Below are 144,179 nucleotides of genomic sequence, written 5' to 3' on the forward strand. Positions count from 1 at the left end.
CCTGAGAGAGATAGCACGCAAGCATCTCTTCAACAGGAGGCATCATCACATATCCTCGTTTCTCCACCTTTGAATAATTAGAATGCTGGAAACAATAGATACAGGCTGAATATGGCTTCTTCTATGACCTCTCCACCTCTGTGTGAATTTCAGGTGGAAACGGAAGGTTCATAGGAGCGGGATGGTTATGGCCTGACAGGAATGGCTCGTTGAGTCTGCCACAAATGGCTTCCTGTCTCTATCTAAACCAGATCTAATCTAGTCATGGCGTGGGCCATCATATCCAGCAGCTCCTTGTATGTGGGACTTGCAGGCTGAGAGGGCTCACTACAAACAATATCTTCATCTTCCTCCACCATATCTGCCTCATCCTGGCTGGATGGCTCCAGCAGCATGCTATATGCTGGATCAGATGGCTCAAGAGATAGAACATCCTGATCTAACAGATTGTTCGAGCTAGTGACTTATTATACTCACCTCTTATACTGATGGGTGCTCTAGTAGTGATATCATAGATTGTCATCAGCCAGTGAAATTGTCATATTTGCACACATGCTTTAGGCACCGGTCACGCTGATAGCGCTCCCCATAGCGTCAATCCAAGATGCAGTGTCTCATTACAATTCGAAAGGGAACTAGGCACTTACGGGCCCAGATCAAAAGAGCTCTCAAGTCTCTATTATATTCTGATCCCTATATGGCTGTATGAGCAATAACAGTACAGTAATGGCAATTAGGTAGCATTAAGTTCATTAAAGGGGAAAACAAACAATATTTAACATTTTTAAACAAGCCAGACTCTGGAAAGTAAAAGAAAACTGCACACATATGAAGGGCACATGTCTGGTGCAGAGTTTTGTTCATAAAGATCTCATGAAGACCCTGATGGGACTGAAGCGTGTCTGTGGCTGCCAGCACAGCTGAGTTCCCCTGCGTTTCCTGTACGGTAACAAGGAAGAGTCATTCATGCCAGACAGGATGTGCATCTTCCTCTCTGTCATTGTATAGCAAAGAAGCAACAACAATATGGACAATCACACAAATCTGTGCTTCAAAAAAGCCTAATTCACTGTTAATTATTGTGATGACTTCTCTGTGATACTAATTAGAAATATAAAGACAGCAAAAGACAAAGAAAAAAGAAAAGAGAGAGGAAGCAAGGCAGATAAAGAGTATAAATAATATGAAAAATAATTTATATTTTATTTTCACTCTTACTATTTTTCATAATTGGTTAGGGACAGGATATGGTTAAAGTAGTAAATAATAAACTTTTGGTGCATAACTTTTCTCACACTATTTGTTCTACAGACAACGTGTCTTGTTAAGAAAAAATTAACTGTTACTTTTATTAGCAGTTTCCTTTTTTTGCATGGGCAAGTGCTCTTTTTTCCAGAAAATATGAAATCTACCATTTTTTTTTTCTCTAACTATATTTCAAATAATGTAATTGTTAATGTGTCTAAATGTGTTCTCATGTATATACAGACTAACGTTCCTAATGCATTGGCAGTGTAAAGTTTTGTACCATGTTAATAAACTTGAATCTGAATCTATGAGGGACAGAGAGGAAATAGGTTTGTGCTGCTGACAAGAAACAAAAGATGAAGGCACATTTCTCTTTCTCTGTCTCTTTCTCTTCTGAAGCGTGACCTCTCTGTGGGTAGTTTGTGAGAGACAGGTGAAAGGTCGTGACCTCAACATAAAGCTCTGCTGGGTGCTCTGAGGGTGTGGAAGAGGGTCACAGGTGAACCCCGCAGGGCGAAACACAATGCTCACGCACTTCTCACATGCACCACTCAGGAACATGCAAAAACAAGCCAATCATCACAGGAGAAAGCTCAAATGACAACCAATCACAAATGGCTTAAAGCGTCCACAGCCCACATCCTCATTAAAACAATGTGGAGAGCTTCAAAAAAGGTTTTTTTCTATTCTTCTGATTCTAATAGTCTAATGCAGTATTTGTAATAGATAAATGATTCTGTTGTGTTAAAGAGTAGTAAAGGCACACTTAGTAATTAACAGCACAACAACCACAGTAGCCTAATTACTGTTGCTCTGAAAATATATGTTTCCATAAACATACATCATCAGCTGTGTGGAATTCAAAATATTTTTTGCATCCCAGTTTAATGTGCAGAGTATGACATTTGTAGGGTGATTTTGAAATATAAACACTGTAGCTATTTGAGGTTTTCAAAACACTGCCCTGTTTGTCTGAGCGGCTCAACATGTTGACATACAGATAAATCAATGGTGTGAGTTTGGGGTGGAACTACCTGTCAGATCTATCTCAGCGGGGCATGAGGCCCTGTGCAAATTTCAGTCACTAGGCTGCAAAAAAAAAAGATCATTATGCGTGGGACATGGCTGTAGTAGAGATGGCAGGAGTAGAGCGGATCTAAGCACAAGGAGTTTATCGAGCAAACAAAGGAACAGAGAACCAGGGAATGCATGGAACAAGGAACGTGCACCATCAACAAACCTACAGAAAACATCAACTGACAACAGAGGTTGGGGTGTGGAGAAAGGTCTTTTATCATTGGTCGTGAAAGCTATCTGTCAGGGTGTGGGGTTTATTTGAAATTTAGACCTTTGTAACAATATAAATGTCTTTAGTGTCACTTTTGATCAATTTAATGCATCCTTGCTAAATAAAAGTATTAATTTCTTTTTAAATATATTACTGACCACAACAATTTGAACAGTAGTGTATATTTACGACACATTTTGAAAATTACATATTGCGAGAAAATTGTGTCCTTCCAGGCATTACAATTATAAGTCATCTATTACTAAGAATAACATGGCCAATAAAATAGCCATGGCCAATAAAATATTAGGTAGGTCTAATAAATGTCACAGCAGGTCAGGCAAAACAAGGAGAAGGGGATCTAATTGCAGCACTTTATTTACAAACAGAAGCAAAGAAGATAATCCACAGTGAAGATGATCACAGAAGAAGCATGTTGCAGTAAAAACACCACAAGACAAGGAACTGAACATACCTGAGGGCTATATATATATACACAGGGCAATCTAGAAAAAGGTGGGCAGCTAAATCAGTAACTATGGTAAAAAATGAAAAGCAGGAAAGCAGGGAACAAAAGAAAAAAAGGAAAACAAGGTGATACAAAATAAGTCCATCTAAAACTAAACTGAAACAATACTGAGCATTATATTATGTCCCCCTCCCAAAAAGATGTGTCCTTGCACCATAACAGTCCATGAGGGAGTAGAGGGAGGGAGTAGCCAGAGAGGAGACAATGGAGTGGGTAGCCAGAGAGAAGACGATGAAGGGAGGAGCCAAGGTGGAACTTTCAGAAGGAATCCCAGGACATAAGCCCACAGCAGAGTTGAGGGAGGGAGGAGTCATGATGGAGCCTTGCCAGGTGGAACCAGTAGGATGACTGCCTGAGGTGAATCTGATGGCGGTGGAGACCCAGGTGGAGCCGAAGAGACCAGTCGACACAGAAGGTCCTGGAGACCAAGAAGGAGCTACAGGGCCGAGGTGAAGCCAGTGTGCTTCATCCCAGTGCAACTGAGTACTGAGGTGAAGCCGGAGCCTGATGGAGCTGAAGAGATGGAGAGATAAGGTGCAGCCAAAGGCCCATAAGTCCTTGGCATAGGCAGAGCAATGCCTGACAAAGGCGGAGCCAGAGGGATGAGGGAGCCCAGTGGAGCTGTGAGGACGATGGTCCCAGGTGGAGTCAAGGGAGGGAGGAGGCAAAGTGTAGCCGACTGGTCGACGGGCCAAAGTGGAGCAACTGGTTCGGAGGCCCAAGTTGGAGCCAGGGGATCACCACACACCGTGGCAGAGCTGGAGACAGAAGCCCAAGGCTGATCCGGGCAGTCGAGCGGTGCCACCAAAGGAGGAGCTGAAGAGACGGAGCCAAGGAACTGGATGAGATTGGCAGAGGTGGAGGGAGTGGGAGGTATAATCAGACTTGGTGCTGGGCGACAAAACAGACTGAAGGTTGGATGGAACCAGTGGAAGAGGGAAGATTCAGATGGGACCAGGACATCCAGCCAGCCAGATGGGACTACCAGAGGGGGAAGACATTCGTGGGTGGGAACAAGGGTAGGAACTGGCTCTGCCAAATCCCAGTCTATAAGCCACTTTTCGTCATCCAGTTCCACTAATAACCCCACTGGGACGGACATGGCTTCAGGCTCTGGCTCCATGGCGAGCACTGGCTCTGGGTCCTTGGCTGGTATTGGCTTTGGGTCTGTGGAACACATCACCACCAGGTAGGCAGACTCCAAACAGGTGAGGACATACTCTCTCCAAGTGAGATTCCCCATCTCTGGCAAGTCCACCCGCTGGCAGCATAGCATGCTGACTCAATAGATGGTTTTCAAACTGTTGTCATCGAACTGCGAGATATCAGCCAACTCACAAAAGTGGATGGAGCATTTCCACAGAGGAAAGCCCGTCCCGGAAAAGATTAATGAAGGCAGCTGCTAGATCCATAATTTCAGTTGGTCTTGTGTTGTGTCATGACGAGGAGAAGGGGATCTAATTGCAGCACTTTATTTATAAACAAAAACAAAGAAGATGATTACAGGAGAAACGTGGCAGTAAAAACAACACAAGACAAAGAACTGAACAAACTAAGGGCTACATATATATACACAGGGCAAATCTAAGTTGACTAGAAACAGGTGTGCTAAATCAGTAACCATGGTAACAAATGAATAACAGGAAAGTGGGGAACAAAGGAAACAGGAACAGAATACAGGAAAACAACATGTTACAAACTAAAAGTCCATCAAACATTAAACTGAAACAAGACTGAACATTACAATAAAGTTATATTTAGTAGAGACAGTGATGGCCAAAAATACTAGCACCCCTGCATTTCTGTCAGATGATGTACTACTCCCAGAAAATTGTCGCAATTTTTTGTTTGTATTGGAACATCACAAAAAAGCAGAGAAAACAAGCCAAATCTAAGACATTCCACACTCTTTTCACACATGCTTTTCCACAAATTTGGTTCTCAAATCCTGAGAAAATTCTTTTACTCTCTCTTCTTCATGCACAGAGTGGCACACACAGACACACAACACAAAGGTTTAGTCAACTTTTCCCATTTTAACTGGTTGCAAGTGTGATTTCTATATTGCAGCACCTGTGAATTGCTACAGGTGAGTTTAATTACAAATTAACTGAGCATCACATGCTTGAAATACAATTATATCTGAAGATTTCCAATGCAAACAAAAGAAATAAACATGAGACTACCAAATCATTTGTAATTGCAAAAATTTTCCGGGAGAAGTAGTGCATTATTGGACAGAAACGCAAGGGTGCCAATATTTTTGTCCACGATTGTATATAAAATACAAGATTTAAAGTATTTTAAATGTTATTGGGACACACAATGCGTTTATAATTTCATGGGGATGTTGGTTATGATTTAAGAGATTAAACTTAATTGCATATTTAATTCATGTAGCTAGGATGTTTTCTGCTTCATTTTATTATTATTATAATTTTTTTAACTGGTTAATCAACTATAGATTTGTATTTATTTTTTTGTTAGACAAACTGTAAATATTTATTTATGTAATTCTGTTTGGCGACAAAATTACACACTTCATCTTTTAATTATGCTAAAAAAAAATAAAATAAAAAAAAATCCAATTTTTTTTATCAACAATTACAATAAATTTGACTAGAGTTCTTCTGAGTTCTACAAAGAGCTTTGTACATATTACAGGAAAAGTAATAATAGTATATTATATATAGTCTAATAACAACAACACATGCCTTTGAGCAGTTTTGTCTTTCTGATGTTTTGTGGTATGTCAAGTATTTAGATCTACACTGCAGGGATTCATCCCTCTACTGAGCTTTTCCGTTCAAACACACAGTCTGGATCTGTTTAAAGACATTGGTAAGTATTTTTATGTGCGCTGTTGAAAAGAAGCTGCACACAGTGTATCCGTTGCATATGTTTCGTAAGCACAGTAGCTATGTGAGAGGTGTCTAGACAAGACCTTTTGATTACAGGCCATCCACATCTTCAGCCGTCCTGCAGAGCTTTCCTTGGAACATAATAATTCACTCAGCATGTTGTTTCTTTATAACTTATAATAGAGCTTATGTAACACACACACACCAACACAAATACACACACACACACACACACACACGCACACGGGGGCTTTTATGGGGGCTTTCTATTGACATAATGATTTTTATACTGTACAAACTGTACATTCTCTCCTCTAATCCTATACCTACCCATCACAGAAAACTTTCTGCATGTTTATGATTTATAAGTTTTTGGGGTTTTTTGGTCCCTCATGGGGCCAAAAAAATGTCCACACAAGGACAAGGATTTCGGATATTGCCATCTTTGTGGGGATATTTTGTCGCCATAAAATAGGGTTTACTCTATTTACAAACTAAAAAATCAAATTGTTTGCTTTTAAATGTAATTTTGGACTATGTAATATTGATTGCATTGAAGAGAGGACAGTAAAAGTATTACAGGGAAGAGTTTCCCATTAATGTTCTTTTAGACTTTCCCTATAAAGTTGCACTTCTCTTTTGGAGCTGACAGAAATAACCTTTCATTTTATAACAGGTGCATTATGTATTGCTGTGCAACAACTCTAAAAGCATGCTAAAGGATTGCTAATGGAGTTTCATAATTCATAATTTGGCACCAATTCTGAAGGGAGCAATTAAGGATCCTTCAAGAATTCCAACCCAGGCTCACAGGAAAAACATATCGGTTACGTACGTAACCTTAGTTCCCTGTGTAGGGAACGAGACGCTGCGTCGAAACGCTGCGGGAACGCCTCTGTGTTCCCGCAGCGTTTTTACCAGCTCGAGTTCCCTTGAAAGGGAACATGTCTTTACCTACATTTTTTGCAAAACTCCAAAATGCACCAATACATAAAATTCACTGCAGTTTCCAACTGAAATGAATACCGGTGCCATTCATTTTTTACAATCACTAGGACACATTTCTCAATACTTAGGTCACTTTTTCAAAGCTCTTCACACAGTGATCACAGCATCACTCTATGTGGGACAATTTGGATCATTTATCATTGCTTTGACATAAAATGCATTCAATGATGACATCTTTCAAATTACATAAAGTCTTTTCTCACTCAGACACAAACACCACCAAAACTTTATACAGGCCAATTTGCACATTTACATACTCTTTTAAAAACTGTTAAATTTAAGTTCAAAACCTAGCATAATACAAAAATTAAATAATACAGAAATTTGCTACATTTTTACAGTAATACCATATTGAAATATATTCAGAATCTAAAAAAAATAAATACTATCAAAGCAATTAGATGAAACTGAGCACCTACACAGATATTCGTCTTTCAGTTTCATCACCATCTGTACAAAAGGGGAAAACTTCAGAATAATTTTTGTGCTGTAATGTGAACATGATCATGTAACATAAACTGCAGTGAATTATAAGCAGTAGAGAGTGTCATTCTTGTTTTGTTAAGAAATTTTAAAAAAGAAAACACTTTAGAATTCTACCTGATGTTAGTGTTTTTTAGGTCTGTTGACAAAGTGTGTTTGTTGGGTGAAATATTTGCTAGTGTTCTGGAAGAATGACATGACATGAAATATAAAAATTATGTAAAACACCAATAACAGTGTTGCACTTGTGGAGTGTTATGGGTAATATGTGTTATTTTTCTGTTGTTCATTTCATTTACCTTTTGTATTTAAGCCCTGTGTTTAGATCAGTTCATTTGTCTGTTCACTCTCTTATTGTCGTTTTTTTTTTTTTTACCAGTTGTTCTGTTCCAGTCTAAGTACTCTGAGTATTTTGTTTCTTTGAGTTTTTGTTTAATAAATCTACTGCTGCATTTAGATCCTGCCGTTTCTCGTCGTTATTGCAACCATTGCTGACAGAAAAACAGACCGAACAACTAGTGGCAGTTAGAATCCTCCTCCTCTCCCAGGGGCATCACTCCATTGAGAGACACAGAGGACATTTTAGAACTTTTCCATCTGGTACATTACAATGAAGACAGCCTCTGTGTGTTCTGCCCGGAGACAGACCACAATGGCGCTGCCAGGAGTTTATGGACTGGGTTCTGTTTCACTGTGGATCCCCCTTTACCATCGGTGAAATGGAGAAGGATCACAAGGACGTGAAGCCTGAGCCCACCATAGACGCAGAGCCCGAGCCCATGCCTGAGCCATATATTGCCCCAGAGCCCAAGTCTTACAAATCTGACCAGGTGCATGAGCCGGCAACATTGTTTGTTACCAAGGGAATACTGGTGGAATGTGAGGGGATGGTGTGGAGCCCTGTCCCGTCAACAAAGCCGGATGTGGATGTGCTGAACTCTGAGCCCCTGACTAATTTAGAGGAGAGCACAAATGTTAGCACCCTGCCTGTTTCACCATCCTGCATCAAGCCTGTTACATCTCCCAGCACTGAATTATTTATGTTTTTGCTGTTTTCCACCCTGCCTCCCACCTCCTCTGTCTGTTCCAAGTCGGCCAAAGAGCCTTTCCTGAGAATTCTGTCTATTCTCTGTCAGCCAAGGAGGCTGTTCCAGAGAAGTCTGTTTTGCATCCAGTGGCATCAATTCACCAAAAGCCAAGGTATGGCGAACACTGATGATGTCCTAAAATCTTACTCCACTGACTTGATGACAAGTGTGTGTGTGTGTGTGTGTGTGTGTGTGTAGTGCGTCCAAAGATGAATCACATATAGCTTTGATCATAACCCAGCAAATTAGACAGTTATAGACCACTGTTATAAGAATTAAGGACTTTAAAAACTTTCAAGCAGCCTACTTCACATTTTCCACATTTCAAACATTAAAAGTCTGAATATTATCCAATTTAAATGTTATTTTTAATGTGATGACCAAAAACACTGTGTTGTTCTTTCTTCAAAGATTGTCTGAATTTGTAAAACTAAAAGTTTCACAATGTAGGAAAACTAAAACTTGGTGAAATACAAACACTTTATTTTAAAAGAAAAAAAAATGCATGAAATTACTACTATAGCCAGTAGATGGTGGCAGAGGAGCACTTATTGGCTCATTAGCCATTTCCACTCACTAACATAGTTTTTACACATTTTGCTTTTGAATTTACTTTTAGAGACTGAATTTACTTTTAATCACTATTATAACATTAAAAATCTGTTTGTGTCTTTTTTTGTCTATCTTTGTCACTTTTTGTTCTGAAATGTGAAGTAAGGAAAGGTCACAAAGTCTCATGAAAAACAAAAACTTTTCTTCAAATTGCGAATTAAATTACACAGACAACTAATCAGTGAAGCTGTCAGTCACTTCAGAGCAAACTCATTCAGTGCGAAAATCAGTGATCCAGTTTTAATCAATGACTCTGACTAAACTCTACAATTAACATTTTATTTACATTGTGTCTCTTCTTTGTTTGTTATAATGATTGAATTTTCATTTAATAAATCTACTGCTGCATTTAGATCTTGCAGTTTCTTTTCATTATTTCAACTGTTTCTTACATGGAGCACTCTGATACGAGATCCGTGACACAAGAGTCATGACCACAAAAGCACTAAAGCCTTGTAGAAACAATCCAAAATTGCACCAAATGCATTTTTATCTCGGGTTTTCATTTGCCCACCATATCAGTTAGATTTATTGGAAGGGTTGCATGTTATTTTAAGACAATAATCTTATAGTGCCATTAACTATTGGCAATTTAATTTCCTAACTGCTGTTATATGCACATGGACCGCGGTCGTATTAATAAAATGTTACCACAGTCACGTTCATCTGTTTCGGAGAAAAGTGAATGCGCTTTTATCGCCACTCACTTTGAAACTGCCATGAAATGTGCAAGAAGCAACATAATATAATTTTGCAAAAATGTTTCCACAGGCATGTTTCATAAGACTGGGTTGGATAAATGATTGAAAATGGTCAATTAAGTAGGCTCTAATTTGATTCTTATTAGATATTTGATGTCATTAGTATTGGTTCCAAATGATGTTGGACATTTTCTAGTATTTATGAAAAGGGATTTTTACTTGTCTTGATTTTTTTAATCAAACACATTAATCTGGGCTATAAGAACATTCAAACAATTTCATGTTCATATTCCTGTAAACTTTATTAATGTATGTGCTACTACAGTAGCTGCTGCGATCTCTTGGGTCATGTTCTCATGTTGAACTGTGTCAGTCAGTTGTCTTCATCTGCGCTCCAGTCTTTACTGCTCCTGCTGCAGCGGGACGATGCTGATGAACAAGCCGTCTTTAAAAGCCCCTGAAAAGCTGCTATTGAGTGGGTCTGGGCAGCTGCCAAGCTCTGTGGGCAGACTGCAGGACTACACACTAATTCCATGGAGATCTGAGCGCTTTCACTAGGAAGAGGGCTGTCGTTTTGGTTTCAAAATAACTTCCAGAAATTTAGAAACTACTAGAATTTTTTTTTTTTTTTTTTCAAACTTTCAGTAGGAAGGTTCGGTGTTTTCAGTGTTTTCCTTTTCCCCCACAGCTCTACAATACTATTAACCTTCTTATCAGCAGTAGTAACTGGATTTTTACATTTTCTGAATTAAAGTGTAGTAATGCTTGTTCAATTAAAATCTTGCCACTATGATACTATTACTATGATGCTTTCACTATACTGTTGTTAAGTTGCTTCTAGATGACTGCTTACTTGACCAAGTCAAAAGAGCCCAGACAGACAAGAGACAGGTAGGTGGACATTTGTGTGGTCCTCACTGGTGCTGTGAATCAGTGTTGTCACGGTCATGACTGTGTGCTGTGGTGATCTAACCCACATTCTGATCGCAATGTCTGTATGTAGGTCACAGTAAGCCAGGCAAATGTCATAAAGTGGGTTCATATCTGATTATGCCTCTTCAGAAGACAAAGCAGATACTGAGATAGAGGCTGAGAAATGAAGAAGTGTGAGAGAACTGAAGAGAGTGGGAGAGGATGAGTGAGAGTTTGAAATGTTAAATATCAGAGCCAAAGTTTGTGCTACTGAATACAGTTTTTACTATTTGTATTTATTCTTTGCTGGGTATTTGATTTCATGTAACTTTGTATAACACACATTTTATATTTTAGCCAGCATACTGCATCATGGGTACTTGTAAATTACTCTTAATGTGCATACAAAATCATTTTAGATCAACAATATTCCCCAAACATTTCCTCAGTTAGACAAGCAGTTTTATAAAGACCAGTGATGCTAGTCAAGAAGACAATTATACTCAAAATCAGGTTACATTTATTTTTTATAATTCCTAAAGAGTTATTCACTCTCAAGTAGTTCAAAACTGTGTGACGTTCTTTCTGGAATGCAAAAGGATCATTTTTAGTCTTTTCAATAGAGAAAGTGAATGAGGAATGGTACTGTCAAGTTTTAAAAAAGCATTGTATTATAAAAGTAGTCTAGTCACAAGGAGTCATGCACTATATCCAAGACTTATTAAGTCATATGATAGATTTGTGTTAGAAACAGGGCAAATCATTCACTGATAATCTTCCTTATCACTTGCTGAATCAGTCCGACTCATGAACAAATTATTCAGACTGATTCATTGAAAAGATGTGACTCAAAAGAACTGACTCACAAATCTTCTATTATCATGTGACTGTAGTGCACGAGGACTACTCTTGAGACAGTTTTATGGTGTGTTTTGTAAAATCATCATTAACTTTCATTATATTGAAAAGCAGATATTCCTCTGTAGAAATCTAATGAAGTGAAGCCGCTGGATATTCTAAAGAACTGAATACAAAGAGATTTATGATTATGATTTTAATTATAATTACACTTCCCTCTGTATACATAATAAATGCCATCAGTACATGAAAACAACACAGAAATGCCCAGAGGAGCTGCTGGCTCTTATCTTAAACTATGACAGTACATGATCTTAAGCCAATCAAAACGTCTCAAAAACATTCAATGTAAGTGCTAAAATATTCACAGTAGATGTAGCTTGAAAAGAAGGAAGATGATATTAGACAGACAATAAGTGTGTATATGTGTATAATTTGACCTTTGTATGGTAATAGAAGGATATAAAACAGTATACAAACCTGGAGCCTTTCTCTTGAGCCAAACACTGATCTTTGATCAGCCTCACCACCCACTGAATAATAATGAAGTTTATTATGACAGTACACTACTGATATGAGATCAGACATGTGGACCGATGACTGATGGACCCAAGGGATGGGTCTTGATTCCCAGACTTTCCCTGGACTCTTACCGGCACTGAGAGTGATGTCATCGGCAGCGGGGAGCCGTACAGGGTGTGTCTGTCAGAGACGCCAACAACAATATAACAACCTCTACAGGACAGAAAGAGGCAGCTCACTTCCATTATCATATTCACCTCGGATGTTCTCCTAAAATTCCTTAAAATCAATTGTGGAATAATAAATGAGGGTATAGGGGGCGATTTCAAACACAGCTTTACTGTATGGGAATACTTCTTTATATATGTGTGGATTTGATAATGGCTCCAAAACCCACAATTCACTGAGCATCACTCCAGCACTTAAAGAAATTTGAATAAAATAAAGGCAATGAAAAGGAGTTTACATGTTGCTAAGATAACAAAGTGAAAGTCTAATAGTCCAATAGTCCATTTTAAATAGTTCAAACTATTTAGTTTCAACTGTTCAGTATTGAATGAATCGTAAGCGTATAATCAACATTCTTCTTGTCCACCATCTTGAATAAATTCATTCTCCGAGCTTGTTGCAGTGCTTTCCCTTGTGAGAAAGTAGTACAGTTTAGTGTTAGTTTAAAAAGAGCACTTCAATTACAGAAATAATATACTTTCAAATAATATGAAATGAAATGAATGTAATGTGTTTAGACACTTGTTTACAATTAAATGAAAATGTATTATAGTTTAAATTTATATTAAATGGAATTAGCTGAACTATAGAGTACTTTTTTGACCCATTTTAGTTCTAGTATACATCTTTATATGTAATTTAATTTTGTCTTTGAAATATGGTTAAAGTGTGCTGTTGAATGTACTGACAAACGTTTATAGTAAACTAAAATATACTGTATATGTATAATGTATATTGTAATTTCTATTGAAACTCATATGCCATATCTAAATATATTTGTAGTTACACATTTGTAATGATGAAGTTGCAATTTAGTAAAAAACAGTTAAAGATAAAATGATAGTCAAGTACTTTGTGTGTGCTTTAGTGTTAGTCACATCAAATTAAGTGTACTTCTTTAAAGCACAAAAAAGATGATCAAAACAGTGAATTAAAATGTACTTTAAAAAAAACTTAATTTGAAATTATAATGTGCACTAATGTACTTAAGTGTGTTAAGAAAGTCATGAAAGTGCGCTCTCTTTAAACACACGTAAATGGCCATTTATAGCATTAATATTATAGTATCTGCAATTACAGATTTTAAAAATATCTATTATAATATATAAATATAAGAGCACATTCATTAAAATTAAGTACACTTCTTTTTCACAAATGAAAAAGAAGAGAAGCAGTGTGTGTGAAAGTGTTAAAAAGAGAGTTGGGACGAGTGTTTACATTAATCTTCTAATATGGTGTCTCAGTTTTATTTTTGGTTATGGTTACATTTTGAGCCAGTGGCTGTAATTATGGTTTGTAATCGTTGCCATATGTTATCAGGGAAAGATTTCAGCACGTGAAAATCCTTTTTTTTTTTTTTAAATATTTATAGTAGTAATGATGATTTAACTATAAGATTTATAGGATATAAAGGTTTATAGGATATAACTATAAGATCTATAATTTTTAAATGAATGATTTGAGTAATAACGCCTTTAACTCGCTGCACATTTCTGCAGCTGATGGTTCACATGATGAAATGTGATTACGGCACATATGAAGCCATGACTTACTGAGAGACAGACACTTCACATCACATTAAAAGAGACACACAATTATGAGAGTCAGAGACAGCTGTAGTTAACCACATCATCCAGACACTGTTTTGTCTACTACTGTGTCTTAGAAGATATTGTCTACCCATTCCAGCCAACTAACATGCTACTACATTTACTTTTTGCCAGACTTGCCAGTGTTGTCTGAACTGAGAAAATTGACCAGTTTTAAATATGTTTTACTGTCGGTCCACAATTTGCATTATTACATTGTTTAATTTGGTCAATATTACAAATACTTTATCCTATCCATTCAAAACACGATTCGTAAAGCTTCAAAGCTTCATGAAGCAGTGTTTTGAAATTGCCCATCACTAGATATTGTGGAATAAAGTTGCTATTTTGTTAATTTTGGTGCACAAAAAGTATTCTTGTTGCTTTATAATATTAAGGTTAAAGCACTGTAGTCACATGACCTGTTTTAAATGTTTTTAGTAGCTTTCTGGGCATTGAAAAAGGGAGTGTTATTGCTGGCGATGCAGATGACTCACTGAGCCATCAGAATTTATCAAAAAATATCTTAATTTGTGTTCCGAAGATGAACGGAGGTCTTATGGGTGTGGACTGACATGAGGTTGAGTAATTAATGACTGAATTTTCATTTTTGGGTGAACTAACCCTTTAAAGGTTCACTCAGTAATTTTTTGCTATATCTTCAGGAAATTATTATTTTAAAAAATGTGATATTGCTGTTGTTAGAACACTTGTAGAATTACTTTTACACACACAAACACACTCCTCTGATGGTAATGAGTATCAACACACACACACACACACACACACACACACACACACACACACACACACACACAGAGGAAGTGGAGGAAATGCCACACAGGGTGTGTAATGCCATCCCTGTGGTGTTTTTAACCCCTGTCTATTTATTGATAAGGGTGGGTGTGGAGGGGGGCTGTAGATGTAAAATTGGGAAGAAAAAAAAACACGCTGGCCAAAACATTTCAAAGTTAGAAAGTCACAAGTGTTTACAGCAATAATACAAAAAATCAGTTGTATTGTGTCATTTGATATTACATTTAAAGTTACATTGAAGTATATTTTAAAGAGGACCTATTATGCCCTTTCTCAAAGTCTTGTTGTTGTTTTTGGGCTCTACTAGAACAGGTTTTCCTGCTTGAATGTTCATTATTTTCCTCATATTCTCCATTGTTGCAGCTCCTCTCTTCCCAGTTTGTCAGTAACGCTCTGTTTAGTTCCTGTCTCTGTGAAGCCCCGCCTTCTAAAAAGCACAGTGTGCTCTGATTGGTCGGCTGGAGCAGTGTGTTGTGATTGATGTTTGGGAAATGTCCCGCCCCTTACTATAACCGCCAGTTTCAACACACTACTAACCAACTCAACCAGGCCCCGCCCCTTTATTCTGCGTATGAATTATTTAAATGAGGAATATTGTGAAGAAAACTCAAGACTACAATGGAGGCTTTTCAGGGAGTTCAGAAACACTGACACTGATATAGAGAATAACTCCCGCTGGAGGGACTTTGGAAACCTTTTTCATGCTCAAACAGCAACATTACACAATAAAGAAAGATGGAATCATGGAGAAAAGCAGAATAGGTCCTCTATACGTAAATGTACTATTTTGCCACTTCATCATTACAAATTTGTAATTAGAAATATATTTAAGTACATGACACACAAGTTACAATAGAATGACATTAAAGTATAGTTTAGTTTACCATAAAATTACATGTAAAGATGTACTAAAGTCCTACTTAAGTGTGTCAAAAAGCATCCTATAGTTCAGCTAATTGCAGTTAATATAAATGTAAACTATAATACATTTTCATTTAATTGTAAATAACAAGAGTCAGAAACATTACATTCATTTATCATTTAAGTATTTCAATTTTATTGTTTTAATTATACTGTAAGTGCTCTTTTTAAAAGTATACTAAAGTGTACTTTCTTATTCACAAGGGTTACACCACAAAATACACCTCTCTTGATACAAATAAAACAACACTTTTAAAAGCAAACAAAATCATCCATCTGTTGGATAACCAATGACTTGGTAATGATTTTTGAAACTATTATATTATTGGATCATAATATTAAACAAATGCATTCAATTAAGCAAACTTTTTATAAGCATTGAATATCAAGCTAATCAATTTATTTCGAATCGAACAATTTAACTTAATATTTTCACATAAAGTGTATTAATGGTATAGCTACATTTTAGAAGTACATGTGTTTCCCAATTGAACCATTGACTTTAGTATTGTTCGTATTGTACAATAACTTTGTGAAATAAGAACTCCTCTTAAGGATAATATATTGCTTGAAATAAGACCACAAATGGGTTTTGCTTTGTTTGCGAGTTTTAAGACCCAATAATATTAGTGGCTAAATATTTATGCTATAGTTTTGTCATATTTGCTGGCCCATAAACTTCCATTGTAAGTACATTAGGTACATTGTTTGTTTTTACAAACCGAGGGACAAATCAATATTATTTTTTTGAGATAATCAACAGAATGATACCATAGATGCCATACCAAAACAATGTACACAGAACACTCCTTTAAGATTTTGATTTAATCATGCTTGGATGGTTTTAGAAGCAGAAGACTCGAAATTGACAGCTCAAAACTCCTTGTGAACTATAATTACAGCCTTATTTCATACACCTGTTAGAAAAGCTTTTTCAAGCAATTAGTTGCATAACAGCTCACTATCTTCATGGATCCACACACAAACACTCATTCACACGCTGCTAATGCCACTGTAACATCTGTGTTCCACAATAAACCCTGGCGTCACAGTTCAGTGCACATCACGCTGGTTACTGAAGAGTTTCTTCACACAAAAAAACACTGTTTGATCACACAGGTGTTTGTGTGAGCCTTTATGAAGACTAAAGAGGATCTCTGCTGAACCTAGACATTGAGTTAATCCCTGTTTCAGTGAAAGCGTAATCACTGTTATTATCTTGTCACGTTTTTAATGGAGCATAAAGCCAGACGAAGGGTTTTGAGACATCCTCTCACCTTCAGAATGTGTTATGTAACATATGATGACCATTATGGATTCATGAGGATAAGCTTAAGTTAAACAATGGCTATTTTTAGTTGTTTCAGTTAATATTAAAGTCATGCTTTAAAGGGACTTTTATCTGGCCCAGAAGAACTCTTATTTTCTATGGAAGCCACATGGTTAAAGAGGGGGTAGGGCGGCCATCTTGAAAAACACACACACACACACACACACACACACACACACACACACACACACACACACACACACACACACACACTGTGCCTGAAATGGTGTACTGTCTGAGTAGGTGCTACATTTGAGTTTACTTCGTGACTGTTAAAAAAGTACGCTTTATATAGTATGAATGTGTGTAGTATGAATGTAATCCTAACGTACTACATCTGCCATCTTGTCATTATCATGTGACCTACCAGCGTCAGTTGAGTCGCTTCACCTCCATTCATTCTCCTCTCCCGTGGCCTCATGGGATAGTAAAGTGTCCAGTGAATGCGCACTTCAGAAACTCGCCGGAAGTAGAATCAAGGACTGGAACTATCCCTTATATAATTGCAATTTTCTGTCCTTATTTCTTGGATTCACATTTCTATATTAACTCTTTTGTGGATTACTTCAAATAAACATTTCAAGAGAAGATGACTGTCGGTGAGACTGTGGTGACATCCACGTGTTTATGCTGGCCAATGTTTGGACATCTGTCTGTACTACAAAAGACATGGACTCATTTAATTCATTTGTATTTAGGTTGTTAGGAAATGTTTGATGCTGTTTGTTTTCATCTGTATTTTACATTATACACGGTCAGTATTGAAGATAACTTGGCTTCCAGTGTTCACAAAACATTAAGTATCAAATTCCCAAATCATGGTGTATCAAAATTGTCCTTGCTTTGAATGGATGGTATTGATCCTTGTTGAAACATGGTACTACTTACCAATTTGTAACAATCTGAAAGATAAAACTGACAGTAGAAGATGATGGTTTACATTTATGCACACTATAGCGCCCTTTGTGGTAACAAGAGAACTGAGAATGTGACATATACTTGCAGTGTGTTATGATTTGCTTTGCACATTTCAGAACACAGTGAAACTGACCTTGCATTGCTTAATGCATTTGTGTATGTCGACCTTCATCCAAGTACTTGCAGCACTAATAAATGAATGAATAAATAAATGGTTTTATATTAACAAAAAAATAAGATACAGATGTTTTACAGGTGCTGGTCATATAATTAGAATATCATGAAAAAGTTCATTTTTTTATTGTAATTTATTTAAAAAAAATGAAACTTTCATATATTCTAGATTCCCTACATGTAAAGTAAAACATTTCAAAAGTGTTTTTTTTTTTTTTTTTTTTTAAATTTGTTGATTAGAGCATACAGCTAATGAAAGTCCAAAATCCAGTATCTCAAAATATTAGAATATTTACATTTGAGTTTCATTAAATGACCATCCCTACAGTATAAATTCCGGGTATCTCTTGTTCTTTGAAACCACACTAATGGGGAAGACTGCTGAATTGGCAATGGTCCAGGAGACAATCATTGACACCCTCCACAAAGAGAGTAAGTCACAGAAGGTCATTACTGAATGGGGTGGCTGTTTACAGAGTGAAATATCAAAGCATATTAAATGCAAAGTTGACTGGAAGGAAGAAATTGGGTAGGCAAAGGTGCACAAGCAATAGGGATGACCGCAAGCTTGAGAATACTGTCAAGTAAAGCCGATTCAAACACTTGGGAGAGCTTCACAATGAGTAGAATGAAGCCGGAGTCAGCGCATCAAGAGTCACCACACTCAGACATCTTCAGGAAAAGGACTACCAAGCCACTTCTGAACCAAAGACAACGTCAGAAGCATCTTACCTGGGCTAAGGAGAAAAAGAACTGGACAGTGAACAGTGGTCGAAAGTCCTCTTTTCAGATAAAAGTAAATTTTGCATTTCATGTTGAAATCATGGTCCCGAGTCTGAAGGAAGACTGGAGAGGCACAGAATCCAAGCTGCTTGAAGTCTAGTGTGAAGTTTCTGAAGTCAGTAATGATTTGGGGGGGCCGTGACGTCTGCTGGTGTTGGTCCATTGTGTTTTATCAAGTGCAAAGTCAATGCAGCCATCTTCCAGGAGATTTTGGAGCACTTTATGCTTCCATCTGCTGACAAGCTTTATGGAGATGCTGATTTCCTTTTCCAGCAGGACTTTAGCACCTGCCCACAGTGCAAAAACCACTTCCAAGTGGTTTGCTGACCATTATATTACTGTGCTTTATTGGCCAGCCAACATGCCTGACCTGAATCTATGGGATATTTTCAAGAGAAAGATGAGAAACAGTCGATCCAACAATATACAGATGATCTGAAGGCTCAATAGTGCCTCAGCAGTGCCACAGGTTGATCACTTCCATGCCACACTTCACTGATGCAGTAATTTGTGCTAGGAGCAAGTCATTTGCTGTAATATGTGCTGCCGACCAAGTATTGAGTGCACAAAAGAACATACTTTAAAGAACTTGAACTTTTCTGTTTAGCAAATCCATTTTTTGATTGATCTTAGGAAATATTCTAATATTTTGAGATACTGGATTTTGGACTTTCATGAGCTGTACGCTCTAATCATCAAAATTTAAAAAAAAAACTTTTGAAATGTTTTACTTTACATGTAGGGAATCTAGAATATATGAAAGTTTCATTTTTAAAAATAATTTACAATAAAAAAAATGAACTTTTTCATGATATTCTAATTATATGACCAGCACCTGTATATTATATTTAAGATCAGCTGCTAAAAGCAGTTTCTAACATCAACAGAAAGGGAGTTTTGTTGTTGTTCTCTGACTTTCCTGTTCCATCACATCAGAGGAAGAGACAGGCATGACCTTGAATGATGACATCACCCCATTCAACAGCAGCGAGAAATGAAACTGTGACTAATCATCCTCTTCCTCAGCTTCTTTAACCTCTCCATTCCTTCAGATATCAGTGTTTCCTCAACGTATCTGACCTCACTCCATATTGTGTCATTTCTCATCTGTTTTCCTCATCAGCTGAAGGGGGTTTCTCCTGCTCTCTGGAGCTTCTGAGGGGGAGATGTGTCTGTTATCCCCATCAGCACGGCTTCTGTCTGGCGCACAATGTTTCTGTGCTTACATATTATCACAACACATCCTGTCACCAGACAATAATTCAAACACCTTTGCCATAATCCCTTGTGTGGTTTTACATAAATATGACTGCCAATATGATAGGTTATTCCCATTTACACAAACATCAGCATTGGATCAACAAGTAATATTTGCTCAACCAAACATTTATCCACTAATCCACAAAATCCCAGACGGTGGTTGATGTTGGAATGAACTTGGTAAATTAAATAGGTCCCAAGTTCAACTGAGCTCTTGAATGGGTGAAAAAGAATAATTGTTTCCTCAAATCATTGTAATGAGAACCTACTTTTATATTAAAGATCATGTCAAATAATTAGTGCATAATTTAATTAATATTCACAACCCACCGATTCACATTTTTGACATCACAACCAGGGGTGATTTTCCCCAAAGCATTGTTAGCTAACTAAAAATAAAGCAAAACAACAGAGAACAAAAATGGTGAAATAGCCCTCAGATGTTCATTATAGTTATAATCTAACTTTAATTCAGTCTCTAACCGATTAATTTATTAGCAGATGTTATTACTCCATGCATGACGTCATAATCAGCAGTAAAATGTTACCATTTCCAAAACACACGTGTAGTATCATGGTACCTGTTCAAAGAACTATGAAAATTCTGTAGTACACAGCTCAAAAAAGTATTTTTTGTTTCTTTTCTCTCATAACAGACCCCTTGCACACTTTCTGTCTCCCTTCAGCTGGGTAAAGTGTGCTGTACAATTGAATAGAGTTTCAAATACCTCTCCCTCCCTCCAAGCTTCTCACTTTCACTGATCTGTGCATCCTCACCAGGTTTTGTGCTGGTAATCTCTAATATATCTGGTATCAGTTACTCGTGACCTCCGGTGAGCAGTAAGAAATGTGATCACGTTCAGCTTTGGTTTGTGAAATATCTCTCACTCTTCAGTTAATGCTGGTTCAGTGTGAACTGTGAAATGACATTTGATAAGGTTTGACTTACCTGAAAAAGACCCATTATTATCACACACACATTTTATATTAAGCTAATTATAATGACTGCAGACTCAAACCTTAAACCTAATCCTAAAACAAATCTTTAAAAGGTATTATTTCTTACACTTATGAATCACTTTTACCTCTGAAGACATGAATAAAGTGAAGATAGCAAGATTTAACATTTGATTCAAGTATAAAAGCATAACACAGTATAGGTGAGTCTCTAAAAACTTCCCACATTTATCATCCATTTTGCCCTGCAGCCATGTGTGTGTCAGAATCCCCCGATGATAGAACTAGATCTTTTTAAACTGGGCGAGTGCATCACACACACACTCGGGGACAGGTTGTCCCACAGCCCGCCCCAGATTAGACCCGCTAAAGTTAGCACTGTAATTAGCACACAGGCTAATTAGCCCAGAGACATGCAGAGCACACACACACACACACACACACACACACACACACACACACACACACACACACTTGACACGACAGTGATGGGGGGCAGCAGGAGTCAGTGATACACCACCTCCTTGTGTTTGTGACTGCAATGCTGATATTCATAACAGCATCATTTTTACTTTTGTGATACTGCTTACATGAATTATATATGATATAAAATATTGTCAACCAAAACTTATGTTAAAATGACAACGTTTAGTAGGTCAATGACGTGACATTCATCTCTTTTGTCCAGATTAATTAATTGGTAACACTTTACAGTACAATTCCATTTGTTAACATTAGTTAACTACATTAGTTAACATGAACCAACAATGAAAAATACTTCTAAAACACTCTTAATCTTATTTAATGTTGATTTCAACATATACTAATACATTAAAAAATTTGTATATGTTAATGTTATTTAATGGACCTGACCTAATTGAATTAACAATGAACAGCTGTTTTTTTATTAACTAATGTTAAAGCTACAGTCTGTAACTTTTTTTTGGTTAAGAATGATCCAAAATCAATTTTTGAGCAAGTACATAACCAGCCAGTGTTCAAAACTATCTCCTTACCTTAGCTTGATTCACGACGATAAGCTTGTGATAATGTTTTATAATAAAATCTGTACTGGTGAACTGAACTTCATCTTTGCGTCTGTTTACATAAAGAAGAAGTCCCAGCTAGTAGGCTATATCGTGTGAGGATGCTGCTGGTAGCGGATCATTTATAGCCTTTTCTCACAGCAGCTGCAATAATTAAACTTATCATTTTGATAGCAGATTGTAATCCAGAAAAGTCCAAATGACAACCCTTATTGACAACTGGAGATTTCACACGTGGTCAAAAGCAGAAGACTTCGGACTGCAGAGTGGCTACAGATATTGAAATCTACAGGTAACGCTAATACACACTAAATACACATAGTCAGGCAATGCGTGATTTCAGCAGTTTGGCATTTTGACACGCGATCCGAATCACTGATTCGAAACAAAAGATTCGAAGCTAGATTTTCACTAGATATCGTTGAAAAGTCCTTATTTTGTTTTTTTGGAGCACAAAAAGTTTTCTCGTCGCTTTATAATATTAAGATTGAACCACTGAACTCACATGAACTGTTTTAAATATGTTTTAGTACCTTTCTGGATCTTGAGAAGTTCAATGACATTGCTGTCTATAGAGGCCTCACTGAGCCATCGGATTTAATCAAAAATAACTTAATTTGTGTTCCGAAGATGAACGAAGGTCTTACGGGTGTAGAACAACATGAGGGTGAGTAATAAATGACATTATTTTCATTTTTGGGTGAACTAACCCTTTAAGTTGTCATAGTTGGGTAAACTTCTATAGTGGTGAATGGGAGATGACAGCGAATATAATTTTTGTATTCACATTTGCTCCAATAGCAAAAGAAAGAAAATAGCAAAAGTGTTCCAATAGCAAAAGTGCTCTGAACCCAGATTCTAATCATCCAACTGTGAGCACTCGTGACATGGCAGAGGATTCCACCCAAGTCCGATGCTTGAGGCGGCTTGAGCAAGCATGGCTGCCTACTCCGCATCAAACTCAGACTGAGCTACCACACCCGAGGGTGGGAGCCCAGCCGAGTCTTCAGCATCGGAAAGCATCAGCCCACCCTCTGATACTACAATCAGCAGCTCATCCTCATCCAGAGCCCTGAATGAGAAATTAAGTTTGCCCATAAGACAAGCTGCCTAACTCATCCACGAACTCCACCAGGCGAAAGCACCCAGGGTAAGCTTTCTGCACTTATCCGTGCCTGGGTAGAGAGACCGCTGTGATGCGTCGTAATCACTAGCAATACTCAGTGTCGTCGCAGAGGTGAATGGGCTGAGCAATGAAAATACCACCGCACGGCTCCGAAGAACAAATCATAATGAGTGGATGTATGCGTTCTCCTTTTATACTTTTATGTCAGAGGGTGTGGCGCATGCAAATTCCACTTGCTAATTCTCATTGGCCTTTTCTCAATGTATCAGAGGTATTTGGGGCTCCCAAGTACAACGCCCCCAGTGTCAGTACATCAACACAACGTCGAAGTGACTGACAGCTAGGGAATTGTGGAAATGCGTCATCATAGTCTGTAAACAGGGTCCATTCTGAACAGCCTGAAACGAGTCGTCAGTAATTCCAGTCTTACTTCCTGCACGAACCTATGTAGGTTTGTAACAAAATTGCATAATGCCCGCCTATGGGCTGCCAGTGAACAATGTATACTTTGACCTGCGCTCAAACACTGTAGTTGTAGCTGAGGCCTGGAAGAGTTTAGTTTTTGTTGTCGATATGTTGAGAAGATGCTGTTTTCTGCACTGCGAATCCACTTTGAGAACTGGAAGACTGGAACTGGAATTGATACAGTAAAAATTACAATTTTCCAAAATCGCATGACACGAACATGAATACAAAGAGTACAATTCTTGAAACATTATTTTATACTAGATTTTCTTGGACAATCTTATTATTATCAGTATCAATGTTGTATACATTTTCATTAACAGAATTCAATACTCATAGACAAAGATCCAAAACCATATATGAATTATATCAGCCATCTGCCATCCTGATGTCTACTGACCTCTCCAACTTGTCTCTCTTCCTGTCCATCATACCTGCCATACTCTCAATTTCAAACCTAATATTATAGATGTTTGAATCAAACTGATGCTTGAGTTCTTTCTCTCTCTACGGAAACTAAAATGTCCATGTTCCCACATCTCTCTTAATGGTGTCACTCAGCCGAAACATATCCAACAGATGAAGGGAAAATGAGAACGAACGAATCTCAAAACAAGAGCCCCGGGAAATGTGTGCGATGGTAATCAAGACCACAGCCAAAGAATGCAGAGTGAAAAAAAATCAAACAATTACGACTCTGTTGGTCAGTAGGAAACTGACTCAGGTGCAATCAGCCCTCATTCACACATTAAATAGAGCTCTTTGTGGGTTCACACACACACTCTCGTGCAGTATCTCTCAGCATCAGAGTATCAAGTGAATGAATGCACCTCACACATTCTCTCTGAATCATTGCAGGTTACATATAAAAGAACACAATGAGGCATCAGGTAACACTGTGTTCACTAATATGCAAAAACACACTTGATTGGCCAACAATAAGCATGCACACTTCTTTCAAAATCTCTGAACAAGACTGTGGAGGAAACTCCTGAGCCTCTTTCCTCATTCCCAATCCCTGACAGTGATAGTAGCTCATGCCTCATTTTTCCATGCATACATACCTGGTTGTGAATAGATGTGGCAGTAACAGATGGAGCTCCATAAATCACAGCAACAAAGAAGAGTGTGTGGCCTATAAAGTGAGCAGCAGTGTGGGGAGGAGCAGAGGAGAGTCCCTGGTCTGGTCTCCAGATCACCCAGGAGGCCACAGGTCTCTAGAAGAACCATAGATCACACAAGATGACTTTTTCAGTGTCCTCTTGGTTGAGGCTAGATTGGGTGAGAGTGATTGCTTCAGACATCATTTGTGTCTGTGTAATAAGTGTGCACAAATATGTCTGCTTATTTGTGTTTGTGCAAATGTGTATGCAAGTATGATGGTAAAAATCTGTGCATAGGTTTATATGTAAAGGTCATGGGGTCAGATGGTTATAGTTTGAATATTTCTGAACAATTATCTGCAGATGATAGCGAAATGAAACGGTTTGATTTTGCATTGAATACTCGAGACAGGTTTTGCCCCGCTCTCAAAAGGTTTGCATAGTTTTGCACTGTAAATGCATTCAAATGTACTGTAGATTGTTACAGTAATGCTTTACTCATAAAATAGGATAGGAACTAAATTTTTATGATAAGTACAGTTAAAAGTTAACCAGTTGTGATGAGTGACAGGACATTTTGTTGGTTGCTTGATTTAGATTCCTGTGGCGTTTTGATGGGTAGCCCCGCCCACAATTAAATCTCATTGGTCCAAAATCCTGTCCCATTTAAGCATACATAAATATCATGTTTGTTTTCATTTACTCTGATTGTGACATCACACAGCATTTTTGCTTTCAACTTAGACAAATTTGTTGCCACAACCTTGTTACATTGCGCCAGGTTAAGAATTAACTTTTATTATGTGTTTCTTTTAGGCGTTATGTTTTAGGGCTTTGCTTGACTTATGCCGCTTTTCCACTGAAATTACCCAGAACAATTTGTCCCAGAACCTTTAATCCCCCCAGACATGTTGCTGTCTGTGTTTCCATCGCGGCTGAAAGTACCGTGAAGATTAAGTCCGGTGACGTAGGACTGCGCAAAACTTTCCAGTTCCAGCTGGATTTCGTCCTCCGAACCTCGTCGTCGGTCCATCTGTCATATTTTTAAACTCCATTGTTGATTCAAATAGCAAACAACTCTTACTGCACGCACTGCAACAGACTTTAAAAGTGGTGGTTGAAATAAAATGCTGCGTGAAGTCAACCAATCAAAATGCTGCGTGAAGTCAACCAATCAAAATGCTGCATGAACTCAATCAATCAGCATGTTCAGCGCCCAAGTCCCACCCCTGAAAGTTCCGGAACTTTGGAAAAGTACTACCTAGTGAGCAGATACTTTCTGAGGGGGAAATTTTTACCCGGAACTTCATTTAGACCCGGTTCCTGCGGCCAAAACACACGAGTTCCACCCCAAAGTCCTTAGTTCCTGGGGAAAGTTCCTGCGGTGGAAACGCGGTTTTACAGGTGCTTAAAAAAAATAAAAAAATAAATGATTTTAAAAATAAAATAAATAATTTTACATAATTTTCTTATTTCTTCCAAAAAGTAATTTGTAATTTCTGATGCTAAGGTCAGCGTGATGTTCACTTCTGATCTGATCATGGTTGTATAAGCTGCTCTCCATTCATTAGTCAGAGGGACTTTCCAACCTCAGCACAAGCAAACCACTATTCTGCGTTTCCTTTCTCTCTCTCATCACGGTTTGCTGTGGTGTAAAGTCCGGTCATCTCCAGCATGACCCGACCACAGCACTCAGCACAGAAACATGCTCTCAGGGTGAGTTCGTTCCTCCTTGAGCCCAGATTTAGAGTCAGAGTTTCAGGCTGGACTCACACAATGCCGGCTTTCACCATCTGACTTCACGCATGACCGCAACATCTCAATGACGCCTTCGGCAGGATAATCTACAACCTCGCACACACACACAGACGTCTGATGGAACGACATTCACACACATTCATGCAAACACAGCAGCGGCATTCAAATGAATCAATATAAAGAACTGCAGTGCTGCATATGGCATTGGCTCACTGCTGCCCCCTTCTGGCTCTTGGTGTAACGGTTTATCAAACATCTATGGTAAACAAAGTTGCCTATTTTGTTGGGTAATTTTGCAGCATGAATGGTTTTACTGTACTTTAAAAAAAAAAAAAAAAAAAAAAACTTTAAATGTGTAATATTAGTGATGAAGGAGGGACCAAAGTAATATCTAGAGACCAGAATATTAAAAGAGACTTGAGAATGGACTCTTTAGGTTGAACCACCTAGCAACCACACAGAACACCCTAGCAACTGCAAATCAAGAAGAAGAAGACTTTCAACCAGAGAGACTTGCACTGAATCTACAGGTGCAGAACTTCACATTAACAACACTTTTGAGCAAGTTCAAATTCAATACTGCAAAATTCCACTAATTTTCACCCAAAATCAGTGTGAAAAAAGCGAAAGATTCTGCAGATTCCATCTGATTAGCTACATTTCAGTCAGTATATATGCAGTGACAACAATACTTCACCCAGGGGCTGTTTTCGCCATGGTTCCATTCTCGTCTCATTGACATAAACGTCTAGACGCTGTCTATACTGCATTTGTCCATTCCCGAGAGAAATAACACACAGTCACCATCAACAATACACTTATTAGTGTCCAAACAGACATGAAAGAGCGCAGGGCTGCTGTTCATATCAGAATAATGACAGCAACAGACTAATGCCGTGTTTGATCAGATGCCAGAGAACAATGTGTCCGTGGCTCAACGGATATTGATATGTATGGATTATTGTGGTTATCATCTGTGCCCTGAAGTGTATGAAATGTAAAAGCTCCAACCTCAAACTGAGAAAACAATAAGATATTTTGGATTTTACAGCTTGAACCAGTGACCTCGCTTTCATTCACTGCTGTATTCATGTGTCTGGTGTCTAATGGCCTAATGTGATACAGCTGTGATCTGTGCTCATGGCCTTTAGCATGTAAACAGATTTGAGCTGACAAATTAAACCCATATGATGAAGAGGAGCCATCTAGTGGTGATTACAATATTTGCTTTAACCTAATAATAATCTCAGTGCAATGCCTGATATCCCTATGGGTTTATTTTCTAGTTATTTTTGCATGTCGTTGTGCTTCCATTCACAGATTTTGTACCAATGTCTTTTGTGCTGTCTGTTTAATACAGTAAAGTGGGGAGAGAGGAAGGGTGGATTTAGAGCACATTATGAAAGCAGAAAACATGATTTGAAAACATTCCAGCGCAGGTCACGTCTTTAAAGGGCTCTCGTCATGAAGAATCACAAGATTCTTTGATCTTCTGAGAGTAAAGAGTTCACTGTGCTATGAAACAACTGCAACTTTCTCAAAATTTCCTCCTCAGGGAAAAAAACAAATTGTTCTGAATTTCCAAAACGTTCTGAGGTCAGACACATGAATACATAAATATTACATAATACTCACTAAGGTAATAAAGAGGAAGCAGGACAGACACAATTATTCCTAAACACCAGGATAAATGTGAAATGCTGTTTCAGACTGTGTGTAGCACCTACAGCTCTGCAGATCTGTCATTTCAGTCTGATCACAATAATTTGAATCATATTTCAGCAAAGTGCCCCTATTATGCTATTTTAAAGGCTCCTAATTTTGTTTTGGAGTTTCCTACAATAGATTTACACGCATTACCTCTTTTCTCACAGTGTCTGAAAACAGTTTGTTCAAAGATACGGGCTGTGTTCAGCCCCGACAAATGTTGCAAAACGTATTTTAAACAGAAACGGTGGTGCGTTGAACACCCTGTTCTGATGACGCAAGAGTTGCAACTACGGCAGCTCAGAAGGCCATTCTTTGTGTTCTTTTTGAAGAATTTTCAGAGACTGATGAAATCGGTATAAATACGTGTTTAATACTGCAAAATACGCTCAATGTTACATTCACTGCCCTTGCCATCCAGAATAAAAGAGAACATCAATTAAGAAAGCACTTACCATTGTGTATGAAAATTGGTATATATATAAACTTGTCTTGCAATGAAGCTAAAAATGTAAACAACTACAACATCATGTTGATATGCTATCATTTTACTATAAAACTCTTTCGACAAACATGTCTTCTAATATCTTCAATTGTTGCATATACCGAGCTGCAGTAGCCACATTTGTAAACGACTTTACTTGGACCCATTGTGCGAGCTGTCTCTTTAATACCGCGTGGTTTATATACATGCTGCTGCTGATTGGGCTGACATTTTTGACACACCCACCAAACAAGAGAAAACGTATCTCAAACCCCATTGCACACCGTTTCCAGGAAACATGTCGTTCAACCCGGAAACCGTAGCAAAATGTTGCGCACCAGTTTGAGTTTGAATGTGCCCCCAGTCTCTCTAAACCCCGCCTTTCCACGAGCCTACTCTGCTCTGATTTGTCAGATGACCCAGTCTGTTGTGATTGGTCTACTCTGCTCTGATTGGTCAGATGACCCAGTCTGTTGTGATTGGTCTACTCTGATCTGATTGGTCAGATGTTTGCGTGAAGCCAGTGAAAACCATAGGCTGGCATTATGCACATTTGTTACATTGTTACGTAGCTGGGTCATTGACAGATAAGGTTTTTAAAACTGTAAAAAAAAAAAAAAAAATTTTGAAATAGTTAAAAGAGTTAGTTACTTTGCTTTACGACCGTGTGGTCCTTTGCAGGTGTCTGAATGATGGCACATCCTGTCACATGATATTGACCACATACTTCATCCAAAGTGGTCCCTTTATATTGGTTACTCTGAATGACATTATTGAGATTCATTTTTCCAGACATTCTTTCTCATAACAAAGCAACGACTTCTGCACATAATTTGTAATGCCATTTTGCACTATATTGATATATGATGTTATAAAATCATGCCAGAATAAAAAAATATATACATTTATTACATTTTAAGATATTTTAATCACAAATGAATTAGCTGTATTGGCCTTTGGGCAGTTAAACCGAATTACCTTTTGACACTTCAAAATCTTTAAAATACCTTTATATGTAGCAAAATATAATTAAAACCTTTTGGATTCAGTAAAAGAGATCTAGTTGTACTACCTTAAATACTTTAGATGTCATAGCTTTGTTTTGTTTTTTATTATTAAGGCCTTTGGACAAAAAAAAAAATGACCCGTCACGTCATTGACCCAGGTATATAACAGGAAGTGAAACTGGACTTGCTGATGACTTGTTTTAGCAGTTCAGAATAGTTTTTTCTTTTAGGAGATAATAACATTTGTTGTGGACTTTGATCTTTAAAACTTTGTGGACATTCACAAACAGCTATATTACACGCTACATGAAAGGTAATATTCAAAAAATATTTTGATCCTTGGAAAAAGAGGAGGCACAGTTTCTATGAAGTGTCCAGTGAAGCCTCTCACTGTATAACTGTCATCAGGATGTTCACAACGTTTGATTATCCTTCATGACAGTGAGGGGACACCTGTCTGAAATCAACATACTGATACGAACAACCAAAAACACCAGCAAGACCCAACAAGTCCGAACCAAACAGCTGATAACAGCTGACAGATCTGATAGATCCGTTTCTGTCTGAAGCAGACAAATCCATCAGTCACACAGTGATAACATCTTTGCAGCGCTGAAGTCTCTGAAGAATTACAATGTCACATGCAAAGCAGAGGACAGTTAAAAACATCTGCACGGTTTTATTCTGTAGCACTAATATTGCACAATTTCAACACTTAATTGTGCCTCAGTACAAAGTTAGCAATCTTGTGTAATAAAAATAGCTTAAAAATATTTCATACATATCAATTCAGTACAAGCATGAAAAATATACAGAATAAAAATGTATATAAGTTTTAAAATCACACATAAATAACATTACAGACTAAGTTTCTTTAAGAAAAAAAGAGAGCTAATATTAGTAGATGTAGTGTTAAAACACACCAGCAGGAGCTCTACAAAATCAAAAATGTATTTAAAATATGACATTCATTTCATACGCAGCACATCTGGAGGTCTTTTGATGATTACTCTGCTGAGATCTAGTGTGCACTGACCAGGGAGGCAATGTAGACCCAAACGGAGAGCACGTTACCGGGGTACGGGTGCACGTGGACCGCCAGGGCAAACTCTACGTTTGCCGCTTCGACCTTATGAACCCCTGTGCTGTGAACGGCTTCAATGATTGGCCGAATCTCTGAGAAAGGAAGGTGAAGGGGAAACCCAGATATCTGAAACAGAACAATTAACATGTATGATTAAACATCATCTCATCACATCTGGCCCTTATACTGATCTAAGAACAGTGTTAGCTAAATTAGCTGACATTTGGGCAGTATGTCAGGCTATTTGTAATGCGGGGTGTTTCAGAGAGACGGGGAGCAGGATCCAATTGAAGCATAAACATTTATTTAAACAAACAAAACATAACTAGGGTATAAAGACTCTGGATAACGAGAGGCTTCAGGAACAGGCGAGTGTAATCAATCACTATGGCAACAAACAAGGGCAACTATAGAAACAAAGTACACCATGAACTAAACAGAAGATGTGAACACTGGGAACGATAAGAACAGAAAGTACACTTCAAAACACAAAATCAGGGAACATGTGTAAAGTGTAATTTCTAGCAGAACACTCACCCTATATTCTCCCAGAAGGCTCTGCAGCTCGAGGCGATGTTCCTCGGCCACCTCTCGTCCTCTGCTCAGCTCTAATTTTGGCAAGAACTGTCGTAGCGTAGAGATGCAGTAGCGGTTCCAGCGCGTGGGGTGACGCGGACGCCAATCCATGATCTTCTCCCTCAAAACCTTCTCTATCCTACATCACAGGAGCACAGAGGTGGATATAAAAAGTTCACACACCCCTGTTAAAACAGCTGATTTATCTGATGTAAAAAATAAAAGACAAATCATAGCAGAACCTCTGCGCATTTAATGTAAAAATAACAATCTATGCAATGCCACTGACAACCAAAGTGACACATTTCAGAGAAAAAAGGTAAAAATAAAAACTTAAAATAAACTGGTGCGTGTCTGATAAACAAGACTTTTACCACTAACCTGTCTTGTAACTCCACGGCAGCGGCTCTGTCCGTGCGTCTGTACACTAGTGCCTCTGGCTGAAAAACATTACTCACAATCAGTTCTCACAACACAATTTGACCCTGTTAAACGGAGGCCTGTGATTGGTGGATCCGTCCTCACCTGCACACAAGACAGGCCGGGATCAGGGAACGCTCGCGAGAAGAACGGCTTCCAGAGCTTTGGCTTAGAGACATCAAAACTCATTCTCACGGGTGCAGCGTACGGCTGGATATTAAACCACACCTGAGACACACGGAAACACATATACTAATAAATGTGAATTGAATAATCATACACTATTTCACCATTTCATATAAAATAAAAGCCAAAACACACTGTAATCAACTTCAATGCAGCTTTGACAGAAATTGCATTAAAGAAAGAAAAGATTCTGATTTCAACATTGATAATAATCATAAATGTTTCTTGAGCATCAAATCATCATATTAGAATGATTTCTGAAGGATCATGTGACACTGAAGACTGGAGTAATGATGCTGAAAATACAGCTTTGATCACAGGAATAAATTACATTTCACTATATATTCACATAGAAAACAGCTGTTTTACACTGTAATAATATTTCACAATATTATTGTTTTTACTGTATTTTTTGTTCAAATAAATGCAGCTTTAGTGAGTATAAGAAACTTCTTTTAAAAACAATACAAAATCTTAATTATTCCAAACATTTGACCAGTAGTGTATTTTAAATTGATTTTAAAATGTGTTTTTGCACAGAACAATGTCCATATATGAAGTCAGTTCTGAGTTTTATGTGGTTTTACTAACATTGTCAGCGTTGATTAGGCAGCCGATGGTCTGTAAGGGGCAGAATATGTCATACTGTCTGTAGTGCTGCCCAGTGCTGGGATTCCAGATCAGATAGAGGTTCTGCTCATACGTCAAGACGTATGCTGTAGGGCCCTGAAACAACGACACAAACCCATAAAACAACAACACATGTCCATCTCCACTGACGTACTATGTTGTCATAGTCTCACTAACACAGAGATAAGAAAGATGCGGTCACATTAGAATATTTTCTGTGAAACGTCACGGGAGGATGAAAGATGTTCACACGCAGATTTCAGGTTCAAGTGGGTCATGCCAATGTGCCACACTGACCTGCGAAATTTTGCAGGGGAAAAAGGTCCATATCTGTTGTCAATAGTGTATTGATGTATGAAGCACAGCTCACACACAAGTGTGTTCAAAGCAAGCAGCTTCCTGATGGTCAGTGTGGCGAATTCACGTGATCAATTGGAACCTGATTTAAATCCTGTGGAAATCATTCATCCTCACTGTAGATTCCTGACTGTTGGATTCCTATTGAAATGACAGGATTTCACCTGCGTAAATTAGCTAAACAACAGTAAATTAGCCGAGTGGCCTGTGACTCACCTCAGGAATGGCAGTGCCTATGATCAACCACGCCCTTTTCCCCATTGAGAGGAAGTAGTTACAGAGCAGCACAGCATGCTCCTCCTCATCTCCAGCTAGCAACGTTAGGAATTGCTAAAAACAGCACAAATCAAACAGCGAACATGTATATATATGACACAAACTGAAAGAACACAAGCATATGATGAGAGAAGCGCCTCACGTCACACGTGCTCCATAAGTCACAGACTCCTGCAAATGACACGCTGTCTGGGAGAGACGGGATGAGCGCCACATATCGTGCGACTAACTCCTGAGGAGAGAGAACGTGAGGATGAGCAGAATGACCACAGAGAAGTAGTGACACAGACAGGACGAGTGTGTGTGCAGACGGACCGCGGTCTCCTGAGGACTGCTAGGGAACGCATCCAGCAGCTCCTGCGGGGGATTCAGAGGCCGGATGAAGCGCGTGACGAAGACGGTTTTGCCGTTGATGTCAATGACGGTGGTGAGACAGGGCCGGTCGGGGAAACGCCGGCTCGCCTCCTTTTCAAACACTTCACTCGCTATCAGCAAACGCTCGACTTCCTGAGTGTCAAACTGAGAGGAGAGAGAGGTCAGAGGTCATCTACACTCAGCTGGGAGCTATTTTTTAGTTTCTTATTAATGAATTTGAGCATAATGTTGCTAATCTTAGATACAGTACATTACTGTTTGGGGTCAGTAAGATTTTTTGAATGTTTTTGAAAGAAATCTCTGATGCTCATCAATCAAAAATACAGTAAAACAGTAATACTGTGAAATATTATTACAATGTGAAACAGCGGTTTTCTATGTGAATATACAGTAAATAAATATAAGTGTAATTTATTCATGTGATTAAAGCTAAATTTTCAGCATCATTACTCCAGTCTTCAGTGTCACATGATTCTTCAGAAATCATTCTAATATGTTGATCTGCTGCTCAAGAAACATTTATGATTATTATCAGTGTTGAAAACAGTCATATTTTTGTAGAAACTGTGATACATTTTATTTTTCAGGATTCTTTGATGAATAGAAAGTTCAAAAGAACAACATTTATTTGAAATAGAAATCTTTTGTAACATTATAAATCTCTTTACTGTCAATTTATGGCATCCCTACTGAATAAAACAATACTTGAGAAAAAAAAAAAATCTTACTGACCCCAAACTTTTGTTCTGGGTTAAACTACAAGTAATACAAGTAAAGCTCTACGACGGTCACAGATGCTGTACTTGTACAGATCACAGTATATTCCTTAATAAAACTAGGATATCTGGGATATCAGACTCCAAATCTGTTACCTTTACTTCCTTCATCTATTAAAAGCAGTCCAAAGACAAGAAAGAGAGAGAGAGAGAAAAAAAAAAAACAATACTGAAAAAATCATAAAAATCTCACTTTACACCTAAAAGCTGTTTTGCTTAAGAAGACAAGAGTTAAAATACATAAGCTCATTTGTATGATCACATGGCACAGCTCTGGCTCCTGTACCTTCTCTCTGATGGTGTCTCCAGGCACCAGCTGCGGTTCGATGGTGATGAAGAGGCTGAGGAAGGTTCCTTCGCTCAGGCTGCGGGTGGTGTCATATCCACCTTCACTGCCCAAGCTGCGCTCCTTACTGTATCCCAGCAGCACTGGAGGAGTGGACACCTTAAACGTCCCATCAATCTAAACATGCCATGTCAAGATTTCGATACATTTTCAGCTTTACTGAAATAAAACAGCCAGTCAAATTTAAGGGTGTGTTCACACTTGTAGTTCAGTTCTCTTGGTTATTTTGGTGAGGTTTTATTTTGTGCGTAGCCTACATATGATGGTATCTTTACCAGCTGAGAACTCATGAAGAGCTTATAAATGTGTAAAAGAGTCAAAACAGCAGCAGAGATTCCTCCGTTATACACAAATAAAGATCTGCTGTCAAGAGACGCGGTTCTGACGCCTGAACCGAACTGTAAAGGGAACATCGCAACTTCGACCAGAAGAACAAGGTGTGCTTGAGCATTCTGTCCTTTTTAGGGTTGCATCTTGTGATGTCACATCCTGTTTTTGGTTTGTTTACATGTCTTTGGTCTGTGTTGCATTCATATTTCAGTAGAACCGCACCATATTTGGAAATGGGTCTCGGTCCACTTTTTTGGTTTGGGTGGCAGAGTTCACAGTAACTATAACAATAAAGATATAGTTCTAAAAACCGTTCTCAATATTAAAGAGTCTACAACACAGCTATAACAATAATAGCACAGAAAAATCATTAGAATCACTTTCAGAACGATTTTTTTTCCAGCTGATAAAGAGTAAAAACATTGACAGCCAATCAGAATCCATCCTGCTTTAAAGAGCTCAAGCATTTAAAGTGGCAGGTGACAAAACTGCTCATAAAGTCATAATTATAGTAATCTTTATAGTGAACAGGCCTTTATTCAAATGAACTGTACTAACAGAGCAATCTCACCAGAGTTTGTTTTGATCGAACCAAACCTGTCAAGTGTGAACACACACAAACAGAGATATGATCAATCAAGCTATCAGAAGCAAGCAGGATCAACCATTTAGGATGATTCCATTCACACAAGAACTCTTGTACCTCATTCCTTAAACATGACAGTTTCTACTTTAAATGATAAATGAGATGATAGAGACACAGTGTGTGTATGAAGTGTTAGTGTATGGTATCTTGCCCGGGACTGCAGGTAGATGGTGCTGAAGGGGATCTTGATGGAGCCGAGCCAGTGCCGCTCTATACGGGTGTGAATAGTGTTTCCTCTCTCCCGCTCGTCCTGAAGGAGTTAAGACCGATGTCACTACCACATCATGTAGATTAAAATGAGTCTGGGAATGGCAATCTGAATGTTTATCACCTCCACCACATCATAGAGAAGCTCATCGAAGATGTTGATGAAGACCTCGTCTCTGACCGACTGCAGACTGATGGAGCTGTAGTCTCCGTTTGGAGCACTGAAATCAAGGGAAAACAGCTGATTCACATCATGTGAAAACTGAGGAAATAACACTTCTGACTATGTTTGATATGATCTTGAACTTATTTCATATAAAAACCTAGTAAACTGCATACCAAACCAGCATTTTTAGGTGCACTCCCAATATAAAGGCTGTTAGGCAGTGACATTATGCGGCCCTTCTAAGACACCTCATTTTTGGCCAAATTGTTTTATTACTCAATGAAAAGAGTTAGAAGAAACTGAAAATTTTCAAGAGAAATAATACATTTTATTAATGTAATGTATGCTTCATTAAATACTGGAGAATATCAATAAAAAAATTATAAAAAATATATTTTGTTAAAATAAATAAATATTATTGGTAACACTTTAGTATGGGGAATACATATTCACTATTAACTACGACTTTTGCCTCAATAAACTCTTAATTTAATGCTTATTAATAGTTAGAAAGGTAGTTGTTAAATTTAGGTATTGGGTAGGATTAAGGGATGTAGAATATGGTCATGCAGAATAAGGCATTAATATGTACTTTATAAGTACTAATAAACGGCCAATATGCAGCTAATAAGCAACTAGTTAAAAGTGAGAATTGTTCCCCATACTAAAGTGTTAATATATTATTAATGTAAATTTACTTAAAAAAAAAAAAAAAAAAATCTTTATGCCTCATTCAATACTGCAGAATATCAATAAAAATGACATTTTGTTAAAAAAAATAAACATTAATGTAAATTTATTTGTAAAATATGTATGCTTCATTCAATACCAAAAAATATCAATACAAATACATCTGTCAAGAAATAATAAATACTATTGATGTACATTTCTTTTTTTTAAAAAATACTCGTGTTTTATTCAATACTGGAGAATACATATATATAAAAAATGTCTATTTTACCCCTATTTTGTTCTATGTGATATGGAATTTTATGCTGATTAGAGTAGTGCGTCATTAGTTTAGCAACTAATGCTAAACTTTCTGTCAAATCATCCAAATTTCAGAAACTTCCCTGGCTCAAATTTTTGATTTTGTTAATATTTTTTCTGTAGAAAGACTAACATAAATAATGATTAAAAAAAATATATATATATATTAAATGTCACAGATGTATATTTAATGAGTAATCCACTATTTTGTAGAGGGGGGTCAAAATTTAGAATCAAATTACAGGGGTGTAAAAATTTATTTTATTTTTACACAGAGATTGGTAGGTCTATTAGTAAAATCCGTTGACTTTAGCAAACTTTGTTTCATTATATGCCAACACTGACAGTTCAAAAATGGCAAAAAGCACGGTGTTTTTTGCCTCAAGTTTGTATGCCTGTAAACTCTTCAAACTTTCCTTTTGGTATCTTCATTTTAAAGGCCTTCAATGGTTCAGTCCAAGAGATATGGAGATCTTAATGCGGCTCCATAAGTAAATTGGTAAATTGTACACATTTTCAGTGGTCAAAAACCATGACATGTTGATGTGATGTTACACTGGTTTTCAAATCCTTATGCTGTAGCTTCTAGTCTGACCTGAATGGCAGAACAATCTCCTCGTTCCAGCAGGGGTTTGGACCCTCGGCGGTAGACGTCTGAAGCACTGAACGCTGGAAAGACACCTCCACAAATGGCCTGATCAGAGGCTAAAGCACACACACACACACACACACACAAATACACACAGTTAAAGTTAAAAGGTGCAGTAGGCGATTTCTGAGAGACGCTGTTGAAAATGTAAACCAGGTGTCTCCAACACGTTGCTCGCGTGCTACCAGTAGCTTATGACCTGTTTGGAGGTAGCTCGCTAAGACGTACTTTTCAACCAATCAGAGTGACCTTATATAGACAGGTGTCTCACCCTCTCCAATGCAAATTAAGTATGTATTTGACATTGGCCATGAGGCTATTTATTTTTATTTATGAACATGCAGATATAGTTACAATGTAACTGAATAACAACCAACAATAGAAAAAAAAAACCCTATCAGGACGTCCAAGTTTTGATCAAGCACATCATCACGCTCATAGGCTAGAAGGCAGAATTAGCTAGGAAAGTTTGCATCAGGATGAGTAAAGACAGGGACATTAGGGTTGGAACGATGCGTTGACGTAATCGATTATGCTGATTACTGATTATGTGTCAATTTGTCGCGCTGTTTACGTTCCCCAATGATGGTGGCTCCCGGACATGCTGAAAATCAGCCGTTATTACAAAGTATGGACATTTTTTAAACAGAGGTGGAATAATTGAATCGTTAAGATTATTTGATTAACCAGGAGGGAAAAAATAATCGGTAGGAAAAAAAAATCGTTAGTTACAGCCCTACATGATTTGTATACATAAACTCTTTCAGGTGTTTAACAGTTTGGATTGTTGTTAATTTGAGAGTTATGATACATTATTTATGAGATTTAAGTATTGTATAACATGAGTAGCTAGGCACTTTCATTTTTTCAAAGTAGCTCTCAAATTAAATCAGGTTGGAGATATAAACCAACCCCTAAACAAAAAAAAAATTGTGAATATTTTCTAGATATCTGTTCTGTGTGTCTGAAAAGAATATGGTGTTTGTACATAGTCCTGGCTGTGTAATAGGAGAAAAACAAAGTGGATCTGACCGATCCACTGACACTCTTGTAGCCAATCAGCAGTAGGAGGTATGTCCACTCGTGATGGGGGAGGAGAGAGAGTGAGCAAGCTGGACATTTGTAAAAAGACTATAGAAAGAGAGCGATGGCTGCGATATTACCAAAAAGGAAACAGGTCAGAGGGAAAAATTTGGAAGAAGAAGGGATACGATCAGGCAAAAGCTTTATGACCCGCATTAATATTGGAAAAGCTTTCCAGCACTGGAGAGACGTAGAGAGCAGGAAGGCCCGAAAATGGATGCCAAGTTTCCTTTATTTTTGCTCGATATGTGAGTACCATTGGTTTTAGAACCAGAAGATATGCTGTTGTTGTTGAATCACAGCTGGTTCATCCATACTTGTGCGAGCTGTCTGATGCACCAGCTGTTAGTGGTTGCCTGTGTTGCATAGCGTTGTTATTCTGGGTGCGGAGCAATATAGGGAGGGGTGTGTCTGTTTGGGTGTTGTTTTTTAAATATAAACAGTTTCTCTCAGGAATCACTTACTGCACCTTTAAATATAATCATCACTAAAGGTACAGGTAAGGAGCAGTGATGCTGTCATGCTGTTACCTGTCCGAATGGCCACTCACTGCCCTGTTGGGGTGTTTGGGATGGCACAGCAGCTGCAAATGGCTCTGCGAATGATCGCCCAGACTTAGCCGAAACAGGGGGTTTGCTGAAAATATAACAAACAATACATGAGAGAAAGTAGTCATTTACTGTCTTCTTATTGGTCAGCTTTCCTGGGTGTGTACAGTACCTGACGTAAGGTCTGCGGACAGGGATGTCGTATCCTCTGATGATGTTGACCAGGAGTTTGATATCTCCATCGGAGAGGTTCTGAGCGCTCACCTTCTTCCTCTCCTTCCTGCGAGGCTTCAGGGGCCGCTTGGGCTCGGCCAGTTTGAACAGGTTCCAGCCCAACACTCTGAAAGAGCATCCGCTGAGAGTCAGTGTGGAGATATCCCATAACACACTGCAGTATTAGTGAGGGATTTGAGTTGACATTCAGCTTGAACAATAGACACTGAGACACAGGACTTACATCCAGTTTATTTGTTTAAAGTCTCTAATTCTACCCTGAACACACACAAATGCACATCTACTAACAGATGCTGATGTTGAACATACAACATAGCATTTCATTTCATGACCTCTTTAATGTTATACAACTGATCGGTCCTTGAATTTGATTGGTTGAGCAGCATTTCAAGAGTGCTGATAAGGAAGTCCAACTGCACTCATTGTTTGTATCACTTTTTTTTCTAAATTTACAAAAAATGTAAATGTGGTTTATGAGAGTAACAATAAGCTATAAAAGAAAGATTGTGGAAAGTCCTTATATGGAGATAATCTAGGCATGTTTTATGTAAATTACTACCATGGGGCACGTGAGCACTCATCAAGGACATTCAATATTCATTAACATTACAATGAGTTTAAGAATAAATTCATGTGTTTATGCATGTTTGTGCAAATCTAATTAGTGACTCTTTCTGCAGGTGACATCATTAAGACATTTTTATTAATACATATTAAATCTTTAAGAGTGAGTCATTGAATCATTCACTCAATTGATTCATTCAAACACTATTCATTCAGGAATTAATCACCACTACTGTGTTGATTCTGCATGGAATTATATTTGCTGGCAGAGCCAAGGTAACTGACAATATTGTGTCTAAAATTCAAGTTTTTTTTGTTTGTTTGTTTATTGAACTGCTGCATAAAAGCAATCATGCTGTTGTTCTGAATATCATTATGGCTGTGAAAGCTAAAATGGAGAAGAAGATTTTTTTTTTTTTCAGCCCGTTCCTCACACAGAGCTTTAATCACATAATGTTAGTCGATGTATGATTTCATTATATGGAAAAGAGCAGCATGAACATTCAGCTAAACCGCTCCTTTAGTGCTCCACAAAGAAAGAATGTCATATGGGTTTGGAAGAACATGAGGGTGATTAAATAAATACATCAGTGCTGTTGCTCTAAACACACTATCAGTACTCACCGTACAGCAGATCAAACACACAAACACTCTGAGTGTGTGACTGGACTCCTCTAACATACTTTACACTGACTAATTCTACAGAAAATGGCATCTCATGAACACAGATCTGAGGGGAGGAACACAAGGAAAATAAAGGAATACGGAAGACTGAGAAAAGAACAAAAAAATCCTCAGGACATACCCAGCACCTGGACCACTGAATATACAAACATACAAGAGAAAAAAAGAGAAATAAAAGACGAGAACTGTCAAATAAAGGTCACTTTATACAGGTATAAGATTAGATAAAGCCTCACACTCAGCAGTCTGTGCTCAAACTACACTGCTCACGGCAGGAACATACCATAAACTGCCTTAAAACATGTTAATCTTCTATATAATCATCATCAAATACTAAAGTTATTTGATGAACAGCAGCACATGAACTGGATTTAGCTTCAAAGATAGTGTCAGCATTTGTTAGTGGGTGAGTATGAGTACCAGACCATATCTGAATATGACGTCTAGGAGTGGGTGGAGTCTGCCTCAGTACGCCTCTATTTAAAGTCTGCAGAAGTGAATTAGATCAACAATAGAGCCGTTTACCCGATGCTGGGAACCTCGTCCTCCGAAACCACATCGGACAGGATGAAATGATGCTTCGCTATAAGGGAACGATTAATGACTGACTCCCGAACCTGAGACAGAGAGACAAACAAAGAATTTGATTTTAAGGGCCCTTTGCTGACCAATTGATAACTCACATTACTGCCCACTATCCTTACATAATTAAAACAAAGACAAACAGAAAAAAAGATATTTAGGGTCAGTAAGATTTCTATTTTAAATAAAAATTGTTCTTTTGAATTTCATAAAATAATATATAAAATAATAACATAATAGAATGATTTCTGAAGGAGGTGACACTGAAGACTGGAGTTATGATGCTGAAAATTCAGCTTTGATCACATGAATAAAGTACACTACTATATATTCACATAGAAAACAGCTATTTTAAATTGTAATAATATTACACAATATTACTGTTTTACTGTATTTTTGATCAAAAAATGAAGCCAAGGTGCGCTTAAGAGACTTCTTTCAAAAACATTTGCAAAAATCTTCTCGACCCCAAACTTTTTAATGGTAGTCCAAAAAAAAAAAGAAAGCAAAATAACTCCACAGCTCAGTTTCATTCATCACTCACTCTTTGCAGATATTTGGCCACGAGGGCTCGATGTGAATCAATGTGCTCTTTTGTATCGATGATCTCACCCTCCTTTAGTCTCTTCTCATAATCCTGAAACAAAATTGACACAAATCCACCTGCTTGTTCTTACATATGTTCAATAAACATATGAACTAATTACAGGTACATACTTCCTAAAAAGATAAGACTGTTGCAGCTGCCGGAAACCTATATTCACTGTCGATTTCATTCACAGACCTGCACAGACATCTACTCGACACTAGGTGGTGCTACAATAAACTATATGAATTGACTATTTTTTTATGTTATCTTTTCAATGTTTCAGTGCAACTTTCGACTCCTACCTGGACAGTCTTCTTGCCTTTGTCATATATCTTTTTCTCTTTGAAGCCCTTGGCCTGAACAATCTTAGGACACCCAACACTCCACAGACAGTTCAGCATAACGCTGTTTTCACAGAGGTTAAGTGATCTCACCTGGAATACTTTTTCGGATATCTCCCGCTCCATGGAGGGGACACATTTAAAGTGCCGGAACTCCGCCACCTCCTGACTCCGCAGCCTCAGGAGACGGAAGCGACGTGAACGCTGCAGCTCCTCATCAGTCAGGAAATTAAACTCCTCCTGAAGCTGATCCAGACGAAAGTATTCAGGAACAGCCACATCTCCACCACTCACCACCTACAGAGACACCGAGACAAAACACAGCACTCTTGAATAATAGATTCCTATTGGTATTCTCTACTGTAGAGAGGAGTCAAATATTTTTCAATAATGACTAAACTGCATATTTCACCATCAATGGAAGCATACCTTGTTCTGGTCTTATTCAAATTAGAATGGCTAATAGGCACAGTCTTGTGACTCACAGTGATTAAAGGTGCATTCAAGAGTTGGAGAGAATTCTGGGAAATGTACCGAGAGTAGCTGCATGATGGAGGCGTTGTTGGGGTCGTTGGGGTCGAGGCGAGACTCAGCTGCCCACTTCCCCAATTTCTTCATGTCATTCAGACCAGAGGCCCCGATACAGGCTATAGCGTCCATCTGCCCTAGACCACTGAAGAGAGAGAAAGCAGTCCATCTTAAGCTCAACTCTGAAAACAGCCCACTAATGGAGGGCTGGATCTCTGTTTGGCTCTCTGACCTGTACAGGCCCCCTCCAGGCTGAGTGGACGGGGGAGCGAGGGGGACGTCATCTTCCCCTACGGCCCATGACACGCAGCAGGAGAGCTTCCCTGACGTCAGCAGAGTCTGTGTGTTGGTGCCGTCAGCCTCAAAAGAGAATGCAACACCTACCACAAACCAGATATAACACAACCTCATTTCACCTCCTACAATCTAAGACGCCCTTGATTCGGTGACGCACAGGAATATGTTTAGGTAGGTTTAAAAGATGTTTACCACTGCCGACACCCTCGTGGTTGAAGGTGACCCTCTGGTTGCTGCTGAACTCCATCTCCTCAGATGTTGCACTGCCGGTCAGGACAGAAGACTCTGGAAGCGGCACACACACCTCAGCCAACTGGGTGGAAGATGAGCCCACGCTCTCAAACACCTGCAAGACAACATCCAGAACATCTCAAACATATACGCACAATTGCATTGGCATATATCTGTATACACACAGCTAGGACTGCCCCAGACAAAAGATTTTTCTAGTCGACTAATAGTTGGTTATTTAAGCCAGTCGACTAATCGCACATTTATATTAATTTAATTAAATATACTGGGGGCGGAATATATGCCTCGCGCTCAGGCGCATACATAAAGCTTGCCGCAAAGCACTGGAAAAAGTAATGATTCTGAATGTGTTGGAAAAAATAGCAAGTTTATATACGTTTATTATTATAAAATAACATTTTAATTGTTTATTAATAAACGAGTGTTTTCTGAGTCAGTGTCGGCTGCAAAGATGAAGTTGACGATGCTGAATCGTCATCTCCGCAGTAACGCGCCTACAGAGAAAAATGCACCCTTCATATGGATTACATAATCAGAGAGCATTTGTTTTTGATTAAAATTGGTTAGTTTAAAGGTAGACATTTCAAGCTTTCTATAGATATACTTCTCATGTCTGTGAGGCAAGTAGCCTATATGCTGAGTTTCGCTTCATTTATGTGATGACCTGCTGTTCACATAGACCGAGACAGCAGAAAGTGCATCCTGTTTGTTTTCTTTATTTTACAAAAGCACAATGTTTTGTTGTTATTGTGAGTTTACATAAATAAAAGTAGAAACTTTACAGTTTTGAATGATGTATTAATCTGATCTGTATGACAAAAAGTATTTTAAGTTGAAAAAACGCAAGTGATCGCACCAGCGCCTCCATTTCTTGCAAGTAAAGCGTGCTATACTTTAGCCGTACAAACACTTGGATATATAATAGTGCACATTTATCTAGGTTAACGAGCAGCCATGAAAAGTTGCTCCTACTTACATGTTTCAAATGATAAGCCATATTTGAGGTCGATGGATGATAGGCGGATGTTTGAATTTCCTGCCCAACATACTGTAATTTCCACAAGGACCCGCCGCTATCCAACCAATAAAGTCTTGGTCGACTAAGCCTCTTCTAGTCAGCTAACATTTAGCCCTACACACAACCCAACCGTACCTGCAGTTTGATGCTTTCTGGCCAGTTCACTATCTTCAGGTTGAAGATCTGACCAAAGTGGACTCTGAAATCCATGTTGAGGGCTCGGCTGTCTGTTCTGGAAACTTCTTTATCGTTGTACAGGACCTTGATGAAGAGGGCACGTTTGGCCACATCCTCTCTACGAGCAAACTCGGCACTAGACAAGGCACAAACAAAAACTAGTTTACATTACGTTTTCTGGAGAAACTCTGAGTCTGGAGAAACCCAGGCAAAAATGACTGAAACAGTGCTACGGTGGATGGTGTTGTGGGTGGTTTCCAGGGAGTTGCTAAGGTGTTCTGAGTGGTTTTAAGGTTGCAAGGGTGTTGTGGGTAGTTGCCAAGGAGTTGCTAAGGTGTTCTGGGTGGTTTTAAGGTGGCAAGGGTGTTGTGTGTGGTTTCCAGGGAGTTGCTAAGGTGTTCTAAGTGGTTTTAAGGTTGCAAGGGTGTTGTGGGTGGTTACCAGGGAGTTGCTAAGGTGTTCTGAGTGGTTTTAAGGTTGCAAGGGTGTTGTGGGTAGTTGCCAGGGATTTACTAAGGTGTTCTGGGGGGTTTAAGGTTGCAAGGGTGTTGTGGGTTGTTGCCAGGAAGTTGCTAGGATGTTCTGGGTGGTTTTAAGGTTGCAAGGGTGTTGTGGGGGTGGTTTCCAGGGAGTTGCTAAGGTGTTCTGGGTGGTTTTAAGGTTGCAAGGGTGTTGTGGGTTGTTGCCAGTGAGTTGCTAAGGTGTTCTGGGTGGTTTTAAGGTTGCAAGGGTGTTGTGGGTGGTTTCCATGGAGTTGCTAAGGTGTTCTGAGTGGTTTTAAGGTTGCAAGGGTGTTGTGGGTGGTTGCCAGGGACTTGCTAAGACATTCTGATTGGTTTTAAGGTTGCAAGGGTAAACAGTTCAGTTTCATGTTTAAAAGAATCATTGCATTTTCCCCCAACATTTCTTATTTGCATATTCAAAAATGTATTTAAAACATTAACCTCATAACATTATTTATTGCAGTTGTAATTTTGCAGTGTAAATTATTTAATTTGATTGGTAACAGCCCTATAGTGTCTTTGTTGATCAGCATGAAAGATGACGCATAGATTTAAAAAGGTTAAAAAAAATGGCCTTTAAAAAGGTAAATGACACCCTGTGGGAAAAAATGTAAAACATATTTAAGTAACACTGATGAAAATATTGTTTCAGAATTAATTGTTTACACCACCAAAAATCCTATTTTTCCTCCCAGACAAGTAACTTTTTTACTCTGACAAGTGCATGACCGATTTACTTATCCGAAGGACAAGCACATGACATGTCTTAATGTCGAGCCCTGAATAGTGTTGTTTACCTTGGTAAACACCGTTAGGGGACATTAACACAAAACAGGTCGGTAAAGCGAAAAAAGGACGTGTTTTTTAAAAGTTGAATTTAACTTGAGCGCCACATTTTTAGAATGCCGTGTCATGCACGAGACGCTGCACGAGATGCGAGACACGAGCGCAACGGTCAAACACGTCCATCTAGCCCGTGTTTACATTGAAAGACAATGGAAAAGTAGCGCAGTGAAATGGAAAAACGCGTTCTGTGTGAACCAGCCCTCATTTATGTAACTTTGTAAAGAGAGTCACTACCTGAAAGTCTGAGGTAAATGTGTCAGTGTGTCAGTGTGTGTGTACATTCACCGTGGACACTGCTCATTGGGGGTGACAGGTCCAGAGACGGTGAGTTCTGGAATCAGAAGCGGTTCTCCAGGTTTCCTGCGGATCCTGGCAGCCTTCTCCCGCACATGCTCTTCCAGGGTGCTCACGTCTGGTTTCTCTGGAGGATCTGGCTTCTCTGGCTCCTCGCCCAGCTCCTCCTCACTTTCCACATCCTCCTCCTCTTCTTCTTCCTGCTGTCTTTTCTTTTTCTGCTTTTTCTTTAAGGCTTTCTGAGAGAATCAGATGCATGTTGTGAACATCTCCTGTCAGTCTGTTTTTAAACAGGATTATGAATACATAAACAGTAGTTTTTAAGACATAACATAAGAGGCTATTAACACTGACCATGATTTGCAGGAACAAATTTTGATTTGCAAATCAACAATCATTGATTTTAAATGAAAGTTAACGAGTTACATGGCAACTACCAATAAGAATGCAAACAACTGCATGTAGTAGTACCTGTTTTCTCTTCCAGGATTTCCATTCCTCGTGTCGTCTTCTGCATTCACTCATCTTCTTCTGATAATCTTCCTCCGTCTCCACCTGCAGCTCCGACACTTCCGCCATAATGTCATTCTCATACTCCTGCTCGTCCTGCTCTCTCTCCACCTTCTCCCTGCAGAGGTAAAGTCACATGTCCCATTAAACAGAGCACAAACACAGAGTGGAAACACAAGTGACAGAAGCCGTACCTCCTGAGAAAGAGTTTGAAGGGTGTATTGGTGAATCTTTGGAAGTCTCTGAGAGCTTTGAGCTCCTTCCACACTCTGATGATGCTTTTGAGGAGAGCTCTGTCCTTCTCCTGCTCCACATCACGCAACTGACGAGTGTGTCTGACAATACAGACCCAAGACAGATTTAAGTGTGATAGAATGACTATACTGAAGGTAGAGGTGATTCAAAGTTTCTTACCTCACTTCCTGTTTGTATTCTGCTACCCTCTGCTGGGTCACCTGACTCAGAGCCTCTCCTCTGTGTAGCTCCAGCATATTATGAATCGTGTTCCTCAAGCCATTCAACTACACAAAAATACACTTTCAGAATGAGTTTCGAGACCTGTATGTTGAGAACAGGAAGCTTGGTTTCGACGCCACTCTTCTGGGTTACCTTATCGGTCAGGAGTCGCGTGAGGTTCTTGTGCTGTCTGGTCAGGTGCTGATCGTACAGCTGGGCGAGACGGGCTGCCAGCACATGTTCACGGCTGAAGAGAGGATGATGGGAGAAGATGAGGCCCGATACATCTACATCCAGCTGGTAGTCTGCTTGGGGATCGCCCATTCCAGATATGTAGAGGTTCACATGCTTGGACTTCAGAGCCTGAGACAGAGCAGACAACAGTGGAAACACCATCTGTCATTAATTCAGAAAGAAGACATATCATTCATTATGCATTATGCATTTCTACAAATCTTCTTAAAAGTAGATGTTTTGTTATTTTAGGATATCATGTTTGTTAACTCTGTTTTAAAACAACTGAATTTCATCTATGCTAATATTAGTCTATTCACATTCCTTCCTACCCTCGGGATACTGATACTGCTGTTATTATAGATCCAGCTCTAGCTCAGCATGATGTTGCTGTCCTACGTCTTCACTGTTTAAATTAAACATCCTTATTAATTAATCCTTATTAAAGTTATAAAAGTTATTCAGTCAAGAGCAGTGAGTGATTTTTTCTTTGTCGCTTGTTGTTTGATTAACATTAAAAACAGAATGACAGCAGCAGGAACATTAGGCTGCTGTTACTTTAAGAGCTAATGCACGGATATAATATACTGATACTGTTCACGTGTTTACTTTCTCAACTGTTTGTTCACTTAAGACATAACCAACTATGTTTACTAGAATACTCACTATTTTTTGACATAATTTTGTGTGAATTTGTCTGCTCAAGTGCAAGAAGACGTGAAAGAGAGCTCAGTTTAGTACTTGTGCGCTGTCTGACGGGGCTGTCTGGGCGCACACTTCGGATGTTTGCGCACACAAAACTTTCCACACAGCACGTGAATAACAAAATGAGCTCCCTTTTGGGTCTTCTTGCACTTGAATATTTAAATTGGCAAGGCTTAAACTTTCGTGACGATGCAGCACTGGCCCGTCAACTGTCCCGAGTGTCATTCATGTTCTCACAACACTGAGTTGTTAGAATTCTTAAAAATGTTAACAGTCAACTGGCGATTGTCACCGTTTCATGCACTCGCCAACACCGATTTTTTTACTTGCATTTGGCACTTGCCGAGTGTTAATTTTCCTGCTTACAGGTATCATAATCATCAATATCACCACAAAATGAATTGCTCCAACCTACAACTACTACAAGTATAGTAGTAGTATATCCCAATTTACTGCATACATACAGTCTACTCATGCAAAGCAATATATACTATATAGCAAATCTTAACTTTGTGATTGTTTATATTGTAGCAAAATGTAACCTATATTATCGCACAGCTCTATATATAAAGTTGGATATATAAGTATATCCAACTTTATTTGCATACATACAATATATTCATGTAAAGCAACTAATAGGCAAGATATTCAAATGTATTAAGATATTATAAACATTAACATCATGACTTGACTATTTACTTTAAATGAAGTTTGCCATTTTTACAAGCCTGTTACAGCATTGGCATTGGCATTTTTTTTTTTTTTTTTAATTCGGTAATCGAAATAAAGTTGAAATAAAATATAATAAATAATACTTAAATATAATAAAACTTAAACTTTAAAAACTAAAGTTTAAGTACTAAAATTATTAAAACTAAAATGGAAATAAAAATACATTAGAGCTAAATCAAATTAAATATTTAAAAAATAAAAAAATGACAAACTAAACTAACTAAATTACTAAACTAAATTACTAACACTACTAAAAACTGAATAGGTAGGATTAAGGGATGTAGAATATGATCATGCAGAATAAGGCATTAATATGTGCTTTAGAAGTATTAATACAACCAATATTCTAGTAATATGCATGCTAATAAGCAACTAGTTAATAGTGAGAATTGAACCCTAAAATAAGGTGTTTTCAAAAACAAACTAGAGAAAAAAAAAAAAAAAAAAAACTGTAGAAAATAAAAAGTAAATAAATTAAAATAAAAATCTAGAATGAGCAACAAGGTTGCAGATTTTGCCTAAATTCACCTGTACGTAGTAGAGGCTAACTAGTCTGGGACCAAATGTTGGTTTGTAGTCATTGCACTTAAAATTGAAAACTGACACCAAAAAAGTAAATATCTAAATATCCTTTTCTATAGCATGGTGGGGAGACAAGCAAACATAAATAAATAAATAAATAAAAATAAATTCTGCTCCATTTTCTCAATCTTTATATAATTTAGCATTTAGCGATTTGATAATAACATAAATCAGAGTTTTAAACTCTATGTAGACATGTCAACATTTTTGTTTGTCACTTGCTGAAAAAAGAAAATTTTTTTTTTTTTTTTTAATAGTTTCAGGTCCTATTTTGTAGTGTGCCTGTAATGTTTTTCTTTCTCAGATAACAGGATTGATGAACACAGTCAACACTCCTCTACTGCCTGTACTGTGTATGAGCACTCAGTACACTGAAGTTTTCTCATTGGTTATCAGCCATGCACTTCTGATAGACACTTGATGTTTCTCATTTTCACTCTTTTATGTTGTTATGGGTTGCATTAGCAGAACACTTTATGTCAATTAGTTCCACATGTCTGTGAGTGCATATAATATTCAGACGTGCTCATGGTGTGTTCTTCTTCTGATTAATTTCTATCTGCATGCAGCAATCATAATACTCAAGCAGCTCTTATTAAACACACATGGCTGAAGGGATGTGTTATCACTCCATTGTGTGTGTGTGTGCGCGTGTGTGTGTGTGTGCGTGTGTGCATCCTAATATCTATTACATATCTCCTATTTTGAGTTCTGTAAGGCGTGACAGGCACATGTGACCTCACTGCCCCGTCTCACAGCAGGATCTGTGACATAATCACACATCTGGATCCCATCTCCGCTCTCACACCTCTCATCTCCACAAATATTATTGGCACTTCATATTGCCTGGAAACAGGCTGCATGGAGGATATGACACCAAAAAGTGCTAGTAAACGTCAAATGGTTGCATTTTAGCATGATTTTTAAAAGTCAACCACAAAGAGAAATTTCTAGCGCATTGCATATTTTAGAAGCTAAACTAATAAAAAAAAATTATTCACAATAGAAATTTTCACAAGTTGCCATGAGATTTTATTCATTTCAATGATGTTTTCCAGACCTTAAATTTCCCTGATATTTTCCTGGAATTAATGATCTTCTAAAGTCAAAATAGGAAAATGAAAAGGTAGTGAACAGGGCTTTGTGTTGATTTCAATACTTTACATGGGAAAGAAAGCAACTAATTCTTCATCTCCAGATGAGCATCAGAGGTCTGACGCCTCGGGACCAGAGAAAACTCTCAATCAAAACCAGTGCATTTAGAGCCTGTCATGTTTGCTTTGAATTACACAAAACTTTGGCAAAATCTTATAACTAGTTACTCTATGAAAGCACTCATTGCAGCAGCCTGGGAACTTGTGTAAAAGGGCCACATTTACACTGTCAAAAAAGGGGTGTGCAATTTAAAGGTAGGGTAGGCAATATATTTTATAAATGCTTTTTGTTATACTGGCTGAAAGTCTTTTCACATGCTGATAGCAATCAATAATAGAAGTGGTCTAAATATTAAAACATGTACATATATCTTCTGTGGAAGTCTCAGGACCAAAAAATGTTCGTCCAATCATTGCATTCAGTACGATGTCCTACTGCTTGTGAACACATGTATTTCCATACCTCCACACACCTGCTCACACAGACATCACACGTCATCAGCGCATTGTAGACAGATGTTAGTCACTGAGTGACATAAACAAACAGCAGCGGCCTTTTACAGTTCCTCCTGAACCAAAACAATGCTGCGTTCACGCCATGTCCTAACCGTAATAACGAGATGGCAACCCATGACGTCCCCAGACTCGGATTTATGTGTTTCTATGTCAACACTATCAACTCTGAAATAAATCTGCAGCAGTCAGGTGGTACAACTAGGGCTCTAAGTTGTTTACGTTCATTATTATTGTAATGTTATGTGCTTTGAGACATTAGGTCATTTAACACCGTATCTTGTGGCGCTTTGCAGACTCTGCTCTGGCTGTGAGCATTCATGTGTTTTAGAGGAGGTGGAGATGCTCTGAAGGGTTTATATTTCAACAACAAATTGGAGTAGAAACATAACTATAACATAACTATAGCTGTGAACTCACCACCACACAGAATATGAAAATCTTCGGGAGTTAGCTGTCCACGACAGGCCTGAACTCGCCAAGGTACAACACAAAAACACAGGAAATACAACTGAATCATTGTTATCATTAACTGGATCCCTCACCTTTCTGTAGACAGTCTGTAGCGCTGGGTCCAGCTCATCCTCCAGGTGGAAGAGAGGCGGTCTGGAGGAGGACTCTTTGATTGGGTCCGGCAGAGCCATGATACGCCCGTCATCTCCAAACCACTTCCTTCCCTGCAGAAATCACAAACACTCACATTACAGATAACAGCATTTGTTTATTACAGGATCATTTTCATAGATGTTTGTATGTGAAATTTTGTTCAAACAGTTTCTTGAATTACCTCGACCTGCTTGAGTATTCGGTTTTCCAAAATGTTCTGATTTGTCAGGCAGACGGGTGGCCTCTCCCCCACATACAGCCCCTCCTCCTCCAGGTAACGGGGACGCACGTTCTCGGGCAGCTTACTGGAGGCAGGAACTGTGTGACACATGGTATACCCATCACCTGACCTGCTATAGGAGGGTAAAGATAAAGAGTGTTTGTGTTTCTGTACCTGGCCTCATGCTGGGAACAAACAGCGTCTCGCGCTCCCTCTGCAGTCGCCTACTGTAGTCCATATACTCCGCCCTCTTCACTTCCAGGAAGTCCTGTGTTGATTGGTCAATGATAAACAAATCCTCCTCCTCATCTCTGACCAGTGGGGCATCTTCATCCTAAACAGGGATTGAATCACATTAAAGGTAGTTGATATGAAATTTCAAATAGTGAAGCAAGCTATATTTCATCTTAAACTTTTTTTTTTTTTTTGGTAATTCTTTAAAATTACAATAAATGCAATTTTTATGAGCTAATATTAATTTAAAGACTGCATCGATAACTTAAAATATATTTATATAATAAGTCATTGCCCAATGAACTGCAAAAGGTGATTAAAATGGTGGGTGATAAGTCAAAAACGGTGATAAGTCATATAAAAAAATGTGTACAATGTATATCAATTTTAACCTAATATTTTGGTTCACAGACCCTAAAATATGTCTGCTGATTGAATGATCAAGGTTTGATCACTGATATACAGTCATTTGCATGTGGATATTACATTGTTGTTTGTTAGTGTCCATCTTTACATAGAGTACATATACCGTCTTTGTTGTTTTTCTAATCTGAACCAAAGAACACAAACACAAGTCACCCTGGCTTCAGACTCTTCCTCTCCATCACACTCTCTCTCTTCCTCCTCTTCTTCTTCATCCTCTTCGTCTTCTTCCCCTGATTCTCCCTCTCCGTCCTCCTCTGCTTCTCTTCTACTGGAACGTCTTTTCTTGCGTTGGCGTTGCTGTTTAGGTTCTGGATCGAAGTTGAAGGTGAAGAAGTTGTACGCCTCTTCAGCGGTCGGCAAACCAGACTCGGTCTGCTCAGAAACCAAACACACACACATCTATGTCAGGATTGGAGGATTTCTAGGTTACTTCTTAATCAATTCTGTCAGTTCTGTTCATTTATACTTCACCTGATGTGGGAAATATCATCTATATTTATACACACATGCAACTATGCACAATGTAGGCTAGTCAGAATCTATTCTTTTATAATATGTATCTATCACTTTCGTTTCCTCCTGAGGGTGCTCTTCGTCCACGCAGGAGAAACAGGCATTTCTTACCCTTTTGTCTTTGGCTGCACGTCTGGCTGCGTCACGAAACTTCAGCCTGGCAGCGAAGGATGAGTCTTCATCAGACCGCAGATCTGGATCCGTCTGGAGGAGGACACCGTGACAGTATGTGAGCACATCAGACTACATCTCAAACTTCTAAACTGTGTTTTACTCTTAATTACAAAATATTAGGGGTGTAAACGTTACATATATTCCCCCCCAACCGAACGGTACCGAACGGTGACTTTAAAACCGAAGTACATACCGAACTGTCATGTTTGTGTAACGCTACAGTCCTACAATAATATATATATATATATATATATATATATATATACACATTGTAGGAATGTAGTGGTATACAAACATGACAGTTGATTTTATATATATATACACACACTATATTGCCAAAAGTTTTGGGATGCCTGTCTTTACGTGCACATGACATCCCATTCTTAATCTGTAGGGTTTAATATGGAGTTGGCCCACCCTTTGCAGCTATAACAGCCTCAACTCTTCTGGGAAGGCTTTCCACAAGGTTTAAGAGTGTGCTTATGGGAATTTGTGACCATTCTTCTAGAAGCGAATTTGTGAGGTCAGGCAGTGATGTTGGCGAGAAGGCCTGGCTCACAGTCTCCGCTCTACTTCATCCCAAAGATGTTCTATCGGGTTGAGGTCAGGACTCTGTGCAGGCCAGTCAAGTTCCTCCACACCAAACTCGCTCATCCATGTTTTTATGGACCTTGCTTTGTGCACTGGTGCGCAGTCATGTTGGAACATGAAGGGGCCATCCCCAAACTATTCCCACAAAGTTGGGAGCATGAAATTGCACAAAATGTCTTGGTATGCTAAAGCATTAAGAGTTCCTTTCACTGGAACTAAGGGGCCAAGCCCAACCCCTGAAAAACAAGCCCACACCATAATCCCCCCTCCACCAAACTTTACACTTGGCACAATGCAGTCAGGCAAGTACCGTTCTCCTGGCAACCACCAAACCCAGACTCGTCCATCGGATTGCCAGACAGAGAAGCGTGATTCGTCACTCCAGAGAACACGTCTCCACTGCTCTAGAGTCCAGTGACGGCGTGCTTTACACCACTGCATCCGACGCTTTGCATTGCACTTGGTGATGTAAGGCTTGGATGCAGCTGCTCGGCCATGGAAACCCATTCCATGAAGCTCTTTACACACTGTTCTTGAGCTAATCTGAAGGCCACATGAAGTTTGGAGGTCTGTAGCTATTGACTCTGCAGAAAGTTGGTGACTTCTGCGCACTGTGCGCCTCAGCATGCGGTGACCCCGCTCTGTGATTTTACTTTGCCTAACACTTTGTGGCTGAGTTGCTGTTGTTCCCAATTGCTTCCACTTTGTTATGATACCACTAACAGTTGCCTGTGGAATATTTAGTAGTGAGGAAATTTCACAAATGGACTTATTGCACAGGTGGCAACCTATCACGGTACCACGCTTGAATTCACTGAGCTCCTGAGAGCGACCCATTCTTTCACAAATGTTTTTAGAAGCAGTTTGCATGCCTAGGTGCTTGATTTTATACACCTGTGGCCATGGAAGTGATTGGAACACCTGAATTCAATGATTTGGAGGGGTGACCCAATACTTTTGGCAATATAGTGTATATAAAGTCATCTGTACTTACTACTGTACAAAAGTTTGGGGACAGTAAGATTTTTTTATGTTTTTGAAAGAAGTCTCTTCTGCTCACCAAGGCTGCATTTATCTGATCAGAAATACAGTAAAAATTCTAAATATTATTATAATTTAAAACAGCTGTTTTCTATGTGAATATATGTTAAAATGTAATTTATTCCTGTGATCAAAGCTGAATTTCCAGCATCATTACTCCAGTCTTCAGTGTCACATGATCCTTCAGAAATCATTCTAATATGCTGATTTGATGCTCAAGAAACATTTATGATTATTATCAATGTTGAAAACAGTTGTGTTTCTTCAGATTTTTGTGGAAACAGTGATACGTTTTGTTTTTCAGGATTTTCGATAAATAGAAAGTTTAAAAGAATTTCATTACTGTCACTTCTGATCAATTTAATGGTCTTTGCTGAATAAAATAATTAATTTCTTTAAAAGAAAATATCTTAATGATCCCAAAATTTAAACAGAAGTACATATTACAATATTTGGTGAGAGGGAAACTAAATGAGACAAAGAATGACCATACCAGGACAAATTAAGTTTTCAAACATTTATATGTTGACAATTTTCTTTGCAATTCATCACCACTGTGATTTTCCTGTTTCAAAGGGGTGCTTACGTCTCTGTCGAATCTAGTGAGGGTGTCTCTGTCCCGTAGACTGTGCAGGCGGCTGGCAGGCTCAGTGATGCTCTCCTGCTCTAGAAGACTAGCAGCTTTAGACTGAAGAGACAACACAATCGTGAGTTAGTATTCTGAAATACATGTTCTGTTTTCCTCTCACTGGTCCTCGACGACCTTACCTTCGCTGCTCTCAGCTTCTCAGTCACACGCTGTCTCATGGTGGTCTCTGATTGGCTGGATCCTGGCCTCATCACAGGACGAGGAGGAAGATCTAGAGAGATTGAGAGGATGAGAGAATAGTGTGCACAGAACCAAACTGAACAGCTTCACATTATGAATTTATAGTCGTCACACGGTATATAAACCTATGCTCTGTAATGAGGTCTATTGCCTCACCTCTCGGAGAGCGCACTGGAGGGCTTCCTCCCCGCTGTGTGTCCTGCTCCTCTCTCACTTCCTGCACTGCTGTCACCTCCTCATCTGGAGGAGACTCTACCGCCATCTCCTTAAGCAGCTACAACATGGAGACCACATGCAGACATTACAGACAAAACAAATACAAGCGCATGAGGTCTTAGGTGATTCTTTCACAACCTCTAAGGGCTGATATTTTGTACCAATATTCACACTTTTGAACTTTATCTGGGTAAGGGTTCTTTATCTGGTCTCTGAAGAACAGCACCCAACACTATTACATAATTATTTAATGTATTCTTTGCATTATTACTGCATTATCATAAGTAATACTTTGCATTATCATAAGTAATATCATGTTTTTATTGTTGCTGTAGTCCTTACTGTGTCAAAAAGCAGCAATAAATGAATGTTTAAAACTGATTGCATTATTACTTAACATTTAATAGCCATTTTCTAAAACAAATAAATAAATAAATAGTAATGAAATATCCATGACTAATATCATTTTTATTGTTGCAGTAGTCATTATTGTATCATAAAATAAATAAATAAATAAATATTATTCTACATATTGGTAATTATACAGTATTTCTGAAGTTTCTGAAGTCCTGACCTTCTTCTTCTTTTTCATTCTCTTTGCCATCACTGAGCGTCTGAGTGTTTCACCAAGGTCCTCTTTTCCACCTGCCAGCTCCTATATAAAATATTACAAAAAAAATATATGATCACTACCTAATGGACAGTATATATATATATATATATATATGTTTATATTTATGTCCACTGTGACTGTTTTTATTTTTTGTAGGTTTTCAAAATTCTGGTTAAATGTAAAAAACAGATTTATTATGCCAATTTTGCCAAAATGCCCGTTTTGTCGAGTACCCTCATAAGAGTAGTCTTAAATGAGTGAAATAACGTCTTAAATGAACTTAAAGAGTTGTGAGAAAATGAGACGCACGTCAGATCCGCGTCATGTTCGGCAGCGGCAGCTCTTAAAGTGACAGCAGCCTAATAAACCAGTCGCTGTAATGTCTGTCATTAATGTTAATCAAAGAACAAAGGTAACAGAGAAAATTGTAGCTTTAATAAGGATTAATCTATATTTAATTTATTTATGCAGTGAAGACTGTAAAGTGTTTGATAACTTCATTCAATTTCTGTATATTTCCTACCTGTTAGACAGGTAAATATGACATTTATTATTATAATGGGTTTATGTGAAGATTGTTTTAAGTTCACTTAAATTAATAATTATTTTTTAAAGCCTAATAAATGTTGAAATTGATTGATTGCTTTCAGTTATACTGTAATGTTAAATGTCTATAATAATGTTTAAATAGAGACATCAGTAGCAGTATTAGTATCAGTGATACTGACCTTCATTCATAAAAAAAACTGTCTTTAAGTTGTTTCTACATTATTTTGGAGATTAACTGTGAAATTATTACAACATAAAAATATTAAAAACTCCAATGTTTTTAATCACGATTAATTACAGAAAAAAATTTGATTAATTATTTTTTAATCGATTGACAGCTCTAAATATAATGTAATATAATATAATATAATATAATATAATATAATATAATATAATATATTATAATATAATATAATATAATAATACAGTCTTATTAAAACCAATTATTGCCATTATCTTAAATAATTAGATTAAATAACCACGATCAGTAATCAATAATCATAACAGGTCTAAGGCTGTTAGTACAACCCGAATTCTGGAAAAGTTGGGACGTTTTTTAAATTTGAATAAAATGAAAACTAAATGACTTTCAAATAACACGAGCCAAATTTTATTCACAATAGAACGTAGATAACATAACAAATGTTTAAACTGAGAAATTTTACAATTTTTTAGCACAAAATGAGCTCATTTCAAATTTGATGCCTGCTACAGGTCTCAAAATAGTTGGGACGGGGCATGTTTACCATGGTGTAGCATCTCCTCTTCTTTTCAAAACAGTTTAAAGACATCTGGGCATCGAGGTTATGAGTTTCTGGAGTTTTGGTGTTGAAATTTGGTTCCATTCTGAAGAGTTTGTGTTCGTCTTTGACGTATTTTCTCTATAGGTGAAAGATCTGGACTGCAGGCAGACCAATTCAGCACCCGGACTCTTCTATGATGAAGCCATGCTGTTTTTGTAATAAGTGGTTTTGCATTGTCCTGCTGAAATACACAAGGCCTTCCCTGAAATAGACATCGTCTGGAGGGGAGCATATGTTGCTCTAAAACCTTTATATACCTTTCAGCATTCATAGTGCCTTCCAAAACATGCAAGCTGCTCATACTGTATGCACTTATGCACCCCCATACCATCAGAGATGCTGGCTTTTCAACTGAATGCTGATAACACGCCGGAAGGTCTCCCTCCTCTTTAGCCCGGAGGACACAGTGTCCGTGATTTCCAACAAGAATGTCAAATTTGGACTCGTCTGACCATAGAACACTTTTCCACTTTGAAATAGTCCTTCTGGACCATGTTCACATATGGCTTCCTTTTTGCATGATAGAGCTTTAGTTGGCATCTGTAGATGGCACGGCGGATTGTGTTTACCGACAGTGGTTTCTGGAAGTATTCCTGGGCACATTTAGTAATGTCATTGACACAGTCATGCCGATGAGTGATGCAGTGTCGTCTGAGGGCCCGAAGACCACGGGCATCCAATAAAGGTCTTCAGCCTTGTCCCTTACGCACAGAGATTTCTACAGTTTCTCTGAATCTTTTGATGATGTTATGCACTGTAGATGATAAGATTTGCAAAGCCTTTGCAATTTGACGTTGAGGAACATTGTTTTTAAAGTATTTCACAATCTTTTTACCCACCCTTTCACAGCTCTGCCCATCTTTACTTCTGAGAGACTACCTCTCTAAGACATCCCTTTTATAGTTAATCATGTTACAGACCTGATATCAATTAACTTAATTAGTTGCTAGATGTTCTCCCAGCTGAATCTTTTCAAAATTTCTTGCTTTTTCAGCCATTTGTTGCCCCCGTGCCAACCTTTTTGAGACCTGTAGCAGGCATCAAATTTGAAATGAGCTCATTTAGTGGATAAAAGTGTAAAAATTTCTCAGTTTAAACATTTGCTATGTTATCTACGTTCTACTGAGAATAAAATATTGGCTCATGTGATTTGGAAGTCTTTTAGTTTTCTTTTTATTCAAATTTAAAAAACATCCCAACTTTTCCGGAATTCAGGTTGTAATAAACTGATAACACACGGCATTCTCCTCACTGCTCAGAAGCAGTTTTTAAGGTAGTCACATGCTTGGAAACAAGAAGAGAGCAAAGAATGATCAAGAGAGCTTAGAAGAAAAGCATTGAAAGAATAGTTTAAATGTTGTTACTCAGCCTATTACAATAAAACTGGTCCATATGATTCATACGCTTGATTTAAAAGCATATGGCTTCAGAAGACTTGGACTTATATGAACCAGTTCAGAAAATCATTCACAGATAAACGTGTATATTTGAGAGAACTAGGAATGAAGCAGCACTGAAGGAAAGACCAGCAGGAATGTGTTAGACACTACAGGAAGATGAAATGGTGAGTACAGAACCAACCTCCACCGCAGCATGATCCTTAGACAGATCCCCGTCTGACGGAACCAAAGCCTACAGCAGATCAGCACAGGCTTCACATACATGTGTTCAGTTACACTAACAAACATGGCTAGCAGCTTGAGACATGAAATACAGCCAACATGTAAGTGCACATGTGTGTAGAGTACAATAGTGCTGCACACTTTTCCAGTGGTTCCGGAAGTACTTTTTCCATTCATTTCTCCCATAGGGATTTAAAAAAAAATCTTTGTTAAAGTGACGAGCCAGCTATAAGGAGAATCACAACACTACAAACTCTGATTTGAAGCAAAAAAAAATTTGAAAAAAGGATAAATATACAACGATAAGAGACTGTGAACCTAGCTTTAGTGAGGGAAGAACTACAGTCCCATGAAGCATTGCGAACAGCACAATCAAATTAAAATCAATGCAGAAATATAAAACTACTCATTTAAAAATGTTGATTATATATATCAAACAATATATTTTAAGTTTACAGAAAAATATGCATGTATATTTAAATATTTAAGTATTTTGAGAGAAGGAGACTCGATTGCGCTTCATGGGAGTGGGCGGAGCTATGAGATCTTCTGGCGCGTTTTGCTTGTCTCGACTCTCTGATTGGTGTGATTTTCTGTACAGCATCATGGGTAATGTAGTTTTTCACCGCAAATTCTGCTGTTAAACATGATTATTTTAAAACTATGTTAAAATAACGTGAGTTGATGGCTTCAACAGAAGCAAATACGATCGATTAACAACCACACAGCTCACAGTAGGGCTGTCTTTAAAGGTTTATATGTTATCGTTAAAAATCAATGTCCCTATGGAGAAAATGAACGGAGTTCCGGAACCGGACGGTTGTACTCTATTGCCCAAAAGTGCAGCACCTTAAAAAAACAGGTGATGAACAACATACATAGTAAATGACAATCACTGATCATTATATTATACCAGGGGTTTTCAATCATTTAGATGATACAGACCCCCTGTGATCAACATCGTGTGAGGGACCCGTCCTGAAATTTACATCTATTGTCTATAAACACCCAATTTATACACTGAAAAAAATCAATATTATGAATCTAAAATTATTTTTTATTTAGATACATATTTTCTACTCACTAATGTACTGTTAAATGTATTATTAATTTATTGATTTACTTTATTTTAATCTAACTTATATTATTAATCAATTTTTATTTATTTTAATCTAATTTAGTATAACTGAATAGATGAACAACTAATATTTTTATTTTAATCACATTTTGTATTGATTTATTGAACAGAAACGAATTTATTTACATACTTTTTTATTATTTTAATCGTATTATTTATTATTTACAGTATTATTCAGGTTGAAACCCCTGTAGTGTAATGTTCTGACCTGTTTATCATCTCTGACTCTTCCTAAAGACTCCTGCAGTTCTCTCCTCTTCTTCCTGATCTTCTCCCGCACATCACTGAAGACAACAGGACAGAAAACAGTCTGAAAACAATCACTTTTGTTGTTTTTATTCCTGAAATAGTAAAAACGGAAGATTACCTGGGCGAAGACATTTTGAATACAACTATTCAAGTCAGATATCTTCCCAATTCATATCAGAAGTAAGGACTTCACAGAAACTTCTTGATGAAACTGTAATAAACCCTTCAGCAGAGGGACTGACTGTATCATCCACAGCAAACACACAGTCGTCTATAAACACATATCTGTCATAAAGTCATTTCCAGTGCAGTAAATCTCTTAATAACAGCAGACTGTATTATCTCGATGCAGGAAATAAACATCACCCTGAGTGAAAATATATATTTTGGTAGAGTTTTACCGTCATGCTGCGTCTCGCTGCCTGGTAACGGATGTAAACAATCTCAACCGAACCCGCAGCGGCTTGCGTCCGGTCCGTCCCACTCTACTGTATGTCAGCGCGTCTTTCCATTGGTCCAGACTCCCGTCAATCACCTGGTGACGCCACTAGGCAGCGCTTAATCCGATATTGCATGAATGTGTAGTTTTTACTCTCTTGTTATGTCGTTTATTTGATTGTACACGGCAATATTTACAATACGACTATGATAGTTAATGTAAAATGTTCACATAATTATTTCTTGAACTTTCAAAATAATTTATACCATCGAGGAGTGTCTTCTCAAAGATTAGAACCATAAACTAAAATCAAAAGAAATACTGATGTATTGTCATAGATGCACACGTCTGTAATATAGGAAAGAAAACACTTTTAAACACTTTTATTATTCCTGTTTATTTAAACAAAACTATGATTTCTGCTGCAATGTGCAAACAATCTTAGTGGAAGAAATCGGACCTCATTCTGTATTTTTGGAAACATCTTCCTGTTTGCTCCAGAAAACATGCTCTAAAGCTGTTTCATCTTTTCTTAAAGAATGCAGAACCAACCAATGTGTTGAGTATACATTCACAAATGCTGTACTGTATGTTATTTGATTCTGTTCAGATGGTTGTAATCAGAATTTAGAGGGTGTTTTATACTCGCTTTTCTTTCCCCAAATGCACACTGTACCTTTGCATCACTCATATGAAGTCAGTAATACAGTACATTATATATATATATATATATATATATATATATATATATATATATATATATATACTATTCAATCTTGCAATAACAAATTTTCCCACTATTTCTTTTATGGGCCATTCTACAGAATTGGTGCAAACTGTTGTCCCTCAGTGACATCGTTTTTTTTTTTTTTTTTTTTGGTAGTGACAAAAGGGAACATATAATCGTTTATTTGGGGGAAATAAACAAAATGTTAGTACAGTTATGCAAATCATTAGTATTTTAGTATGTTTTAGTGTTTTAGTATGTGAGTTAAAATCCTGTAATGTGATGTGGTCACTACCGACACATTACTATCACTACCGTAAATGTGAAGTCATTTTCGAAACATGGGATGTTTTGTCAAAAATAAAGTATATTGAATTATCAACTAAGATGTTAGTGTTTGGTTCAATGTATATTCAAACTAATGAATCCTTCACTTTGAAATCATTATGATAAACTTTATGCCTTTTACAAAGAAAGATTGGATTCAAAACAACAAATCTCATAAATTACACTTGAAATATTGTTAAAATTTGTTATTGATTTACCTTTGAAAACTTTTATTAAAAAATTAGCAAAAAAAAAAAAAAAAAAATTATTTCCAAGGTAGATGTAAACAAAATCTTAATAGGTCAATGTAACCCTTATTAAATTATTTATTATTGTGTTTTGGTAGTGACAAATTTGTGGAGAGGAAAAATATTCTAAAACTTTCTGAAAATACAATGTGAGAATTAACTGCACAATTACTAGAAATGTGTACCTTGGATATTATACAATTTGCATACATACAAAATTTGTAGAAAAAGACAAATTTTTTTCAAGACGTCTCCAACTCTGACTTTGAACCAATTCTGTAAAATGGCCCATATAGTCGGTGCCATATGAAGAAGAATTACACACTAAAGGCCAATTCAATGGTGTGAATTGGCCTTTAGTGTGTAATTCTTCTCCATATGCCACGACATACACTCATGCACAATCAAGTACAGAATTACAGGGATATTGGTCCAAACATCCCATTTATTCAAATGTAATCTTTGAAATCAACCTGGAAACAAATGCTTGAATATTTTTTTCTTATAAACAGATTTTTAAAAAATATATATTATTTTGAAATGTCCAGCATATTCAAAACAAATATTATATTACTCTAACACCCTTAGATCCACAGAGCTTTTGTTCAGGTCAAGGTCTCAGAACAGTCCAGATGGTTGAGCTGTTTTCTCAGATAGCAGACAAACTCTCCCATGACAAATTAAACTGAACTCAAGTTACAAGAAGTGACTCATCGCCACAATAAATCTTTGGATTCATCTGACACGTCACATCCACCAGCTGGAGTGCCCATGATACCCACCAAAGGGCACTCCTCCAGACTCCTTTGCTTTCCATGAACTGCATTTCCCATAACCCATTGCCTCATTATGTGTGATTAGGTTCAGCTGTCTCATTATCCTAAGCTCAGCCTATTTAAGCCCTGTGTCTTCACTCCCTCTTTGCAAAGTCTTTTTTTTAGTATCACGCTGCAATTCTGAGCACTCTCTCTATGGTTTCCCTATGTTATGGTTTTTGATCTTCTGCCTGGTTTCCCTGTTTGTCTGTTTTCTGCCCTGTTTTTTTTTTTTTTTTTTTTTTTTTTCGGATTATCTACCCTGTGTTTTGACCATTTGCCTGTTTTTTGGATACGATTCTGGATTACCCTAATAAAACTGCATTTGGATCCTCAACCTCCGTGTCAGAGCAGTTTGTGACACATGAAGTCAAACAGCAAAAAGAATAATGTAGCATTGGCTGCCAAACAATGTCATTATGCATTTATTGGTCAGCAAATTAAACAATACTTTTGTACATTTTGTAGATTACCCAAGTTTTGTAACTTAATCTAAATACTTTAGAATATTTTGGAATACTAATAGGTTTGTAACACAAAAAAAGGTAACTGCGAGTTTTTATCTCACAATTCGGACTTTTTTCTCAGAATTGCGTGATATAAAGTTGCAGTTGTGAGTTATAAAGTCAGAATTCTGAGATATAAACTCAATTTTATGAAAAAAAGTCCAAATTGCAAGAAAATAAATCAGAATTGGGAGATATAAACTCACAATTGCAAGTTATAAAGTCAGGATTGCGTGATAAACTTTTTTTCTTTTTTATGCCTCCCAAATCTACCTTTATAAAACGCAATTGCGAGATTTAAACTCATAGAGATAAAAAGTCGCAATTACCCTTTTTTTTTTTTTTTACAATTACATGGACTCACAAACAACTATTGCAAAACATGAAAACAGTCGTGGATCATCCAGGTAATGACAGGACAATTAAGATTCAAGGGTATGTAAATTTTTGAATGAGGCAATTTTTATAAATTCAGTCATTTTGTCTTGTGCACTATATGTGAACATCTGTTATGTGAAATAGCTTATTCAGGAAAGTACTATATAATAACATGCAATTTTTATGATCTCTCTTATTTTGTTAAAATTATTAAAATGTTGCATATTCTGCAAGGGTATGAAACTTAGGAGTAGAAATGTAGCTTAGGATGCTTTTGCAGACTGTCAGAGAATCACCAATTGCTGTTTACATTAATTGCCCATCACAGTTTACATTCATGTTTAAATGAAATAAATGACATAAAACTTCAAAGTAATCTTTGGTAATCTAAAATACTTTTCGGATGTAACTGTAATTTGATTACCACCCATTTAAAATGTAACTGTAATAAAATACAGTTACTCAAAATTTGTATTTTAAATACATAACTAAGTTACATGTATTTCGTTACTCCCCAACCCTATATATATATATATATATATATATATATATATATATATATATATATATATATATATAAAATGCTCAGTTGAAACCGTTAGCATTAAGGATGGGTTAAAAAAGTGTGACATTAAGTGATCATAATTGCGTGATTGACTTTTTCACACAGATCAATAATCAGTATATACAAGAGTATCAAAAAGGGATCTCATTCTTATTTGTATGATCGGTAACAACATCATTTTCAGCAGAAACTATTTTGTGTCAACAATATACATGGTGACATCCAGCAAGTCAGATGTTCTTCCATGCAAAAACAGCTGAATGGAACAGAATGCAGGGTTCTTGAGACAAGTTTTGTACTGATTTTTTTTTTTTTTTTTTTACATAACTGCTTTTTATAAATTAAAACTGTGTCTGGAAATGCAGTGTTCATGGCGTGAGATGCTGAAAAAACAGAACAACCCAATCCAGGGTCAAAGACAGGGATGGACAGGCCATAGGTAGCACCGTATATTAGTGTGCTGCTATTTGTAGTCTTCCGCCAATGTATCCATATAGTTTGTATCTGCATAAAGTAAAAACCCAGAGAACAGACTGTCAGCCCAGCCAGGGTCAGCAAACAAGCCGTTCTGGTCCCTGTAGAAGATCTCCAGCCATACCTCATCCTCTGGGTTGAGAAACATCACGGTTGAGCCAGACGCCACGTCGTGGTTTCCGGTGTTGGCATCAAAAGTCTTTATCCGGTACTGTCCGTTCTGGACCAGCCCAATGGCCAGGTGCTTGTTGGCCAGAGTGATGTCATAAGAAAAGTAGTATATTCCTGGGTATGCACAGATAAATTTTCCAGTCTCGGGGTTGTAGTGGCCACCTTCATTAAACAGGACTTTGTTGAACTTGATAGGTGTTTGTTCAGTGGGGTAGCTACTGGTGATGCCTACAGAGAAAGCGGATTTGGGAACCAAACTTCCACATCTGCAGATACCTGGTTCTCCCGGAGGGCCACGTTGGCCCTTGTCACCCTTCTGTCCAAGACGTCCTGGAGGACCAGGAGACCCCAAATCTCCAGGATCACCCTCAGGTCCACGCTTCCCAATGAAACCTCTCTCCCCGCGCTCTCCGAGTTTTCCTGTCGGCCCGACTCTACCTCTGAGCCCTGAAACAAACATAGGCCTCTTAAAAATGCTGTTTTAGCCAAAACCCTCTTAAACAACATTGCACTGGCCCAGTCTGAAATGATTGCCATTAATAATAAAAACCATCATAATGTAACGATAGTGGTGTAGGCAACATGTATAAAAAATTAATATTTTAAATAGTCTTTATTAATAAATGCAGGAGGTCGCTAGGACTACACAGGAAACAAACAACAAGGAAATAAACAACAAGGAACTAAATGTGATACAGTTGATAATTATAAGTAACCATAGAAGCAAATAGGGACATAATCAGAATCCAAGAAAAACTGAAACTAAAGAAACCAGGGAAAAAGGAACTAAATAAGAGTCCATAGAAACAAACATAACTTTTATCGTAGTCTCCCCCGCCGGAAGGCGCATTCTCGCGCTGTAACTGCGAGTCCAAAAGTGTAGGAAGGAGGGGGGCTCTGGAGGTGGACGAGGAGGTGCCGATGTACAGGGAACTGAAGGAGCTGGCAGAGGGTCTGTCTGCCTGTCTGCTCCACCTGGGTCTCCACATATTCCGGCTCTGCCTCTGTCATGGAGGGAGGAGCCAGGGTGCACTTTTGATGGATGATCCAGGTAGACCCTGGGGATCAGCTGACAGAGGCAGAGCCGGAATATGTGGAGACCCAGGTGGAGCAGACAGGCAGACAGACCAGGATGACATTCATGGCCTAGAAAAGGCTTATGGGGCCGAAGCAGAGACGGGGGCTTGGTAGCCTGAGGCGATGACAGAGGGAGAGAGGACAACAGGAAAGCCAGAGGGAAGGAGGAGCCCTGTGGAGCCGAAGGGGTGTAGAGTTGAGGCACAGCCGGAGACCTGGAAGTTTGTGGCGGAGGCAGAGTGACAACTGGCTGAGGCTGAGCCTGAGGGACGAGGGAGCCTGGAGGAGTCCTAGGGCTCCACGGTGGAGCCAAGGGAGTACAGAGTCCTCCACGGTGGAGCCAAGGGAGTAAAGAGCTGGGGCAGAGCCGACAGGGTGACAGGCCGAGGTGGAGTCATGGACCTGGAGCAGCAGATAAATACTGAGGTAAAGCTGGGGAATCCACATCATCATGCAGTGCTGGGGATCGGAAGGGCCGAGGCAGAGCCAGCGAGCTGGAATGAGCTTGCGTAAAGGGTGGAGCTGATAAGCTGGATGACACCAGTGGAGATGGCGGATCTATGGGACTGGACAGGGCCAATGGAAAGGACAGGAACAACAGAGGAGGAAGTACTCTGGACTGGACTGGATCATCTAGTTAGCCAGAAGGGACTGGTGGAGAAGGAGAAAATTCGAGGGTGTCAATCTATCAGGCTGTAATCTGCTCTCGGCTCTGGGATGGACTGGGCAGTGCGCGCAAGCTCTGGGATTGACCTGGCAATTGGCAATCTGGGATTGACCTGGGAGTGGATTCCAGCGCTGGGTCCATGGCGGGCGTGGGCTCTACCTCTGGTTCTATTATGGGCGCAGGCACTGGTTTGGAGTTTGAGAAACCCTTCACACACGTAAGCACACAGATAAGGATGTACCCCCTCCAAGTGTAGCTCCCCATCTCTGGCAAATCCACCAATGGGCCACTCTGCATGCCAACCCAATAGATGGTTTTAAGACTTGTGTCATCCAAATAATTTAGCCAGCTTTCAAAATGGGAGGGAATATACCTCCTCTTTGTGGTGGAGGTTGGTGAAGGCCGCTGTTAAATCCATCTTTCTTTTTATATTTATACTCATTTATTGGTCTGTTATTCTGTAATGATAGTGGTGTAGGCAACACACACGAAAAATGAATGCTTTAAATAGTCTTTCATAATAAATGCAGGAGATCACTAGGAGTACACAGGAGATAAACAACACATGAAATAAAGACAACAAACATAACTGTTACACATACTCAGAATGTCAAATATATTGATGTGAATGGGGTTGGAAACGTTAAATCTTTCTGGATTTCTCACAGGACTAGAAACCTGTCATTCACATCATAAACAAATTTTTTCAATTCAGTATTACATATCAAAGTTTACTGAAGCAAACATCCAAACAATGTTCTACTGGGCTTACATTTAGAGCAGGGGTGTCCAGTCCTGCTCCTGGAGGGCCACTGTACTACCAAGTTTGGCTTCAACTGACATTAAACATACCTGAACTGAACCAGCTAATCAAGGTCTTCAAGGTCTTCACTAGAAACTTGTGTTGAAGCTAAACTCTGCAGGACATTGGCTCTCCAGGACCAGGATCGGACACCTCTGCACAAATGTACAACCTTGTAAATAGATTGATCTTAGATCAATAAGGTAGAGGGTATGTACTTGACATCACAGGAGTCACTACGCTTACACCAACTGAGTGCAGAAAGAGTGAGTGACAGCATTAGTGTTTAGCTTGAATGCCACAAAATCACATCTGAAACATGAAAGAGCTGTTGTATGACTGACTATAAAAATAAGATCAACAAGAAATCAGCCTTTCAACAGGAAATCAATCTTTTTACAGACTGCCAAAAGCTACAGAAAATAGAAGCAAATGGGTCACTGCAATTCGCATGAACAACATAAAACCATACCATAGGTAAGGGGTATCTATCCCTGCTCCTGGAGGGCTACCTTCCTGCAGACTTCAGTTCCAACCCTGCTTCAACACACCTGCCTGTCATTTCCAAGTATCTCTGAAGACCTTGATTATCTGCTTCAGGTGTGTTTGATTGGGGTTGGAGCTGAAGTCTGCAGGACAGTAGCTCACCAGGAGCAGATATGGAGACCCCTGCCCTAGGTCATATATTGTGTTGACTACTCATCAATTAAAAATCTGGCATCTTATATTTTGTGTAACTGTATTTTTTTGTCATCATTTAATATTATTTATTATTTTTTTTACATGACAACATATAATGATGGTATAATATTTAATAGATATATAAGTGATCCTCTGGTTTTAGGTATAGCTATATTATATATATAGTTTTATCTAGCAGTTGAAGCTTCAAGCTTCTGCTTGTATTTCCCCAGCGACAAAATCAGGTAACCATTTCATTGGTTAGGTCAGCGGTGTCCAATCCTGCTTCCGAAGAGCCATTGTCCTGCAGAGTTGAGCTTCAAAACACTTGCCTTGAAGTTTCTAGTGGTTCAGAAGAACTTGATTAGCTGGTTCAGGTGTGTTTAATTGGAATTGGAGCTAAACTCTGCAGAACGGTGGCCATCCAGGAGCAGGACCGGACACCCCTGGATTAGATAGTTCCTCTACCTGGGTCTCCCTTTTCTCCCTTTTCCCCCTTCCGTCCATCCCTCCCATCTCTTCCTGGGATTCCGACATGGCCATCCTCCCCAGGAGGCCCAGGGGGGCCGGTTTTTCCTGGTGCCCCTGGCAACCCTGGAATGCTGCAAATGAATTGAGGCAGGGCTCCTTTGGACCTGGCCTCCAGCAGCTGACCCATAATGCACTGAGAGAGACAGACCACACCCATAACTGTCCACATCCTTAGACCTAAGTAAAAAAAGAAAAGAAAAGGGAGTAAAAACAATGAACCAAATTGTTCAGCCAAAGAAAGAATTTTCATTTTTGGCTGAACTATTCCTTTAGTCTACTGGTACTCAAAACAGTATATTTATATCAGAATCAGAAATGTCATTATTATGGATTAATAAACTGTTCCACATGAAGACGAAGAGGATGATTAATGACCTCTAGAAATGAAAACACAAGTGTGACACTCTTAAAATGGAAGAACTGCAAGTCCAGTCTTGAAAGGGATGAAAGAGATGCATTTCAATGGAAAAACAACTGCATGAACAGTTTATTATGATCATACATCTCACTTTATCCCTGCCAAGTATTCCAATAAGATCACACAATTTTTCCTAACGAATTCAGATGTGCATGGGCATGCGATTACCCGAAGCATGCCTTTATATGTACACAAATATGCACCCATAAACTCTGAACTATTGCAGGGCTGTGTGTGTGTGTTGACAGATGACAGCATGGCATGGAGCTGGAGTGATGTTACAAACTCTGTGAATGATGATATGAGGCTCTGATCCAGCTCATTCCAGAGCTACAACATCACTGAACTGTGTCAGCAAGCAACACCAGTGCAAAACACTGCTAAATACTTACAAATTATTCTGTTAATACTGAAAAAAATATTTTTTTGTCTTGTTTTACTGTAAAAACATCTAAGAATCCTTAAAATAAGATAGGCCTATATATTTATTAAAATAAGATGCACTAATCCTATTTTGCATTAAAAGGCTATTAAGACTTGTAATTGGCAAATTGATTTTATGCATAAATTCCAGTGACAGTTGGTGAGATGTATGCTTAACGCAAGAAAAATAAAGCTTTTGATATTTCAAAAATCCTTGTGGTGAATCTTAAAATATCAGATTTTTTTTTTTTTTTTTTTTTTTTTTTTAAATTTGTACTATTAACCTTAATTAAACTTTTAATATTTGGTGGCAGATTTTCAGTGGTTTCACTATTCAGGTTTGTAAAAGGCATCTGGTAATGCGAAGAGCAAACAAGTACATGTTGCTGTATTATTGGCCAAGAGAGAGCTGGACTTCATCCATACTGGTTTGCTTATCTTTGGCTATCTGAATTGTCACTTGCATATTGAGATTACTTGATTTCCAGCACTCAACCAACCCACGACCTTAAACGCACTCACAAAAAAAAAAAAAAAAAAAAAAAAAAAAAAAAAAATCATGCACATTTGTATATGACCATCTAAACAGGGAAGGTTTTAGGTAAAAACTAAACATACCATTAAAATAACACAAATTAATGGCCAAGCATCTTCTTTAAAATAAACAATAGTTTAAAATAATGTAAAACGAGCATGTTTGCGTGGCGTTCTTTTAAAACCTTGCCCTATGTAATGTCTGATTTTATATTGTTTATATTTATCAACACATTTTGTTTTTTTCCCTCATTCTTTATTTACTATATGATGGTATATTTTGTTGTTTTTACTTGTTGCGCACTTAAATTATAAGTAATTATTAGGGGTAATTATCAGTGTATGACAAATTCATAAATCAGTACTTTTTACTTAATTCTTTAGTGCAATAAAAATAAAGTACTTTTGTACTTTTACTCAAGTAAAATTGAAAAGGAGTACTGGAGTAATATTTTAACAGGACTTTTTCAAGTACTCAAGTACTTGATTTGTGTACTTCGTCCACCACTGGTACAGTCTGATGAGTCCAGAACAGCTGTAAGCAACACACACATTTATAAGCTCTTAAATCCAATTTGTGATGGAGAATGCAATGAAACATCTGTGATGATCAGCAGAAGTGTGAAACGATAGTACCAAACATCCTCCCTTGAGAGACAAACACTGTTACGATGACAACAGACTCAACTCTGTCCAAACACTAAACTTTAATCTGTTAATGGAACAGTTCACCCAAAAAATCAAATCTCTTGTCATCATTTACTCACTCTAATATTGTTCCAACCCTGTATGTCTGGGTTTTTTTTTTTTTTTTTTTTCATATACAATGAAAGTGAATTGGACTGAGGCTGGAAAACTCCATGAAAGCACCTTAAAAGTATAACAGTGATCCATATGACTTGTGCTCCATACAATATTTGCATAAGAAAAAGGCCCAAGTCTGAGTTGTTACACATTCATTTCTTTAGTCTTACACAAGAAAAAGGTCTCATGTGGGTTTAAACAACATGAGGGTGAATAAATTATAATTTGTGTATCTGTGTGTTTTTGAGTGTGTGAACTATTCCTTACGTTTCCAACACATGAAAAACATGAGACCTAATCTTAGCAAATAAACATCAAAATACAGCTTTTATTGAAAAGTTATAATGTACATCTAACAATCATAACAAAAACAGAAAAATACACTTTCTTTCAACTTGTTAAACAACAAGAACAGTAACTTGCCAGTAAGTTGCAGGAATGTTTTCGCCGTCTTGTTTGAGTCTTTCAGTAATGTCCTTTGCTATTTTGAATTCCTTATTTGGAGCTGTGCCCTATTTTCTCGGCCTCAGATTCTTTGGCTTTTACTTTTATTCTTTCTTCTGTACATCCATGAATGAGCCGAATGTTTGCAGCACATATGGCGTAATCATCTCTCTCTCTGACTTCTCTTTAACGATCCTCATGCTTCTGTCTGTCTCTGAATCAGTGCATCTCTGTGAGATCTTTGCTGTGATTGTTCAGCCTTGTTGATTTACTGTGAGAGACACGCCTCTCAGTGAGGTCACACGCTTGCCATGCCAATCACTCTTTACACTATGAACAATGGAGAATTTACTAAATGAAATTGCTGAGACAATAACATAAGCACAAACTGCAGCTTATTTGTACTTTATTACGTCTTCTGATTCAATGTAATTCTCATTGCATTCTTTTTATATTCTGTTCCATTTCATGGACATTTTTTTGTCTTCTATTTTTCATGTAATAACCCCGCCTCCCATTACATATACTTTCTAACTGACCTGTGAAACTACATTTGCATCTTAACTAGAATAAAAGATTGATGTTCGATATAGAACCCAGAAATTGCTCCATCTGCTGGCCGATGGTGTTTCTGCTAAGATCCAGTTCAACAGATACGGACTGACAGCTGAGAACTGATGCCAGGTATTGACAGCAGCTGTCAGTGAGAGCACAGTTGGATAACCTAAAATGAAGACAAAAGTCATGAAGTTGTTTATATCACTGAACATGTATTCGCAAATGAGTATTTTATTTATTTAAATAGATTTTTTTTTTTTCAGGGTGTATTTGTTTTGTGTTCTGTTTTAATGCAATGTTACTGTTGTTTGTTCACATAGATAAAATGTAAAAAGAAATGAGGGTATTTTATAAAAGACTATTTGATCTTACTTTAAAGTGTTCAATGCACAACTGCGATCCTGTAGTCCAAGACAGAACAGCCGAACGCCCTCATCTTCCAGACTGTTGTTGCTCATGTCCAACGCCTTCAGACTGATGTTTTGGCTTAGACCTCTAGCTACTAGCCCACACATATCTGGAGTGAGTTTACAAGAGTCCAGACTGCAGGGATAAAGAATCATAACAATTACAATCTTCAGAAACATATTTTCTGTTAATAATTTACATATATCAAAATCTTGTTATGAATTTTATATTGAACTAGTAGCCAGCCCAGTGAGGATAACAATGGAGTAACATGGTCAGTCTTCTTAGCATACCAGTTTCCATTTAAGGAATGAGGCGAAATGGACAAAGCGAGGTGAAAACTGAATCCTGCTGCTGATCTGAGCTGTTACTCTTGTTCGGCTCACGCTGAATTGAGCAGACGCATTCAGTTTTAAATTGAAGTGTCTGTTCTCTAACTGAACTAAATGATTTTTATTACTATAAAAAATCAAAACGGCGGTGGGGGGGGCAGTGCCGTGGTGGGCAAGTGATGTAACCAGTGTTGCGGCTGAACACTGGTAACATCAACTATTGCAGCAAGCCTACTGTGGCGAAGGGAGGCGTGGTAATGCAAAGTCTGCAGTGGGAGAACGGGTGCAGAGATGAGAGGGGATAAGGAGGTCAGCTACATGATAAGAGGAGAGACGGGATATACAGTCAAACCAAAAATTATTCAGATATTTTTGATATATTTGTACTAGGGGGTGCAGGACACTATAGTTCATTTATGTAAGTGAGGATAGCAAAATAAAGGAAACTGTGACATATTATACCCAAAAATTCTTCATACAGTGGACTACCAGTAAAATTGATAAAAATTTAGAGCCAAAAATTATTCAGACACTTTGACCTGACCATGGCATGCAGTCATCCCTAGCTTTTACCTGAGCACAAGAAAAAAGTGGGCCATGCTAGAGTTGGGCGTAACAGAACAATCGCATAGCGACTGGCTGAGCCTGAAAGTTTTGGTACCCAAAATGGATGGCTCTGTCCGTTTCTGTGTTGACTATAGACGGGTGAATGCTGTGTCTAAATTTGTCGCTTATCCAATGCCCCGTGCTGACGATCTGCTTAATCGGTTAGGTTTGGCTCGCTTTTACTCACTCAACACTGGATTTAACAAAAGGGTATTGGCAGATGCCCTTATCACCATTATCAAAAGAAAAACAGCCTTCACAATGTTGTTTGGATTACAACAACAATATACGCTTCCAATCGGATTGTTTGGGGCTCCCGCCACCTTTCAGCATCTCATGGACAAAATCCTCCAGCCCCGTTCCGTGTAAGCCACTGCCTACATTGACAACATTATTATATACAGTAATGATTGGCAGCGACATCTGGAACATCTACGCACTGTCCTGAGATTGCTGAGGGTGGTTAAACTCATGGCAAACCCGCAGAAGTGTGCAATTGGGTGTGTGGAGGTATAGTATTTGGGATTTCACTTGGGACACGGGAAGGTGCATCCCCAAATTGATAAGACCTGCCCAAGTCCCAAGACCAAAAAGGAGGTGAGACAGTTCCTGGGGCTGGTTTTGTTTTTAAATCAATGCTTTTGGCAAATACTGACCACATCTTTTCGAGAGCGCAGCTCTTTTCTCCGAGGACTGTAAAAAGCTGCATTATTCCAGAGCATCCAGGGAAATTTTTGCTCAAATCCAGCTCTTTCAGGCTGGTGGGGTTTGATCTCAGAGCTGAAGCCAGAGATGAGAAACCCTTATCTGTCAGTCTGCAACACGACAGCCTGGAGAATATGACAAAAACGTTTTCAAGGAATCTAATTACAGAGTATAATAGTATGATAATCGGTGAGTATCATGTGTAAATATGTAGGAGTTGATTAGTCAATTATTATGAGTACATTTGAGTACATATATTTTTATATTATATATTTTTTCCAACAAGGTAATTAACTTATAGACAATATTATTTATAAACCCCAGGAGGACATTTTTCAAGTGCTGTGAAAAATGAAGCACAACCTTAATTTCTGAAGTTTACAGGATGGATTCTTCAGTGAATTCATGAGTTGCTTCATCCCAGAATCCTGCACGTCATTGTCAGAAAGATCTAGAGCTGTGAGACGAGAGTGCTCCAGACCAAGTCCACAACTTTTAAATGTAAAATTACATCTCTCTAATCTGAAAAAAAAGAAAAAATGGTAATTTTTGACTTTTGACAAAAACATGGCCAAAAATGCAGCAATTACGTAGCTAAGCATGGCACCAGATATATTCTAATTTGAACTAGATCTATAATTTAGAATGCAAATTTAAAATGTACTCTCAGGGCATGGTGCCAAGGTTACCAACTAAGTTTATATACTATACAGCTTTATATCCTCTATGTGCTTGCCATCAATTTCATTGACGTGTCACACATGAAGGGTATTTCAAAAATATGTGAGTAGCTTTTGCCCAGTTGTGACAAATTTGGAGAGGATTTGATGAATGCACTAGGACAACCTTGTAAAATATGATTTCAACAAAGATACAGCCTCACTTGTGAATTGGTTGTATGACATACATGAACAGTTTGGCATATCAGAAACTTTTGACCACTGTCTCAGTGACTATGTGATGTAATTTTGGGGATGATTAGCATTTCGACAAATTTTAAAAAAGATGTAAAATCGAGTTGGGCATCATTTGAAACAACTGGTATCACTGAATCCGGCATGACCTAATCAAATTTTACAAAACCTTATGGTAATTATAGGTTCTGAAGATATTCAAAAGAAACAAAAGTGTAATTTTGATTTGCTGTTTGCATTACAGGGTAACAGATTCTCCCTTACAAGAGTACCAAATTTAGGGTACTTCACCACTGGAAAATGGGCTTTCAATAAAACTTGACTAGAAAACACCTGACTAGAGAAAACTGGCTGCAACACCCATAATGCACTGGGCATGTTGCCATTCAAGGTCACTCCCACCAGTCTGCTATGGATGTGCTTCAAGAATCAAATACCACCTTGCTTTGGTAGGAAATACTTCTTAACAAACTTTTAGTCATAATGGTTTTGACTTCTCGGGTGCAAGATTTCAAAGAGTAAACATTTAGCGGGAGTGAGTTACTTTTGGTTTCCAATGAAGGATCCAGCGCGTTGTAGGCATTGGCTAAAGGCTGCAAAGAATCGTAAATACAGAGAGAACACTGCGACGGACAATCTGAAAAACCTCTGTGTTTGTAGTCAACATTTAGAACAAAATGACTACGAACACAGTGTTTTAGGCTATACGGAGGGGAAAAACTGCAAAAAATTATGTTCCACCTGAAACAAAACGCAGTTGAGAACAGGTAAGAAAACTGTTGCTGTAGCGTTCCATTTTTACCATAATGCTGTTTAAACAATTAAACAAATACAACCGTTGACAACGTACCTTCTGTTCCTGGCCCCTAAACAGTACATAAAACACAAATAAAAAAGACATTTTACAGAGATAAGATCGCTGCACACCTACCTCAGCTCTTCGAGGTTACAGTTTGGGTTTGCAAGTAAACCAGGAAACAACCCAACTCCTAAGTCCCAAAGTCTGTTATCACTCAGGTCCAGTTTCTTAAGTTGGCATGGTTTTGAACTCAGAGCAGATGTGAGGAAAGCACAGGCCTCCTTTGTGATCCCACAGCTTGAAAGTCTGTAAGTGACATTGAATATCTCTTGAAAGATGCAAACAATACAGTCAGGGGTCATCAACTCTTTCTAAAGTTCTTCTGGTTTTTAGCAATTTGGGACACTAAATAGTTATATGCTGCTCTGTGCCACGTTACCATTGGGCTGTGTGAGTTAATGTATTTTCTGCATCGTTTAGTGCGCAACTAATTGGTCTGTGCTGTGCAGTTTGGCTGGAAAGAACAATTTTGTTACATTTTCCAACCCATTCAAAGACAGGTTGACTTCATGAAAGGATTACGGAAAGAGTGAATTTGGCCAAAGGATTTCGACCCCTGAACTAAGCTGTTAACTGCCATATCAATATTCATCAAAAAGTAACTGAAAAATAAATAAATAAATACATAAATAAATAAACAAACAAATAAATAAATAAAGACCTAAGAGTCTCCAGCACACAGTCAGGCAATACACCCACAATCCAGGTTGCGGCCTCATTTCCGATGTTATTGTAGCTCAGGTCCAGCTCCTTAAGATGTAATGGGTTTGACTCAAGAGCAGCAACAAGCGCTTTACAGCTGTCTCTTCTGAGTCCACAAAACTCCAGTCTAGAAAAAACAAACAGTTGAGAGGGATAGCCATTTACCAATAATATTGATTCTTAATACTGTAAATAGGATAGAGGCATAAATGTACTTTAGTGTCTCTAGTTTGCAATGTGGACTCCTCAGCCCAGAGCAGAGACTTTTCACCCCTCTGTCTTCAAGCTCATTGAAACTCAGGTCCAGTTCTCTCAGAACATTGGGACTGGACTCAAGAACGGAAGCCAAAGCTGGACAGCTTTCCTTCGTCAGTTTACACGAGGACAATCTAAGAAATGTGAGATAAATCTCTTAATACATGTTCAATACTGAACTTTTATTTAGATGCTTTTTGAAGCAAGAAAGTTGATGGCACTTACATGGCAGTCCGGCTGACTTTGATAACGGGATGAAGCTTGAAAAGACAATCATCTGATTTGAAGAATTTTCTCAAGTCAAAAATCTCCAGTCCCTCATCACTGGTGAGCAGCACAAAGACCAGAGCTGACCACTGAGCATTTGAAAGTACCTCCATTGAAAGTCTTCCGAAGTGAAGGTAGGTTTGGACTTCCTTGACAAGAGAATGGTCATTTAGTTCATTGAGGCAGTGGAATAGATTGATGGACCTCTCTGAGCTAAGACCCATCCCAAGCTTATCCTTTATGTACCTGACTGTGTCCTCACTGCTGTGTGCGACATGTCCGATTTGTACTGAAAGGTGTCGAAACAAGGTCTCACTGCGCTCCTGTGAAAGGCCGAGGAGGAAGCGGAGGAAAAGGTCAAAGTGCCCATTCCTCGACTCTAAAGCCTGATTTACAGCACTCTTGTGTAGGTCAAACAGAGACGAATCCATGCAGAGCTTTCCAAAGTCTGTGTCTTGGAATGGTATAGTGAATTCATCGCTACTGGGCTTTTGAGTTGTAAACCAGTGAAGGTGAACAAACAAAGCTGCAAGATACTCTTGGAAACTCAGATGCACAAAACAATAGACTTTCCTTTGGTATAAGCCAAACTCTTCTCTGAAGATCTGGGTGCACAGTCCTGAGTATAGTGATGCATCTTTGACATCAATGCCGCATTCGATCAGGTCTTCTTCATAGAAGATCACAAAACCTTTCCTCAGTTGCTGGAAGGCCAGTTTTCCAAGTGACAGAATGTTGTCTCTACTCAAGTGTGGATCCAAGTGATGTTGTTCCCTGTACTTATCTTTCATCTGTAATGTCTGGAAAATCAGGAAGTGTGTGTACATTTCAGTTAGAGACTTGGGGATTTGGCAACTCTCTTTGTCACCCAACATTCTCTCCAGAACAGTGGCTGAAATCCAGCAGAACACTGGGATGTGGCACATGATGTACAGACTTCTTGATGATTTGATGTGTGTGATGATTTTGTTGGCCAGAGTCTGATCAGGTATTCTTTTCCTGAAATACTCAGCCTTCTGAGGGTCATTGAACCCTTGTACCTCTGTGACCTGGTCGACACACTCAGGAGGGATCTGACTGGTTGCTGCTGGTCGAGAGGTGATCCAGAGGAGAGCAGAAGGAAGCAGATTCCCCTTGATGAGATTGGTCAGAAGCACATCCACTGGGGCTGCTACAGTTACATCAGAGCACCTTATGTTGTTCTTAAAATCAAGAGGTAGTCGACACTCATCCAAACCATCAAAGATGAATATGACTTTGTATTTCTCAAAGTTTGAAATTTTAAATTCCTCAATTTCTCTGAAGAATAAATGAACAAGTTGCTCCAAAGTGTACTGCTCTTTGCCAATCAAATTCAGCTCCCGAAAAAGCAACGGAAATACGAAATGAACATCCTGATTGGCTTCTCCTTCCGCCCAGTCCAGAACAAACTTCTGTACAGAGACTGTTTTTCCAATTCCAGCAACTCCTTTAGTCAGCACAGTTCTGATGCGTTTGTTTTGCCCAGGTAAGACTTTAAAGATGTCATTACATTTGATCTGCGATTCCTGTGTCTCTGGTTTCCAGGATGTTGTCTCAATCTGCCTCACCTCATGCTCATTATTGACCTCTCCACTCCCTCCCTCTGTGATGTAGAGCTCTGTGTAGATCTTCTCGAGTAGAGCTGGATTTCCTTGCTTAGCAATACCTTCAAATACACACTGGCTCCTGTTCTTCAAACTGGATTTAAGCTTTTGCTGACATGCATCAATTCGATGAACTAAATAAAATAAGGAAGATAACAATCAATTTGCTACTTTGTCTGTATTTAATGAATAACTATGTTCTACCCATACAGACATACTAACATTGAAGTAGCTTGTCAAAGAGGCTTTGCTCCTTCATACACTTCAGTATGTGCAATGTGATTTTGACTGTTGCTTCTTTGGCTTCAAGAGCATCTTCTTCTCCTTCTGGTTGACTCTCTGTACACTCTGTGAGATCAGGGTCCAAAACGCTGTTGATTTTTCTGAGCTCCTTCTTTACAAAAGTGATCACATTGCATTGAAGTTGCTAAGAAAAAAGAAAAAAATATTCAGGCAATATTTTATTCAATATTATACTGTTCTTTTGAATGTGAATGATGTAAAACATAAAAAAAGGCTAACCCTTAAAATAGCAGCTATTTGTTTCTTTGAGGATGACTGACTGTGCATTTCAACTGGCTGCTTTCTGCAATCAAAACAATGTATTAAACTTTAAAAAAAAATGATGAAAAATGATTGAATAAAATAAATATTCAATCATTTTTATTGAATAAAAATGATTGAATATTTATGAGGGTCAACATGAATACAAACAAGACCAGACATACAAGACAGAATCAGCCATATGGAGATTAGTTGGTGGATCCATTGACCAGTTACTCTGAATGGACACATGGGTGTTGGCAGACGAACCAAGCCAGTCTGCTGGGAAACTTTGACAGAACAGAACACACAGTCATTTAATGGCTTAACCACCTAATTTATGAGTAAAGAAAAGAATGTAAAAACAAATATTTGTGCAGCTCAAATGGTAAAGCATAATTTTGTTTCTAAATGCTTTAATCATGACAAAAAACTGTATTTTTCAGGCGGGATCAAGCTAATGCACATGTGCAGTATGTTTCTATAGGAGCGCTGCAGTGACGCGATGACTTTACCAATCAGTGATTGGCTCTAATTTAGAAGGCGGGACTTATTCCGCCATATTGCACGTTGCACTTTTTCCCATTCAAAACAATGTGACGCGTCTTGTGTTATTCTATAGTCTTTGTTTCACTTCCTGTGTTTAGTACCTGTTTGCCTTAGTTTCTGTAGCTGCCTTTTCCTCATTAGTTTCCATATTGATTCATTGTTCACACCTGTTCCTCGTTAGCCCCTTGTTTCCCTCCATTTATACTCTTGTGTTTCAGTAGTCTGTTGTCAGTAGTTGCTTTTGTGAAGCTGTTGCCTTCTTGTTTCTTTGGATTTTGTTCCTATTCCTAGTTTGGATTATTTTTTATTTGTGTTTTTGAATAAACTTTGCTGCAATCAGATCCTCGCCTCTCCTCTTCCCCGAGCACCGTAACAGTAAAATTTACATTTATAGTGTATTGTAAATATTACTCAGTGACAAAAATAAGAAATGTAAGAATTTGCTACAATAATGTAGGTTTAAAATTGAGTTACTATTAGAAAATATTACATTACATCCAAACTGGATCTTCAAAATTTTCCCTAAAACTGAAAATGAGCAACGACAATGTTGCTTCTGAATAACCATTTATATTTTCTGCACATAGACATTTAGCAAAGTAAACTAGAAAATAAATATTTTGAATGTTGGCTTATGTTGAGAAAGCCGTCAGTCAAATCAGCAAGGCATGGTGAAGTCTTGCAGAGTAAATGTTCTTTACCATTGATCTTCCTTCTGGAATTTAATTGGAGGATCCATTGATGCATCACTCTTCATAGAAACACAGCTAAGCACTGGAGAGGCAACTCTCTTCTGCTGATGAACCTCAACACTAGAAAAACACCATTCAATGAGTCAGGTCAATAACAGGAACTCAACAAAGAAGCTCTTTTTAATCAAAATACTTTAATATAAAACAATCAAATTAATCAAAAAAAAAAAAAAAGCACACACCTTTGGGATTCAGGGAATATTTGAGGTTCAGTAGGAGAGCAACTGCCGCTGTCTTTGTCCTCATGGCTGGATGTGACATCATCTTTGATTTCACTAGACTCACTCATGGCTGCATTTTTCAGCACAACTTACTCTATCCTAAAGTCTACAGTGACACAAAACACCCAAAGTGCTTTCTGTCAGTTGAACATCATTACACACACTTCCTATTTGCTTGTCTAAGCCAGTATGTGTGTAACGAGTGCCACCAGTCTTCGAATTTTTAAATGAGTTTTTGAAAAAAAAAAAAAAAAGAATAAACTATGAGATGCACCGATATATAAAAATCAGTATAAAAGCAAATTTTCACACTATTGGCTATCAGCCAATAGTTTAAAAACAGCCGATAGTCAGAGCCGATATCCTGTCAATCAAAAGAGGACAGGAAAATGCACTGAATTTGAGCTTTGTGTAAAGAAAATGCTAAGAAACCAGTTTGATGTTCAATATTAATAGCAATTATATGAATTAATAACATTCAGAAAGTTAAGAAATATTAATTTAATCTTCAGAATTTAGTTAATGTGTGTTAATATTAATTTCAGTAATGTGTTTGTTTATAACTGATACCAGTTACTCTGAAACAAGTTGATGAAATGGAGAGAATAAAGTTTTTATTAGCATTTCTTTCAAAATATAATAATTAAAAATATAATGATTAATCATTAATTATAATGAAACTATCATTCATTTAAAAGAACATATAAAAGGCAGAACCCCCAAACTATCGGTATCGGCGGATATCACTCTGAATTAACTTAGTATCGGTGCATCAGCACATCAAGTACATATTATTATTATTATTTATTTATTTATTTATTTTTCAAAATCACGAGAAAGATATTTTCCTCCCCCATTCAATTTGAACACTGGATGGCATTCACACGGCATCTTTGAACAAGTAAATAAACCTGAATTTGATCTTCCCAGTCATAGTTAGTCCTTATTCACTTGAAGCCGCTTCTGAAACATCTCGTTATTTTTACAGAACGTCACATGACCCGTTTGAATGGCCGTCTTCACAGTATCTTAAACACACACACAATTTCACAAAGTTCCCAAAACTTTCCCTGTCATTCTTACTGTTTTCCAGGCGGGAAACGCTTAATGGGAATCTGTTATCTTACTTTACAGTTTTGTAAAACTATGGGCATAAGCGTATTTACCTTGTTTGTGTTTATGTGTCGGAGCTGCGGTTATATAGACGTAGCCGTGAGGAAACACATTCGCTCCAGTTTCGGTTTCTCGTTCAGGACTGAACAACCTGATATGACTTATGGGCGGAGCCAGGCGCCGTGACGACACATATAGGTGGGTCGATTCATTGGTCAGAGGCAGAGCCGTCAGAGGATATGTTGTGAACATTTTAAACATATACTTGACCTATATATAGGTCAAGTATATGATATATATATTGCAGCTACTTTACCAGGCGGATAATTATTATTATTATTATTTTTAAAATTATGAATCTACCATTTTTAAAAACAACAACAAAAAATCTTCCACATTAAGTGTTTTCTCCTCCAGGGGGCGCCCGAGGACTCGTAGATTCGAAGCCTCATATGGAAATGTTTATAAGACGACTTTATAAAAAGTGCTTTGTCCAATAATCACAACCACTATCATATTTCTTCTTAAATGTCAAACAACTGGGCAAAACAAACAGACAAAAAATAACTCCAGCTGAGACATGGCTTGTGTCTGAACAGAATGGGTCTTTATTCAGGAAATGAAAGAAAAAGATTGTAATCAACACCCCATTTAAATACAAAACAAATCAAAATAAGGAACAACATGATATTCAGTTTGCATATCAAAGAGCCATTCAGTAATAATTACAGTCTGAACACTTCATAAACCACTTGTGTGAATCTATACACAAACTTGATTTAGAAACTAGAACATTAACATTATTACAAAGATTTTAGCTTTAAAAATAATTCAAATTGAAATAATATTTTAGCAGTTAGCATCATAAAATTATATATTCATATCTTTCCACATAAAAATACAAAATAATATTAATGACATATAATATGAAAAATTATCCCAAATATTTCGCTACTATTAGAGTAAAATAAAAAAACAAAAAAACAAAAAAAAAAACAAACAAACAAAAAAACAAGAAACAAACCAACAAACACAAAAGAAATAGAAATATGCATGAAAAAGTTTCTCCTTTTGTTAGCAAAACACTATCCAAAATAACTACAATCATTTACATCAGTACAAAGATATCTGGATTTAAAAATAGTTGCAATGAAAAAAAGGGGTTTCATCTTTTCTGACAGTAAAAAATGACACTGTGAATCAGAAATTTGCAAAATATGCAATGAAAAAAATAAATCTGCATTAAAAAGGTATACACTGCAATTCTCACTTTTTTATACAAACATTAGAAACAGTATTGCACGTCACAACACAGATTCGAGGTTAGTAAGCCTTTCAAAATGTGTTATATTCAAGTTTCTGAGTATCAGTGAGGGGAGGGCTGATACCCTCCATCTAACCAGGGAGAGTCTCAAGTGTTTTCCATGAATGCTTCCTTCCTTCAAATAAACTACACCACCAACTTAAATAGTAATCAAATCCATGTGTGCTAAGCAATAATACATAAATAGATTCATACACACATACACACACTCACACAACTGCACGGATGATGATGATGATTCAAGAAACGGCCTTTTGCGTGTGAACGTAACCATAAATACGTGGGCAAATCAAGTGAGAGTCAGAGGTCTACAGAAATAGAAAAATACAATTTAAATCAAATAGTTATCTGTCTACAAAAATAGTCAAATAAATATGATTTTTCAACGAAAACCCACACATACACGTACGAAGCAACAGTGTTGAACACGGAGAACGAACGGCTCGGCGTTCAAACGGCGATCTCCTTCCGTTCGCTACTTATTCAGAGCAGATCGCCGTAATCTGGGTCCAGCGTCTTACACAATACATCAAATAAGTTACTATGCAAAAATAAAGATATTTAAATTATCCAATAGGCTTAAAATAGGTCAAAATTCTTCTACAATGACACAGTACATAAAAAAAAGTGATCGTGATACAAAATAAAATAAAATAAAATAAAATAAAAGAGACTGTTTTGCGTTCGACTCCAAACGTCAGGGAAAGAGGGATTGGTTCTCTCAGAGGAGAAATGAGAGGAGAGAAATCGAAAAAGGTAGTGCATCACGTGTCCTCGAGAGTCTGGGACACGTCAACAAATAAATATACACATATATATACGCAATAAATAAAACACACAGTCGCAGCTCACCGTTGACACGTGAAAGGTTAAATCACATACGCGACAGTACGACGAGGGCACTGGATTCTTCACCAAACCCGAGAACACAAGGATATATAGAGTGCAAAACAGAAAGAACAGTACAGTACCAAAGGGCCGGTGCTTCTGTAGAGATTGTCCATGAGACCGACAGACTTCCTTTTCTAACGTCTCTCTCCTCTCTTTTCTCCACGTCTGTTCTTGTCCGGAGAATCTACTAGAAAATGCGGAGCTAGGCTCCGCCCACACACAGACAACGACCACAGGTCACGGTTCCTTCGCCATTTCCTACAAACTACATACATGAGAGCTGTGCTCGAGCGACTGTCGTAATGAGAGGGGTTCAGGGGTGTTCTGGAAGGGCAAAGGTTAAATGTCGATCCTCTAGATCGTAGAGTTTAAATCGAACTGAAACCTCAATTCATAACTAGACTCACACTGCACGAAGACAAGACACGAAAACCACAGGACAGCACACCGTCTCTTGACTAATTATCGAGTTACAAAATGGCGGAACTCACTACTCTAAAAACTAACGTCACTTCTCTCGTAATAAGTTCGTAAAGGAATCATCACAACAACGCATGCAAAGGTTTTACGAAGAATTTTACACTGTTTTTTTTCTCCTTTCGTTATTAGTATTGATTATCTTATATCTACGAGTCTTTTTCGCCTCATGCTACATAAATTCCTCTGTTTATCGTTAATATGCATCATGTTTTTTTTTTTTTTTTTTTCTTTCTTATATGTGCTGGTAACCTTTACACTGCATGCAAATGATGTACAGCCACAAACATGCACGAAAGATTTCACATTCTGTGTTTTCATGTCGTGCGAGAGGGAACGGACTGCATTTCTGTGTGTGACGTCGCCTGTGACGTCACAATGGCGTTTCATAGAACGCCGACACTATCTATTCGTTATATAGCAGCAAAGCTTCTTCTATAGCTTGTGATTAAATTGCAAGAGTAGAGCAATAACAAGCCAGATTAATATTCTGAGGTATTGTCTTTTTTTCTTTTTTTTCTTTTTTGCCAGTGGAAAATGGAAAGTCTCAGTAATTCATTATTGAATCATTCCTATTCCTGCTAAGAGCACATTGGAGCGAAAACATCGGGGAGGGGGGGAAATATTACTCTCTTTTTTTAGTATTTGGCGGCAAACGTCTCATTTTCAGGCCGCGCGTTTTGCTACCTTTGGTTTGAGGTCCAGGGCAGGCATCAGAGATTACATCATCAAGGGTTTTCCAGAGACAATTGCGCACTTTGCCCACTGGGGAGGGGGGGGATTTAGCAGCAGACGGACACAGAACGGACAGAACAAATGAACAGTACGGACAGGCTGCCCCCCCAAGCGAAAACATTCTCCTTTCTACTTTTTAAATCTCACATATAAAAATAATTTGAAAAAACTACAAAAAATCAATCTCTTTTTTTGTCTTAATCTCCTTTTTAAAAAACACGAAGGTACCACAAAAACTCTGTTCCGAGCCTGAGATGCACAGGGAGGGAGGAGAAAGAAGTGGTTTGGTGAAATAAACTGAGGCTTGTAGTGTTTCTGGCTGCTACAAAAGATAAAGATATATTTATATATTTATAGTCATATATATTCTCTATATACTGTATACGGTTGAGTACTCTATACTGACAGCTTGTGTTCGGGGGCCAAACTAAGCATCTTTTTTTTTTCTCCCCGCCTGGCTCTCCCGTCTTTAGTTCCAGCGGAAGTGGATCTGGCGGGGACGGTCGGCTCCCTCTTTGACCAGCGGCTTGTGGAACTCGCGTCCGGCGCGGGAGTGGATGTTCGCCCAGCAGAACTCGCAGTAATACTGCAGACAGGTGACATTGGCGCAGAAGAACGGGGCGAACTTTCCGCCACAACGTGCTCCCTGGCATTCGTCGCACAGCTGGTCGTCCAGCACATACGGCTTCACCTCCACCTGTGCCGCCAAATGAGCAAAACATGGTTGAGTTTGGTTCATTCCTACTGTGATATAGTCATCATTAAACAGAGCTGTAATTTAGTTAGTGTGGTGAAATAATGATACATTTATAGCCTTGAGTTTCTCAACATCATTAAATCTTCCAAATATTCTAATAATTTAAGAAAATACTGAGATGTGATTACATGTAGTTAATGCTCTATATGACAATCCCTTGTGGAAAAAGAAGTGCACTTAATTGTAGTGAATGTGCATTTGTAGTGTACTTCAAATCTTAAAAGCCTATTTTTTTAATAAAAAATGTACTTGCAGATAATATAATAAATATAGCTGCGAGCAGCAATTATCGGGGTTCAAGCTTTTTAAAGCCTTTAAGCACTTGCGCAAAAAGATAATACGTTTTATTTAGCAAGCATGTAACCACTTAAATCATAGAAGGAAAAGACCATTTACAGTCAATACAGGCAGTTTACCATTGGAAATATTTTAAAGGGTTTTAAAGCTTTTAACAGTTATAGCACCACCTATGGTCCGATCTTCTTGTTTAGAATCATATGTCACATGTGCTCACCTATTTTTGTGACATTTCGAGTTTTCGTTTAGGAGTTATAGTCTTTTGTGTGCACTTGGCCACACCCATTTTTTAAATGATCCTGTTACAGCTATTCAAATGGTAAAGTTCAACTTTTTTTTTTTTTTTTGATAATTATTGATCTAGAGAGTCCAGAGAATTGTACTGCACTGGTTTGGTTCCGATTGGGTGAAACACCAAGGACTAGTTCGCAAAAGTAGGTTTTTTACATAGTCGTGAATATTTAATGAACGATTTGATTGACAACAGTGGTTTTTGAGGCAAAGTTGTTCAGTATGAGGAGATCTATCAAATGATATGCATATGTGGATGTGTGAAACACAATGTGATTACAGAGCCGTAAAACTCATTAGAGCCACCTAGTGGCTGATTTCTTTCAAAATTCTCACAGACCTCTAGGACCATGAGTCAAACAGGCCCACCGAGTTTTGCTCTAATCGGCCTCCGTTAACCTTGTCTAATAGATGCTCAAACTTCATTGGCCGATGGCGGCCATGTTTTTTTGAGATACGTCAATGTCCTCATAGACCATCATGGCTCCTTGGACCAAGACACTGCATGCCAATTTTTATGGGTTTTTTTCATGTTATAGTGCCACCAAGTGTCCAATCGTCGCGGTTTTCAAAAAATCCAAAATACCCGAAAATTTCACCAAAACGATGAGCGATTCCAAGGCATGCATCTTGTCCATCTTGAGGATTCCAATGGTATAAGACACTTGAGCCTACGGCTAACAGTTCAGGAGTTATGAGCCATTTCATACTTTTGACCGCTGTAGCGCCCCCGTCAGGCCAAACAGGGCGAGCCTTGGTGACGCTATAGACGGTGTGAGTACTACCAGCCCTCAAAGTTTCAAGTCTCTACGACTTACGGTTTGGTCTGCCAGTCACTTTTAGAGGAGAATGCTTTACTATGAGAATTCATTACTATGGTTCTTAACACACTTAAGTACACTTTTGTGCACTTTATAATAATGTCAAATTAAGTTTTACTTTAAAGTACATTTTAATTCATTGTTGTAACAATCTGTTGTCATGCTTTAAAGTATATATTTTAGTTTAGCATAAATGCTTGTCAGTTTCTTTCTGTCTTTTTTTCGAACAACAACAACAAAAAAATAAAATAAAATATAACAATACAATAAGTGTGTTACCACATACAGAAGAAAAAACAATATCTAAGAATAATCATCAAATAATTACGTGTCCGAAAAGAACACATTCAGCAGTAACTTTAACCATATTTCAAACACAATAGAAGTAAATATGAAATTACATATAAAGATGTACTAAAGTCCTGCTTAAGTTCTTTCTGTAACAAGAACTCTTTTAAAGTCCCTCTGTAGTCAATAATTTTATCCCTTAAAACTCGTCTTTGATCACCAAAATGACATATTTAAAAAAAAATTCCTGTGAAAAAAAATTCTTAATGCCTTAAAATAGCTTAAATTTAACTCTACACCCTTGCCTCATTTAATATACACGGATCTATGAATATGATAATTAGCCCCACCTCTTCTCACTTGCACGAGCTCAGAGATCCACTCGGTCAACTTACTGAGGTTAACGCTGCACAATGGTATTGCTTTTTTACAACATCGGACACATAACGGTAATTAATATGATTAGCGTTTTGCTTGACTATGTTATCAAACAGCTAATAATGTGTTGCTAATGTTACAAACTATGTTCCCGTTTGCGATTCAGACAGCTGCCTTCTAACAATCAGTATCCTTAGAAACGCTTTGAACAACCAAGAACATCAGTGGAGATAGGCATATAGTTCATCGAAACATCGTTATATACGTCATACACCTGCCATATTGCTAAATCTACCCGATTTTTCATATCAACAGAAACATATACCGGGATAACTTTCTCTTGAGACTCCCTTGCGTGGTCAGTTAATGATGGTGTTAATGATGCTGTTGACTGATGAATTGTCAACACCACATGGTTTGTCTTAAAGCATATTAAAAACACCAGATAGACATATGAACAACATTAAAAACTTGATTTTCACCACAGGGGGACTTTAAAAGTAAGCTAAAGTGCACTTCTTCACAAGGGATGCACGTCAATGTAACGGATGAACTGGAGGAGTGATCAATGAAACTGTGGCATACAGTATTTGTTTTTCTTTGTTACACTGCACATTTTGTCAAATCTGCATTTCTGTACACAGAAAATTAAAAACATGCACAGTATGAACACTATACACTACTGAACTTGCAAGAGTAGTATGCTCTTGTATGACTTAGTATGACTTAAGAGCGTCTGATTACCCGTTTGTCGATGTCGCCGTGCTGCAGCTGGACAAATCGGGCGCTGATGGCAGCGATGTAGCTCTGCTGATTGGAGAAGGCCACACGCCCCGCCCCCTTTGGGTACTTCAGCTCTGGATCCGTGTCAATGCCCGCGTAACACACTCCACCATACAGGCGGTCCATGATCATGGCCAGCTCCACTGCACAGCACACAATAATAAAAACACACTCACATTAGCACACTTTAACACTTTTTGATACTTTATTTCAGCTACTGTGAAATTAATTCTGGAATCTTTGTTGCGATTAGTGGCATCTCTTCACAATGCTGACATCATATGCTGCAATTTAAAACAGGCAGATGTTAGGCGCACCAGCTCTCAGTGGACGAGGAACTCCTCCTACAAAGATGGTCTTGCGAGGGTCCAGCGGCTGAGAGCCGTCCATCACAAAATCACTGTCACTCAGGTTCCACGGGCGAATCTGGACCTGAAACAAACACCACACATATGAAACCAAGATACCCTTATGATAAAGAAGTACACTTAATCTTGCACTTGCAGTGTACTTTTAATCTTAAAAGTATGAATTTAAAATATAATAGGGTCAATGACGTGACGGGTCATTTTTTTTGTCCAAAGGCCTTAATAATAAAAAAAAAAACAAAGATGTGACATCCGAAGTACGCAAGGTAGTACAACTAGATCTCTTTTATTGAATCCAAAAGGTTTTAATTATATTTTGATACATATAAACGTATTTTAAAGATTTTGAAGAGTCAAAAGGTCATTCGGTTTAACCGTCCAAAGTCCAATCCAGCCATTTCATTTGTGATTAAAATATCTTAAAATATAATAAATGTATATATTTTTTATTCTGGCATAATTTTATAACATCATATATCAACATAGTGCAAAATGGTATTAAATTATGTGTAGAAGTCGTTGCTTTCTTATGAGAAAGAATGTCCGGAAAAATGAATTTCATTGATGTCATTCGGAGTAACCAATATGAAGAGTCCATTTTGGATCAAGTATGTGGTCAATATCATACGACAGGATGTGCCATCATTCAGACAACTGCAAAGGACCACATGGTCGTGAAGCAAAGTAACTAACTCTCTTTTAACTATTTAAAAAAAAATCATGTTTTCACTTGCTCATACACGTCTCGAAACATCAGGTCATTCGGTACAACCGCTATAAAACATGGAAAATGTTGTAATATTTCAAAAGCTTAAAACTAAATATAAAATATTTGATTGTCCTTTTGCTAGCTAGCTAGATATCAGTCTGTTAGCATTGTTTGAAAATATCGTCATTGGTTAAAACCGAAATTTTGGTTAAACCGAATTACTTCTTTGGTGACAAATTTTGTCCATTTTGTAATAAATGACAAAAGCAGTGTTAACTGATTATAAAAACCAAATGAATATATTTTAATTGTACTAAACTGCAACTGAGGTATAGATACGTATAAGTCATTAAGTATAGTTTAGTTTATCATAAATGCTTGTTAGTATATCAGGCAGAACACTTCAATCATATTTCAATAGAATTATGAAATTACATATAAAGACGTCCTGCTTAAATGGGTCAAAAAGCTTTCTATAGTTCAGCTACATTTATTAATATACATTTAAACTATAACACATTTTCATTTAATTGTAAATAATATGTCCAGAGACATTACATTCAGTTTGCACTTAAGTATGTTATTTCTGTAACAAGTACTCTTTTTAAAAGTATGCTGAAGTATACTTCTTTTTCACAGTTGAAGCATATTGAAAACTAGAGCTGTGTATTCTCTGTTCTGGAGAACTGAAGGTCTCTGCACACTCAGTGATGTTTTTTAGTGTCACTTCTGGTTTAAACAGATCTAAGACTCCCGGTGGAGATGTTTGTCTGTGCAGTATGTGTACTCACAGGCTTGTCTTTGATGGTGGGGCTGGATACACACAGGTAGAGTTTGCCATCCTCCTCCAGACAGGCTTCGATCAGGGCCTGCACTGAGCTCTCCTCTTGGAACAGGAGGAAGGCGTAACCTACACAACAGGAAGGAAGGCTGTAAACACGACCATTTCTGACTGAATGAAGAAAACTAAAGGTGTGTCCCTAATTGCCGTATGGATTACTTTTATGATGGATGGATGCATTTTTTGCCCTTCAAAATCTCGACCCCCATTCAAAACCATTATAAAGCTTGGATGCGTCAGGACATATTTAAATATAACTCCGATTGTGTTCGTCTGAAAGAAGAAAGTCATATACACCAAGGATGGCTTGAGGGTGAGTAAATCATGGGATCATTTTCATTTTGGGGTGAACTATCCCTTTAAGGATGTAGTAAAGAAATAAACACAGCATTCGGAGGCATTGGGTCATTCTCCCTAGTTATAGAGCACACGTTATTCATTATTATATATTCAATCATTCGATTTCAATTAATGAATCACATTAATACATTTAAAATGTAACTAATAAGAATGTACAAAACAGTAATAATCCCAGTGCAGTATGTACATACAGATCCTGGATTTCTGTGATTATGGTGATTTTTCTAGAAGTACCTTTAGGTGGGAAGTAAGACTTGCTCTCTGCTTTGTGTGGCCAATCAACAACCAGGTGACCAAAGCGGCGAAAACTGCTTGTGATTTCATCTGTGTGAGAGACGAGACACTGGGAGTCAGAGAGAGCTGCGGGAGCGCTTGCAGAAGCTTTTTAATGCAGGAAACATGATTTTAATCTACATGTGTAAACATCGGGTAAAAAAGGAATTTTCTTTTGCAGCTTGTTTCAGTATGAACCCTGCGAGGTGAGGGATCATTCTCCTCAGACTGACAGTAAATCAACATCTCTCATCAGCGGCAGCCATTTTGTTTGCAGATCTGTATTTGGTTTTATGTGTCTCAGTGCTGTTATCAAGTAATCTGCTACCAGAGAGATGGCAGAAAGATTTCAGTGGCTTCCTGCTTCATAAAACATTTAGACAGTTCAATAATATAATATAATATAATATAATATAATATAATATAATATAAAAACATTTTTATATTATATTTTAGATTGAATTTTAGAAACATTTTTATATTATAATATAGTATATATAATATAATAAGTGAAATATGAGATAAATATAATATTATAAAATAAAATAACAACATAATAATTTTAGAATTAATTATAATAATAACATTTTTTAAATTAATTCAAATAACTGGACTGACAAACAGAGAGGAGGTGTACAAAGTAAACTGCCTTCAAAAACATCTAGACTTTTATAAAATAAAATAAAAATGTTTAGAATATAATATTGTTTTTTTTTTAAATTGGCATGGCATTTTAAACATCACATACAATTACATTTGAGTACGTCACAAAAATGCGAGCATAATAGCTCAAGGCCTCTCTGACACGAACCTTCGTCGATGTCAGGGGGCAGGCCGCCCACAAACACCTTGCGGGAGAACCTCTCAATGCGCTCCCCATTCTGATGAGGGTAACAGTGAGGAGAGCCCAGCACCCCCTGGTTGCCATGGCCATCGTCTAGGAGACCGTCATCAATAGGGAAGAGGGAGGAGCGTCCTGTCAAAAAGAGAAAGACAGGTGAGACACCTATGCTACTAATATCAATCTTGGGTGATCTGATCTCGAATGCCACTCTTCTGACATGGGAAAATGTCAAACAAGGGCCCTTGTTCTAGTGCACTCAATATACACTGTGTTAGTAAGCAGTTATTCATTTCTAAGGTGCAACAGGACACAAACTCCTTTAGCATAGCACACTTGTTTCTGACTACCTCTGAATGTGGTTTGAGAGATCTGAACCGTGTTGTATTTAGCACTGTCCAGTTGTGATCAGACCACCCGAGACAGGATCATTCATTTCTGTGTCAATTCCTGTGTGCATCATGGGATGTGCAGTTCTCAGTCATTATAAGCCTCAAAAACACACGTAATCATACCGATAAACTGATCAAGTTATTTCTAGTGGTCAATGAAGATAGAAATGTCACGGCGTTTGAATACACAGAGAGCAGCATACACACATTTACACCGTACACAGACACATGCCACACAGATAGTGTAACGAACAGATTTACCTCGTCGTCTCCCATAGCTCCTCGCTGCATGTGAACACAAACAACACAGAACACTGTGAATCAGCTGACTGAACGCTTCACTTCATGACTATCAATACAGGCAAAGGTTTATTGATGCAATATTCACTACAGCTGCTCATCATGCTCCACTAGCTAGACCCTGGGATGGGCCATATGACCTATCATGATATCATTATTTTTGCTGGAAATAAGGCTCTTACCGCACCAAAACATTTGACACCAGTAAAATGTCACAAAACGATTCCAGTTTTAATTCCACAGCAAAAAATAATACTTTTACAAGCCGTTCTAACAGAAGTATTGAGGTAAGAAATACTACAGAAACTGAATGAAGTAATTGGATGTAAAATAAAACACTGATGGTCTTCATTGTATTAAACGCATTGATTCTTGTTCTATTAGGCTGCTGTCACTTTAAGAGCTAATGCACAGATCCAATATACTGACACACATCAGCTGTTTACGATGAAGACCTCACTGTATTCATGTGAATTCTCACCAAGACATGCATTTTGACATGTTTTTGTGTGTGTTTGGCCATTTTTTTGTGTGTGTTTGACTCTGATTTTACTACAAATTCGTACAATGTGATTTATAGGAAAACGTACGATTTGTAGTAAAAAAAGTTAGCATCAACCTATCCTTCCAAAAATGTACAAACAAAATCATACAAATTCACATGAATTTGCTGAAAAGTAAAATAGAGAGACTGTGTTGGAAAGCTGCAGCAGACTTCATTTCCCGACAATCACGATTGTTCAAACTTAATGATGAACGGTAAAAAAATTCAACTGGTTGAAAATTTTCTACTGGTTTTTCACTTATAAACCATTATACCGCCCACACCTAGCTAGACCAGCATCAAAACCAGCATAAACTGCTCTTTTCAGATGACTGAAGGTTCAATATAAGGTTGTGCTAAAGATTTTAGCTGTGATAGTTCCTCTTAAAGGGTTAGTTCACCCAAAAGTGAACATTCTGTGATCATTTACTCACCCTCATGTCGTTCTCAGATTTCATCAAAAAGATCTTCATTTGTGAAGATGAACGAAAGTCTTACGGGTGTGGAACGACATGAGGATGAGTAAATGATGACAGAATTTCCTTTAAGAGGAGTGTTTATTCCAGAATGAAGCTTCACTGCTGTCATTCCTCAAAGCACAATATTCCAGAAAACCTCTTCCTGTGTCACTCCATATAATCACATGATGGACAGCACATGTTCCAGTGGATCAACTGACCAACATTAGTGACTGCTCTTAGAAATCATGTGATCTATACTAACATGTCCTTCACGCTCATGTGACCCAAACTAGCAGTAAAACCAGTTAAACAGCACCAACTGTGAACCTTTCTAAGCTGTCAAATCACTTGCATATACACTGTTTTAGCTTGTCAAATTACCATTTCAGAGTAGCTTTCCCAACGCTAATCATAACGTAACATGTATAACGGCCATCAGCCACCCTGGTCTCTAAGATATTGGCATTAGCCATCAAAAAAAAAAAAAAAATCTATACTGGTCAACGACTGGACCAATTCAAAGTCCTTTCCCCAAACTGATAACCTGGTCTCTAGATATGGCTCAGGTCAATCCACCAGTGTAAATCTATGCAGGGTTGTATGTCTAAATATTCTGGTTAGGGGTTTGTTCAGATTACTCACCCTAAATATGAGCAGTAGTAATAGTGATGCTTGACACAAAGCAAACAAAACGAAGCCTTTTGGCTACAATGACAGTTATTTTTAGAGTATAATCTATGATGATCCAATTATCCAAAAAAGAAAGCAACAGCTGTTTCTGAAACATGGCATCACCGAGCAAACCACAGCTTCAGAGACTGTGATCTAAAGTGAGCGCAGCGAAACAAGCAAGAGTTCAGTCACGCTGGAGCCCTACTGGCAGACGCTCCGTCTGGATTCTGATTGGTCAGCCAAGACTGCTATACTATGCATACAATGCAAACTGCAAAAGTGTCTGTAACATAACTTTACAACAGCAATATTACGCAAACATAAGTGGCGAAGCGAGCCAACTGTGGTTATATGACTAAAATGTATGAAAGACTTTAAACCTTTAAGACTTTCAGATCCACAGATGAAGACATCAAACTACACTGGGGCCTCAATTATAAAACATAAGATACCTATAATACATAAAACACTTCCTTAACATCTTTAAAATAATTTCTTGTGGTTCAAAGTTGCAGTGACCTTCAGTGATGTTTAGCAGCATTTCTCCAACCATTAAATAGCAATGTAACTACTATAATAGTAATAATAGTCCTGGATGCGAACAGACATCCAGTCACGCTGAAACACAGAGTACAGTAAGAGTTTGTCACATCATCACACACATCTTAGATTCCCAGGCCTGTTCTCAAGATGGCCTCTGCTACACATGAGCATATTACAGACAGAAGGAAAACAACAAACTGAAGCTCGCTTCATAATTACCATTGAGCATGAGTAGGCCGTCAGCGCCGGGGTGGGGACATCCCACACGGCCTGAACATGAGAGAAGAGACAGAGAGAGAGCAGTATGAAACATGTTTCAGTGTCCCAACACCTAGACAGCTGCCTATGTAGGGAGCAGATTTAGACATCTAGAGAAGGTAAACCCAGATCACACTGTCACGAGCTCAGTGGAACAGACCAGCTGACAACCTTTGCATTGTTATGATTGGTACATCACATCATTAGCTTAGCAAACATGCTAACAACAGAGAAGTTTTCCCTGCCGTTATGAAGCTAGCATCCACATCAGACATAGAGCAACAGTCGGGTTCCGGGAGTAAAAACGCAATTTTTTTCCATTGGAAAACAGATTTTTAACAATAACTTATAAACCTTTAAAGACAGAACTACTGTGAACTCAGAGGTTGTTAATGGATGGTATTTGCTTCGGTTGAAGTCGTCAGCCCACATTATTTCAACGTTTTTTAAATAATTGTGTTTAAAAACTTAAAAAATTTGTGATGAAAAACTACATTTCCCATGATGCAGTTCAGAAAATGCCACTAATCAGAGACTCGCAGTGAGCAATTCATGCCAAAAAAGCTCTTTAGCTCCGCCCACTCCCATGAAGCACCATCGCTATGCTGTCTATATATATATATATATATATATATATATATATATATATATTTATTCACCATGGATGATAATTATTAATTATTAATTTAATAATTGTTTTAATTCTATGAGAAGAGTGAAGTCCACATCACAGCTATAATGATAACACTGGAATCACTTTCAGAATTACTTTTTTTTCCAGCAGATTAATGATAAAAACATTGACAGCCAATCAGAACGTGATTTTAAAGAGCTCGGGCGTGATTTTAAAAAGCTACAGACGACAGAACTGCAGAATGTTCTAATAATACACAGAACGTTATCGTTTGCTGGTGTGGAGCTAATATAGTTATGGTTCTTTGTGTGAATGGCCTGAAGTGGGTCTATTTCCGTTAGGATTCTGCCTGAGAAGTGTCTCAACGGGTTTTGAAACAGAGCCCCGTCTCTCATGAGGAATGTTTCTAATAATGATCAACTAGCTTTGCTGTGTTACTAAGGTCACCCTTAAGTTTGACCCCAGTCACATGACAGATGCAAACAGTGTGTCGAATCCGAAGCTCTGTCACATGACACATCCCAGTTAAACATGTGAGCACTTAAGACACAGAAATATTCACTTCAAATGTGTGGTTGTCAGGAACTCTGTAAGATGGAGGGATGTTAGGATGATTCCAGGGGCCTGGATAGAGTGAGGGGAAAAAATATATTTTCTTTTTAAAAAAAAAAATACCTGAAAAGAAAACATTTAAAGCAAAATAAAATAAAAAATAAATATCTACAAATGTATAATATTGTAGTGAATGTTGGCAAAAAAGTATTTTCTCTATGCAAAATATATTCCAAATATTTTTTTGTTTGATTTTGGGGGTCAAACGTGACCTGGACATGTTGTCCTGAGATTTATCCATAATCTAGTCGGACAGATTTTTTAGAAAACGTCCAGGTACACAGACAATCAGCTGTAATTCTTCCAAGTCCTCACACACACACACACACACACACACACACACACACACACACACACACACCATCTGTTGTCCAATTATTAAACGCGGAAGCTCCAAGAGACATTACAGTGTTTCACAGAGCTCTCATCGTTCGTCCACAGTGAACCAAACTATTGTTTCGTTTCATCTGCTTTGTGATTACATACAATAACATCACAAGACAAACCAATACTGTATAGTGGTCCGTATCTGTGCCAAGTGTTTAATATTTCAACAGCAGCGTGTTGTTTCGAGTGCTTCAGCTAGTGTAAGCACATTCCCTGATGCTGGCAACCACTCGTGACAAGCCATTAACTGAGCCGTCGTTTATTAAGCAGGTTTTCTTAGCAGTGGTTTGCTCAGCACATCTCCCACATCTGTTCGATTGAGCGAACGTCGGCATGTTAAAAGTGCTAAAGCACATGAAATGCACAGGTAGCTCAGCTACACCGCAACTTCTAAAACATTTAGATCATAATTCGGTGGTTTCCTACTGTTAACCCCACAATTCCCAGATTAAAGTCAACATGAAATGGCATTTGAAAGCTGTATTACTTCCATAATGTAATATTCCTTACTGAAACAGGATATTCCAGAGCATCTCAGTGTATTCAAATGATATTTCAAATTATTTGCAGTTATTTTCATAACTTTATTACATTTAGTATAGTAACCATCATTAAAGTTCCCATGAAATGATTTTTTTATGGAATATTGCAGTGTTTATTCTAAATGATTTATCGTGCACATGATTAATGTTTTAAATTCATGTTCCTCCTAATCTTGAATCAGAATAACTTCCTCTCCCTCTTGCAGCGACATCTCTTCTCTTCTCTGATGACGAGGGCAGGGCAACCTGTCACTCACATGAGATCCACCCTACATTTGTTCTTGTTCCTGAAGTGTTTCACTCGGATATACGACACAATAGAGAAGAAAAGACTAGTGCAACTTCCGTTTATGTTGACTTTAAGTTACAGTGTTAAGCAATATTTTAGGAAGGCTGCATTATCAATTATGTAAAATGAGACCAGGATCGTAATTAATGTAATTACGACTTCATGCTGACTTTAAAGGGGTCATGACAGATGTGCGTCCAGTTTCTGAAGCCATTATAATGACTGATGCTGTCTATACTGATACAGTATATAGATGTGCGTTCAGTTTCTGAAGTCATTATAATGACTGACACAGTCTACGCTGATACAGTATACAGATGTGTTCAGTTTCTTAAGTCATTATAATGACTGACGCTGTCTACACTGATACTGTATACAGATGTGCGTTCAGTTTCTGAAATCATTATATTTCTGAAGTCATTATAATGACTGACGCTGTCTATGCTGATACTGTATACAGATGTGCGTTCAATTTCTGAAGCCATTACAATCCCTGACGCTGTCTACGCTGATACAGTATACAGATGTGTGTTAAGTTTTTGAAGCCATTATAATCACTGACGCTGTCTACGCTGATACAGTATACAGATGTGCGTTGAGTTTCTGAAGTCATTATAATGACTGACGCTGTCTATGCTGATACAGTATACAGATGTGCGTTCAGTTTCTGAAGTCATTATAATTCTGAAGTCATTACAATCACTGACGCTGTCTACGCTGATACAGTATACAGATGTGCGTTCAGTTTCTGAAGCCATTATAATGACTGACGCTGTCTATGCTGATACAGTATACAGATGTGCGTTCAGTTTTTGAAGCCATTATAATCACTGACACTGTCTACGCTGATACAGTATACAGATGTGCGTTCAGTTTCTGAAGCCATTATAATGACTGACGTTGTCTACGCTGATACTGTATACAGATGTGCGTTCAGTTTCTGAAGTCATTATAATTCTGAAGTCATTACAATCACTAATGCTGTCTACGCTGATACAGTATACAGATGTGCGTTCAGTTTCTGAAGCCATTATAATCACTGACGCTGTCTACGCTGATACAGTATACAGATGTGCGTTCAGTTTCTGAAGTCATTATAATGACTGACGCTGTCTACGCTGATACTGTATACAGATGTGTGTTCAGTTTCTGAAGTCATTATAAATTACTGACGCTGTCTACGCTGATACAGTATACAGATGTGCGTTCAGTTTCTGAAGTCATTATAATGACTGACGCTGTCTACGCTGATACTGTATACAGATGTGTGTTCAGTTTCTGAAGCCATTATAATGACGCTGTCTATGCTGATACAGTATACAGATGTGTTTTCAATTTCTGACATATTCCACACGCTTGAGTCTGTCGACAACAGGACAAATGGAAGAGTGAAAGAATGTTCAATTTGACGCGTCCAGTTTAAACAGCTGTTTTTTGTCTCTACAGAGACTTCAGAAGGATCCCAGCGTCGGAAACAAGCGGATGGTTTATTTTAATGGTGACCCTGATCGTGTTGGAGGATTATATGTTTGTTCTGATCATTTCATTTTGTAAACAAGGCACAGTTTAAGAAACCTTTGTTGACAGATGAAGCAGCTGACTGTATTGGATCTGACAGCAGCTGCATCACAAACTGCAAGTAAATGATTTCATAATGCTTTGTAAATGACGACTTTATATGGATAATGTTTTCAAAACATGTATTCATGTGCAATAGCGAGTGCCCGTTGTTACTATTTCCTGTGCAGTGATGTTGGCCAATCATAACAGTGGCTGTTTACTGACAAGCCTTAAAGGAGCCGCGCATTAAAAATGGATCATTTCAGACAGAGGCTCAGAATCCACTTTACAAAAAACTTTAATAATATTATAAGTGGAACAAATACATTTAAATAATTAAAAAAAACAAACATGTCATGACCCCTTTGAAGGAGGGCCTGTGGATACCGTAGAGAGCCCCATTCACTCTCCTGCCCTTTATCTGTCACACACAGGGTGGCAGAGTGTGTCCTGCACTAAATATAGTCCGTACCCACACCCTTCCCTCTCTCTGCAGTAAGTGCCGCCCCATGTGTCTGGTCCATCTGCTCCAGCAGGCTGAGCGAGAAGCTCCAGTGAGAGAGACAGAGAGTGACTGTAGCGCAGTGCCACACCCAGATCCACAGCACCACACGCTGCTTTCAGCCCACCCGTGACAGAGAAACACGCCGCTCTGCTGGGATTCAATGCGCAAACAGCTCGGACACAACGATCATTCACTCATTAACCATTTCAGTCGTATCCGACTCTTGCTGATTCTATGGCCATCTCCTGCCATACACCAGAGACTGTCCATGAATTCTCTTGGTCATGATTTTTCCAGGGTCACCAGGTCTTTCCCCAACCCTCCCTATTACATGGCTTGGGACTCACACACACACGCATTCACACCTATGGACAATTTAGCGGGTCCAATTCACCTATACTGCATGTCTTTGGATTGTGGGGGGAAACCGGAGCACCCGGAGGAAACCCACGCAGACACAGGCGACAAGCAAACTCTATAAGGAAAGGCAGGACTCGAACCAGGGACCTCCATGCTGTAAGGCAACAGTACTGACCACTGAGCCACGGGACACAATGATACTTGGGTGATTTTACCCCAAATAGACATGACATGGAGTGCTTGAATCCTCCAACATAAAACAATAAGATATTCTATGTGAAAAAAGTAATATATATAAAAACTATGCTTACAGAGGATATAATACTAATGAAGGCCACATAAGTGTACTTAAAGAGAGCACACTCTCGTGACTGCTTTTTAACACACTAAAGTACACTTTGAAAAATGTCAAATTAAATGTTTTACTTAACATTTTAAGTACATTTCAAATCATAGTTTTAATCTTTTGTTTGGAAGTAATTATGAAATTACATAAAAATGTACTTAAGTTCTACTTAAGAGTGTTTTTGACCCACTTAAGTTCAGTTCTGTCATGACAACTCTCTGAGTGTTTGGCATGGTAATGGGTATGACAACGTTAATATGTTTGGTCTTGGCAGAATAGATCTGCTACGCTGCTGCTGCTGTTGATTATTGCTGCTGCTGTTGTTGATTATTGCTGTTGCTGCTGCAGAGCAAGTACGGCACTTGCCAATTGCCAATACATACACAACACGCTGCTGTGAGCAAGTAAGACATGCTGCTGCTGTACAATATAATGTACATGAATTACCCATAGCAGATCTATACATGTGGAGCTGGGGAAGGCGGAGGGTTTCTGAAGCGCGCTGCAGTGCTAAGGCAAATGCTACTCATGTATTTGAAGATTGAGCATGCAGCTCATAGGCTACTGATACAGCAGGAACCAATCATCTGTGTCCTATAGATAATGATGTGATTACGAGTAGGTTGAGTTAAAGGACCTATTAGCCTGCCCATTAGAGTTTCATGCCAGAACTTTGTATATAATTGCAATTAATATAAATTTAAAATATAATACATTTTCATTTCATTGTAAGTAACATTTAAGTGTCAGAAAACATTACATTTATTTTGCATTTAAGTATATTCTTTTATAGTATATTATTTCCATAACAAGAAGGCTACTCTTTTTAAAAGTGTACTTATTTTTCACAAAGGAAGTTGTTCAGTCTTGGTGAAATATGATAAAGATGCTTTTTTTGAGTAACAGGCACTGTTGAATATTGCAAAATATTGTCTTTTACCATGGTAAAATCCACTATTTTACATCAATTCAAGTAGCTTATTGTTTTTCTCAGGCTAATTTATGAATAAAAAAATGTTGCAAGACACTGTCAAAAAAAGTGCATTATTATCTTCATTTAACTGTTGTATCCATAGGTGTGCGTATATCGGCTATTTTACAACTGCTTTGAATGTCATCCAATCAGGTTTCAGAGCCAAAATGATCAATTTTATAATCACACTTTTTGATATTAAGAAATATTTATTTCTTGAACCAATAGTGGCTAGAATCACAAAGCTCAACACAACCCTCTCAATTATATCCTACTTTAATTTCCATGAATCAAATGTACAGAAAGCTAAATCAGTATAAAACGCTGACCTTATATGAACCATGTATAATGTGTGAAATCTGTCCTCTACTTCCTCAATGCACATGTAGCCTGTCTTCTAAAGCCTTATGAGACTCCAATGACGACAGCACCGTGATCAGGAAATGGATCTTACCCTTCAGAGGGTCCTGCTCCGCCCTCATGATGTCGATCAGGGAGCTCTCCAGCGAATGCATGTTCAAGCTGTCATACATCCTGGACCGATCCTGTGGAACAGAGTTGAGGAATGTGTCAATATATGTGCAATACAGAAGTTTGCTGTGGAATTATGGGATTACATGCAGCTCCCTAATGCAGTTAGGAGCAAACGCAGAACACAGGGAACGGCATTCTTTCCGAACTGATCACTCTAAGCAGGAATAGAGTGTGTTTGTGTCACCCCCGAATCCCCGGAATACTGCAGCAGACCGGATTCTGGGTCACGCTCAGAATTCCAGCCCTGCGGAATGTTGTTTGTAGAGCTGTCATGAGTGGAATTAACCAGGCAGGTTTGTTAGCTTTACTGTATTTTGGACTGAAAGTTCAGCCAAACCGGTCTCAGTGCGTGGCTGTTTTAAGGCAGAATGAATCCGACGTGTGTGTGTGTGTGTTTTGCTTGTTTTTGTGACTCAGGTGCATTATGAGAATATCCCTCTTCCCTCCACTAGGGGCGTCCCGTTTCCCTATCACAACACCTGCCTAACAACATACCACAGATATCTGTGTCATTACTGCAATGAGACCAAGAAGGAATGTGAACATAAACACAGCCATCCGCCACCCGGCAACCCTGCCAGACCTGTGTGTGCACTGCAGGAAACACATGACGACTGACACAAACAAGACCAACGCCACAAGCTCCAGGCTTAACACAGAGACCCTTGTCATCTCCACCCTCGAGATAAAGAACTGTACTTAGTTGTGTTGTACTTACAGATAACATTCATGAAATAAAAGTCCACTTAAGTGCACTTAAAGAGAGCACACTTTTATACTATGTTTCTGAACACCCTTAAAGGAATAGTTCACTTTAAAATGAAAATTACCCCAAGCTTTAAGCCCGAAATACACCAAGCCGACGAACTAGTGTCAATGAAAGCAGACTGCGGGGTTGGCTCACGTCCTCAAGCCATCCTAGATGTATATGACTTTCTTCTTTCTGATGAACACAATTGGAGATATATTAATAAATATCCTGACGCATTCGAGCTTTATAATGGCAGTGAACAGGGGTCACGAGTATGAGCTGAAGAAAGTGCCTCCATCCACATCCATCCATCATAAACGTGTGCTCCACACGGTTCCGGGGGGTTAATAAAAAATATCTAGCTTCCGCCAGACTGCCTTCTGTATTCAACGTCGCGTCAGTTACACTTGTTTTGTAAGTTGAATAGGGAAGGCGCAGGACGTAGCGTAAGCTTTGTGAACTGCAAGAGTTTAACACTTTCTTCATAAGTTGAATATGGAAGGCGGTCTGGCGGAAGCTAGATATTTAACTTCATAACTTGTTAAACATTAATATTTTTCTTACACAAACGCATTGGTTCACTTCAGAAGCCCCCGGAGCCGTGTGGAGTACCTTTATGATGGATGTATGTGGATGGAGACAATTTCTTCTGCTTCAAACTCGTTGATCCTGTTCACTGCCTTTATAAAGCCCGGATGCGTTAGGATATTTATTAACATAACTCCAATTGTGTCCATCAGAAAGAAGAAAGTCATATACACCTAGGATGGCTTGAGGGTGAGTGCACTTTGTAATAATGTCAAGTCATTGTATTATGTAACCAAGATCATGTACCCTTTAACATCCAATCAAATCCTGAGGGGTAAAATCAAGTCCCGCCCCTCATTAGTTGACTATTCTTTTTCACACTAAATACTCTACAGTAAGAAGTTGAACGCTCTGTTCATTGTTGTTCTTAATATAGTTTATGATGTTTAGTAGTCATTATTTAGTTTATGAGCTTTGCTCTTCATAAAGTTGAGCTGCTGTAGTTTGTACATTATGGAGCAGTTTGAAGTGTTTTAGTATGTGGTCCATCGTGGTGAATCTTCAGCAAACACACATTAACCAACAGCAGCTGCTGTGCGGCAGGACAATACCACATCACTGCCGTCTTGTCTTCTTTGCTTGCAAGATTGAACTGAAACCAGGAAACAAATTAATAGAGCTCGCCACAATATCTGTTTTTTGTGCTCCGTAACATACAGATACCCTGACTGACACATAACTGTGTATGACGGACATTGTTTGGAAAGCACACAGGGAGTAAGTGTTGACCGCGTCACGCACAGATGCTTCCAATAGGATCTGTCACAGCCATCTGCCTCCCACAGGTACGGCAGGTTTTTCTATCAGCCCTGAGCTGTTTTCAGCATCCAGTCCGTTCACAGGCGCTCACAGCGCAGCTACAGACAGAGCGAGGCTGGAACGGCTAAATATAGTTTCAGCAACATCGCCAGAAATAGTGTCTGAAAAGCAGCTCAGTTCTCCAGAGAAGAACACAGACCTGAAGACTCATGCTGATCCCACACTTTGGGTTATTGTGCTACCATTCAATATCATTCAATATCAAATGTTTATGGAATCACCTTTTTATAACCTCTTTTCCTTTTCCACTGCCTCTAGTATTTCTTTAATGAGACCAGCTCATTCGAGTGTGACTCAAGACTGAGACCACATGATCAGTTAATGACTGATGCGTTCACACCAGGTCATAATTACCGTAATTACCAGATGACAACACGTGGCATTCTGCTCTGAATGTCCTCTGAATTATGCGTTTCTATGGCAACACTATCACCGGCAAAATGAATCTGGAGCGGTCAGGTGGTACAAGTCCGAAAATTCCAAGTTGTAATTACGATTTCTATGAGGATGTGAACGCTTTTTACAATTACGGTAATTACAACATGGTGTAAACACACCTCGAGTCCAAGACCATGTATCATGTGGGTTCAGACTCGACCCTGTCCTGATTCAAACATGTCTCGACTATGACAGTGTCATTAACATTCAAATTTAAGAGTTCAAAACATCTCTTGGGAAATCGATTGAAATCTTTATAGCCACATTTTATACTCTGTTCTTTCCTCCTTCCTCCATTTCTGTTTTGTTTTCATGCATTTGATCTCTAGAAGACGAAGTGAATGCGGAGCAGGAAGGAGAGGACAGGAGGAGAGAGGAGAGGTGCGAGGAATGCCAGGAATTCCAAACGGAACAATACCGTAGATACTAGTCGAGCCGGACCTGTTTCCTGAGTGATGAAGGCCAGAGCACGCTCAGCTCAGTTCTGTTAGGCCCGGCTTTACAGGAATTAGCTGTGACGTGCCAAACACTGATCTGGTCCGAAACTAAGCACAAGCTAACAATGAACACCGAGTTATTCTGTACTTCACCATACCAACAGCTCTTAATGACAGAACGACAAGTTAAATATGTCAAACCTAAACTGCTTTCATTCAGTAACACATCTATAGTCATTAACACACAGGGTCTGAACAAGTTTAGCAAGCCGCAGAGAATATGGATGGCAAAAATACCAGTAGCCATGTGGCCGATACTAAAATAAAAAGTAAAAACAGCAGAGCTAACCCTGAAGTGAGCGGGTGTATCCAGTGAATCACATGTGAATAACTTGCTGTTTCTGCTCATCTACAGAACAATAGGATAACATGAAAAAAATGTGTGACTCTCGCCTCTCACACACTCACACTTTTTCACTTTCAGCTTGAGAGTCAGAAACTTTCAGACTCTCACTAGTATAAGCAGGGCTGGAGAATATATTGAATATATTTGCAATCATTTACCTGGTAATATAAAACTTTGTGAATATCACAATGTACTCTTTGATCATTGTTTTGGGACTTGAGTATGAGAGCACTGAAGCATTTTAGCATCTCAGCTATTTTAATTTAAATTTCAGTAGAAAAAATTGGGATTTCTGTGAAATAGACACACATTTGTGTAGCAATTTACATGTAAAAAAACATTGCTGAATTATTTTTATTGTATTTTACTTTGTGCATTAAAATGTATAAATCTACATTTCTACAGTAGTTTGGTTGAAATTACGGTTCCTAGATAAATGATGACAGAATTGTCATTTTTGGGTATACTATCCCTTTAATGGGTTTTTATTCATATGGAATATGATTTTTTTTTAATGAAATAATACTCTATGGCGGTAAATTTCTAAATGAGTAAGACAGTGAGTCATTCATTCATTTGATTTGTTCAAGCAGCTGATTCATTCGGGAATGAAGTAAATCACTCTCTTTATGAATGGATCATTGAATTGATTCAACACCGCTGTGTTGTTCGGAGAACAAAAACCGCACTCGTGTGATATTGCGCTTGTTACTCATGTGATATTACTGAACTAGGCCATCATATGATATAAATATGAGACAAAAAATCATACAGAGACATTTTTGCCCTGATATCTTGAATTTTAGGGGCATATAACTGCATTCTATAGGCTTCATCATGCATGTTCATAACCATCAACTGTATGAGATGGCCCAGATGACCTACGTTACGTAAGATTTAAAAAATTAAAATTTAATAATTTTAAATTAATGCGTTAAATCGAAAGCCCTATATATATATATATATATATATATATATATATGTATATATATATATATATATATATATATATATATATGTGCACACACACACACACACACACACACACACACACATGCTAGTAAGTGGTACGAGGTCTTAGAAAGTCTTCCTCATAAATAAAGGTTAATATTCATGTAAACATGTGATTGCACTTGAGATTCATGCGATTCATAGGCGGCACATCTAACGGCAAACCGGAAATTAAACAGATTGAATTCATTTTTCCAGAAAGCACACTGACCCCAGACGGGCTCATTTGTCTACTTTTAGACTAAACAAACACTGGTGATAGCAGCGCCCTACTGAACTGTTGATTTTCGTCCAGAGTTGAGTTCAGACTGCCACACAGTAATGAAGGGAGAGGACAGGTTCCTTCAGGAGGAAACCGGCAAAACCCTGATGACCTCACCATGAGTCATCACTGTCTTCAGATCCTGTACCAGCTATTGGAGCATCCTACTGAACTCAACAGGGCGTACCGGGCGTACACACAGATACCCAAACGTATACTGACCAACAATTACATAATAACATAGACAAAACTGATCCGCCTCCCATCAGCCCATGAACCTGAGAGCACATCCCGTACCTGCAGGGGCAGCAGCGTGTTGCTGTTGTTGTCCGTACGGAACATGTTTTCTTCAATCCAGGATTTGGGTCCCAGCGAGCCAGCGGAGCGGGGGAACTTGGGCGGAGCAATGACGTTACTGGAGAAGGGCTTCTTCATGGGAGAGATCTGGTTGAGTGAGCCTGGCACGCGCCGGTGGTCTCTGCCCCAGGACATCCCTCCGGAGCTCCAGCCGCTGCCCTGATGACTGCCCCACGGAGACTGCTTCATCATGGGCTGCACACACACACACACAAACACTTCAATGCAAACACTAGATTAGAAGTTCAAGTCCCTTTCAAGGCAGGCCAGTTCACTCGGCGGCCATCTTGGGGACGCATCTATTTTTAGTAATGCCAGTACAATGCTACTTGCCAAACTCACATTCCTATAACATATTTTAAATCAGCAATAAAATCTGACATGAATTGTATTGTAAATGTTGTTTATTACCCTCAAATAGCACAAATGCTGTAGTTTTCAGGTTGATATAGCTAGTGAGCATGTGACTTTAGAGAAAGGAGACATTCTTGTTCTAAAAGAGCATTTCACTGGACAAACATCTGAACACTCTTAATCATATTGAATGTGCAATTGTAGTGTAGTTGCAGATAATATAATACTAATGAAATTAAAGCCCATTTAAGTGCACTTAAAGAGAGCACACTTTCATCACTATGTTTCTTTACACACTGAATTATGAAATATGTTATTCAATATTACATTTAAAGTAAATATACTTTAAATGAACTAAACTGCAACTTTATCATTATAAATGTGTAATTACAAATATATTTAAATGCATGACGTATAAGTTTCAATTGAAATGACATCAAAGCACGAAAACGCAATGTAAGAGATTTGCTGAATAAAGCGGGAGTTTTGTCACTGATAAACTCACACTGTTTGATTGACAGCTCCAGCGATTATAAAGGGAGCATTCTTTGATCACTTTCTACATATAATTTAATAACTGTTTAAATAACAGATTATTTTCATCCTACTAAGAGAAACAACGTGAAGTTGAGCATTTAGTCACTGGTTTGATTTACTGACACATAGACAAAGAACATCTGACTGTACATGAATCATTACATATCGGATCAGATATTAGAATTAACACAATTACTTACATGTTGTTGCATTACTGTCGAGTCCATATCATAAAGTCTGTTTGCAAAGCAATTGATTTACCAAAAAATCCACAGTGAAATTTACCAAATACAAATAAATAAAGCTTAACTGAGACATTCACATTGTCTTGCGTTCAGTTCACACTTCAGTATAGTCTCTTAAGTAAATTATTTAAGTGCTGTTATTTATGGACTCTTTTTAAAAGTATACTTCTTTTTCACAAGGGATAGGCCTGTAAGTACAAGATGATGTTATCAATGCTTCTGTTCTGTTTTCCAAAAAGAGGAAGACTGGACACTGTTATTACATACATGTGTCAAAGGTTAACTGCATCAAGGATCAGCACTAGCATATAGATGACCTCAAGCTAACAGAAGTCGAGGAAGTGTGTGTGGGAATCTGAATGAGAGTGACTGGAGTATTCGAGTGTGTGTGTAAGTGTGTGTGTGTGTGTGTGTGTGTTTCTTTGAGCGTGGCCAGGCTTTGCCTTGCTGTACAAGTAAGAAGATTTAAAGCTTTACATCTAACACTCCACATCTCGTGAACAAAGTGGCGACAACACACACTGTCTTTATCTGAGGATATATGCCAGAAAAAAATGACAGAAAGAAACACATTTTCACTATCAGCAGGTGTTGTCATCGCACAACTCAAACGAGAGTTACACCCATTTCTGCAATGTCTAATGTGTGTAATTGGGTAATGGCCTGAGAGAGTGTGTGTGTGCGTGTGTGTGTGTGCACATACAATCTGGTTGAGTGTTTAAGGGATAGTGAGAGACAATTAGCGTCTAGACGCTGGAAACATGGTGTAGAAGTATGCAGCAGGAAGTAAACCACGTTCGAGAGCCTGTGCTGGCAGATATATGCGACGGTCATATTGAGTTCACAGGCAAAAGTACCCTGCGAAAGTGATTTCACACAAGCTTCTGAGGCAGTGTAACTATCCAATAAACTAGAACAAAACAACAGAAGTTTTGCTGCTAATCAAGCATATATTTCATTACTTCAGTGACCGCAAAATACAACTTGCAGACGCCATTTTGAGTCTTCAGTTCGAGTGACATGGAACTGCACGCACAGGATTGTGGGATATTACAGGCAGCAAAGGATACATCAGAAATTAATCAGATGAAGGTATCTCAGGAGACAGGAAGTGACACGATCATTGGATTCATCCAGATGTGTCTTGTTGCCTTCCTACATCTGTCTACGGTCATCATTTCTCAGCTTTGTGATGAAACCACAGAATTCTGTTGATATGCTGTGCATATATTGGCTGTTCAAATACGGCACATCCAATCATAATTTAGATCTACTCATTTCATAATATTAGGTAAACTGATTTGAATGCTTGATTTGAACATAATGCCAGATTTATCATTCATTTAATGACTATGAATTATCTTTTTTTTTTGGTTTATGTCCATCAAATTCCAACTAAAATGTGCAAATAATGAATTGATAATTTTTTTAATTATTTAATTGTCAAAAAAGAAACTTGCATTACCACATAAACCAATTGTTTTGTTTAATTCACAGCAAAACATTGTAATATCTACACTGAGGAAAAGTTTAAGGTTGGAGAGATTTTTGAAGATTTTTGAAAGAAGTCTCTTATGCTCACCAAAGCTGTTATTATTATTATTATTATTACAATGTAAAATAGCTGTTTTCTATGTAGTATATAGTAATATATAGTAAACTGTCATTTATTCCTGTGATCAAAGCTTAATTTTCAACATCATTATTCCAGTCTTCAGAGTCACATGATCCTTCAGAAATCATTCTAATATGCTGATTTGATGCTCAAAAAAAAAATTATTATTATTATTAATGTTGAAAACAGTTGGCTGCTTCTGTGGAAATGGTGATACATTTTATTTTTCATGATTTTCAATGAATAGAACAGCATTTATTTGAAATAGAAATCTTGGTAACACTTTATATTAAGGTGATGCAGTTACACATTACTACATGTGCTTACTATAGTAATAACAGTAAATTATGCATAATTACAAGTAACTAACCCTAAACCAAACCCTAATCATAACCATAACTCTATAGTAAGTACATGTAGTTAATTAATATTACTCAGTACAATATAACTGTCACCTTAAAATGAAGTGTAACCAAAATCTTTTGTAAAATTATAATTGTTTTTACTGACAATGTAACTCATCCTTAATGCTCTTCCTGACATAAACAGTGTTATAAGGTTATGGTCATATCTCTCACACATACAGTACAATATTCCTGACTCCTGAAAGAAGGGCGTCTCTTATCTGTGATATCATGCTAAAAGACATTTACTCTAGCAGCTGTTATACCAGCATGACTTCAGATGTAGGAATATCGCAGTGACAGATATAGGGCCGCTCCTAAACCATGTGACCGCCTCCCCTAGACCCCACCCCACCCCCACACAGAGACATATCAGATCTGCAGCGACACAACTAGGGTTTGCATCTAAAACACTGAATGTGAGTTTTCTGTGGGAAACAGACGTTAGATTGATTCAAATTGGTATCTCGAGTCCTTTATTTGTTAATCTGACTACTGTATGATTGTCATTGCTAGGGAAGACGACACAATAGACATGCTGTGTATTTATTGTTTTTGTGTTTTTTGCTCAATTCAGACTGCAAATGTTGTCTGATGTAATAAAATATAATTTATTTTGTACTGTTGTTGTAGATTCAGTAGCGGTGCGGCAAACACTGTCATAAATGTGGAATATCTAATATAATATCAAAGAAATGCTGAAATGCAAAGGAATAGTAACATTCACCAAAATGGCCACCATCATAGTGCAGTTCTGACTGTAGATTACTGTGATAAACACTTTCTCAGACACTGCTGCTGACATCTATACACTCTCAATGACAGATGTCACTGAACACACCCCTGCTGTCCCCTCCAGAAAACACATGGAAAAACATAATACTATATTCTATTTCTGCATTATTCAGAGTGCAAATAAACTACTTCTGCCAAAAATGTGTAGTATAAGCTGTTCAGTATCCCACAATGCACTGAACGCTGACCTTACATTTATACTGTGACTCATTATTTGCTCATACTACCGCAACTTATTATGACATTACACCAAATTACATTAAAAAGCACAAAATGGCAGTTATTATTTCTGAGATTATAACTGAACGCCATTCACAATGTTTCATACTGCAATACTAAACATTCACTGCTGCATAGTACATACTGTGACACATACTGGGATCAGTCTTTAATGTTTTGTTTTATTCAAACAAAAATACAGTAATATTGTGAAGTACTACTATTATATATTATTATTATAACGTTATAAGCATACTAATACTAGTAATTCACATACTAATTTTGTAGTGTACACTGCGTAGTGTGCAGCGCAGGCCGCATTTGTATTCAACGCACAAACGTCACAATGGCTGCATTATGACGCAACAGCTGCCGTTTGAAGGCCGCGATTGCGTCACAATGACAGTTTAACAGCCGCTTCATCTTTAGTATTCTACACAGGCCTGCGGTACTCTTTTCACGCTTATTGTACTAATGTTCTAGTGTGTATGTAGTTTGGCTTGCTCACCTGGTGGTGGTGGTTGTAGTTGTTCCTCTGCTGCAGGAACGCGCCCTGCTGCGGGGGGATCTGCGGGCTGACCGGGGACCGGCGGCTCTGCGGCGGCTGCGGGGGCACGTTGATCTGCGGGGGAAAGGGGCTGCTAAACCCCTGCACCGGGCACGGGTTGGCCGAGAAGCTCTGGAAGAAGCCGGGGTTGATGGAGGAGGGGATGCCTGGGTAGAAGTTGTCAGGCTCGGTGGTGGGGATAGGGTTTATTGCGTTCGCGGAATTGGAGACGGGCGGAGGAGGGGAGCTCGTCTGCACCGACCACGGCGTTCCGAAAGCGGGCAGGGTGGGAGAAGCTGAGCCGCCGCCGCCGCCCCCGGGGTTCTGCATCTCCGGGAACGCGGCCGCGAGCATGTTATTGCCGCCGGTGCCGTTGTTGATGTGGTGTGCGCTGGGGGACTCCATCGGGATCTTCACCTTGGACGATGGCGCATCGGTGTCCAGGCCCGTGGAGGAGGAGGAGGAGGAGGAGGAGTACGGCTGCTGCTGCGGCGGCTCAGCCTGCTGATGTATGTTCCGGTCGTGCTGAAGGTCACCGGCTGTCTGTGCGTGACCTACAGCGGAGAAACGGCTCTGCTCGCTGGACTGAGAAGCTGTCAACCCCGCAGGCTCATCCTGCATGTTGCGCTGATGTGACGGGAAAAGAGGGGACACCAGAGGCGAGCTGCTCGGGCACACCGGGGACGGGCTGGAGTAGGGTGTGAACGCGCCTCCGCCGAACAGTGTGGAGCTGCTGCTGCTGCTGCTGCTGATGTTCGCTGTCTGCAACAAGCCGAACCCGTAATCACCCATTTAATTGCGTCAAAACAGCGCAGCTCTCGTATTCCCAGGCCTGGTCAGGAACAATAAGAGACGCGCAGTGTCCTGTAACTTCCTAAAGCCTGTGTGGAGCGAGAGAGGAGGAGCTTTCGGTCGAGTCGGTCACCTTTTTGCACACTATAAATATTGTTCGCGGATTTAATTGTCTGCGGCTTTTTTTAGCCGTTTTATCCGTCCGTCCGTCCGACCGACCGCGCATCCCCCTCCTCGCGTTACCGGCTGATCTGCTGCTGCGGCAGAGGATTAAAACTCCTGCATGCGCGTCACCGCCGCGTCATAATGCATGCGCGAGCCCGCCCCCCTCTCAGCCGCAGAGCGAGCCGCAATGTGCGCGTCACTCATTCATTATTCAGGAGGTGCAGCAGAGCAGACCGGTCCGCCCGGCCTGAATGACACTGTCGGAAAGATGGCAGCTGTTTGTCAACTGCACAGTCGGGTGTCTTCCAGTCTTTCCACCTTTAGCCTTTATAATCTGCCGTAGCCATGACCATAACACACTGCGTACTGTGCCTAGTAGCCATAATGAACGTCCACATATCATATTACAGGGTGGACTTTTTGTGGCAGTATAGCATATAGTGCAGTACATAGTATGCAGTGTATTCTATACAGTGTACTATGCTGTTTAGCTAGGTAGGCTTATTTAGTAGCCTACATTGTTTAGTGTATACTATAGGCCTAGTGTAGTGTATTCTATATAATGTATTATACAATATAGATTATACATTTAGTATTCGGTACATAGTAAGTACTGTTCTATGTAGTGACCTATATAGTAGGCAGTTGTTTGTTATTCAATATGTGTGTAGTGTATACTATATAGTGTAGTATATTCAATATAGTGTACTATGCAATATAGACCATACATTTAGTATTCAGTACATAGTAAGTACTGTAGTATGTTCTATGTAGTGCTCTATATAGTATGCAGTTGTCTGTTATTTAATATATGTATAATGTACACTATATAGTGTAATATATTCTAAAGTACTTACTATGTACTGAATACTAAATGTATAATCTATATTGTATAGTACACTGTGTACTATACAATATAGATTATACATTTAGTATTCAGTACATAGTAAGTACTGTAGTACGTTCTATGTAGTGCTCTGTATAGTAGGCAGTTGTCTGTTATTTAATATGTGTAGTGTATTCTATATAGTGTAGTATATTCTATATAATGTACTATACATTCTAGATTACACTATAGTATTCAGTAGGGTACATATAATGTAATGCAGTATATTCTATGTAGTGCACTATATTGTATGTAGTGTTTTTTATTATTTTGATATATTGTGTTGTGTATCCTATATAGTGTAGTATGTTCTATGTAGTGCATTACATAGTATGCAGTCATTTATTAAGTATTTAGTATATTGTGTTCTAGTGTACAATATATAGTGTAGTATATTCTACATAGTAAATCTAGATTGTACTGAAGTGTTCAGAATATTGTGGTGTAGTGTCTAGTTTGTAGTATATTCTTTGTCATTCATACTGTGGTATTATTGTAGTATATGTTGGGTAAAATACATATCTAGTACATAGGATGTAGTGTGTTCACTACTATATATTATACTGGCTAGTTTTTATTGAAGCATTTAGTGTTTTGTTTATTCTGTAGTGTATAGAATAAAGTGTTGTTTATTCTATATAGTGTACCACATATACAGTCTAGATTGTACAGTATACAGTTAGAGTGGTAGTGCACTGTATTCAGTTTATACTGAAGTATTGCGTGGGGCCTAATATATAATGAAGCACACAGTGTGTACTGTATACTACTGTATACAGTGTTCTGTAAAGTATCCTGTATAGTGTACTAAATTTAGTAAATTCTATGTAGTGTAATATATAGGCTAGTATACAACCTAGATTATACTGAAGTATTCAATATAATGTTTAATGTAATAAATAGTATGAGTATAATATTCAGTAACATTTTATTATACACTGTCCTTGTTACATGTTACATGTACTTACTCCAGAAATAACAGTAAATTATGCATAATTACAAGCAAATAACCCTAAACCAAACCTAATCCTAATCCTTTAGTAAGTACATATTGTTAATTAATATTACTCAGTACTTAATTGTATAATTACACTGTAACAAGGACACAAAATAAAATGTAATCAGATATTCTACATACTGTAGCATTTAATATATCATAGTGCAGTTACATAGAATATAGTTTAGTACATACTGTAGTGTATACTTGAGTATATAGTATGAGAGAAAGGAGATAAGTGAAGGTGCGATGTGTGCAGTGACGATGGGATCTAAAAATATCTCATTAAAATGCACCCGGGTGTCAAGGAGATTAATTCCTTATGCATGCTTAAACAGCATCCTCGTGCTCCTAACGAGGGGACGTTATTCTGTCCCTCCGGTCTTTGTCCACCTTTTAAAGCATCTGATCCCGTTTGACAGCTGGTGGTGTTTGTACCTCCCACGTCAAATGTGGCATTTGTTTTAAACACTTCAGCCCCTCTCTCTCGCTCTCTCTCTCTTTTAGCCCTGATCAATAATGAACACTTTTAATGGATGTGTACGGAGGGGGTCATTCTATCAATAAGCACAATTCATTATGGTTGTATTGCCGTCAATCCAAGCCCAAGAGCCTACGGATTCCCTTTCAAAATTGAAATGTCTTATTTTTCCACTGATGCAATCAGTGAGGACAGATTAATCATATAATCATTGATCTAAGCCCATCACGGCTTCACCTCAATGCAGCGGCTATTGTGACAGTTACAAATTAACCAACACGTCTCAATTGATCAAAGTCTACTCACTTTTCCTATTTGCATGCATGCTGCACACAGCATCATTATTCCTGAAGTTTTTCATGCTCCCGAAATGCAGTTTTGAGCGAAAGGACATGTCCTGTGATTTGTTATAGGAATTCACGGGCTTCAGTCCCTGTGTCCTTAAACATGAGCATCAAATCCTGCATGCTGCCTATGTAATCGGTCATTCCTGGCTGGAGAATGTTCGGAGATAAACTGGAATAACCAAGCGTAGCAGCTGACCAGATGTAATTGTCCTCTTTGAAATTAATTTTCATCACACATACAAAACACTGTATAGTAACAGAGATGGATGATTGTGTTTGCATGTGGACACATACAGATGAGATAAGGGAAACAGAGTTAGTCAGAAATGGGATTGTGGGATACGGGGGTGTAGAGTCTCAGAGATACGGCCAACAGACATTGTACACAATCTAATTTGCTGATTACCACCGTATAGATTTCAACCTACAACTAAACACCAGCTGGCCTTTTAAGTGTGTGTGTGTGTGTGTGTGTGTGTGTGTGTGTGTGTGTGTGTGTTTGTGAGCATCAATGCTCCTTGGTTTTCACGGTGCATTGTGGGACTTTTTAGGGAGCGAACGTTTCAGTGCACTGGATTGATTTTGTGATTGGGACAGCACTTAAAATGGCCGACTCCGTGATCAGTGCCCTGACTACTGAGCTGATTGAGACTCATCCTAGATTTTAGTGGTCTTTGGCTAAAACTTGAAGCCACAATGCTAACAGATCAGTGTTTTTAGCATGTAGCTATGCAGTTGCAAGCAATGGTATTCTTGTTATTGTCTTATTGTTGTTTTATTGTTTATTAAGTTAATTCCCTTAGAATATCAACAGCACCTCTCCACTGTAAGTCACATGATTTGAGGCATCATTTATGTGAGTACCATAAGCAGAGACAAGTTATATAGTCACTTTCAAACCAAGCAGCTTTCTGTTCGTAAAAGTAAAAGTAAAGGCTTGTTCACAACAAGAATGCTAACTAATGATTAGCATCCACACCAATGAACTGTTCTTAGCGTGTGCTGCAGTTGTGTCGTCTGTGACGCTTTAAATGTGTCGTAATTATTACAGTAGTGGTGTGGGTGTCTCTATTCTCATCCTTGTTGGTCCAAAGCTTTTATTGACACCAGGCCCATCGAACGACTGATCCTGGAATGTGCCTATCTATGACATAGATAGGTGAAACGTCGCCTCTGCAGAGAAGAGCGATACAGAACTAAAAATAACATTACCTTTCAAAGGATCCTAATGCTAGGAATATGGTTATTTTCAACAATATGAATGTCTCAGTTGAGCTTTAGAGATTTATTTGTATTCGGTACATTTCACTGTGGATTCTTTGGTAAAACAATTGCGTTTCGGCGCAGGCTTTGCTAACATACTTTTATGATATGGACTCGACAGTAATGCAACAACATGTAAGTAATTGTGTTCATTCTAATACCTGATCTGATATGTAATGATTCATGTACAGTCAGATGTTCTTTGTCTATGTGTCAGTAAATCAAAACAGTGACTAAACGCTCAACTTCACATTGTTTCTCTTAGTAGGATGAAAATAATCTGTTATTTAAATGGTTATGAAATTATATAAAGAAGCGATCAAAGAATGCTCCCTTTACATTCGCTAGAGCTGTCAATCAAACAGCGCGAGTTTATCAGTGACTGAGTTCTAGACTCGCGCCAAAACTCCCGCATTATTCAACGAATCTCTTAGTTTTTTTTTGAGTTTTCACTGTTAGTTATGATGAAAGCATTCGTTAGTGTGCAGAAATTGAGTTGCAATGACGAGATCACTGCTTTCATGCGTTCAACAACATGTCTGTTATCGGCTACAATGTTCATCACTGCAACCTTTCATGCCACGATTTAAATGTAATGCTATAATCAACACTTTTCATGATTAGGTAACCTTGAGAGCTGTAATGATAAAAACATGCTAAAAGTTTTCAACAGAGTAATACTTGGTCATTTCAAATGGAAAGATGTTAGCCAATCACAGCAGTGGGCGTTTACACTAAAGTCTCACAGCAGACACGCTCCTTAAAACAGAGCGTTCAAATAAGAGGGCTAAAATCAGGGTAGGAAAAATGCCTTTTATTTCTAAATTATGACCATTTTTGATGTAAAAATCATACTAACATTATAAGTGCACCCCAGGAAACATTATAAAACAATAAAACAACGCTGTTCATGACCACTTTAAATAATATCCTGGCTCTTCCTAGCTTTATAATGGGAGTGAATGGGGGGGGAGAGATTTTGAAGCCCAAAAAGCGCATCCATCCATCATAAATATAATCCAAATGGCTCCAGTGGGTTAATAAAGGCCTTCTGAAGCAAAGCCATGGGTTTTTGTAAAAAAAAAAATCCATATTTAAAACTTTATAAACTAAAATAACTGGCTTCCGGTAACAGCCATATGAGTTCCGGCAGAAGAGTGACCTCTGACTCGACGCATGACGCAGGATGTAGGAATAGTGTAAGCTTAGACGCCTCTCGCGGTTCAAACAAACTCAAGCTTCTCTTCTCATATATCGAAATCTTCTGCGCTTGCGTTGGGTCAGAGGTCACTCTTTTGCCACAAATTGACGCGTACGGCCGTCTGCTGGAAGCTAGTTATTATAGTTATTAAAGTTTTAAATATGGATATTTTTCTTACAAAAACCCATTGCTTCACCTCAGAAGGCCTTTATTAACCCCCTGGAGTCATATGAATTACTTTTATGATGGATGGATACGCTTTTTGGGCTTTCCCCCCCGGAAGAGCCAGGACATTTTTTAAATAAATCTCAGATTGTATTCGTCTGAAAGAAGATAGTCATATACACCTAGGATGGTTTGAAGGTGAATAAATCATGGGCTAATTATCATTTTTGGGTGAACTATCCCTTTAATGCTTGCCTTAGCAAACACATCTGTGCTTCACAATGTTTTGTTTAACAGTGAGAAAAACAAATGGGAAATTCATTGTGATCACTAAAAGGTAATAGATTAAAAAAGGAAATTTCACCAGCTGATCACTGCAGAGATGACACAGCATATTCCCTTGAGGCCTAACACACACACACACACACACACACACACACACATCTTCGTCATCACTTGTATCCTCTTGAGATCTCTCTTTTTCATCCCCCTTCCTCCATGTTCCTCTTCAGCTGTTGGGCCCATAAACTCCTCCTGCTCTTGTTGCCCAGATGGGGCAGTTCTACCAGTTTAAGGGCAGGTGTGGCGGCCCTGGCCGGTGCTGAGCAATCATTGGCTGTGATTAGTGTGTGTGATTTCTAGGTGGGGTTGAGTGTGTATGCGGTGGCGGGGGGAGGGCGGTTATAATAGGGCAAGCTGCCAGCTGCTGCCCCCTTCTCAATGTATAGCCTTCTTAAACAGGATAGGGGGTTGTATTTGTGTGTGTGTGTGTCAGCTGCCACAGAACTGAATGTGACACCTCAATCTGATGATGAGCACATACTATGGCTGTGTTCCAAAACCTAGCAAGCCGCCTAATTGTCTACTGTCTAGGCGCCTACCTGGCAACTATAATGGAAGCTTATAAGTGACTGATGTGGAGCACTGTTCAATGGCAGCTGCACACAAACTAGCATGTTTCACGTGAGACAATTCAATACAGTCTAAAGTTAGCATGTTGCTAAGCTAACAACACATCACTCAAACAGTGTGGTCACGTTTACTGCTCTGTGAATTTTTGTGGGTGAAATACAGTCACTTCCATAGGAATACACACGATTGAGAAAATGTGCAAAATTTGCTTCATACTTAGTATACTAGTATATTTTTTGATACTAATTTCACTTGACCTCTCCGCCATTTTGGATGGATATTTTTCCAATAGCTATGCGCTGTCAGTGATGGGGGACACAGTTATAACACTTCCTCAGCAGGCATTTTTTGGGCCGAGCTTCTCAGGACGGGGGACACTCTCTGTCAGTTGGCGTAATTGTTGTGCGGAGCAAATCTATATTTAGATCGACGGTGGACTTGCTTACCAGACGGGCTATTTTCAGATTTCTGAGAAGATCTCTTGTCTCGCTCCCTGCAGTGTCTGAACATGCAATGAAGACTGAACCACTGAACTAATGTTTATATTGATGTTGTTTATGACATTGAGATTTGAAAAAAGATATGAGATTGAGATATGTATCTGGGTTTTATAGCATGAGTTCATAATAATTAACTGAATGTAGTCAGGGTAGATGGCATATTTAATTCATGCAAATGAAAACAATGCTGTGAGGGACAGACGTACAGTCTGTTGCAGAGTTTTATGATCATATGCACGTCATGTTTTCCAGTTTTTTGTCCAGTTTCAGCCACATTATCAACACAACAGTACAACCCATTGAACAGACTGTACTTTTATTCCTCAAGCACACACACACACACACACACACGTAATAGAAGTGTGTTTAGAGGCTCTTTAAGAGGCAGCTGTATCAGTTTAAGGGTGAGGAGTGTAATCAGTGTTGAACACAATGGTTCCTTCTTCTCCTTTAAACAATCAGACAAATTCTGAACAAAGCATATGGTCTTTTGTTTGAATCCTGATCCTGTAAAATCAGCAAGGCCACAAAATATGTAGCTCTGAAACCACATCTTAACCTGACATGAATTTGTTATGATGCAACTCTCATTTCAGGTTTTTATTTTTATTATCTTAATGACAACAGCAATCAAATAATCACAGTCGCCCAGTATTAAGTGTTTATCACTAAGGTAATGACTCGTTTGCACACTCAAATGATTGGTGGCGTTTGTTAAGACAAGCAGTACTATTAGTATTGCTTATAAGTAGTCTAAAAGAGATTGTTGTCCAGTTTTTTGGACACACAAATCATAAGGCCAAATGTGTTTAACTGGTTTAATGACCTGTACATCCCAGTGACAGAGTGTAATGTACAACTGCTGACACTGTTCACAAGTTCATGATATCATCATGCGAGGCTCAGTACAAGACATGTTTTGAATCCACATGAACAGTTCTCATAACAAATTTACTCCCATTTCATTGACTGTATGAATTTGACTAAGTTAAAACCCTTTTGGAAAGTTGTATTGGTTTTGTTATGATTAGGTTCTTTTAAAAAAGATTTGTGTGCTTAGCTAAACTGAGCTAATAAATGAAAGATTAAATGAATCCAGTAGAGTATAGAGTCTAATCCAGTATAGTAAAGAGTCTGTTCTCTTCCTGTTAAAGATCACACTAGAAAAGACAGACTGCTGAATGAATGAGTATATTGAGACAGACACAGCTGCTGAAACTCTATGAAGACTTCACAAGTGAACAAATATCTACTCAGAGAAGCAGAACAAAAGACATGTCATCATCCATGATATCTGTAATGAACCCATAGATATGTTGTATGTTAAAAGTCAACATATGCTATATATATATATATATATATATATATATATATATATATATATATGGGTATGATTCTCTCTTGAGTTGTGAGAGGCCCCGGGTTTAAATCCCGGACGAGCCCCCATTGATCTTCAAATGGAATTGGGTTGCAACATTTTACACAATTAAAAAACTGTAGTTTAAAAGTACTGGGAGGCAATTACGCAACATGAATTTGAATTAGGTAAAGCATTAGGATTTATTACAAAGTATAAATGGAAAAAAGATAACAATTGATAAGCATATTTCCATAAATTTACAACTTATATACATAATTCAACAAAACAAACATACAGCCAAAGGAAAGGAAACCCTTCTAAACTAACTCAACACACAAAGAAATCAAAACAAAAAGGTTTCTTTAGGGTTTATGATGCCCTAAATAAACTGTTGTCACTACAGACAAAAATTACAAGGGGTGTCACTCAGAGTATACGTTTACATCACAATGATAATAAAAAATTTTTCTTTGCATTTTTCACATACAGACGACAATATTGTCAAAATGATCCCTGTTCACACAGATCTGCATAAATTACAAAAACACTGTATTATTCATATTATTCATCCATGTCACGTTGTAAAGAAACACTACGTGCCTATAGACTGAACATGTAACACACGTGCACGACATCACCGTTTTCACAAATTCACGTTTTTTACATGGAGACGATAACGCTTTAGTTTTCAAAAACTTGCACTTTGAAACCAGTGTTCTCAGGCCCCAAAAACACTGTTGTAGTATAAATTAATGGCCAAAACGCATTACAAATGTTCAGTTTTTAGGTGACTTCGGTGTTATGTAAATGGCCCCTCAGTGTGGCACATCAGGTGGTATCTTACCTGTCCCTTTCTTTTCCACTGTTCTTTTTACCTGTTCTCTTTTCTTTTAACACATAGCCGAAGAGAGTAAATTAACATACTGTAAATAAAAGGAATGAATGAGCCACCATACACTAAGAGTCATAAAACACAGACTTTACCAAAATAATACCAACAAAATCAATCAACATGATACAGAGTAATGAAGACTGTGAATGGTGTTCGTATGGATTTTTAAGGTGTGTCTGCATTTGTATTTGTGAGACTGTCCTCTGAGGTGTGTCTCTGTGAGTAAGGGTGTGTGTGTGTGTGTGTGTGTGTACCAGCCAGGGTGTTGCTATATGTGGTTGCTAATATGCTTGTTAGACTGTTGCAGTTGCTAGGGTGTTTTGGGTCGTTAGATATGGCTTATAGAAGTACAAGCACACCTCTCCTCCACAAGCTGCATGATTCATGTCTGTACCACAAATTAGGATGAGTAACGCACCAATTTTTAATTTTTGATTTTAAAAACTGGGTTACAGGTTTGTTCAAATCACTAATCTACTAATAGTCAGGTGAACCTCGGTAAACACCAGTAATAAATAAACAAACCCTGTCAAACACTCCCACACACATGCAAACAGGGCAGCACACACACACACAACAAAACACACAAGTGTATCTTCCTCTGTGTGCAGAAAGCACGCGTGTGTCTTAGTCTTAATCCTCACAACAGATTGCTTCATTGACGAGTTTAAAAATGGGTGATAACGAAGCCAAACCCTAACCCCTCACTACCTCAACACACACACACACACACACACACACACACACACACACACACACACACACACACACACACACATTTTTTTCTCTGGTGTGAAGAACATTTTATATGGGCCATTCTATGGTTTCAAAGTCAGAGTTGGAAACATCCACAAATTTTGCATGTATGCAAATTGTATAATATCCAAGGTACACATTTCTAGTAATTATGCAGTTAATTCTCAAGAAAGTTTTGGAATATTTTACCTCTCCACAAATTTGTCACTACCAAAACACAATAATAAATAATTTAATAAGAAGGGTTACATTGACCTATTAAGATTTTGTTTACATCTACCTTGGAAATAATTTTTTTTTTTTTTGCTATTTTTTTAATAAAAGTTTTCAAAGGTAAATCAATAACAATTACAATTTTAACAAGATTTCAAGTGTAATTTATGAGATTTGTTGTTTTGAATCCAATCTTTCTTTGCAAAAGGCATAAAGTTTATCATACTGATTTCAAAGTTAAGGATTCATTAGTTTGAATATACATTGAATTAAACACTATAATAACATCTTAGTTGATAATTCAATATACTTTATTTTTGACAAAACATCCCATGTTTCGGTCGTGACTGCACATTTTCGGTAGTGACAGTAATGTGTTGGTAGTGACCACATCACACTACAGAATATTAACTCACATACTAAAACACTAAAACATACTAAAATACTAATGATTTGCAAAATTTTGTTTATTTCCCCAAATAAATGATTATGTGTTTCCTTTTGTCACTACCAAAACAATGATGACATGTTTCGGTCGTGACTGTTTTGGTAGTGACAATTTTAGATACTTTTGAGCCTAGCTCAAAGATGATAATCAGCACATGGTTAGCTTGCACAATTCTGAACAGTTGTACACACATAAAAAAAAAAACACATTTTATCGAATAACACTTAAAAAAACAATAATGTCACTACCGAAACTTCACCACGTTTCGGTAGTGACAATTTTCAATACTTTTGAGCCTAACTCAAAGATGCTAATCAGCACATGGTTAGCTAGCACAGTTCTGAACAGCTGTACACACATAAAAACTAAATTTTATGGAATAGCAGCCAAAAAAGTTTGCTTAATTGCAGAAAAAAAGTGTCTGGTAGTGAGGTTCCTTGAAGTTAAAAACAGATTTTCAGACTTTTGAACACATTTAACTCAAAATGATGGTACCTATCTACTATGGAAGAGAGGCTAGAGGGAGGGACACATGAATATTTCATGATCAAAAATGTAGAAGTGTGGGAAAAGCCAGTTTGCTAAAACATACACTGTTTCGGTAGTGACAGCAAAATGCGGGACACATTTTTTTATATAAAGTTTCATGATTTAAAATTAAATTCTAAAATAAATATTAATATATATATATATATATATATATATATATTTTTTTTTTTTTTTTTTTTTTTTAAAAACAACAACAGAAAAAAATTGCAAAAATTATTTCAATATCATTTTCATAAGTTGAAATTTAGGGATTAGGGTTCGGGACAGCCACCTCCCAATTGAAAGTACCCAATAAATGATGATTTTATATATATTAATCTTACTGATATTTTAAATATTATTGTGGGATTCAATAGATAATAGAAGGATCTTAGTTAATATCTAAAATTTGAATGCTTAAATGCTTTTTAAATGTGTTTTTTGGTTGTGGGACAACAGTTTGCACCAATTCTGTAGAATGGCCCATATAATCTGAAGAACCTTTTTCCACTATAAAGAACCTTTTGTGGAATGGAAAGAATCCATTGATGTTAAAGGTTCTTCATGGAATCATTGATGCCAATAAAGAACCTTTATTTTTTAAGTTTTGTAAGGATAAGCACCACTGATATTTCCATCAGAAAGGTTTTCTTGTACTGTCTGACATGATCTAAAACTGTTTTTCGGATGACAGAGTCCATCCTTTTCCAACCCGCTGGTCCTCTGTAGATCACAGCATGATCTGCAGTATTTGAGGAGGGTGAGGGGAGATCGACCTGTGAGAGAGGAAGAGGGGGATGGTGATGAGAGGAAGATCAGGATGAAGGTGTCAGATGTGTCTTCCTCTCATCACCAGAAGGCAAATTCAAACATTCCCTCATGTAGATCTAAACAAGTGTGACTAAGAGACAACCAGCAGAATGTACTGACGGCTCTTCTGAAGACAGTGAGAGTGAATGTGCTGCTCATTCACACTAAAGACATGAAACATCACATCATCATATCAGAATGTTTTCTGAAGGATCATGTGACACTGAAGACTGGAGTAATGATGCTGAAAATTGAGCTTTAGTAAAATATATATTCACATAGTAAACTGCTGTTTGAATAGTAATAATATTTATATTCCTTTAAGAATCACACAAATGACTCCAGCAAAGATGTCATCATCACATCCTCATCATCACCGCTACCTCTTATTGTTTTTATTATGAAAATAATCCTGTGGTTTTTGCCATCTCACATGTGTTGATTGAGTAAAACAGTGAGATCACAGATCTGATGAGTGTGTTTGACACATGGCTACTAGACACCTGTTTGCACAGCACACAAACACACACCTTTATCTACAACTTACACAACAAACAATCATCTGCTTCTGAGAGCACAATTTAAAGGGACAGTTAACCCTAAACACAGTTCTGACATTGATGTCATCTATTTATGCTGTTCAAACATCAAACATCACTGCTTCTCGCATGTCTTGTGAATGATCATGCAGCAGATTTTTAAATTCAATTTTAGACCTACAGCAGAAGGGAACATTTTCAGTGAATAATGATTTTTGTTTTGGTATGAAACAAAGTCTCAGCTTTTAAATGTTGTCATTTTTTAAGAAATTCAAACAATAAATACCGTTTAGTGTCTCTTTAATAATGTGTGGCGATGGATCGCTGTAAGGTCAGTTCAAGAGGCTTGTGAACCAATCATCGCTTTACTACGAAATAAACACGAATGAACATCAGAAGGAATGTTGTTTCAACCACAGAAAGATATTGGCATTATGATTGGTCAGATCGCCTGTCAGTCAAACTCCTGGCGAATGCTGAATTGTGAAAAAAAATCTGAATTCATAAGCAAGTTGCAATAGTGAGAAAAAAACTGAATTGCAAGTTTACATCTCATAATTCTGACTTTTTTTCCTCACAATTGTGAGATATAAACTTGTAATTGCAAGTTATGAAGTCCGAATTGCGAGATAGAAACGTGCTATTCTGAGAAAAAAAGTCAGAATTGTGAGCTAAGAAGTCACAATTACCTATTTTATTTTTTATTCCATGTCAGAAACAAGCTTCCATACAAACCTGTCCACTGTATGGAAAAGAGCAGCATGAGCATTCTTCTAAATATCTCGTTCTGTATTTTTCAGAGGGAAGGTGTTTTTGGAGCAGGTTTGGAATGACGAGAAAATTATGACAGAACTTTCATTTTTTACTAACTATTTCTTCAAATCCTTGTTATACACACATTTTATGGTTACAGAAATTTTCAAAGTTTATTCATACAGGAAGCGAGCAAGATTTGTGCAAGACACAGAAAAGACTCACATGATACACAACAGAGTTTGATAAAAAAAAAAAAAAAAAAAACTTTCATTTTTTTTTACCAGTTGTTGAACGTTTGCCCAAAAACACTCCGAAGAAATCTCAAAGCCCACGGACAGGTCTGAGTGTGTTAATTACACCTCTGCTCATGTTTCTGTGTGTGACCTCACAGCTCCAGCTGGAGGTCAGAGGTCAGTCGTGACCAAATGCATTCTGGGAGCTTGGCAGGTGCAGTGAGAGGCTATTGTGCCTTTATTAAATGAAAAACAGATAATGCAGAGTAAACAAAAACATCTCTGTGTCGAAGCTTGCGGGAGAAGACAGACCTCCCCGAAGCCACAGCGTTTGGTTTATTTACGATCTGTTTGTCTTATAAACAATAGATGTCATTAGGTGAAATGCTCCTGATTTGGTTTCACGATGAAGCTCAGCTGATATAAAATGACCTCACAAATCACAAACCTGTTACTGCTTGATTTTACACATTACATATGTACTGAAAACCTCATGAAATATGAAATAAAACGAATATTCTTTTGGACCTGTATTGAAACCAGATTTTTTTGAGTTTCAAGATGTAAATGTTCTCTTAGTGTCTGTCAGTGTGACTCTGAGTTTTATGTGCTTTTCTGTACGAGTAAAGATAAGCAGGTAGTTATTTATTTATAAATGAATCTGTTGTCTTATGGTCAGTGTATAACTACAGGCAGAGAAACTGTCACTGCCTCTCAATAATGTATCTGGAAACTCAAGCTTCACACAGTGAATTATACATTAACACAGACAGACACACACACTCACACACTGACACAGATACACTAGCATTATAGAGACAATGGGGAAGTAAGTGTGTGTGTGTGTGTGTGTGTGTGTGTGTGTGTGTGTGTGTGTATGTGTGTGTGTGTGTATTGTATCCTTGTGTATCTTTGTCCTTTGGGGACATTTCTTGGTCCCCATGTGGAAAACGGCCTATAAATCATACAGAATGAGTTTTTTTGAAAATGTAAAAATGCAGAAAGTTGTCTGTGATGCGTAGGTTTAGGGATAGGTTTAGGGTTTGGGAAGAAAACGTACAGTTTGTACAATATAAATGACGTAAAAATGGTTCATCCATTATTATTATTATTATGTGAAACTGGGTTGAATGAGCACAGAACACTCCTGAATCTAAACCTCTGCACACACACACCTTTTACAGACACATCCTGCCCCACCGTAAATTCCATGATTAATTCTGGTAAATTCTGGTAAATTTATATTTATCAGTTTCCATAGAAAATAATCATAATGAATGTTTTTAAAAAGTTTTTTACACTATTTAACCTTGAATCCTTTTACTATTTACAGTTTTTTTCAACTGCTTAGACATAAAATCCTTACTTGTCACACAATTTCTGAAACCTGACACTCAAACACCAGAACCACACACACTAAATCTGCAAAACCATTCACTAATTCTCAGCCTTCGACTCAGTTTTCAATTTCATAAAAAACTTTTTGCAAAACACAACACACAATTCTAATAAGTATCTTGATTTCCTTTTTCAAATACAACCGTTGTTTCTGTCCAACTACACATGGTTGATGTATTTCTTTTCTTTCATACTGTGTAATACTGTATTCATAACCACAAATGCTTACAATAAAAAAAAAAATAAAAAAAATAATAGGTTGGTTTCAATCTTGCTTTTGTGTTTACCATGAATTTTTCAACATCTCTCTGCCAATTACTTTCAGTCTTGTACAGAAATGTACATAGGAGTTCATGAAAGAAGAGCTTTAGGTTTTGAATAACTGTGTGTACATGATATATCCAAAAACAGAATATTATGGCAAAGGTGTTTGCAACGTAAGACAAATGTTTGCTTTTGAGATATGTTTGTGATATTTTGAATGCAGTGCTTCATTTTGCAAGAGATGTGAGGCATTGTGAGGGGGGGAGATTTGAAAATGTGTGTAAGGCAGTGGAAAAAAACTGTAACAGATCATTGGAGCTGAAAATCAATTGTGTTTTGTCTCCCTCTACTGGTGAAAACAGACAGTACAATCTTCAAATTCCACTAGTCTGTACATTGATCATAATCTGCCGTAAATATGCAAGATGTTTCCCAAGTGTTATTTTATTTTGAAAGCTACTTGACAACAGAAAGCAGTTAATAACAATAATATAATAAAACAATAACAGACCAGAGTATAATATATAATATAATATAATATAATAGGCTTTAATTTAGGCTACAGAATTTAATTCTGTAAGTGATTTTACAAAATTTAAATAAATAAATAAATAAATAAAAATAATAATTATCACACTTGTAAGGCATTATGCAAAACACAAAAAATAAGACAAAATATATTATTAATACTAATCATCTTTATATTAATATTTATATATTGAGTATCAGCACTAACTACACCATAATGTGTTTCTTTGGGCGGAAGTGTCAGTAATCTGAGATCTTTATGTTACACTGGAGGAAGTACTTTTCTGAAACTTCTATAACTTATATAAAGTAACAATAACGGTTCCTCAGCTGCTCAAGTCACATGATGAGGAGGCGGTGCGTTCACACTTGGCATGTTTGGTTCGATTAAAACGAACCCTGGTGCGGTTGCTCTGTTAGTGCGGTTCACTTGAACATGTGTGAACGCTGCCATCCGAACCCTGGTGCGCACCAAACAAGCGGACCGAGACCGCTGAAAAGATGGGTCTCGGTCCGCTTCCAAACGAACTCTGGTGCGGTTCGAATAATATATGAACGCAACACGGACCAAAGACATGTGAACGAACCAAAATCAGGAAGACCCTAAAAAGGACAGAACCCTCACGCATATTGTTTTTTTTCTCGTTATAGCCGCGAGTTTGCCCATCACAGGCATCAGACGCGCGTCTCCACGCAGCAGATCGTTTGTGTGTGACGGATAGATTCCCGCCGCTGTTTTGACTCCTTTACACATTTTATAAGCTCTTTACGAGTTCCCAGCTGACCAAAATACCATCATATACAGGCTACACACACACAACGAGCGCACTCACCTCAGCACACAGCATTGTTTTGGATGTTCAGTAGCCTAAGTTCCGTCTCAAAATAGACATTACGTCATAAAATCCGACCAATCAGATTGTGCCCGTATCCCTATACCTTTAGGTTCAGTATCTTTTGGTTTGGTGATAAAATTGCCAATCTAAACGCTAATCGGACCAAGGACTAAATGTTTTTTTTTTTTTTTTTTTTTTTTGGTCCGGACCAAACAAACCAAATGAACTGAACTACAAGTGTGAACACACTCTCAAACATCATAATATGTCACCAAAACAGAACAATGCCCATACCCTTCATGATGATGTAGTAAAACTAGTAATTCATTAAATCTAAAGTTTAGATTACTAATCAAGGTTGCCTTAAATTCTCAAGATATTCCCATTCTATGTAAAACTGATATATCAGGAGGTCTGAATGATGGCAAGAGTTTAAACTTTCTGTCTCGGTTTTTAATACAAATAATTTAGAACTGTCTGATTAATAATCATATTGAATTGTAGGCCTCTGTGGCAAGACCTTCAGCTTAGACGCCATATTGAATTTAATGTGGATGAAAATGAGGCTGGCACGCACTGTAATGAAGATCCTAGATCACGTCATTTTCACAACGCACAACTTTTAAAACTGATATGGAGTTTTTGTCTACTGAAAGACATTTCATCATCTGAACAGTCATGATGTTGTTAAACTACAGTACAATCAATTGAACGCACTGTATTCTGTCTTTCACAGCCTCGTTTTCATTCCTGTCAAAAAATGAATATGGTGATGACTCTATTGAAGAAATCCAACATGATTGAGGAGCAACCGCCACTAGAGGGTGACACAGTCCTGTCAAACGTGTCACAGATACCGGCTGAAAGCGTCAGCTGACTCTGCCTCACTGCACTATCAGACGATGACTTCACACGCAGCGTTTGCACACAAAGTTACCTCACAGAACTGATTTCTGAAGCAGCATAACATTTCAATGATATACAACAAAAAAGAGAAGAGCATTGGTGAAAAATAAATGAATATTTAATTAGTAATATTAGTATTATTTAATTAGTATAGAATACTAATTTTTCTCTAGAAATGACATAAAAACAGATGACTGGATTCAGACGTGCTTCCTGACTCTGTATGCCGCCTGTGCAGAGAGCATTTTCCCGCTTTCGGACACAGCTGCTGAGTTTGTTCTGCGTGCGGTCAAACTAACTCAACTCAAACCTGTTATCAATCATGTTGCTGAAGGTCCATCATGTTGTAATTAACAGGTAAAGTGGCCCACATGTTCTTCCTCCTATTGTCAACATCACAAATCAACAGCAGAAGAGGTTGTTGTTCAAATGATGTGTTCACAGAGTTTAGGCACAAACAGTGTCCGCAGCATCAATAATCAACAGATCTCTAGTTTGTCCTCTGGAAACGGTTTTTGGTATACTGATTTTAGAGACGGATAAAATCATTTGCACATTTGACACATTTCTTTTATTTGTTTTATCAATTACAGTCTATATATAACTTATGTGGCGTGGCAGTACAGTGTAAGTATAAATTTTTATGGCAAATGTTAAATGTGTAATTCTCAACTCTTATCCCATGGGCACAGTTTCCGTTTGTTTACAATCTGTAAACGGTGTCACTGGCTACATGTAAAGATGTTTACTCTCTTCTACAGAAGTGCAGATGTGTGTATATAGCCCACGTTCAGTTGATTGAAGTGTGTTACGCCTTTTCACAGACATCTGTTTTTGGGAGAGAAAAAACCGCACAGAAAACACAAAGTTCTTTGAAAACAGTCGGAGGCTACGCTCTGTTCCAGACACTATGAACCTCATGAACCTGAGTCAGCATTTACAGCAAGAGCCGAGCTCACAACGCCACACCTCAGTCATATGTTACATACTCATAAGTCAAAAATAACTATATTGTCTGATTCACACAAAATTTGGTGTGCACCATATTGAGACACTCCTGACAAAAAGTTAACAGAAGAATTTAGCTTTTAAAAGCACAATATTAAGATTTTGAATTGTGTACTTACATCACGTCAGAGGCAGCCCGATCAAGGGTCATAAATATCAAACATGTTTGAGATAGGGGACGCTCCCTCTTCATCGAGAGCAGCGACACCACACAATAGAGGATGTTTTGGACAAAAAAAATCATTTGCGATAAGCCTCAAATCAGGCCACACCCTCCTGATCGTTCGGAGATGCAAATCGGGCTTAAAATCGGGTTTAAAATCTTCAAGTGTGTGACCATCCTTACACTACCCATAAGTTATCCCTAAAACCAGAGGGAAAGAGATCGAGTTTATTACCTGCATTCAGATTTAGCATTTTCCTTCAGGTCAGTCCTATGTTCGTAATAGAAAATCTGTTTAAATGTCCAATGTATTATCCTGTCCTTTTAACAGTTAAGGGGTTTTCCCATGACTGACAGCGCTAGTCAAAGCATTTGTCAGTTGCGTCTTGTTCCGTGTTCACAACAATTCAGTCTTTTCAATGTAAAAGTCTTTGCTGCTGACTGACACACTCATAAAGGCAGTCTTTGCCGACATCTAATGGCGTTATAATGTAATTTCTGTTGCTGTTCATGGTCAGGGACTATTTTTTACGGCGGAAGGAATGCTTTTAGTTAAAGTTTACTTCATGAAAGTTGCAATAATACATATTTTTGGCTTTAAAGGAGGGGTATCACACACAGTTTCTGCCAATCTCATGTTAATCTTGAGTACATCTAGAGTAACAATGCATCCTTCATATCTCCGAAAAGTCTTTAGTTTTATCATATTTATAAAAGATAGATATGCTAAACCGAGGCGTGCCTGCCGTCAACGTCGTGGGCGGAGCTAAAGAGTCATGAGCGCACGCAGCTTTTGTGTAGAGATCGTCTGCTAGCTGCAACATCATTATAAATACAAAAGGAACAAAAATGTTCTTGGTGTTTACATTTTATGCACTTGCGCGCCAATTGCCAACAAAACACAGACATCTGATGCAGTTTTACTCACCACCCTGCAAATCCAGCACCGAACTGGGACTTGTTTACAAAGTATTCATCACCGAAATTCCGGGAACAAACAAACAAACATACATGCACAACTCCGTTGCTGCCCCGGAAAAACAAACTTCATCCACTGTTCCCTTAACGCTGGGTTTTTTGGGAAGCTGAAAAAGGTAATCTTTCCCTCACAACCAAAAACACACTCCTTTGGTGACAGGAGCTGCGTCTCATTTCGGAGGCTGTGTCCTTCGGAGATCGCATTTGAAGGCTGAATACTTCATCAAGGATGTCATATTTAAGAAAAGTAACCGTAATAAAATTGACTGATATTCATTGTGAGGTGTAAAATACTGTCATTTCTTTCTTACGTTGCAATCTAACGGTTGTTTTTCTTAAATGAGACTGCCTCGATTATGTATGCAGCCTTCAAAGGGTGCAGCTCCTGAATTAGGACACAGCCATTGTTGAAAAATCTCTTGGCTTCCGTATCCTGAATGAAACGCGTTGATGGGCCTGCTCTTGCTCTTGCTCTGGGTGATGTGTGTGCGCATGCTTATCAGGGAGAAGTGCCCATACAAGGAATCCCGCTCTCTTTTGACGTCATACAGGCCATACTCAAAAAAAAACTCTCCGAAACCCGGTTCAAAACCGGAAGTAGTGTATTTGCCACAGAAATACTCGTGTCCAACTCGTGTTTTGAAACTTTGGCCATGTTTAGCATGAGAATGCAACTCTTTAACAGTGTAAATAAGTCAGAATGCATGAAATAGCATTACACCCCCCCTTTAATATTTGTGTGGTAACTGTTTTACAAAAGCAATAAGGCACAGCACAGCCTTTCATACCTTATTGCTTACTTAAACAAATTTCATTCTTCTCTAGTCTTCTTCTTCATCTTTTTCTTATTTTTTCTGCCCTAATAGTGTCTCTCAGAGTCCATTAATCACACTCCTCCTAGACTGTTGGTCAGATGTGCAAAACGTTTGGGAATCATCGTCTCAAAACCCTTATGACAAAAAGTAAAAAAAACAACAAAAAAACATTACTTCAACATTGAAAAACAAGGTGAATAAGCCATTTTAACTAATAGACTTACATCTGCTGAAGTCCAAACTTAACAGAACTTGACACATGTCGTCAATTTCTGCTCATGCAATATGATGCTCATGGGCTCACAGCACATTCTGTGTAAATGACAGATGAAGGGCTGTAATTTTCCCACAATAAATCCTTTTAGGTCTAATCTTTTCCCATTAGTTTAAATGCTTTTATTTATTTAGAAGTCAGTTGTGTCTTGTAAGCTGTTTCACTAAACTTCATCAGAATATCAGTGAAGGTTCAAGACTGTTGACTTCACAGTACATAATTTCTGGAAAGATACATGTCAGTTGATTCACCCAATCATTCATTTGAGGCAGTGGTGCTTGGACTGCCGTTTGCGGCTGATAGAGATAGATTCATCTTTGCCATCACCACACACATTTGATCAGTAATGCTTCACATATGTGTGTGTGTGTTTTTAGTTAATGAGTCACAGAGGCCCAGAGCTTCATTCATGTTTCAGATCGCTACTCCTTGCAGAGATCACACATCACAGACACGCAGCTGTCTGATTGGATAATGAGATCAAACTCTGCTCTGATTGGATAATGACATGAATAAGCCATTGCTGTGGCATCTGGAACCAATCGAGGCTTCTTCTTCAACTTGAATTCCCGTTCTGCCTCTTTTTCTTCTCTTCCTCTCAGGAGAGAGTCAGTTTTGGAGAGAAATGCTAATTTTAGAAACAGTCAACAAACAGGAGAGTGAGGCATTTTTGTTTGTGCATATAATCATGTCTCTCTGCTTATGAGGAACTTATGTGAGTCACAAAGACACATGGATAAAGTGAAATTTGTTGACTGAATAAGAGCAATTCAGCTTTATTCCTCAAGGTGGCAATATCTGATACGCAATTATGACCTGATGTTTCACTCATAATTACCGCAGGCATTAAAGAAAAGGATACACAAAAGAAGAATCATCAGCAAAACTTAAAATGTCTCAGAGATTTACAGCAGAGCAAGTACTGCAAACAATCAAATATTAGTATCACTGTTATTTGATGGTGGAAGCTGTCAGTGATCTAAATATTGATTTTGAACATGTTGAAAATGATAGTTTTGAGAATATAGTTGAGATTGTGAATGTGAGCCATGTTCTAGTTGAGTTTTAGCATGTTGCAGTGTGGTTGCTAGTTGATGTGATTTGTTGAGGCAAAATCACATGACTTTTTTTTTTCCCCCATGTGCAACTTTAAATTTATTCAGTGAATGTATTTATTCCATCATAACACTCTCTCAGCAGTGCATGATTTCAGGTGTCATTCACATCTGCAGCACAAACAGTTTAGGTAGTTAACAACCTCAATGCGGGTGGTAAGTAAAAGCCAGGGAGGGTGAGGTCAAAGGTCACGCATTGTGTCAGTCAGAACAGGAAGAGGAAACCGTAAACATCCTGAACTGTTTACTGAAGAGCTTGTTGTCATGGTGAAAGTGTCTATGAGGTTAATGACTAGAATGTGTGTGTGTGTGTGTGTGTGTGAGAAATCTCATTCAAGACCAGCATTCCATAGCTATAGAGAAGCACTTCACGATAAGACTGTGTGTGTGTGTGTGTGTGTTATAACACTCTCTTCAGCATGTCTCTGTTTTCCGTCTCCAGCATCTCTCATATCGAGTTTGCGGTGTGAATATCTTCTTCCACTCTCTGCTGAGACCCTCAGTGTCAGGACGCTCATATCTCCACACTACTGAGTCCTTCTACAGACTGATCTGGTTTAATGGTTATCAGTATAGATACAGTACATGCCTTTACATGGAGATGAATGGGATAAAGCTTCATCTTCACAGTCTGAAAGACGCAGAGGCTCTTTTAGAAGTTCAAAAACAAATTTAATGTTGAACTATCATGTCAATGCAACGTCATTATTTCTGAGACACTCTAAGAAAAGTCTGTAAAAACAATGTACTGTGTTAATATGAAGAAATCCTCTGTATTGATTTTTCACTGGTGTTGCACCTGTATTTTGAACTGTGTTGTGTTTTAGGGTTAAAGTAAATGTCTGTAAAATAATGTCCTGCCAGAAAATTACCAGTGCCTTTGCTGTTAATACAAGCTCACCATCAATTCATCAAAACATAAAGTATTTACAAACTGACACATGGAATGAAGTGTCTGATTGAGGAGAGGTGTGCTGTTAGAGTACAGTTATTTTGACCTAGAGCAGTGGTTCCCAAACCTGTCCTGGAGGACCACCAGCCCTGCACATTTTGTATGTCTCCCTATTTCTGACACACCTATGTCAGGTCTTGATGTCTGTACTAATGAGTTCATGAGTTGAATCAGGTGTGATAGATGAGGGAGACATACAAAATGTGCAGGGCTGGTGGTCCTCCAGGACAGGTTTGGGAACCACTGACCTAGAGGACGATGATAAAATCCCATAGATTTACACTGAAGGAGGGACCCGAGTCAGAATGTCACAGAGACTCTGGGCCGGGATTTCTTTCTCTCTTTTGACCCGTAAGCAACAACCTAGCAATGCCAAGCCAGCATAGCAACACCCTGGCAACCAGCCACAACACCAGTGTTTTCTTCAGAAAATGGAAAAATCTACTTAATTTAGATTGAGTGTGTTTTTCTATAAATCCCTTGTGAAAATGAAGTACACTTTAGCGTACTTTTAAAAAAGAACACTTATTACAGAAATAATATACTTTTAATGAACATATTTGTGCCAACTGAATGTTTTCGAACACTTAATTACATGTTATTTACAACTAGATAAAAAAGTTTGTCAAGACAAACTTTGAAGTTGGCTTGAGAAAGCCAGACCAGAAAGTTTGAAGAAGTTTTAAAAGCTTTAAGTTTTCCCTGATGTGATCTGTGGAGGCCATTTGAGTTTAGTGAACTCACTGCCATGATCAAGAAACCAGTTTGAGATGATTTGAGCTTTGTGACATGGTGTTTATCCTGTAGATCAGAAGATGGTCACTGTGGTCATAAAGGGATGGACATGGTCAGCAACAATACTGTGTCTGTGGTGTTTAAATGATGCTCAGCTGGTACTAAGAGGTTCAAAGTGTGCCAAGAAAATATCCTCCAAACCATTACACCACCTGAACCGTTGATTCAAGGCAGCATGGATCTGTGCTTTCATGTGGTTTACGCCAAATTCTGACCCTAACATCTGAATGTCGCAGCAGAAATCGACACTCCATCAGACCAGGCAATGTTTTTTCAATCTTCTATTGTCCAGTTTTAGTGAGGCCGCGTGAATTGAAGCCTCAGTTTGCTGTTCTCAGCTGACAGGAGTATCACCAGTGTGTCTTCTGCTGTAGCTCATCTGCTTCAAGGTTAGACGTGTTGTGTGTTCAGAGATGCTTTTCTGCAGACCTCAACCGTAACGAGTGCTTATTTGAGTGACTGTTGAACCAGTCTGGTCATTCTCCTCTGACCTCTGGCTTTTTTACTCACTGGATATTTTCTCTTTTTCGGACCATGCTCTGTAAACCCTAGAGATAAAAATCACCCCCTTGATGATTGCAGGAAGGCATCAAGGAATCCAATGTTAGCTTCACTTCCTATCTCCTGAGATCCCTTTATCTGAGCAATTTCTGAAGACACCATAGACTTTTGATATCATTTTTGATATAACTCTCAATATTTTTGAAGTGTCATTAATGTACTAAATGAACTATTCTATTTAAAATTTTATTTTGTCAATTTAGTTGAATAACAAAGTAAAATTCCAGTAAAAGAGATTTATTTGAAAGGTAAAATTATTTTTTGGTTTATGAATAGGCCTATTTACATGTTTAATTGGCTACATCTTAATTGAAAATATGTCATAATAGAAACACAGTGAAATCAAACTTAATGATTTCCCTCAATTAACCAATAAGTTTTAATGAAATTGAAGATGTCTGAAATGTACATCCAATTCATGGAAATATTAAATAATAACCCCATTTATTACAATAAGTTTTAAAAATTGAAAAATAATCACACAAGTAACAACATGCCACCCAGGGACTTCTGTGCCTTCGTGGCTCATCTTACCCCAATGGTCTAATTTTATCATTTTACTTCAAAATAAAAACTTTTACTCCACAAATCCAAAAACACTGATGTGTCCACAAATCCCTCATTAACACACAGACACAAAAACACTCAACATAATACAATGTCATAATCACTGTTTTCCAGAGACACAAAATTAGATCAATTAACCTTAAAACTGTTTCAGCTGACTAAATCTCATAAATGATGATATTTAGATGAAATGGCAAAATTAAAAATGGTGTAGCTGTTTATCAAAGTGCTGAGATCTATGGTCAGGAGAAAATATATACAAATTGTGTATAATTGGGGTCAATTTAACCCCAGTAAAAACACTAACCTTGTGAAAAAAGTGTGCTTAATTGTATTGAATGTTCACTTGTGTGCTTTAAATCCTAAAAAGTATCTAAAAAATACTGTACTTGCAGATATATAATATATATTATTAATGAAATAAAAGGCCACTGAAGTGTACTGAAAAAGAAAACACACACACATGACTATAACACACTTAAACTGTCTTAAAATTGCACTTTGTAAAATGTCAAGTTAGTTTCACTTTAAGGCACATTTTAAATCATATTGTTTTAATAATCTTTTGTCATGCTTTAAAGAAGTACACTTCTTTTGATGTGTTGACTAAAGCACATGTGAAGTACTTATATATAGTATGTATTGTAAGTTCACACACACACACACACGCACACACACACACACACACACACACACACACACACACACACACACACACACACACACACACACACACACACACAGGTTTGTTTTGCTATCAAAGTGAGGACATTCCATAGGCATAATGGTTTTCATACTGTTCAAACTGTACATTCTCTCCCCCTACACTACCCCTACTCCTAAACCTACCCATCACAGAAAACATTCTGCATTTTTACATTTTTAGTAAAACATTGTTTAGTATGTTTTTTAATCATATTTTAAATATGAGGACTCATGAAATGTCCTCATTTCATTTTTACATCGTAATACCAGTGTAATAACCATGTCATTATACAAATTTGTGTCCTCATAAATCACAAAAACGTGCACACGTACACGCGCGCACACACACACACACACACACACACACACACACACACACACACACACACACACACACACACACACACACACCCTGTATAAATCTACAGAACCACTAGATGGTGATATTGCACTTGCGCTCACTAACACTCGTCTGCTGGAACTCATCTGATCTCCCACTCTCATTTACAGTCAGAGATTATCTCTGGAAAACAATCTTAACAGAGTTCATTTTGTCACACTGTATGGAAATAAAACAAGAATTACAATAATATGTGAAGTCACTCCTACAATGATTGGCCCTGATCTAATTTAAGGAACATGAAGAGACGAGTTGTAATGCTCTCAGACCCTCATTCAGTCATAAATGACCATTCATCATCGAGAGCATTTGTTCAAGCTGCTGTTATCTTTAATAAATATTTACTTCCCCTGGTTAAAGCTCCCCTTCACACCTCGGATAAATGCGGCTCACAGAGACAGCAGTGGAGGGAATGACCGGCTGTAAACAGACAAACAAAAGGAAACAAACCATGCCTGTGCTCTTCAAACAAACCACACAATCGCGTGTGTGTCGGTGATCACAAGCTATTCAAGTATGCAAATACTGCAGTACAAAAGAAGGATGGGAAGCATCGTGGGACGTTTTTCAGCGTGACGCCGCTCTTGATGAAGTCTTCAGGAGTTGCGTGACTACCTGGATGAGAGACAGATGCCCTACAGTAAACTATCATGAGTGTCTCCAGAACCAAGAACTCATCAGGCCTTAGGAGACCGTGCCTCAGTTTAGAGAGTTACCTAGTGCACAGTGTTTCTGAGCCGCACAAGTGCATTTAAATCTTAAAGGGCTTACATGAGAATTACTACACAACCTGAATTTCAGGAAAAAAAGGTTACACTTTATTTCGATGGTCCTCTTTAAATGTTCTACTGACTATAAGTAACTATGCACCTACATGTCAACTAACTCTCATTAGAATATTAGTAGACTGTTAGGTGTTATGGTTAGTAGAATAAGTTGACATGTAGTTGCAAAGTTACTAGTCAGTAGAATGTATGTTGGGAGCATGAATAAAGTATTTAAAAGCAGACAGTCTACTAATACTGTTATGTCTGATAGTTGACATGTATGTACAACATTACTTATAGTCAGTACAATGTCTAAAGTGGATAAAGTGTAACAATAACAACAACAACAAATCTAAAAAAAAAAAAAAAAAAAAATAGACGTTTCAGTTTATTGAAGTTTAAAGATTCTAGTGTGATATATGATACCATCAGGACTGGTTTAAATTATGATCATAATTCTTTTCACATTCCTTCAGTACTTTGACCAGAGATATGATGTCTAGAAATGCTGTAAGGCTGCTCACTGGGTATTGATGCACAATGTCTACATGACAGTTTTGTTATGATTTTTTTGCTATTTTTTGTGCATACCATTGTGAACTTATTATCAGGAAGCTTTTACAGTCCTCAGAGCAACAAATTATAGCATTTCAAATCTATATATATATATATATATATATATATATATATATATATATAAGTAAATCAGCATTTTAAAAACATTTTTTAAGTTTTTTTGTTCTGTCAGGTCATACATTCAGTGTGCTCAAATATATTCAGATGTACACATGTATAGTTATGTAGATAAACTATATTCAGATTTACATATAAATATAGTTTAAGATTTATAAATATATTCATTTGAATGTATATATTGAGCGTTAGATTATATATTTTAGGATTTATAGCTTTATATTCAGATCTATTTGGATTTAAAATGATATATTCAGAGTTACATCTATATATTTAGAGATAGCATTATATATTTGAATAAATTCTTATAAATAAATATTTAGGGTCCACATCAATATTTAGATTTATATACATTTGCGTTTTAAACTGCACATTTAGTCACAATATACAGATTTATACAAACAGTATCTATTGAATTTTTAACTTTATGCAGTGTTACAACTATATTCAGGGTTTACGACTACATTTATGATTTATAAATATAAAGTTATTATACACCCTAAAAATGCTAGGTGAAAACAACTCAAGTTGGGTTGAAAATGGACAAATCCAGTGGTGGGGTTAAATGTTTGCTGGGTAGTTTTATTTAAGTCAACTATTGTTTAAAAATTACTGTATTGCTTGCTTAAAATGAACCCAAAGTATATTGGAAATGAACATTTATTAATATGTTTAATGAATAATGAACAATAAACATTTATTAAATTGCTTATTAATAAATGTTCACCTTTTGATTATTATTGTTGCCCCTAGTAATTATGTGTCTGATTTTTAATTTTCAACATATTTTGGGTTCATTTTAAGCCAGCCATATAGTAATTTTTAAACAATAGTTGGTTTAAATAAAACATTTAACCCAACCGCTGGGTTTGTCCATTTTCAACCCAACTTAGGTTGTTTTTAACCCAGCATTTTTAGAGTGTATAGGCTGCAAGGTCTTGCATTGTCAGTTTTGTATTTTTAATTATGTATAAATTTCATTTTCAAAATTATACACAACATTGATTTAAAATATATTTTTTAAAAACGCGTAACTCTGTATTTTATTATGTGTAGCCCCAGGCTTTGGTTTTGTCACGCCATGAAGTTTGTTGACTGTTGACTCGTGCAGGACAGTGTGTTTGAGCGCTGTGTGTCAGATGAGTGGGCTGGTCTTCAGAGAGAGACACTTCACACAGTCCGACTCTCTCTTCACTCTCAGTCTCTACAGAGGAGAACAGCAGGAGAACGACTCAGGATACCCGCTAGGACAAGAGACGAACTTTGGGACGAGAGAGAAACTCCGTTCGAGCCGCGCGCACGCAGACGGACACGACTGCAGGAATCTAGACCCACAGGACAACTTTACCACACTTTCTCCAACAAACTCCATCTCACACAAGTTTGCGCTGCTGGAAGACATCAAAATCAGCCAAATATCACTTCTATCAAGACACTTTCGCTCTGGAGTGATTTTACCTAAAAGAACAAGGTAAGAACTTCACATTAAATTGAGATGTTTTAGATGTTTTCTTGATTGTTTAGGTTTTAGTTTCCCGTGCATAGCGAGGAGAAGATGCGTTTAAAATCTCTAAGGATCATATGCACTATTTTGAGACATTGCTCAGATGTAGACTACCTGTCTTTGCATTTCCCAAATGCTTCCACGCCTCATGAAAGAGTTGAAACACTCCTGCAGTCGTGGGGAAACGGAGCGGGACTCCCCGCGCTCTTTGAACCTCCTGCCAGAACACGAGCGACGGGCTTCTGCGGTCTGAACTCCTGGAAGTTAAAGATTTCAAACAGCTTTGCTTCAAGCCCCAGCTCGCAGGCTCTTTTAATGTTCGCCTGGATCTCGGAGGAGGTGTGTGGAGCTCTTTAGGATGGGAGTTTTTGGACATTGTGTTGGAGACGCAGTTCCCATGCGCTTCATCCGCCAGACGCAATTCATCACGACTCGTCCTCGCCCTCTCAATTGTGCGTCTGTTATTCAGTCTTTCATAGTGTTAAATGCTCCTGTCTCCGCCGAAGGGAAGGCATATAGGTAGTTTTTCTTTTAATATCTGCTTGCTAGGAACTTATCCAAACCTTAACGCATAAAAGCACCTGCAAGATGCGAAATTTTGGCCCATATCTGCACCGCTGCTCAACGAGTGAACTGTCCTTTCTGTTCAGAGAGATGACAGGAACAACTTATTACATAAGTCTGCGTTATTTCTTCTAGTAAGAAGATCAGTAGTTCACAAATACATCGAATATTTTTCAATATCAAGGTTTTAGGTTCAGTTTACAGTTTATGAATGAAAAAGGGAAAGTGTGTATTTTAGGTTGGAGTGTTGAATTTAAGGTCTAGTCTATACATTTTCTTCCCAAAAATCCAAACAGCCACAATTTACCATGTTCAGGAGTCAGTATGTTGTATAAAATTAAATACATATCAGGATTATTTATTTTAAATGTTCAAGTTGGCACTGATAACATAAATCAAAATCTCACAAATGTTTACTCAAGCTTTAGCTGTTTTGCAGTTCACTTAAATGGTCTTACAGTGTCAAATTAATTTTTAATAGCGCAAATATGTGGGTATTAATGTAAGCCTATACAAACTGTATGAACTAAAAATATCTCTTTAAAGATGAAAAAGTTTGACTTTAAATTTCACATCAGCTGCCCATCTGTGGCATGCAGTGAGATTTCAGCCCCATTTACACCCTTTTCTTTTTGAATTTGAATAGTAAACCGTGTGGATTTTTTAATCTCTCCGATGGGATTGCGAGGATTAGTCTCCTATCAGACACAAACAACTATGAAGTGGATTGCTGGCTACCTGATGTGGTTCCTGGTGAGAGTGATATTTTTCTCCGGGCTGGGAGACGTAATGAAAGGCAGACTCAGAATGAGGGAATTTGAATAACTGTATTTAGCGGCGAGGCCAAGCTGCACTGCCTCCCATCCTCTCTCGGAAAGAATGAAACAGGAACAAAAGTCTAAGAACGGGAAGGTCTGTGTTGCATAGCGTATCTAAACCCTGATTTGCATATGAAAACTCTGGCAGTGAAAGAATTCCGCCACTGTTGCAATAGCCATTTGTGTGTCCGACGGAGTGACAGTCCGATGCGGAGATACAGTCGTCCTCACGCTGGTCTTTGTGGGGTCTGACGTGACTGTGTGTCATGTCCTGTTGAGGAGAACCAGGGATTTAATCGCAGCTTTTCGAACTTATTCTGACCCCCTGGTCTTTCATTTCCATATCTGTTTGTTCCTGAAGCTTCTGAGCTCAAATTCAGTTTGAGATGGTTCATTCAGGGCGTCCCGTCAGCGAAACACACAAACAACGCCACTCACATGAAATTATTTTCCTTCTCGGTAGGTAGATGATAAATAAACGGCAGTGGCTTCTTTATTTCCCAGCATGCCTTTTTCTGCACTTCCTTCGATATGCTCATATGGGTGGGGTGAGATGGACAAATTGTCCCTTGAGTCTGTGAATATCTGTGAGATCTCAACTTCATCTTACAAAGACAGCAATGAAGTGAGCATCAGTCAGGGGCCGTCCTATTCAATGGTCTGTTTGTGTGGCTCTTGGAGAAAGTGGCCCTTACACCCTCCGTTGA

General features: G+C 38.1%; 5 protein-coding genes across 14 annotated transcripts in view; 1 reads left to right on the forward strand and 4 right to left on the reverse strand.

The window, feature by feature from the left end:
* Positions 1-30,436: 30,436 nt before the first annotated feature.
* On the reverse strand, positions 30,437-61,587 carry cc2d2a (coiled-coil and C2 domain containing 2A). Of its 4 annotated transcripts, none has more exons than XM_051880619.1 (39): positions 61,448-61,587; positions 61,165-61,317; positions 61,006-61,081; positions 59,619-59,669; positions 56,647-56,727; positions 56,013-56,130; positions 55,796-55,887; positions 55,614-55,715; positions 53,333-53,425; positions 52,862-53,080; positions 52,223-52,382; positions 52,010-52,146; positions 51,768-51,899; positions 47,456-47,665; positions 47,261-47,367; positions 47,041-47,181; positions 46,808-46,964; positions 46,328-46,575; positions 44,652-44,829; positions 43,439-43,592; positions 43,182-43,329; positions 42,956-43,094; positions 42,515-42,718; positions 42,036-42,128; positions 41,435-41,526; positions 39,600-39,767; positions 39,410-39,515; positions 37,743-37,852; positions 36,116-36,212; positions 35,936-36,034; positions 34,749-34,925; positions 33,627-33,830; positions 33,454-33,543; positions 33,252-33,365; positions 32,640-32,774; positions 31,968-32,090; positions 31,824-31,882; positions 31,404-31,581; positions 30,437-30,992 (listed from the first exon to the last, which is right to left on the reverse strand). In XM_051880619.1, exons 2-39 carry the CDS (start codon positions 61,176-61,178, stop codon positions 30,804-30,806), a joined length of 4,995 nt encoding a protein of 1,664 aa, XP_051736579.1. In that variant the 5' UTR covers positions 61,179-61,317; positions 61,448-61,587; the 3' UTR covers positions 30,437-30,803. The 4 variants fall into 4 exon arrangements, with proteins under 4 accessions (XP_051736579.1, XP_051736578.1, XP_051736576.1 ...); XM_051880618.1 differs by having other exon boundaries at positions 61,165-61,331; positions 61,448-61,569; XM_051880616.1 differs by lacking the exon at positions 61,448-61,587 and having other exon boundaries at positions 61,165-61,441.
* Positions 61,588-63,212: 1,625 nt separating this feature from the next.
* On the reverse strand, positions 63,213-72,202 carry LOC127505224 (complement C1q tumor necrosis factor-related protein 7). Its single transcript, XM_051880634.1, has 3 exons — positions 72,057-72,202; positions 69,392-69,631; positions 63,213-66,143 (listed from the first exon to the last, which is right to left on the reverse strand). The coding sequence occupies exons 2-3, from the start codon at positions 69,621-69,623 to the stop codon at positions 65,515-65,517; spliced, it is 861 nt and encodes a 286-aa protein (XP_051736594.1). The 5' UTR covers positions 69,624-69,631; positions 72,057-72,202; the 3' UTR covers positions 63,213-65,514.
* Positions 71,942-82,654, reverse strand: LOC127505220 (NACHT, LRR and PYD domains-containing protein 12-like). Of its 4 annotated transcripts, XM_051880625.1 has the most exons (15): positions 82,540-82,620; positions 82,285-82,401; positions 81,335-81,479; positions 81,102-81,212; positions 80,037-80,141; positions 79,831-79,894; positions 79,531-79,735; positions 77,642-79,442; positions 77,377-77,550; positions 77,121-77,288; positions 76,532-76,705; positions 75,050-75,208; positions 74,638-74,811; positions 73,008-73,178; positions 71,942-72,801 (listed from the first exon to the last, which is right to left on the reverse strand). In XM_051880625.1, exons 3-15 carry the CDS (start codon positions 81,439-81,441, stop codon positions 72,642-72,644), a joined length of 3,573 nt encoding a protein of 1,190 aa, XP_051736585.1. In that variant the 5' UTR covers positions 81,442-81,479; positions 82,285-82,401; positions 82,540-82,620; the 3' UTR covers positions 71,942-72,641. The 4 variants fall into 4 exon arrangements, with proteins under 4 accessions (XP_051736585.1, XP_051736584.1, XP_051736583.1 ...); XM_051880624.1 differs by lacking the exon at positions 82,285-82,401 and having other exon boundaries at positions 82,540-82,654; XM_051880623.1 differs by having other exon boundaries at positions 82,285-82,624.
* A 417-nt stretch (positions 82,655-83,071) lies between these two features.
* Positions 83,072-114,128, reverse strand: cpeb2 (cytoplasmic polyadenylation element binding protein 2). Of its 4 annotated transcripts, XM_051880628.1 has the most exons (11): positions 112,579-114,128; positions 107,842-108,096; positions 102,753-102,843; positions 96,052-96,102; positions 93,574-93,597; positions 92,891-93,055; positions 92,041-92,130; positions 91,397-91,515; positions 89,846-89,960; positions 89,490-89,671; positions 83,072-86,610 (listed from the first exon to the last, which is right to left on the reverse strand). In XM_051880628.1, the coding sequence occupies exons 1-11, from the start codon at positions 113,407-113,409 to the stop codon at positions 86,383-86,385; spliced, it is 2,151 nt and encodes a 716-aa protein (XP_051736588.1). In that variant the 5' UTR covers positions 113,410-114,128; the 3' UTR covers positions 83,072-86,382. The 4 variants fall into 4 exon arrangements, with proteins under 4 accessions (XP_051736588.1, XP_051736590.1, XP_051736589.1 ...); XM_051880630.1 differs by lacking the exon at positions 96,052-96,102; XM_051880629.1 differs by lacking the exon at positions 93,574-93,597.
* Positions 114,129-141,734: 27,606 nt separating this feature from the next.
* The window catches only part of ndnf (neuron-derived neurotrophic factor), a 19,645-nt gene continuing 17,200 nt past the window's right edge, over positions 141,735-144,179 (forward strand). The window contains exon 1 of the mRNA XM_051880476.1: positions 141,735-142,057. The gene's annotated coding sequence lies outside the window, so the exon portion shown is untranslated. The remainder of the gene's footprint in view (positions 142,058-144,179) is intronic.

This window comes from Ctenopharyngodon idella, chromosome 22 (genome assembly GCF_019924925.1).
Source record: "Ctenopharyngodon idella isolate HZGC_01 chromosome 22, HZGC01, whole genome shotgun sequence".
Lineage (NCBI taxonomy): Eukaryota > Metazoa > Chordata > Actinopteri > Cypriniformes > Xenocyprididae > Ctenopharyngodon > Ctenopharyngodon idella.

Excerpts from the sequence above, each read along its gene's own strand:
- cc2d2a (XM_051880619.1), bottom strand. Across the intron at positions 43,593-44,651 it reads CAGAAAGCATCAAACTGCAG|GTGTTTGAGAGCGTGGGCTC; the intron begins GTACGGTTGGGT and ends GTTGTCTTGCAG. Across the intron at positions 31,883-31,967 it reads CCGGCCTGTCTTGTGTGCAG|CCAGAGGCACTAGTGTACAG; the intron begins GTGAGGACGGAT and ends AATGTTTTTCAG.
- LOC127505224 (XM_051880634.1), bottom strand. The coding sequence starts at position 69,623 with ATGTGGACAGTTATGGGTGTGGTCTGTCTCTCTCAGTGCATTATGGGT. Across the intron at positions 66,144-69,391 it reads GGGAGAAAAGGGAGACCCAG|GGCTCAGAGGTAGAGTCGGG; the intron begins GTAGAGGAACTA and ends TGTTTGTTTCAG.
- LOC127505220 (XM_051880624.1), bottom strand. The coding sequence starts at position 81,441 with ATGAGTGAGTCTAGTGAAATCAAAGATGATGTCACATCCAGCCATGAG. Across the intron at positions 81,213-81,334 it reads ATATTCCCTGAATCCCAAAG|TGTTGAGGTTCATCAGCAGA; the intron begins GTGTGTGCTTTT and ends GTGTTTTTCTAG. Across the intron at positions 79,736-79,830 it reads AAATAGCTGCTATTTTAAGG|CAACTTCAATGCAATGTGAT; the intron begins GTTAGCCTTTTT and ends CTTTTTTCTTAG.
- cpeb2 (XM_051880628.1), bottom strand. The coding sequence starts at position 113,409 with ATGGGTGATTACGGGTTCGGCTTGTTGCAGACAGCGAACATCAGCAGC. Across the intron at positions 91,516-92,040 it reads GTCTTACTTCCCACCTAAAG|GTTACGCCTTCCTCCTGTTC; the intron begins GTACTTCTAGAA and ends CCTGTTGTGTAG. Across the intron at positions 89,672-89,845 it reads TCCTCGTCCACTGAGAGCTG|TGGAGCTGGCCATGATCATG; the intron begins GTGCGCCTAACA and ends TGTGCTGTGCAG.